The sequence below is a fragment of the Staurois parvus genome, unplaced genomic scaffold (assembly GCF_062004578.1).
Source record: "Staurois parvus isolate SC_StPar_1 unplaced genomic scaffold, SC_StPar_1.0 ptg000960l, whole genome shotgun sequence".
NCBI classification, from domain to species: domain Eukaryota; kingdom Metazoa; phylum Chordata; class Amphibia; order Anura; family Ranidae; genus Staurois; species Staurois parvus.
In genome coordinates, this window is record NW_028318756.1 from 794,813 (window position 1) to 909,568 (window position 114,756).

General features: G+C 46.4%; 3 protein-coding genes across 3 annotated transcripts; 2 read left to right on the plus strand and 1 right to left on the minus strand.

Annotated features, from left to right (window-relative positions):
- The first annotated feature begins 11,083 nt into the window (after nt 1-11,083).
- LOC149441677 (uncharacterized) lies at nt 11,084-108,086 on the plus strand. Its single transcript, XM_089657059.1, is given in 4 exon segments — nt 11,084-12,404; nt 36,492-37,588; nt 82,128-83,048; nt 107,541-108,086. Coding segments are annotated over 4 exon segments (3,705 nt in total). The 5' UTR covers nt 11,084-11,263.
- LOC149441678 (uncharacterized) lies at nt 32,556-33,037 on the plus strand. The gene is made up of 2 exons (XM_089657048.1): nt 32,556-32,777; nt 32,885-33,037. The coding sequence occupies exons 1-2, from the start codon at nt 32,556-32,558 to the stop codon at nt 33,035-33,037; spliced, it is 375 nt and encodes a 124-aa protein (XP_089513174.1).
- On the minus strand, nt 56,821-57,421 carry LOC149441679 (uncharacterized). The gene is made up of 2 exons (XM_089657049.1): nt 57,170-57,421; nt 56,821-57,090 (listed from the first exon to the last, which is right to left on the minus strand). The coding sequence occupies exons 1-2, from the start codon at nt 57,419-57,421 to the stop codon at nt 56,821-56,823; spliced, it is 522 nt and encodes a 173-aa protein (XP_089513175.1).
- Nucleotides 108,087-114,756: the final 6,670 nt, after the last annotated feature.

Below are 114,756 nucleotides of genomic sequence, written 5' to 3' on the forward strand. Positions count from 1 at the left end.
TTGGCACCAGTATTGATGGTCACGAAGCACGGATCACCTTGCATGATGGACATCATTATTTTGTGATTGGACTCACTAGGACTGTCACGTTATTACTGTTACGTCATTCATAGACGTATTTCCACTGCACTACTTTTGCGCTCATATCAGCGCCCACTTATAATATACGGTTATACTTACCTTTATTTTTTAATTTTGTATTAACAATTTTTATTAGTTTTCACATATATATATAGTGGGGCAAAAAAGTATTTAGTCACCACAAATTGTGCATGTTCTCCCACTTACAAAGATGAGAGAGGCCTGTAATTGGCATCATAGGTAGACCTCAACTATGAGAGACAAAATGAGAAAACAAATCCAGACAATCACATTGGCTGATCTGGAAAGAATTTATTTGCAAATTATGGTGGAAAATAAGTATTTGGTCACCTACAAACAAGCAAGATTTCTGGCTCTCACAGACCTGTACCTTCTTCTTTAAGAGGCTCCTCTGTCCTGCACTCATTACCTGTATCAATGGCACCTGTTTGAACTTGTTATCGGTATAAAAGACACCTGTCCACAACCTCAAACAGTCACACTCCAAACTCCACTATGGTGAAGACCAAAGAGTTGTCGAAGGACACCAGAAACAAAATTGTAGACCTGCACCAGGCTGAGAAGACTGAATCTGCAATAGGCAAGCAGCTTGGTGTGAACAAATCAACTGTGGGAGCAATAATTAGAAAATGGAAGACATACAAGACCACTGATAATCTCCATCGATCTGGGGCTCTATGGAAGATCTCACCCCGTGGGGTCAAAATGATCACAAGAACGGTGAGCAAAAATCAAAGGACCATACGGGGGGACCTAGTGAATGACCTGCAGAGAACTGGGACCAACGTAACAAAGGCTACCATCAGTAACACACTACGCCGCCAGGGACTCAGATCCTGCAGTGCCAGACGTGTCCCCCTGCTTAAGCCAGTACATGTCCGGGTCCGTCTGATGTTTGCTAGAGAGCATTTGGATGATCCAGAAGAGGATTGGGGGAATGTCATATGGTCAGATGAAACCAAAATAGAACTGTTTGGTAGAAACACAACTCGTCGTGTTTGGAGGAGAGAGAATGCTGAGTTGCATCCAAAGAACACCATACCTACTGTGAAGCATGGGGGTGGCAATATCATGCTTTGGAGCTGTTTCTCCGCAAAGGGACCAGGACGACTAATCCATGTACAGGACAGAATGAATGGGGCCATGTATTGTGAGATTTTGAGTGCAAACCTCCTTCCATCAGCAAGGGCTTTGAATATGAAACGTGGCTGGGTCTTCCAACATGACTATGATCCCAAACATACGAAGAAGTGGCTTTGTAAGAAGCATTTCAAGGTCCTGGAGTGGCCTAGCCAGTCTCCAGATCTCAACCCCATAGAAAACCTTTGGAGGGAATTGAAAGTCCGTGTTGCCCAGCGACAGCCCCAAAACATCACTGCTCTAGAGGAGATCTGCATGGAGGATGGGCCAACATGCCAGCAACAGTGTGTGCCAACCTTGTGAAGACTTCCAGGAAACGTCTGACCTCTGTCATTGCCAACAAAGGATATATAACAAAGTATTGACATGAACTTTTCATATTGACCAAATACTTATTTTCCACCATAATTTGCAAATAAATTCTTTCCAAATCATCCAATGTGATTGTCTGGATTTGTTTTCTCATTTTGTCTCTCATAGTTGAGGTCTACCTATGATGCCAATTACAGGCCTCTCTCATCTTTGTAAGTGGGAGAACTTGCACAATTGGTGGCTGACTAAGTACTTTTTTGCCCCACTATATATATATATACATACAGACATAGTGTCACATAGCAACAGTGAGGAGGCCATCAAAACCATACATTTGGAGAAAGGTGGGAGGAAGTGAAATTATCCCATGGGTGCCACACTGCCTCGAACACAGCAATCGAACAGGCGTGTGGAGCTGTCAGGTACTCCATCTGTCTCACATCAGCAATAATTTTAAACAGAGTTGGCATCGAAGGAGGAATAGAGGATAGCCAACACATAGGAATGCTTCTTCTAGCCGCTATCAGGATATGTGTGGCGAATTTCCTGGCCATTTTGGGAAGACCTGGGAATGGCAGACTCAATAAAAAGTACAGAGGTTCAAAGGGAAGGGAGGTATGCAATAGCAATTGTAAAAAGGACAAAACCTCTTCCCAAAAGGGAACGATGGATCCACACGTCCAAAAAATGTGGAAGAGAGAGCCAAGGTCTTTCCCGCAACGCCAGCAAGCAGAAGAAGCATTCGGATTAAAGGCATGGATTACATCAGGAGTTTTGTACCACAGCATCATCATTTTGTATGTATTTTCCTTATAAACCACACAGACAGAAGATTTACATGAGTTTTCCCAAATTTTCCTCCACTGCATCAGATCAATGTCACATTGTAAAAACTGGGACCACTTGCGCATGTAGTGGTGAGTGTCATTAGAGAGGGGGGAGGCATCCATAAGAAGTTTATATGTATTACAAATTAAGCCCCTTTGATGTGGACCCTGTATGCACAGACACTCAAACGGAGTGGGTTTCCCAAGAGTCAATGTGGGGAACATGGTAGAGAAAAAGTGGCGTATCTGGAGGTAGATATATAAGTGTTGGGAAGGTAGATCCTTTTTCTGGAGGTAAGCGAATGGATGCAGCCTCCGAGTCACGGGTGTACTAAATGACGTAGTTGGAAGAGGTTAGCTGTGACCCAAGGGAGCACCCGGGACACGGCCAAACTGTCTGGAAGGCTGGGGTTGAAGAGGACATTAGTCAGTGCGGAGCAATCCGATGTCAGTGCAAACCTAGTCTTACATTTCTGCCAGATACTCATGGAGAATTGCATGGGGCCAAGGAAAAAATGATGGATAGGGACAAGGTCCACCGTCAAGGTCGACCAGAGGAGAGAGCAAGGATGAGTCGGAGTCAATTGTAAGGACTCGATCTCAGTCCACAGGTTGGGAGGGTTATAAGACCACGATGCGAGGAAGCGGAGATGAGTAGCATAGTAATAGGTCACGATATCCGGTGCCCCTAGGCCTCCCCTAGAGCGCAGAGAGAGTAGTACACTACGTGCAATTCTATGTCGCTTATTATGCCAGATGAAATGTAGAAGGGATTTCTGGGGGGAGTGTAGTCTGGACATAGGAACAGGAATGGGGAGGGTCTCAAATAAGTACAGAAGTTTGGGCAGTACAGTCATTTTTATGACATTGATGCGTCCCAGGAAGGATATGGGAAGGGTATCCCAAAATTTCAAGGAGCGAGAAATAGCTGTAAATAAGGGGGGGAAATTGGCGTCATATATAGAATCGTAGGAGGAGACTAGTACCCAAGTATTTTAGAGAATGAGTGCACCATCGATAAGGGAAGGATTCCTGGAGAGACGTGAGAACAGCTGGTGGGATATGGAGTGGAAGTGCTTCAGTTTTGGAAGTATTAACCTTGTAACCCGAGAGAGTCCCAAACTGACATCAAATGTTTTGCAGTACTGGAAGAGAGATTTGGGGATTCGAGAGTGTAAGGAGGATATCATCCACAAATAGAGATAGTTTGTATTCATGGCCATGGGATAATATCCCTTGTATGTCGGGGTGAGACCGAATTGCAATAGCCAAAGGTTCCAAGCAGAGGATAAACAATAGAGGGGAGAGTGGGCATCCCTGTCGCGTACCATTCGACATCTGGAAAGGAGGGGAGAGAGAGGAGGCCAATCTGACCTGTGAGGAAGGATAAGAATAAAGAGCTTCTAAAGCTGCCACGAAGGGGCCACGGAAGCCAAACTTCTCCAAGACCATAAACATATAAGGCCAGCTGAGGCGGTCGAAAGCTTTTTGGGCATCTAAGCTCAATAAAATGGTGGGCGTAGCAGACCGATTAACCAAGTCAACCAGGTTGATGGATCTCCTAGTATTGTCCGCTGCATGTCTGGCAGGAACAAAGCCTACTTGGTCTCTGTGTATGAGCTTGGCTAGGATTTTAGAAAAAATCTTGTAATCGGAACTAAGTAGGGCAATAGGATGGTAATTATCTAAAATAGAGTGATCTTTGTCCGGTTTGGGAATTACGGAAATGTATGCACGGGAAAAGTCAACCTGGGGAGTAATACCCTTGAAAAAATCCTTATAGAGAGAGAGAAGATGTGGAGCCAGGATACCAATGAAAGTCTTGTAGTAAGAGTAGGGAAGTCCATCTGGTCCCGGCGATTTGCGTGAGGGGAGATGTTTGATGGTATCAAATAGTTCCTCAGAGGAAATGTCAGCATTAAGGGCCGAGATGTCAGAGGGCGATAGCTTCGGCAATAGTAGAGGATTAAAAAACCTATCGAAAGAAGTCTCTGTGAGGGGAGGATGGAGATCTGGGGTCAAACAGTTGTAAAGGGACTCGTAATAGGAGCCAAAAAGGGAGACCATTACATGGGGGTCATAAGTAGGGTCCCCATTCGGTTGGATGAGATGGTCCGGCAGTGTAGAGGGAGTTTGGGCTTTGAGTCTAATAACGAGCATGCGGTGAGGTTTGTTGGAAAATTCATAGAACTTCTGCTTGACCCAGAGAAGAGATTTAGTGGACTTACAGGCATTAAGAGCCTTGATTCGGTCACAGAGAGAGGTCACTTTACGCAGCCCAGAAATAGACAGTTTTGCAAGAAGTCTACGTTCAGCCAAAGTTAACTGGCGGACTAAGGTAGTCCTGGCACTCTGAGGATTTCTTCAGGCGAGAGCCCATGGAGATACACAGACCTCGAAATACCGCCTTGTGGGCTTCCCATACGGTTGAGTTGGATGGTACAGAGCCTACATTGTGGTGGAAATACATGTCAAGTCCCTGTGAAAGCTCAGCACGGAGATGTTCCGTGGTTAAAAAGGTTTTATTAAGGCGCCAATGACCCACCTTAGGCCTAACAGTAGGGAAAAGGAGATTTAAGGTCAAGGAGGCATGATCAGACCATGTGATAGGGTTGATATCAGAGGAAACCAGAAGGGGGAGCAGAGGAGCTGAAATAAAAAAGTGATCTAGTCGTGAATAACTACGATGAGGAGTGGAGTAAAAGGTGAATTGTTTGTGAAGGGGGTGCTGGATCCGCCATGCATCAAAGAGACGATTTTCCCTGATCAGCTTACGAAAAGATTTTGAAGAGGAACATTGCCGCTTCGAGGGAGTAGACTCAAAAAGAGCCTTCCTATCTTTATGTGGTGAGAGGATTAAGTTAAAATCACCCCCTATAATCATGTGTGGAGTAGGGAAGGAACCTAATTTGGTGAGTGTTTGTGTAAGAAACTGTAACTGACCTGAGTTGGGGGCATATAAGTTCATCAAGATAAGAGGAGTATCACCAAGTGTACATTCTAAAATAATGAAGCGACCATGGTGGTCGACCCTGGAGGAAACGACCCGAAGGGAGCAATGTATCCGAATCAAAATTGCCACTCCAGCCTTCCCAGATGGGTCAAAGGCCGAGTAGGATTGGGAAAAAAACCTTGAGGCAAAACGAAAGGAGCCCGTTAATTTAAAATGGGTCTCCTGGACAAAAATAATGTCTGCTCCTGAAGATTGGAATTCCTTCAAAGCCATCCACTGCTTCTGAACAGAATTAAGGCCTTTGACATTATATGACATAAGTCGCAAAGCCATCACAAAATAACAATAGATATAGCATGTGTACCAGCAGGAAAGGTAAATGGAAAACCATTGATGAAACTAAACAAAAAACAAATGACATTAATAGATAAACCAGAAACATAACAATAAAAGACAGATATCCGTGAGGATATACACTTGGGAAAAACAACTATACCCAAGTCGTCCAGGCCAGTGGCTGGACGGGATCGGGGGCAACACGACAACCGAACATAACAGTCGTCAAACCAGAAAATCAGAGCAAATGAAAGCACCCAGCAAGGGCTCAGCCAGGGGAAAAAAAAAAGGGGGGGGTAGGGAAGGGAAGAAGGGAGGGAATAAAGGACAACCCCGAAGTATCCGCAGGAGAACACTCTAGAAGAGCATCAGGTAGGCTCATCTCTGGAATGAGGACAAGGACATTGTGGAGTACGTGAAAAATGCTTCCGACCCCTACAAACTGGTGTCCAAATCTTTTTGGGAGTAACAGAAGGGCGAGATGGAGTAGGTGGTGATGAGGAGACGTCTTCTGGTAGAGGAGGTACTCCCAATTGCTTCAGAAAGGAGTCCGCCTCTTGGAGATCACATAGAATAACTTGGGAAGTGTCTTTGGAGACAACCAGCTTGAAGGGAAATCCCCAGCGATAAGGGACACAGTGGTGTTGAAGGTGCGTGGTGATTGGTTTCAGTGCCCGCCGTTTGGCCAGGGTGATCGGAGAAAGATCACAAAAGAGCTGGAGCTTGTCCCCTTTAAATTCCAAGGAAGGCTTGTTGCGTACGGAGGCTAGCAAGGCTTCTTTGCTTTCAAAAAAATGAAAACGGACGATGGCGTCACAAGGTCTGGTACCATCAGCAGGTCTAGGGCCTAGTGATCGGTGGGCCCTGTCCATGCGCCAATCTGCTTCTGGGACCATGGGGGCGGTTGCGATGAAAAAGGATAAGAGATGTCGGCGGAGTTGGGAATCGGCAATAGATTCAGATATACTGCGAATACGGATGTTCTGCCGACGTTCCCGGTTTTCCAAATCTTCTTGTTGGAGCTGGATTTGTGACATGGTGTGTTTCAGATACACGTTATCTTCTTCTAAGACATGGACATATTGCACCAATTCATCAAATTTGTTCTCCAATTGATCCGCACGCTCACCGATCTGAGCTATTTCCCCTCGAAGATCCAAAGCCAATTTGCCCACTTCGGTGGATATAGAGGCGGTAATGTTGCGTAAAAAAACTTGACGTTTTTCCTCCAACGCAAACACCGTGAGAGAAGATGAGGAGTGAGGAGTGAAAGGAACAGTGGAAGGATGGCTCAACGAATGGTGTTCTATTGCCCCCCCTACCAGTGTCAGGGGCTCGGGATCCTTCATCTGGGGGTTAGGAGACCGTGGGGATGCAGGGGATGCTGGCTGCACTGTAGAGCTGGTGGCTGCAGTACCTCCGGCCACCACTGGGGGCCCGGAGCTCGTTCTCCGGGTCTCAGCTGTAATAGAGGCCGGGGATTGCGGCCTGGTGAGGAACCACTGCAGCGGGGATGGCCGCGGGGATGGCCGCGGGTCACTCGGCAGGGAGAAGGGCTTCCAGCGCCCGATCTTCCCCATTGTCTCTTCCCTTATCGTGGGGGCCGGGTGCAGAGCTGAGGTGACTCACCCAGGGACGCTCGGAGGCCGATGCTGCGCCATGGGTGAGTCGCTAAGGCCAGGGAAGCAGGGAGCCTCAGGGGAACATGGCCATCACCTGTCCTGGTCGCGCATGCGCCCCCCTTACCTTTATAAGATATATGTTTTTAGCGCTGCATATTTATTTCTATTTATCATTTTAAGGTGTTGAGGTTTTACCTTTATATGCTGGCTGCTTTTTTTCCACTTTTAATATTGCGCTCACATTTACGCTTTATATATACTGTATAATTTATATTTGTAACGGAACCGGACCCCGAATGCACTAGATATTTCCGTTAGACTCTCGCTTCCCTGTCCGAACATTATCCACGGACACCACCGCTGACCATACAGGAAATAGACAGCACCAGACTCTTCTTAAGACAGGAAGTGAGACTGCTTTATTTTAACACAAACACAAGATATACACAGGGTGGGGAAATACAACCAGTAACAGGAAACACATCAGCAGGCCATCCCATCAGGGGGAAGGGCTGCTGGAAACACCCCCCACCAAACCAAGACGTACCATAGAACAATGAGATACACCATGTGGCAGTAGACAATACAGACACAATAGAACAATGGGATACTCCCAGTGACAGTAGACAATACACACCCAATAGAACAATGGGATACTCCCAGTGGCAGTAGACAATACACACACAATAGAACAATGGGATACTCCCAGTGGCAGTAGACAATACACACACAATAGAACAATTGGATACTCCCAGTGGCAGTAGACAATACACACACAATAGAACAATGGGATACTCCCAGTGGCAGTAGACAATACACACACAATAGAACAATGGGATACTCCCAGTGGCAGTAGACAATACACACACAATAGAACAATGGGATACACCATGTGGCAGTAGACAATACACACACAATAGAACAATGGGATACACCATGTGGCAGTAGACAATACACACACAATAGAACAATGGGATACTCCCAGTGGCAGTAGACAATACACACACAATAGAACAATGGGATACTCCCAGTGGCAGTAGACAATACACACACAATAGAACAATGGGATACACCATGTGGCAGTAGACAATACACACACAATAGAACAATGGGATACTCCCAGTGGCAGTAGACAATACACACACAATAGAACAATGGGATACTCCCAGTGACAGTAGACAATACACACCCAATAGAACAATGGGATACACCATGTGGCAGTAGACAATACACACCCAATAGAACAATGGGATACTCCCAGTGGCAGTAGACAATACACAAGCAATAGAACAATGGGATACTCCCAGTGGCAGTAGACAATACACACACAATAGAACAATGGGATACTCCCAGTGGCAGTAGACAATACACACACAATAGAACAATGGGATACACCATGTGGCAGTAGACAATACACACACAATAGAACAATGGGATACTCCCAGTGGCAGTAGACAATACACACACAATAGAACAATGGGATACACCATGTGGCAGTAGACAATACACACACAATAGAACAATGGGATACTCCCAGTGGCAGTAGACAATACACACACAATAGAACAATGGGATACTCCCAGTGGCAGTAGACAATACACACACAATAGAACAATGGGATACTCCCAGTGGCAGTAGACAATACACACACAATAGAACAATGGGATACACCATGTGGCAGTAGACAATACACACCCAATAGAACAATGGGATACACCATGTGGCAGTAGACAATACACACCCAATAGAACAATGGGATACTCCCAGTGGCAGTAGACAATACACACACAATAGAACAATGGGATACTCCCAGTGGCAGTAGACAATACACACACAATAGAACAATGGGATACTCCCAATGGCAGTAGACAATACACACACAATAGAACAATGGGATACACCATGTGGCAGTAGACAATACACACACAATAGAACAATGGGATACACCATGTGGCAATAGACAATACAGGAACACATACATCCCATAATAGTTTGCTGTCAAGGAAGACACAATAGAACAATGGAGAAACCACATGGCAGTAAACAATGAACAACCCCCACACCCCACCTATACATGTCTACACAATACTAGGACATTCCACCCCGTACCCCTAACAGGCACAGGGTGATTTACACATAAGAGGGATATGGGGAGCTGCAGCAGGGGTCTTCCCACCACTCCAAAGGAGGCTGTGCCCCCCACCCAAAGTCACTCCCCTCATAATATTGTACATTACATACTCCTGGACCCTGCACTATATACTCTGTTGTACATTACATACTCCTGACCCCTGCACTGTATATTCTATGATGTACATTACATTCTCTTGACCCCTGCACTATATACTCTATGTAGTACATTACATTCTCATGACCCCTTCACTATATATTTTATGTTGTACATTACATTTTCCTGACACCTGCACTATATATTCTGTTGTACATTACATACTCCTGACCCCTGCACTATATACTCTATGTTGTACATTACATACTCCTGACCCCTGCACTATATACTCTGTTGTGCATTACATACTCCTGACCCCTGCACTATATACTCTATATTGTACATTACATATACCTGACCCCTGCACTATATACTCTATGTTGTACATTACATACTCCTGACCCCTGCACTATATACTCTATGTTGTACATTACATACTCCTGACCCCTGCACTATATACTCTATGTGGTACATTCCATACTCCTGACCCCTGCACTATATACTCTATGTGGTACATTCCATAGTCCTGACCCCTGCACTATATACTCTATGTTGTACATTACATACTCCTGACCCCTGCATTATATACTCTGTTGTACATTACATACTCCTGACCCCTGCACTATATACTTTGTTGTACATTACATGCTACTGACCTCTGCACTATATACTATATAGTGTACATTACATACTCCTGACCCCTGCACTATATACTCTATGTTGTACATTACATACTCCTGACCCCTGCACTATATACTCTGTGTTGTACATTACATACTCCTGACCCCTGCACTATATACTCTATGTTGTACATTACATACTCCTGACCCCTGCACTATATACTCTATGTTGTACATTACATACTCCTGACTCCTGCACTATATACTCTATGTTGTACATTCCATAGTCATGACTTCTGCTCTCCCCCCTCCCCCCACTGCTATATATACACATAATATGGATTCTCTTTTGTTCCCCCCATTTCCTCCCAGCTGGACATTTTATATTGGATGATGTGATTGGAGCACAGACTTTTACATGGTGATAATAATGTGATAACATCCTCCAACTTTGGACCCTTAAACAGAAAGTGATAATGAGGGAGGAGTCAATACCCCAATGATGGTGGTCTTCAGGATCAGTCCAGTCTTCATCTTGGTTGTTCTCCCCCCATCCTCACTCTCTGACCTCTGGTGGGGCTCAGCCCCGCTGTTCTTCATGACTAAATCATTACATTACATTACATTGAGTTTATATAGCGCCAAAGGGTTTGCTCAGCGCTGTACAATAGAGGGGGGGACAATACATGAAACATTACAGCAACTACGAACAGCACACGAGGGGTAAGAGGGCCCTACTCTTTCGAGCTTACAATCTAGGAGGGAGGGGGTAGTGGTACAGGAGGAAGTGGCTGTGGGGGATGGAGTGGTAGGAGGAAGGAAGGAGAGCAGCAGTTAGGTGAGGGTGGGGTAGGCTTCCCTGAAGAGGTGGGTTTTCATGGACTAAATAAGGAAGTGCAGTACTTCTTGTGTTGGGAAGATGGCGATGAGTGATAGAGGGGGTGGGGACCCTCGTCCTATAATCCCCTCATCACTGTCCCTCCTATAAAAGACAGTTCTGGTTGTTTCCTCACTCTCTGACTAAGGCCCATGAATAAAGAAATGACCTGGTAGGAGATCAAAGGAGCCATTTCCTAGTTCCCTTGAGGGTGGAATTGTAAGCTCCTCAAAGACCAAGCTGCCTGATGTGGGTGGAGTCCTGGTTTGGGGGAACCAATCAGCTCCTGTCTAGTAATCCTCTTTGTCTTTGTATTTTAGTCCATGGCCGGGAGATGAGGAAAACCTCCGAGGATTGTCTCACTTTGTCTCCAGACTGGAAAGTAGAAGATGAGGACATCACACAGTATAGTCCAGGAGAAAACCCGGCTCCCTCCAATGTCCATCCGGCAACACCCAGTGTAGATGGACCATCGGATTCCTCGTATCCTGAGGAACCTCAGACTGTGCGGGACCGGGCCGGCCTTCCAACAGGGAAGAGCTTCTCCTGTACTGAGTGTGGGAAGGGTTTCCTTTATGAATGCTGTCTTAATGTGCATAAAAGGTCTCACACGGGGGAGAAGCCATATTCCTGTGCTGATTGTGGGAAATGTTTTTCACTGATGTCCTACCTTTGCAAGCATCAGAGATCTCACACAGGGGAGAAGCCGTATTCCTGTCCTGAGTGTGGGAAATGTTTTTCAGTGAAGTGTAATCTTTACACACATCAGAGATCTCACACAGGGGCGAAGCCGTATTCCTGTCCTCAGTGCGGCAAATGTTTTTCAGTGAAGTGTAATCTTTACTCACATCAGAGATCTCACACGGGGGATAAGCCGTATTCCTGTCCTGAGTGTGGGGAATGTTTTTCACAGAAGTCCAATCTTTATAGACATCAGCAATTTCATACAGGTGAGAAGCCGTATTCCTGTCCTGAGTGCGGCAAATGCTTTTCATTGAAGTCCAGCCTTTACAGACATCAGAGATCTCACATGGGAGAGAAGCCCTATTCCTGTCCTGAGTGTGGGGAAAGTTTTTCACAGAAGTCCAATCTTTATAGACATCAGCAATTTCATACAGGTGAGAAGCCGTATTCCTGTCCTGAGTGTGGCAATTGCTTTTCATTGAAGTCCAGCCTTTACAGACATCAGAGATCTCACATGGGAGAGAAGCCGTATTCCTGTCCTGAATGCGGGAAATGTTTTTCAGTGAAGTCCCATCTTTACACACATCAAAGATCTCACACGGGGGAAAAGCCATATTCTTGTCCTGAGTGTGGAAAATGTTTTTCAGATAAGTCCAATCTTTACAGACATCAGAGAACTCACATGGGGGTGAAGCCACTTTCCTGTCCAGAGTGAGGGAAATGTTCCTCACTGAAGTCCTGTCTTCCTGTACATCTGGGATTATAAAGAGGTAGACAGATCAGACAGGGGTCAGTACCCCTAGGGTAAGGAATGGGGGGAGGGCTATGGCACATGATAAGAAGGTTCCCATGTTACAAACAACCAGTGGAATTGGTAGCATTTGTAGGAAAATAAAAAATACACAAAATCTGTGTGAACAAGGCGTCAGTGAATGAACAAGGTGTCAGTGAATGAAAGTGTTTGTTCCCCAATACCAGAAGTGTGCCCATCACAATAGGTGAGTTGGAAGGTTTGGTGCATGAAGAGAACTAGGATTGAATTGGTATTGCTGAATCTTGACTTCATTCCTCACATGACTGGGCCATTCATATTCCTGGCTAGGTTCTCTTTCAGAGAGACAGGGGAAATAGGAAAGGTGGTGGAGTCTGTCTCTATGTGAGAAGTGATCTCAGAGAGAGTGTGAAAGAGGACCTAGTTGATGGAGAGTGTGATGAGGCTGAAGTATTCTGGGTGGAACTGCACATGGGGGGCGGTACTACAAAGGTCATCATTGAAGTTTGTTATAGGCCTCCCAGTGTTAATGAGGAGGTGGAGACTCAGCTCCTCACACAGATGGAAAGGGCTGCAAGGGCTGGGACAGTGATAATAATGGGGGATGGTAACTACCCGGAAAGTGACTGGAATAATGGTACTGCAGGAACAGTTAAAGGGCAAAAATAAACCTACTACAGGACAATTTTATGGTCCAGTTCATAGAGGCCCCAACTAGGAATGATGCTCTGCTGGACATAGTCATCTCAAACCATGAAGAGCTTATTACGAATGTCCATATAAAAGAACATCTGGGTAGCAGTGACCATAACATGATTTCATTTATTGTTAGCTGTAAACAGCGAGCACATACGGGAAAATAAAAATGCTCAACTTTAAGAGAGCTAATATCCCTGGGAGGGAATATTGGCATCACAATGAACACAACACAGAAATGGGAGTTCTTCAAAAAGACTGTATGTGACCACACTGCAAAATATATTCCCATGGGCAACAAGTATAAAAGGCTACAAATCCAACCTATGTGGCTGTCGGCCAAAGTTACAAAAGCGATAGATAATAAGAAAAGAGCTTTTATTAAATATAACAATGAAGGAACGCGATCATCGTTTACACATTACAAAGAATTGAACAGAATATGCAAAAAGGAAATAAAGGCAAAAACTGAAAACAAACGACAGAAAGATATCAGGACGACCCCAAAACATTCCTCCAATATATGAATAGTAGAAAGGTCCGGTCCCAGCATGTAGGCCCTTTACAGAACCATCTAGAGGGGGGGGACAAAGAGAAGGACAATGTATGAAATCCCTTCTTCAGCTCTGTGTATACAAAGGAGCATGGGGGGGCTCTTGTCCATAATGGGGGTGGTACTGACACCCCCCAGATGATCCACATTGGCTCACAATTGATATGATCCAGAAATATTTAGACAGAATAAAGGTGAATAAAGCCCCTGGACCGGATGGCAGACACCCACGGGGGCCTTAAAGAATTCAGCTCTGTCATCTCACAGCCATTGTTTCTCATTGTTAGGGACTCTTTAATGACTGGCATAGTACCACTGGATTGGTGTAAGGCCAATGTGGGGCCAATATTTATAAAGGGGACAAAATCTTTCCCAAGTAATTATAGACCTGTTAGTGTAACTTCTATAGTTGGGAAGATACTGGAGAGTTTAACCCCTCCCCCTCCTGAGGATTTACCCCCCTTCCTGACCAGACCTCTTTTTGCTTTCGGCGCTGCACTAGTTCAACTGATAATTGCGCGGTCATGCAGTGCTGCACACAAACGAAATTTATGTCCTTTTTTTCACACAAATAGAGCTTTCTTTCTGAGGTATTTGATCACCTGTGCGCTTTTTAATTTTTGCGCTATAAACAAAAAAAGACCAAAAATTTTGAAAAGAAAAACAATATTTTTTACTTTTGGCTATAAAAAATATATAGTAAACTCAAAGTTAGTTATAAATTTAGGCCAAAATGTATTCTGCTCCATGTTTTTGGTAAAAAAATTCCTAATAAGTGTATATTGATTGCTTTGTGTGATAGTTATAGCGTCTACAAACTATGGGAGAGATATTGGAATTTACACCATTGTTTTACTATACAGAACTGCACTAGTGTTACTGACAATTTCGCGGTCATGCAATACGGTACATAAATGAACATGTAACTAAACTCTTCTTTAAACACAGATGAATCTATCCCAATATACAATAAAATAAAAAAATAAATTGTAAAATAAAAATCCCCAAAAATTATATATCAAACTAAATGTCCCAAATATAAATATCCAAAATGTCTCTGTAAAGATGTCTTTCCAAATTCCAAATCAAACTCGTATCATCTTTAATCATCCAGTATGGAAATCCCAAAATTCTTTGTGAACCTCAAAAAAATAAACTTCTGATAGTGTATTACCTTTATACTGAACATACATGTAAAATAGTGAAAGAACCGTGTATCATGCCAACTGCATAACGTGAGCTCACACGTGAAAAACAATTCCTCTACCAATATATCAATCTCTGAATATGTAAATACACTCGTGACAAGAATCAGAAGAGTGACCATTCCAAGTCCAAACCATGAAACGTGATCACCTCCAAATAGTGAGAATGGAGAATAACCCAAATCTCTAATAGTGAGCTCTACAAACTCAATAATAGTGAACAATAAAGTGCTCTCCTCCAACTGGTGCAACAATGGATCTTTCCCCTCTGGAAATAAATCCCAGGCTTTCAGGGGATAGTCGCACTCTCCAGGCTTCCTAATGTTCCTGTTGGCACTCTTCCATATTCCTCATCAGGTGAGATAGGAGACAATCAGCGCTATATAGTAACATACAGTCATGGCCGAAATTGTTGGCACCCTTGATATTTTTCCTGAAAATCAAGTATTTCACACAAAAAAGGTATTGCATTAACACATGTTTTGCTATACACATGTTTATTCCCTTTGTATGTATTGGAACAAATATAAAACAGAGGCAGAAAAGCAAATATGACATAATGTCACACAAAACCCCAAAAATGGGCTGGACAAAAGTATTGGCACCCTTAACTTAATATTTGGTTGCACACCCTTTGGAAAACATAACTGAAATCAGTCGCTTCCTATAACCATCAATAAGCTTCTGACACCTCTCACCCGGAATTTTGGACCACTCTTCCTTTGCAAACAGCTCCAGGTCTCTCTTATTGGAAGGACACCTTTTCCCAACAGCAATTTTAAGATCTCTCCACAGGTGTTCAATGGGATTTAGATCTGGGCTCATTGCTGGCCACTTCAGAACTCTCCAGCGCTTCTTTGCCATCCATTTCTGAGTGCTTTTTGACGTATGTTTGGGGTCATTGTCCTGCTGGAAGACCCAGGATCTTGGACGCAAACCCAGCTTTCTGACACTGGGCCCTACAGTGCGACCCAAAATCCTTTGGTAATCCTCAGATTTCATGATGCCTTGCACACAGTCAAGGCACCCAGTGCCAGAGGCAGCAAAACAACCCCAAAACATCATTGAACCTCCACCATATTTTACCGTAGGTACTGTGTTTTGTTCTTTGTAGGCCTCATTCCGTTTTCGGTAAACAGTAGAATGATGTGCTTTACCGAAAAGCTCTATCTTGGTCTCATCTGTCCACAAGACGTTTTCCCAGAAGGCTTTTGGCTTACTCAAGTACATTTTGGCAAACTGTAGTCTTGCTTTTTTATGTCTCTGTGTCAGCAGTGGGGTCCTCCTGGGTCTCCTGCCATAGCGTTTCATTTCATTTAAATGTCGACGGATAGTTCGCGCTGACACTGATGCTCCCTGAGCCTGCAGGACAGCTTGAATGTCTTTGGAACATGTTTGGGGCTGCTTATCCACCATCCGGACTATTCTGCGTTGCAATCTTTCATCAATTTTCCTCATCCGTCCACGACCAGGGAGATTAGCTACAGTGCCATGGGTTGCAAACTTCTTGATAATGTTGCGCACTGTGGACAAAGGCAAATCTAGTTCTCTGGAGATGGACTTGTAACCTTGAGATTGTTGATATTTTGCCACAATTTTGGTTCTCAGGTCCTCAGACAGTTCTCGTCTCCTCTTTCTGTTGTCCATGCTTAGTGTGGCACAGACAGACACACAATGCAAAGGTTAAGTGAACGTCTCTCCTTTTTATCTGCTTTCAGGTGTGATTTCTATATTGCCCACACCTGTTACTTGCCCCAGGTGAGTTTACAGGAGCATCACATGCTTGTAACATTCTTATTTATCCGCAGTTGTGAAAGGGTGCCAATACTTTTGTCCAGCCCATTTTTGGAGGTTTGTGTGACATTATGTCGAATTTGCTTTCTTTCCTCCCTTTTTTTGTTTTGTCCCAATACACACAAAGGGAATAAACATGTGTATAGCAAAACATGTGTTAATGCAATACGTTTCGTGAGAAATACATGATTTCCTGGAGAAATATCAAGGGTGCCAACAATTTCGGCCATGACTGTAAGTCAATATTTATTGAATATCTTACATTACAATTGAAGAATATCAGCTTCCAGCATTCAGAACAGCTCAGGTGTAGTCCTATGTATAGAGAACCGCATGTTCCCACTTCCAAAATGGCCACCACCACACTTCCGGTTTTGCGTGAGTTCTTCAGACGTTACGTGTCCTGACATGTTTCGTCACTTCCTGGACTTTTTCACAAGGAATCAAGATGTCTGAGAGGCAGTTCCTTATATTCTGTCCCACATCAAGGGCAGGAAATCGAATCCACCATCTTACTCTATGGAAAAATGGTGGCATGTATATCTTTATTCCCATTCCCTATACGAGCACTGTGATCCCTATACGAACACTGCAATCCCTATATGAGCACTGCAATCCCTATACGAGCACTGCAATCCCTGTACGAACACTGCAATCCCTGTACGAGCACTGCAATCCCTGTACGAGCACTGCAATCCCTGTACGAACACTACAATCCCTATACGAACACTGCAATCCCTATACGAACACTGCAATCCCTATACGAACACTGCAATCCCTATACGAGCACTGCAATCCCTATACGAACACTTCAATCCCTATACGAACACTGCAATCCCTATACGAACACTGCAATCCCTGTACGAGCACTGCAATCCCTATACGAGCACTGCAATCCCTATACGAGCACTGCAATCCCTATACGAACACTGCAATCCCTATACGAACACTGCAATCCCTATACGAGCACTGCAATCCCTATACAAACACTGCAATCCCTATACGAGCACTACAATCCCTATACAAACACTGCAATCCCTGTATGAACACTGCAATCCCTATACAAACACTGCAATCACACAGCATCTATACTAGAAACATATAACTGTGTACCTATACTGTAACATAAACTCCATCTTAATGACCCCCCCACTCCCCCTAACAGGTACACGCCCCCATACCTGATCTAAATCCCCATGTAATTAAAATGCTAAAAAGGATCAACATATACTGTGAATCCAACTAAATAGTAGCAATGTATATACACCCTTCTTATATAATATATAAATATATAACAGACCGATATTCAATACAATGACAATCTTATACCCCCTATGGTGATGACTCCCTCTACTGGTCAATCTATGCATTCCCAGATCAATACATTCTACATCTACTCACACACAAACTAAACCTGATCCATATCCCCCAAACTATCTCATAACAATTATGATAAATATGATATATAATAAGATAAATTAAATAAAATATAATATATAAATAAAATAAATAAAATCAACCCCTAAAAAAACACTAACAGTTAATATAAAATCTACCAAATACACAAAAGTTTTCACTATTTTACATGTATGTTCAGTATAAAGGTAATACACTATCAGAAGTTTATTTTTTTGAAGTTCACAAAGAATTGTGGAATTTCCATACTGGATGATTACAGATGATACGAGTTTGCTTTGCAATTTGGAAAGACATCTTTACAGAGACATTTTGGACAATTATTTTTTGGAACATTTAGTTGGATATATAATTTTTTGGGATTTTTATTTTATTTTACAATTTATTTTATTGCAAATTTTATTTATGTATTATTTTATTGTATATTGGGATAGATTCATCTATGTTTAAAGAAGAGTTTAGTTACATGTACACATACTTTCAAGGGATCAAGATCTGTGTCAGATTTCTTGCAAATTGCACTTTAAATCACCATGTACCCCGACTTGGAAATCATGTGACATCAATGTAAGTCACATGATGTGACTGTGGTGTCAATAACACCACTTAGAAATCTGCTTTAATGTGACCGGGTGGCCCCCAGTAAAATTGTTTGCGATTGCCATGCAATTGGCATGACATGCGACTTGCAAATCGTAGACCAAGTCGCACCCTATTGGCCACTGTAGGCTCTGTTCACATCCAATTGGATTGTGAACTCGTGCAACTTCACTGTAAGTTGGGCAATTGCCGCATCGGATTAGATGTGACAGTGGTGTTGGCCCCCAGTAACATTGGGTGCAATTTGCCATGCAAAGAGCAAGCTGCTGGCCATGCCAATCACATGACAAGTCACATCCAGGGTGTGCAATTTCAGGTGCGATTTGTGAATTGACATCGTACCTGATATTGGATATAATGAATGTGAATGTGAGGGGAGTAACATACGCCATTTGTTGCAGCGAGAGTTCAAAGGTAGTTCTTGTTGAACTTTTTGGCCATTTAATAACAATTTCACATCTACACTACCATAGAAATTACAATGCTACACACAATTGAAATCACAACTAGTTTGAAATTTTCTAGAAAACGGTGAAATTGGCAACTTAAAGCGCAATTTTCAATTGCATATAGTGTGAGCAAAGCAGGAAAATCAAAAAAGGAAATAAATCTTTGAAGGCGTGCGGTACCTGCCTGCTGGGATAAGGGTCTGCTATGCATTTGGGGGAAATTCCACACCAGTATTTATAACAATTTGGATGTGTGGATTCCCCACCCAAGCCTTTTCTCTCTCTCTCACTCTTCTGTATGTCTCATTTATCACTCTTCAGTATGTATCTCTCGCTCGCTTTTCTTTGTCTCACTGGCTCGCTCTTCTCTCTCGCTCACTCTTTTGTATGTCTCTCTTTATCACTCTTCAGTATGTATCTCTCGCTCGCTTTTCTTTGTCTCACTGGCTCGCTCTTCTCTCTCACTCACTCTTCTGCGTGTTTCTCTTTATCACTCTTCAGTATGTATCTCTCGCTCGCTCTTTGTCTCACTCCTCTCTCTCACTCACTCTTCTGCATGTCTCTCTTTATCACTCTTCAGTATGTATCTCTCGCTCTCTTTATCACTCTCTGGTATGTATCTCTTACTCATCTCTCTCTCAGCTCTTTGCTTGCCAAATCCTTCACAAAAGGGGGTGGAGTGTAAACCAGCATTATCAAATCTATTAGTAGTCCAGTAGTATCTCCTCCCATTGTATGACATTCACATTATTTATTATTTATTTATTTATTTATCGAGTTTATATAGCGCCAAAGGGTTTGCTCAGCGCTGTACAATAGGGGGGGACAATACATGAAACAGAACAGTAACATCACACAGTACACAAGGGGTTAGAGGGCCCTACTCTTTCGAGCTTACAATCTAGGAGGGAGGGGGTAGAGGCACAGGAGGAAGCGGCTGTGGGGGATGGAGTGGTAGGAGGAGGGAAGGGCAGCGGCTGTTAGGTGAGGGTGGGGTAGGCTTCCCTGAAGAGGTGGGTTTTCAGGGAGCGCCTGAAGGTGAGGAGGGACGGTGACAGTCTGATGGATTGGGGTAGTGAGTTCCAGAGGATGGGGGAGGACCTGGAGAAGTCTTGCAGTCGTGCGTGGGAGGAGGAGACCAGGGAGCAAGATAGAAGAAGGTCCTGTGAAGAGCGAAGGGTACGGGTAGGGTGGTACCTGGGGATCAGATCGGTGAGGTAGTTAGGGGCAGTGTTGTGAGTGGCCTTATAGGTCAGGGTGAGCAATTTGAATTTAATGCGTTGGGCAATGGGGAGCCAGTGGAGGGAGAGGCAGAGGGGGGTGGAAGAGGTGGAACGGCTGGTGAGGTGGATGAGTCTGGCCGCTGAGTTCAGGATGGTCTGAAGCGGGGAGAGCCTGCACTGGGGTAGGCCGGTGAGGAGGGAGTTGCAGTAGTCAAGGCGTGAGATGATCAGGGAGTGTACTAGTAGTTTAGTGGTGTCTGGGGTAAGGAAGGAACGTATCCTGGCGATGTTCCGGAGGTGGAGCCTGCATGTGCTTGTGAGAGATTTGATATGAGGTTGAAAGGAAAGGTTTGAGTCCAGAATGACGCCAAGGACCTTGGCTTGCTGGGCGGGATTGATGGTGGTGTTGTTGGTAGTGATGGAAAGGATGGGGGGGGGGCGCGGGCTGGGGGAAAGATGAGAAGCTCGGTTTTGGAGAGGTTGAGTTTGAGGAAATTGAGCGACATCCAGTCAGAGATGTCGTTTAGGAGGTGAGTGATGCGGGCGGAGAATGAGGGGGTGAGGTGAGGGGTGGATAGGTAGATTTGAGTATCATCAGCATAGAGGTGGTAATTGAAGCCGTGGGAGTGTATGAGTTTGCCAAGGGAGGAGGTGTAGATGGAGAAGAGAAGGGGTCCAAGGACAGAGCCCTGGGGGACCCCAACAGAGAGGGGGAGAGAAGGGGAGGTGGCACCATTGTAGGTGACACTGAAGGAGCGTTGGGATAGATAGGACGAGAACCAGGAGAGAGCGGTGTCGCTGTTGCCAAGGGAGAGTAGTTTATTAAGGAGGAGGGGGTGGTCGACTGTGTCAAAGGCCGCAGAGAGGTCTAGGAGGAGGAGGACAGAGTAGTCGCCTTTGGCTTTGGCGGTTAGTAGATCGTTGGTGATTTTGAGGAGGGCAGTTTCGGTGGAGTGTAGGGGACGGAAGCCGGACTGTAGTGGGTCAAGGAGGTTGTTGTCATCTAGGTGGGCGCTTAGGCGATCGTAGACCAAGCGCTCAAGGAGCTTGGAAGTGAGTGGCAGCAGGGAAATTGGTCTGAGGTTGTTGAGGTCAGTGGGGTCCAGAGAGGGCTTTTTGAGTATGGGGGTGATGTGCGCATGTTTTAGGGGGGAGGGGAATACGCCAGTAGAGAGGGAGAGATTAAAGATGTGGGTAAGGGAGCGGATGAGGGAAGAGGGGGGTGACCGGAGGAGTTGAGAGGGGATAGGGTCCAGGGGGCAGGTAGTGAGACGGGCTTCTGAGAAGACTCTGCTGACTTCCTCAGTGGTAGTAGGGCTGAAGGAGTGCAGTGATGGGGGGGTTACGGTAGGCAGGGCCTTGGGTGTGGTGGGGGGCAGTGCCGTTGCGAGGTCAGAGGAGGGGAGAGATGAGGGGGTGATAGAAGGGGGGAGGCTAGATGGGGAGGTAGATTGCAAGTTGACTATGTCCTTGCGGATAGCGTCAATCTTGCTGTGGAGGTGAGTGGCAATCTCGTGGGCGGTAAGTGAGGTACTGAGTGGAGGAAGGGGGGGAGAGAGCAGGGAGTTGAAGGTGGAGAAGAGTCGGCGAGGGCAGGTGGAGAGGGTGTTAATCAGGTTAACAAAGTAGGCCTGCTTGGCGGCGTGGAGGGAGGAGGTGTAGGTGAGGAAGGCAGATTTGTAGAGGGAGAATGTATGAGGGGACCTGGTTTTGCGCCATAGTCTCTCCAGCGCACGACTGCGGCGTTTGAGGCATTTAGTGTGGTCGTTCTGCCAGGGTTGGAGTGGTCTGGGTTTGATGTTGCGTGTGGTTAGGGGTGCCAGAGAGTCTAGTGTAGCTGATAGTGAGTTATTGTACGTGGAGGTGGCTAGGTCAGGACATGACAGTGGAAGGATGCTGTCGTGTAGGCGGTCGGCAGCCGAGTGGAGGGGGGCCGGGTGCAGGTTGCGGAGGTTGCGGCTGGTGATGGTTTGGCGCACTGGGGGGGGGGAGTTGGGGGAAGGGGAGGTGGAGAACGTGAGGAGGTGGTGGTCGGAGAGAGGGAAGGGTGTGTTAGAGAACTGGTTGAGGGTACAGAGGTGGGAGAAGACGAGGTCCAGGGTGTTCCCATTGATGTGGGTGGAGGATTGGGTGTGTTGTGTGAGCGCGAAGGAGGAGGTTAGGTGGAGGAGTTGGGAGGTAACTGGGGTGTTGTCATTGATGGGGATGTTGAAGTCCCCGAGGATGATGGTCGGTAGCTCAGAGGAGAGGAAGAAGGGAAGCCAGGCGGCGAAGTCATCCAGGAAGCGGGCTATGGATCCAGGGGGCCTGTAGATCACTGCGATCCTTAGGGGGGTGGGTGAGAAGAGCCGGATGCAGTGAGCTTCGAAGGAGGAGAAGGTTAGGGAGGGGGGGTTAGGGAGGACCTGGAAGGTGCTCAGCGGTGATAAGAGCAGGCCGACACCACCACCTTTGTGACCGCTCAGTCTTGGTGAATGGGACCAGATGAGACCTCCATAGGAGAGTGCCGCAGGGGAGGTAGTGTCAGTGGCCTGTATCCAGGTTTCGGTGATGGCTAGGAGGTTGAGGGAGCGGGAGATAAAGAGGTCATGGATGGCAGTTAGTTTGTTGCAAACCGAACGGGCGTTCAGAAGTGCAACCGAGAGAGGGGGGATGGATGCGGGGAGGAGGTGCACAGGTATGAGGTTGGGGGGGTTGCGGCGGCTGGCGGGGGCAGGGGGGTCCCTGGAGGGGGGGAGAGGTGGTGAGGGGCCAGGGTTCGGGGAGATGTCCCCAGCGGATAGGAGAAGGAGAAGGGTGAGGAGGGTGGCATGGGAATGGGAGGTGTAGGAGCGTGTGGGTCTGGTAGTGGTGGCACGTGGGTCGACCGGGGAGTGGAGTACCAGGAGGAGGTGGTGAGTGCCGTAGTGGGGAGAGGGCAGAAGTGAAGGGGCAATGTAGAGCTGTTTTGGGGGGGTGGGCGGGTAGAGGGAGGCGATTTTTGGGATGGAGGAGAGGAAGACGAGGAGGAGAAGTGCAGGTGGCATGCTGGGGTGAGTGCAGTGCTGTTCGGGTCGGGGGAGGTGAAGGGATACGGGTCAGGGCGAGGTGATGTGGAGAGTCTGTATCACCGTGAAGTCCATTAGAGTCCTTCTGTAGCTGCAATCTGTGAGTGCAGTATGCTGGCGTCCGAGGGGTCTTCAGTGGGTCCAGTGGATCGGCGAGTGGAGGGGTCGTAGGGTGCGATGTCTGGGGGTGTTGGTAGGCACAGCGTCTGGTGATGTTGGCGGCTCGGTGGCTGGAGATTCGCTGGGTGGTCCGGGAGATTCGCTGGGCGACGTCTTGATTCGCTGGGTGGTCCGGGTGTTGGGTGTCCAGAGGTGATAGCTGGGTGCCCGGTAGCTGGGTGCTGGGTGTCCAGGGGTGGTAGCTGGGTGCCCGGTAGCTGGGTGCTGGGTGTCCAGGGGTGGTAGCTGGGTGCCCGGTAGCTGGGTGTCCAGGGGTGGTAGCTGGGTGCCCGGTAGCTGGGTGGTGGGTGTCCAGGGGCGGTAGCTGGGTGCCCGGTAGCTGGGTGCAGGGTGACCAGGGGTGGGCCCAGAACCGACGTATGGGTTGGGCAGCGGAGCAGCGATCAGTGGGCCTGAGCTGATTCCTGGTGGTCAGGGATGGGCACAGGGCTAGTGGGGAGGGCCCTGCGAAGGCTGGCAGGTCTGTGGGGATCGGTGGTGGCAGCTTACCCGTTCTGGTGGTGCTGCCATGCAGGTACCCGGGGGTGGTCCTGGGCTGCTGTCAGCTTGGTGGTCCTTGCTTGCTGTTCCTGGTGGTCTAGGGTAGTCAATGAGGACCCAGGGCTGATGGGGAGGGCCCTGGGCAGGCAGGCATTAGGTGCAGCTTTGAAGGTGTTTGAACAGACAAGGCCTCATTCTAATTCACATTCTAGGGATCATTTAGACAGAAAGCAAAGATGCTGCCAGAACATGTATGTGAAGACAGCCACACACAGAGATCATGCTACTTCCTTGCCGTGGTTGGGATTCAAACCGACAACCCTAGAGTTGTGAGGCAGTAGTGCTAACCACTAATCCACGGAGCTACATTGCTAACCCAGCCTGTATTTCTGTGCTGTGAATCAATCCTAAGTCCCTGGGCAAGGTCAGTATAACTACCAGATATCTCCCATGTGACACAAATGTTGTGCTATGTTGCCAATTCACATGTATGTTGGTTCTATGTATCCCAATACAAAGGATTGCAATACTAATACAGGCGTACCTCGGTTTACCAAACCATTAAAATTAATTGGTTGTTTTATAAATGTTTGAATCATTTGCTTCACAATACGAAGTGTATGTCGGCGCTGATTTTCAATGCTAATGGCTAATGCCTTTTTTTGTCCTTCACTATAGTTCACACGCTTAGCTGTCACTTTCCCCGAAGTTAAAGAAAAATGTCTGAATTTTAATTAACTAAAAGTCAACCTTGTTACCTTTAAGGAAATAATCTCAAAACTTTCTCTTTTAGCCGGGGGAAGTGACAGGTGAATTTCTGAGCTATAGTGAAGACCAAAAAAAACCAGAATAACATTTAAAAACCAGCACCATAATAATAAAAAAACCCGGCATGGGGTCCCCCCCTCCCATCCATACCAAGCCCTTCGGATCTGGTATGGATATTAAGGGGGAACTCCACGCCAAAATTAAAGAAAAAACAGCATAGGGCTCCCCCCAAAATCCATACCAGACCCTTATCCGAGCATGCAGCCCGGCAGGTCAGGAAAGGGGGGGACGAGCGAGCGCCCCCCCTCCTGAACCATACCAGGTCACATGCCCTCAACATGGGGGGTGCTTTGGGGCAGGGGGGCTCCCCCCCAAAGCACCTTGTCCCCATGTTGATGGGGACAAGGGCCTCTTCCCCACAACCCTGGCCAGTGGTTGTGGGGGTCTGCAGGTGGGGGGCTTATTAGAATCTGGAAGTCCCCTTTAACAAGGAGGCCCCCAGATCCCAGCCCCCCCCCCTACGTGAATGAGTCTGCGGTACATGGTCCTGCGATTCATTCACAAAAAAACAAAGTGTTGTGTAAAAAAAACACAGTACAGGGTCTTTGACAAGTCCTTTATTAAAACAATGTCCCCCGAAGTAGATCCAACGTCAATCATGGCGGCGACCCGAAAAAAGAAAAAAAAAACCTATTTAAGAGCTGTCAGCGGGACCTTTTTTCAGAAGCCTGGAAGCCTCCGACGGGAGCAGAACCTTTTTTTTTTCTTTTTTCGGATCGCCGCCGTGATTGACGTTGGATCTACTTCGGGGGACATTGTTTTAATAAAGGACTTGTCAAAGACCCTGTACTGTGTTTTTTTACACAGCACTTTGTTTTTTTGTGAATGAGTCGAGGGACCATGTACCGCAGACTCATTCATGTAGGGGGGGCCAGGATCTGGGGGCCCACTTGTTAAAGGAGGCTTCCAGATTCTGATAAGCCCCCCACCTGCAGACCCCCACAACCACTGGCCAGGGTTGTGGGGAAGAGGCCCTTGTCCCCATCAACATGGGGACAAGGTGCTTTGGGGGGGAGCCCCCCTGCCCCAAAGCACCCCCCATGTTGAGGGCATGTGACCTGGTATGGTTCAGGAGGGGGGTCACTCGCTCATCCCCCCCCCTTTCCTGACCTGCCGGTCTGCATGCTCGGGTAAGGGTCTGGTATGGATTTAAGGGGGAACCCCACGCTGTTTTTTTTTAAATTTTGGCGTGCAGTTCCCCCTTAATATCCATACCAGACCCGAAGGGCTTGGTAAGGATGGGAGGGAGGACCCCACGCATTTTTTTTTTTTTTATCTGCAGACTTTTTTTTTTATATTCAACTGTCAAAATAAATATTAAATAGACATTCGAAAAAAGTAAAATCATTACAGAAATAATTATAAAGGATAAGAAACAAAAATAGAATCACTAGAACTAAGCAATTCAAATTAGAATACAGAAAGATATGCCGAGTGCTGTTTGTTAAACACAGGAGATGCGATCTTCGCCATCTGTCAGAGGACTCCACACACAGGAGATGTGACCCAGTGCCAGCTGTCAGAGGACTCCACACACAGGAGACGTGACCGAGTGCCGGCTGTCAGAGGACCCCACACACAGGAGACGTGACCGAGTGCCGGCTGTCAGAGGACTCCACACACAGGAGACGTGACCGAGTGCCGGCTGTCAGAGGACTCCACACACAGGAGACGTGACCGAGTGCCGGCTGTCAGAGGACTCCACACACAGGAGACGTGACCGAGTGCTGGCTGTCAGAGAACTCCACACACAGGAGACGTGACCGAGTGCCGGCTGTCAGAGGACTCCACACACAGGAGACACAATCTTTGCCATCTGTCAGAGGACTCCACACACAGGAGACGTGACCGAGTGCCGGCTGTCAGAGGACTCCACACACAGGAGACGTGACCGAGTGCCGGCTGTCAGAGGACTCCACACACAGGAGACGTGACCGAGTGCCGGCTGTCAGAGGACTCCACACACAGGAGACGTGATCTTCGCCATCTGTCAGATGACTCCACACAGAGATTTACTATTGAACAGCGTCTAAAAAGAAAGCGCCCGCGGAAGACGTCTAACATGTGTTCTGCACATGCTCATTCCTATTAGCCAGAGCCGCTGGAAAAGCGTCCAGTTTTTTAATGTGACGAGCAGCCTTAAAAAAGAGTACTATTTACACATTGTAAACATTTTTTTAAATGTCAGATATTGTTAAAAGTGAAGTCCTGATATTTGGCAAAGCAAATGTCAATGGAAACATGTCTCTGCAGTGATTTTTCATGGTGTTAGACGTGCTTCTTAGCACGTCTGCTTTTTGGGTCTGCTTCCTGGACTGTGTCTCGTTAGTAAATTCGATTTGGCGTCTACTTCTTAGATGCTTTCTTTAGTAAATGTCTTTGCCGTCTAAAAGTAGACGCTCACGGTTAAAAAGTAGACGCTAGCCCACAGAAATGTGCCCACACGCAATAGTAAATTTGGGCCCAAGTGTTCCCCCTTGACCAACATCATTTTTAATCCAAGTCTCCCAGATGGTCTGGCCATTGGTTGAGTCCCTCCTTGGGCTGAGGTTAATCTATTCCAATTGTGACATTTGGTCAATCCCGTAATTCACAACCTTAAATCCTTCCCTGACATTCAAAAAGCTGCTCGCATTCCACCCCATCAGTATTTTATCTACAGATACAACACATTTTTGCCCCCAAAGCCTCTTCTCTGACTCTTGAACAACCTACCCCTTTAGATCATATCTGCCTCCAAGGCCCACACCACCGGGACATCATTTCCGCTACGTATACATTGCTTGTAGATGTCGCCCTTTTTCTATTGGTTCTCCCCTTTATACTGTATGTGTAAATGGTCCCGTTTCCTTCAATGTGATATTGGGTTGGATCAATGGAGTAGGATTTGGGAGGCCTCTTCTAAATCTTCTGTGTGTGTAATGTATACAGAAAATCCTTCTAAGACCCCCATGTTTTGGTATCGGACCCCTGAGGTTCTCCATGATAGTAACCCGAATGTTTCTTCTGTTTGCTGGTGTTGTGGGACGGAAACTGACACTCTTTTCCACATTTTATGGGATTGCCGGTCCATTGCGCCCTTTTGGAGGAGGTCCTTACCCCATTGTGGTTACTTCTGTGGGCTCCTGTCCCTTTTGAGCCCATTTACTTTCTGTTGGGTCTACCTTTTCGGGTCTCTCTAAATGTGCGAGGAAACTTTCCACCTACATGAGGGCAGCCAGGAGAACCATTCCCATGCATTGGCTGTCTTCTATGTCCCCCATGTTACCGGCACTGATGAAGGTCAGAGCAGAAATGAGAAAGTTGGAGTACCTACCTGCTTTACACCCTGCTACTGTCCCTGCGCTGGAGGCAGTTCAGGACCCACGGGACACCTATGACACCGATCTGTCTGCTCCGATCGTTTGTGATTGATGGCCATGTCACTGTTTTGTATTGACATTGTATGTTCTTATGTACCTCTCATCGATGAGCTGCTTTATCAGCCTTCTCTCCCTCTCTGCTTTTATTTTACATTTACCTTTGTGGCTGCTTGTTGTAATGTGTCACATAGAGAGGGAAATGGGTGCTAATAGGCTGCAGGAGATCCGCTGAGACATAGAGAGGGAAATGGGTGCTAATAGGCTGCAGGAGATCCGCTGAAAAATAGAGAGGGAAATGGGTGCTAATAGGCTGTAGGAGATCCGCTGAGACATAGAGAGGGAAATGGGAACTAATAGGCTGCAGGAAATCTGCTGAGACATAGAGAGGGAAATGGGTGCTAATAGGCTGCAGAGGATCCGCTGAGACGTAGAGAGGGAAATGGGTGCCAATAGGCTGCAGGAGATCCGCTGAGACGTAGAGAGGGAAATGGGTGCTAATAGGCTGCAGGAGATCCGCTGAGACGTAGAGAGGGAAATGGGTGCCAATAGGCTGCAGGAGATCCGCTGAGACGTAGAGAGGGAAATGGGAGCCAATAGGCTGCAGGAGATCCGCTGAGACGTAGAGAGGGAAATGGGTGATAATAGGCTGCAGGAGATCCGCTGAGACGTAGAGAGGGAAATGGGTGCTAATAGGCTGCAGGAGATCCGCTGAGACGTATAGAGGGAAATGGGAGCTAATAGGCTGCAGGAGATCCGCTGAGACAATGAAATGTGTGTGAAATGGATGGATGTGCAGACACTCCCAGAAGATGATGTCATTATGAGTGGATTGATATATATTTTTGCATTGTCCCCCCCAGAAGGATCAGGTTTGGCGGGATCGCTCTCATTAGCTATACATTTGTATTTTGTGTTCTGTGTTTGTAAGACTTTTCTATATGTAATAAGAGATGTTTGTTGAACAGTTGGTTACATAAGAGTTACATTTATTTCTTCTTCCTTTATTCAGTAATGTTTCATCTCCCGTAGTATCCCTGTAAGGTACATATTATACAGGAAGGGGGATTATGGGATGGATCTCGGGGCTGCAGTTCCTCTGAACTCCACAAGGTGGGGATCTCACCTATACTCACACAGGAAGTCTCTATGGAATGCAGACAGGAAGTGATGTCAGGTGCAGACAGGAAGTGATGTCAGGTACAGACAGGAAGTTCCAGATGAGAAGTGAGGCGGGAAGAAGTAAAAAGGAGACATTGGTGGAAGTGGCAGCAGAGGAGGTAATAAGATGTTATTTCCTATTTACAACAAATGTATATAAATCTGAGGCACTTTTAGGAATGTTGGGGGTTTAGAAAAATGAAAGGGGCTTTATAGCAACTTAAATGTGTAATATGTGTAACATTGTTCTGTTTATCTCCTCCTCCCCTCCCCCTGCCTGTCTCCAGCACCACACCCGGGGACTAGCAGGGAGGGGAGAGACCTTGCAGTATAATGAGAACCGATTGGCTGCTCCTCAGGAAAGGGGAGTGTCCGGCTTGTCCTTTCTCCCTTTCACTCCCAGAGACGTTTTGGCATTTTTTGCACATTAAAAAAATCATTTTAGCCTGAAGATGACACAAAACCCCCAAAATATCAATTTTCTGAAAGTAGAGACTTTAGAGAATAAAATAGCGGCAGTTCTAATTTTTTATGTCACAAAATATTATCACAAAGTCTAGGAAATGCCAAATTTCAGTAAAAAATACACTTAAGTTAATTTCAGGGCACAAAAAAGCAATAAATGACCCATTTATATGTAACAATATAAAAGCCGAGGTTGCAGCGAGTAAATAGATATCCAACATGTCAAACCTTAAGTTGTGTGTGCTGAAATGGTGACAACCTTTAGTCCCCGGTATTATCTATAGGGGACACATTTATAGCCCCTTCTAGGTCATCAGTATAGAGTACGGAGGAGGTCTGCTCCTAGAATTATCCTCTCATTCTGGTGTGACCGGCGATATGTAACGTGTATCACAATCAATGTTATCACGTGTAGGCCCTCCAGCGTGTGCTCTTATGTTTGGGTGTGCATATATGTGGGGGAGGGGGGGCCTCAAAATGTTTTAAAGGGAGGAGTTATGTACTTGGGTGTAACTTTAATTGTTTACAATTAAAAAAAACATTTTTACTTAAGGGGACAAAGTCCTCTATGAGATGACTTTTGATGACAGGTTCTCTTTATTGAGACATCCAGGGTCTAAAAGACCCCCAATGTTCCCCTGTACTCCATTGGATGTAATGTAGAGCGCATCGCATTACATTCTTTGCTGGTCTCGATGGTCGGGAAATCTGTCATAACGTCACTTCTGGGTCAGGACAAGAAGGGAGTGAACGTGTCCGCTCTCCTCCATCCCCTCTACCCTCCGACACCCGCTGACCCGGGCCCACAGATGGGCAAGCAGAGCCGGGGAAGCATAGTAGGTACAGGAGAGGTTCACACACACGGGGTGGCAGAGGCTGGCACCTGAAAGGAGAGCCCTGCGGCTTGCCCTCAGCAGGGATAAAGATTCAACACAATACTTGCCCGGCCCCCAGAACTACATATCCCGGGCGTCGGGCGATGTAAAGTGACCATCACTGCATGATGAGCCGACATTGACCTCACAGCACTGCCTCAGAGCAAACTAGTCATAGGAAGGATCAGATTTATCATTCCTTGTCTGCAGATCTAAAACTCATCAAAACCAGTTCAGAGACCAAACAAACCCAACAGAGAAAAGGGGCCCCGGACCCCAAAATTGTAGTAAACACTAAACAGTCCAAACTAAATGTCTTCCCATGGGGGGAGTAGTTCTTCAATGTCCAGCAACCCTCCTATTCCCCCCTCACATCCACATCCTATTATTGTGTGACCAATACCATCCAAATCATTCTTACTTTCATTTCCCAAAGTTATCCGTCTACAAGGAGACCTGTATAGATCACATGATGGCACCAATGAGGATGGAGGAGGACCGGAGTCACATGACTGAGAAGATACTAAACCTCACCCTGGAGATCATCTACCTGCTGACCGGAGAGGTGAGGAGGATTCTGGGAGGTCACATGACATCACTCTTATCTCTATTAATAAAACACAGACCTGACCGGAGAGGTGAGGAGGATTCTGGGAGGTCACATGACATCACTCATCTCTATTAATAAAACACAGACCTGACCAGAGAGGTGAGGAGGATTCTGGGAGGTCACATGACGTCACTCTCATCTCTATTAATAAAACACAGACCTGACCGGAGAGGTGAGGAGGATTCTGGGAGGTCACATGACATCACTCTCATCTCTATTAATAAAACACAGACCTGACCGGAGAGGTGAGGAGGATTCTGGGAGGTCACATGACATCACTCTCATCTCTATTAATAAAACACAGACCTGACCGGAGAGGTGAGGAGGATTCTGGGAGGTCACATGACATCACTCTCATCTCTATTAATAAAACACAGACCTGACCGGAGAGGTGAGGAGGATTCTGGGAGGTCACATGACATCACTCTCATCTCTATTAATAAAACACAGACCTGACCGGAGAGGTGAGGAGGATTCTGGGAGTCTAACATGATATTCCTATTGGTTCCTCAATACAGAGATTTCCTCTTCTGAAGTCAGGTGATCATATGACCATCACAGTGCCTCCATGTGACTCCCTAAACCCTGAGAGACACAACATGCAGAAGATTCTAGAAGTCACCAGAGAGATCACTGAGCTGCTGACAGGAGAGGTGAGCGGTGCCGGGAATTCTGGGACATTCTCCAGTAACAGACAAGGGATGTGTCTGGATGGTGACTGTATCATTGTGTGTGTCAGGTTCCTATAAGGTGTCAGGGTGTCACTGTCTATTTCTCCATGGAGGAGTGGGAGTATTTAGAAGGACACAAGGATCTCTACAAGGACGTCATGATGGACAATCAGCCGCCCCTCACATCACCGGGTAAGAGGAGACTTTATTGTAAAGGAGAGAGCAGTACGGAGGATCCACCTAGATCCCCCATCATCTGATAAACACATAGAAACAATGGATTCAGTCAGTGTGTGTGTTTCCTACAGATGGATCCAGTCATGGGAACCCACCAGAGAGATGTCCCCGTCCTCTGTATTCCCGGGATTCCACACAGGAAGGTCACACCATCCCTCACCATCATCAGGTAGATGAGGAACAATCACTGATAGTATCATTAGGATCTGTACATTATCTGCATTGTTACCATTGATGTCATTTTTATTATATATTCAGAGTGGAATCCTCGGGGATGATAATATTGATGTTAAAGAAGAGTATAAAGAGGAGGATGGAGTGATGGAGGAGTTTTCAGAAGGACACAAGGATATGATGGAGCCACCTAATACCAGGAACCCACCACAGAGATGTCCCCGTCCTCTGTATTCCCGGGATTCCACACAGGAAGTTCACACCATCCCTCACTATTACAAGGTTGGTGGGATGGAGCATCTAGAACATGGACTCATGGAGACAATGTGTGGATGTTTATGTGACCTTACATTTTACAGATGATATTTTCTCTCATTTCCTTGATTTAGAGTGGAGATCCAATCGATATAGAATTTGAGGTGAAAGCAGAAGAAGAAGAGGCGTATGTGAGGGATGATCAGCAGTCTATGGAGGAGGATGGAATAACGGGGACATTTATAGAGGAGGACACTCCTACAGAGATCAGCACAGGTGGGTCATGAACACTAAATCCATTCCTCCACCCATACTGCTCACTGATTGGTCCAGAGTAGGGCGGGGACTGGGTGATATCAGCCTGTAATCCCCTGGTCACTTTCCTGAGCTGTGTTCCCCGTCCTGTATTCCTGGATTTCTCTCGGATAATCTTCCTTCTCTGTGCTGCAGACACAATTTATGTATCTAGACTGGATTTATGGAGGTTCTGGGGTTCAGCTGGCAGAAAAATGTTGATTGTTACTCTAAGCATTGCATAATGTAGGCACCCAGGACATGTGACTGGGGTCTCCTGCCTTGTGCCTGACTCTTCCAGGGGACCTTCTCTGTTATCTGCTGGCTGTGCCGGGTGGAGGGATATGTCTGTAGTGTCTCAGACCCAAGTCACTGAGTGCAGTCTCAGGAGATGGGAGGCAAGCAACCCTTTAAGGACCTTTCATTAATGAATAACAATATTATGAGTCCTGACCCCTGCACTATATACTCTATGGTGTACAATACATACTCCTGACCCCTGCACTATATACTCTGTGTTGTACATTACATACTCCTGACCCCTGCACTATATACTCTATGTTGTACATTCCATACTCCTGACCCCTGCACTATATAATCTATGTTGTACATTACATACTCCTGACCCCTGCACTATATACTCTATGTTGTACATTACATACTCCTGACCCCTGCACTATATACTCTATGTTGTACATTACATACTCCTGACCCCTGCACTATATACTCTATATTGTACATTACATACTCCTGACCCCTGCACTATATACTCTATGTTGTACATTACATACTCCTGACCCCTGCACTATATACTCTATGTTGTACATTACATACTCCTGACCCCTGCACTATATACTTTATGTTGTACATTACATACTCCTGACCCCTGCATTATATACTCGATGTTGTAAATAACATCATTCTGATACTATATAGTCCGGGGGGTGTTAAAATTTTTGAAATAATGACTTGTCCACGGACTAAATTGGTCTCCAATCTACTTGTCCCTCATGACAATCTACTTGTCCAGATAAAAATAAAATGTAACCCAAACCGTATTAGGAATGTCGGTTATACAAACAAAAGGGGCTTTATAGTGACTTAAACATGTAATATTTTTACCATTGCGCTGTATATCTCCTCCTCCCCCCTACCTGTCTCCAGCCCCGCCCCTGAGGACTAGCAGGGAGAAGAGAGAGATTGTAGTGTAATGAGCACTGATTGGCTGCTCCTCAGGAAAGGGGAGTGTCCGGCTTATCCTTTATCCCTTTCACTCCCAGAGCCATTTTTGTGTTTTTTCTTCACAAGTTTAAAAATGATTTTAGACCTGAAGATGACACAAACCCCCCAAATATGAGATAATATATATTACCGCAACAGTTCAGTAAAAAATACAAGTAATTTTTTTTTAGGGCACAAAATAGCAATAAATGACCTATATTTAGTAAAATATAAAAGACGAGATTGCAGCGAGTAAATAGATATCCAGCGTGTCAGACCTGAAATTTGTGCGCACTCGTGAAATGGTGAACTTCAGTGCCCTATATTTTCTATAGGTGACCCTTTCACCCTTTCAAAGCCCCTCACAGGTCATCAGTATAGAGTACGGAGGAGGTCTGGTGCTAGAATTATCGCTCTCATTCTGGCATGTGCAACGATATGTAACGTGTATCACAACCAACGTTTTCATGTGTAGGCGCTCCAGCGTGTGCTTTTACATTTGTACATGCGTATATGTGGGGGGGGGCTCAGTTTTTCTTTTGAGGAGATGTTATGTGCTTGGCGGTAACTTTTAATATTTTACCATTAAAAAAATTTACTTTGATGACAGGTTCTCTTTTTTGAGACATCCAAGGTCTAAAAGACCTCCAGTGTCTCCCCTGTACTCCCCTGGATGTAATGCACTGCACACCGCACTGCATTGCATTCTTTGCCGGCCTCTATGGCTGGGAAATCTCTCAACCGGCATCCAAAATTGACATAATGGGGTTGAATTACTAAAGCTGGAGAGTGCAAAATCAGACTCACTTCTGCATAGAAACCAATCGGCTTCTAACCTCAGCTTGTTCAATTAAGTTTTGGCAATACAACCTGGAAGCTGATTGGCTTCTGTGCAGAACTGAGTCTGATTTTTGCACTCTCCAGCTTTATTAAATAACTCCTGACCCCTGCACTATATACTCTATGTTGTACATTACATACTCCTGACCCCTGCACTATATACTCTATGATGTACATTACATACTCCTGACCCCTGCACTATATACTCTATGATGTACATTACATACTCCTGACCCCTGCACTATATACTCTATGTTGTACATTACATACTTCTGACCCCTGCACTATATACTCTATGATGTACATTACATACTCCTGACCCCTGCACTATATACTCTATGTTGTACATTACATCCTCCTGACCCCTGCACTATATACTCTATGTTGTACATTACATACTCCTGACCCCTGCACTATATACTCTATGTTGTACATTACATACTCCTGACCCCTGCACTATATACTCTATGTTGTACATTACATACTCCTGACCCCTGCACTATATACTCTATGTTGTACATTACATAGTCCTGACTTCTGCTCTCCCCCTCCCCCCCCCCACTGCTATATATACACATAATATGGATTCTCTTTTGTTACACCCATTTCCTCCCAGCTGGACATTTTATATCGGATGATGTGATTGGAGCACAGACTTTTACATGGTGATAATAATGTGATAACATCCTCCAACTTTGGACCCTTAAACAGAAAGTGATAATGAGGGAGGAGTCAATACCCCAATGATGGTGGTCTTCAGGATCAGTCCAGTCTTCATCTTGGTTGTTCTCCCCCCATCCTCACTCTCTGACCTCTGGGGGGGCTCAGCCCCGCTGTTCTTCATGACTAAATCATGGACTAAATAAGGAAGTGCAGTACTTCTTGTGTTGGGAAGATGGCGATGAGTGATAGAGGGGGTGGGGACCCTCGTCCTATAATCCCCTCATCACTGTCCCTCCTATAAAAGACAGTTCTGGTTGTTTCCTCACTCTCTGACTAAGGTCCATGAATAAAGAAATGACCTGGTAGGAGATCAGAGGAGCCATTTCCTAGTTCCCTTGAGGGTGGAATTGTAAGCTCCTCAGAGACCAAGCTGCCTGATGTGGGCGGAGTCCTGGTTTGGGGGAACCAATCAGCTCCTGTCTAGTAATCCTCTTTGTCTTTGTATTTTAGTCCATGGCCTGGAGATGAGGAAAACCTCCGAGGATTGTCTCACTTTGTCTCCAGACTGGAAAGTAGAAGATGAGGACATCACACAGTATAGTCCAGGAGAAAACCCGGCTCCCTCCAATGTCCATCCGGCACCATCCAGTGTAGATGGACCATCAGATTCCTCGTATCCTGAGGAACCTCAGACTGTGTGGGACCGGGCCGGCCTTCCAACAGAGGAGAGCTTCTCCTGTGCTGAGTGCGGGAAATGTTTCTGTTCTAAATCCAAACTTAATAGGCATAAAAGATCTCACACAGGGGAAAAGCCATATTCCTGTCCTGAGTGCGGGAAATGTTTTTCACGACTGTCCTATCTTCACACACATCAGAGATTTCACACTGGGGAGAAGTCATATTCCTGTCCTGAGTGTGGGAAATGTTTTTCAGTGAAGTCCAAACTTCATCAACATCAGAGATCTCACACGGGGGAGAAGCCATATTCTTGTCCTGAGTGTGGGAAATGTTTTTCCCTGAAGTCCAATCTTCATAAACATCAGAGATCTCACACGGGGGACAAGCCGTATTCCTGTCCTGGGTGTGGGAAATGTTTTTCACAGAAGTCCAAACTTCATCAACATCAGAGATCTCACACGGGGGAGAAGCCATATTCTTGTCCTGAGTGTGGGAAATGTTTTTCCCTGAAGTCCAATCTTCATAAACATCAGAGATCTCACACGGGGGACAAGCCGTATTCCTGTCCTGAGTGTGGGAAATGTTTTTCACAGAAGTCCAAACTTCATCAACATCAGAGATCTCACACGGGGGAGAAGCCATATTCCTGTCCTGAGTGTGGGAAATGTTTTTCACAGCAGTTCAGTCTTCATCGACATCAGAGATCTCACACGGGGGAGAAGCCATATTCTTGTCCTGAGTGTGGGAAATGTTTTTCCCTGAAGTCCAATCTTCATGATCATCAGAGATCTCACACGGGGGAGAAGCCGTATTCCTGTCCTGAGTGTGGGAAATGTTTTTCACAGAAGTCCCATCTTCACACACATCAGAGATCTCACACAGGAGAAACGCTATTTTCCTGTCCTGAGTGTGGGAAATGTTTTTCACGGAAATCCTATCTTCACACACATCAAAGATCTCACACGGGGGAGAAGCCGTATTCTTGTCTTGAGTGTGGGAAATGTTTTTCACAAAAGTCCAATCTTCACACACATCAGAGATCTCACACAGGAGAAAAGCCATATTCCTGTCCTGAGTGTGGGAAATGTTTTTCACGGAAATCCTATCTTCACACACATCAAAGATCTCACACGGGGGGAGAAGCCGTATTCTTGTTCTAAGTGTGGAAAAGGTTTTTTAGAGATGTCCTGTCTTCATACACATCAGAGATCTCATGCAGGGGAGAAATCACTTCCCTGTCCTGAGTGAGGGAAATGTTCCTCACTGAAGTCCTGTCTTCCTGTACATCAGGGATCCCACACAACCCTGGAGGTGTATTAGTGCCTAGAGTGCTGGAAATGTCTTCTAGGTGAATGTTGCTGGACATCCCAGCTCTCATGTGGGGAAGAAGCACACCCTGATATACACCTCAGATATACTCCATGGCTGATCTTCATCATGGAAGAAACAGTTCATAAGGAGATCAGAGGCCCCCAAAGACATGGATGAAGTGTGGGACCGGGTTGGCCATTGATGGCAGGAGAAGAATAAAAATGGAGTCCTGACCTAGAGCACTGGGCTGACTTTTCATTGGGGTGCAGCCTACAGTGAAGGAAATGCATAATTGCTCCCCTGCTGATGGTGAATGTTCGCCCCTCACACAGAAATGATCGGTCTAACAATGGAATGTTCGGTGTAACACTGAGAGACAGAATACAACAACAAATTCAGCAGAAATGCGTCTAACAAATGATGACGGATCTGCATGTTCATGAGGGAAAGAAGGATTTGATCCCCTATCATTCAGCAGGATTTCTGGCTCCCAGGTGTCTTTCATACAGGTAACAAGCTGAGATTAGAAGCAGTCTCTTAAAGGAAGTGCTTCTAATCTCATTGTGTTACCTGTATAAAAGACACCTGTCCACAGGAGCAATCAAACCATCAGATTCCAAACCCTCCACCATGGCAAAGACCAAAGAGCTGTCCAAGGATGTCAGGGACAAGATGGTAGACCTACACAAGGCTGGACTGGGCTACCAAACTATGGCCAAGCAGCTTGGTGAGAAGGTGACAACAGTTGGTGCAATCATTCACAAATGGAAGAAACACAAAACAAGTGTCAGTCTCCCTAGGTCTGGTGCACCATGCAAGATCTCACCTCGTGGAGTGTCAATGATCATGAGAACAGTGAGGAATCATCCCAGAACTACACGTGAGGATCTTGTCAATGATCTCCAGGCAGCTGGGACCACAGTCACCAAGAAAACAATTGGTAACACACTACGCCGACAAGGACTGTAATCCTGCAGTGCCCACAAGGTCCCTCTGCTCAAGAAAGCACATGTCCAGGCCAGTCTGAAGTCTGCCACTGAACATCTGAATGATGCAGAGGAGGACTGGTGGAAAGTGTTGTGGTCAGAGGAGACCAAAATCCAGCTCTTTGGCATCAACTCAACTCGCCGTGTTTGGAGGAGGAGGAATGCTGCCTATGACCCCAAGAACACCATCCCAACTGTAAAACATGGTGGTGGAAACATTCTGCTTTGGTGGTGTTTTTCTGCTAAGGGGACAGGGCAATGTACCGTCTAATCTTGGGTGAGAACCATCTTCCTTCAGCCAGGGTATTGAAAATGGGTGGTGGATGGGTGTTCCAGCATGACAATGACCCAAAACACACGGCCAAGGCAACAAAGGAGCGGCTCAAGAAGAAGCACATTAAGGTCCTGGAGTGGCCTAGCCAGTCTCCACACCTTCATCTGATTGAAAATCTGTGGAGGGAGCTGAAAGTTTGAGTTGCCAAACATCAGCCACCAAACCTTAATGACTTGGAGAGGATCTGTCAAGAGGAGTGGGCCAAAATCCCTCCTGAGATGTGTGTGAACCTGGGGGCCAATTCCAGGAAACGTCTTACCTCTGTGATTGCCAACAAGGGATTTGACACTAAGTATTAAGTCATGTTTTGTGAAGGGGATCAAATCCTTCTTTCCCTTATGAACATGCAGATCAGTCATTTGTTCGACATGCATTTCTGCTGAATTTGTTGTTGCTATTCTGTCCCTCAGTGTTACAATACACCGAACATTCGATTTTTAGACCGACCATTTCTGTGTGAGGGGCAAACATTCAACATCAGCAGGGGAGCAAATACGCATTTCCTTCACTGTATGTCTACATATGGGGTCTGGGTAGAGGGGAATCACCGGAAAATATTTCTACTCTTTGATTTTGTGCAAATTGTTTCTGTTTTCACTTTGAAGGGCGATATTATGTGTGGTTTGTAAAAGGGATTGGCCCAATAGATACCACCCCACTTAGAGAATAGATGAACTAATATGACCAGCATTCAATCAGCCATGTCACATTTTGGTCTTTTCATACAGTGATTTCCTATGATCATTGGCTCCATCTAGTGGCCATAATGTATTGAACTGTTTTTGCTGATTGAGGCATTTTGGAGCCTCACTATGGCCACTAGATGGAGCTGACGATTATAGGAAATCAGTGTTTATTAAAATATGGCCAGAATTTGTCATGGCTGGACACATGCTTGTCTCTCTCCCCCAACGTATTTTTAGTTTACTATGTTAGGGGTGGTGTCATACAAATGCTGGAGATCACACTCATACATTTATGAGCACAGTAGTTATTAATGAACATATATTGAATAAAACCTCAGGATTAAACCAACCATTGATTTTAAACAAAAAACCCCTATTTGTCCTTTAGATGTCGCTAAGAATCAGTAATTAGCTCCACCTACTATATGAAAGGGTTAATAGTTCACTCACTTTTGCTCTGTGCCTACTAACTGGTTTGTTGTACATACAAGATGTTCCCGTGGGATGTGAATGCTGGTATCTATGCACACATTTCTTGTTTATAGAAATCACAGAAGTCACTATCCTGTTGTATTTTTGTTATGACGCGCCATGGAGTAGTTTACTGAAATCTCTATTCTGTATTCTGATTGGTGCTTTATGGAAACTGCCTGCAATATGCCGCATTCTCATTTATTACTTAAAGCTTGATGAATAATAAAGAAGTCACATTTTGCATCACACATCCAGATGTCTGACTTGCATTATTCCCAAAGTACTTTGAACTGGATGTTTGTATGGAGGAGGAGGCCGGCATAAATTGATGTTCCTGACAGAAGTGGTGTCAGAAGTGGGATAGGATCGGCCATCAGAGGTAAGTGAGCATTTTTTGTCTTCCTTTCCCCTGATCGCCCCCTATCTCCACCAAGCCTCTGTGCTGCGGTAGCATGAGCAATTGTCTGCTGGAGCTTTGGGAGCTTGCGGGGTTAAACAGAACCTAGGTTGATGTATAAGAAATGTGTGTATGTCCTCCATACAATCATACAGAGCAGTGTGTTCAGTGATTATGTACGCTTGTAACCAGAGAAACTGTTCAGTAGATGTATTCCAAGTCTCTGTAGGACTGTGAGACGCCCCATCTACTCAGCGAGGAGATTTCTCCATTGACCTGGGATAGGTGAAAGCATGGTGACAGTCTGAAGGAGTCACAATAGGGTGTACCTGTCCAGGTGATTTTCAGCCTTGAAGCACTTGTGCAGTTGAGGAGAATTTTGTCGGAGCTCTACGTGAGTTCAGTCCAGCTTCACCCGGCACAAAGAGTCATCACTGGGAGAGAAACACATAGGCCAGCTCACATAATATTGCTTCTTTGCTTTGCAGTGATGATGGGAAACTGCCAAGGTAAGGGGAAGTACCCAGACCCTCCAGAGCCACCGTGTAAAGTATTCAGAGGAAGAAAACTGTTAAAGAAATTTACTAAGGAAGACGGATCATCTCTAGAAAAATCCCAACTACCAGCTAATGAGACATGTAAAGAATATGTTGCCAGAGTGTCACCTTGGGATTGTTGTCTTGTCCCATGAGTGGACAGCTTGGTGGGGTGGAGTTCAACCATGGGGAGTGCCAGTCCTTTTCCCAGAGATGGGGACAATGATGATTTTCACATGGATATGATAAAGGGGATATGTTTAGGGGATAAAACTGACTTTCCCTATTTTGGTCCAGATCCTGAGTGGGATATGAAATATATGAGAGGGGGAGCATTGAATTGGTTGAAGTATGCCCAGGATATAAGTGCCTGAAACCAATCCCTTCTGCCCCAGTAGCTAAACAGACTCATAATCCTTTTTTTGCCACTTCTTTGACGCCTGCCACTGCACCTCCTGATTATATTCAGCTGTATCCTCTGTTCACTAAGGATGAGGATTATTTGTTGTCTCGGAGGAGAAACGCATTACATTCTGCCCCAGCCCAAGAGCCCCCACCGTCTCACACTGATGAAAGAGGCCATTTGGCAGTGATCAGTGGTGATGGGGAAGACTCTTAGGCCCTGATTTACTATTGTGCCTGGGTGCATATTCGTGGGCGAATGCCCAATTTTTATGAGCGACTGTCTACTTTTACCCCACAATGTGATTTACTATTGAGCAGCGTCCATAAGTAGATGCCAAATCGAATTTACTAACGAGACACACGTCAGGAATCAGACTCACAAAGCAGACTTGCTAAGAGGCATGTCTAACACCATGAAAAATCACTGCAGAGACGTTCACTTTGAAATTTGCTTTGCCAAATATCAGGACTTCACTTTAAACAATATCTGCCATTTCAAAAAAAAATTAAAATGTGTTAAAAGTAGTTTTTTTCAAGCAAATCAACACAGTAAAAAACTAGACGCCCGTGCAGTGTCTTTGGCTAATATAAATGCGCATGTGCAGAACACATTTTAGACGTCCTCTGTGGGTGTTTGCTTTTTAGCCACTGCTCAATAGTAAATCTCAGTGTGGATTCCTCAGACACCCGGCACTCGGTCACGTCTCCTGTGTGTGGAGTCCTCTGACAGCCGGCACTCGGTCACGTCTCCTGTGTGTGGATTCCTCAGACACCCGGCACTCGGTCACGTCTCCTGTGTGTGGAGTCCTCTGACAGCCGGCACTCAGTCGCGTCTCCTGTGTGTGGAGTCCTCTGACAGCCGGCACTCGGTCGCGTCTCCTGTGTGTGGAGTCCTCTGACAGCCGGCACTCGGTCGCGTCTCCTGTGTGTGGAGTCCTCTGACAGCCGGCACTCGGTCACATCTCCTGTGTGTGGAGTCCTCTGACAGCCGGCACTCGGTCACGTCTCCTGTGTGTGGAGTCCTCTGACAGCCGGCACTCGGTGGCGTCTCCTGTGTGTGGAGTCCTCTGACAGCCGGCACTCGGTCACGTCTCCTGTGTGTGGAGTCCTCTGACAGCCGGCACTCGGTCACGCCTCCTGTGTGTGGAGTCCTCTGACAGCTGGCACTCGGTCGCGTCTCCTGTGTGTGGAGTCCTCTGACAGCCGGCACTCGGTCACGTCTCCTGTGTGTGGAGTCCTCTGACAGCCGGCACTCGGTCGCGTCTCCTGTGTGTGGAGTACTCTGACAGCCGGCACTCGGTCACGTCTCCTGTGTGTGGAGTCCTCTGACAGCCGGCACTCGGTCCCGTCTCCTGTGTTAAAAAGCACTAAGCATATCTTCATGTAATCTAATTAGATTTCCTTAGTTCTAGTGATTCTATTTTTGTTTCTTATCCTTTATAATTATTTCTGTAATGATTTTACTTATTTCGAAGGTCTATATAATATTTATTTTGACAGCTGAATGTAAAAATAAAGGTCCCCATAAAAAAAAAAAAAACAGCGTGTGTCCCCCCTCTCATCCATACCAAGCCCTTCAGGTCTGGTATGGATATTAAGGGGGAACTCCACGTTGAAATTAAAAAAAAAAAAAAACAGTGTGGGTCCCCCTCAATATCCATACCAGACCCTTATCCGAGCATGCAGCCCGGCAGGTCAGGAAAGGGGGGGGGGATGAGCGAGCGCCCCCCCCTCCTGAACCATACCAGGCCACATGCCCTCAACATAGGAGGGGTGCTTTGGGGCAGGGGGGCTCCCCCCCAAAGCACCTTGTCCCCATGTCGATGAGGACAAGGGCCTCTTCCCCACAACCCTGGCCGGTGGTTGTGGGGGTCTGCGTGTGGGGGGCTTATCAGAATCTGGAAGCCCCCTTTAACAAGGGGGCCCCCAGATCCCGCCCCCCCCTATGTGAATGAGTCTGCGGTACATGCGACTCATTCACAAAAAAACAAAGTGTGGTGTAAAAAAAACACAGTACAGGGTCTTTGACAAGTCCTTTATTAAAACAATGTCCCCCGAAGTAGATTCAACGTCAATCACAGCGGCAGCGGTGACACGAAAAAAGAAAGAAAAAAGTTCTGCTCCCGTATGGGGCGGGGCCAGTTGGGGACATCATCCGAGTGACCCGCCCCATGTCACATGCTTGCTGTTCCCGGCTGGCCCCGCCCCATACCTATATAAGAAATGTCAGACTGTCTCCTGCTTTCAGCTAGTTAGCCTCAGTGGAGAGACAGGGTGACAGTTCTGAAATAGGTAAGGGGCGGGGATGATGTGCCCGGCTGGCTCCGCCCCATACCTATATAAGAACTGTCAGATAGCCTTTTCTTCACAAGGCTGGAAGCCTCCGATGTGAGCGGAACTTTTTTTTTTCTTTTTTCGGGTCGCAGCCGCCGTGATTGACGTTGGATCTACTTCGGGGGACATTGTTTTAATAAAGGACTTGTCAAAGACCCTGTACTGTTTGTTTTTTTTTACACCACACTTGTACCGCAGACTCATTCACGTAGAGATTCCAGATTCTGATAAGCCCCCCACCCGCAGACCCCCACAACCACCGGCCAGGGTTGTGGGGAAGAGGCCCTTGTCCTCATCGACATGGAGACAAGGTGCTTTGGGGGGCCCCCCCGCCCCAAAACACCCCCCATGTTGAGGGCATGTGGCCTGGTATGGTTCAGGATGGGGGGCGCTCGCTCGTCCCCCCCTTTCCTGACCTGCCGGGCTGCATGCTCGGATAAGGGTCTGGTATGGATATTGAGGGGGTCCCCACGCTGTTTTTTTTTTTTAATTTTGGCGTTGAGTTCCCCCTTAATATCCATACCAGACCAGAAGGGCTTGGTATGGATGGGAGGGGGGATCCCATGCTGTTTTTTTTATTATTTGTTTAATTCACAGAAATAATTTAAAATTCAGCTGTCAGTGGGAAACCCCGATGACAGCTGAAACATTCCTTCTGTCCCTGCAGAGAGCTGCGCTATTATATTTGACATTAAAAAGTATAGAGCCTGCAACATTGTATCCATTTGTATCCATTTTGGATATAGATGGTTTTATTCGGATACATATAGATACAATGTTGCAACCTTTATACTTTTTAATGTCAAATATAATAGCGCAGCTCTCTGCAGGGACAGAAGTAATTACTTTGCTATTATATTTGCCGGCCGTAGATGGGGCGAAAATCTGACATTTTTTTTACCATTGGTGGTAACGTCGGCCCATTGAACAACCGATTTTTCATTTTTATTTTTATTTTTTTTTAAACGGTCAGTTTTCGCCCCATCTATGGCCTGTATTTTTCTTCTTTTTCTTATTTTTTTTATTCTTTTTCATTTTCTTCTTCTTTTTCTTATTTTTCTTGCAGGTCATGGCTCATGTGCAGATTTTTTATCTGTTAAAAGATCAGCCACTTTGCCGATCAGTGCAGCTAAAATCGTCCGATCTGTAAAATTGGCCGATTTTTATCCAAATTTACCAGTTAAAAAAGTGGCAAAATTCGGACGATTTTAGACCCATCTGAAGCAGGCCATAGATGGGTCTAAAATCGGCCGATTTTTCTGCCGAAAAAAAAACCTAACGATTTTCGGGCCGTTAGTGGGATAATTGGTCAGCCATTTTTTGGGATTTTGGCACACTTTTTTTAACAGTAAATTTGGAAAAAAAATTCCAACTTTACTGATAAACAAAATATGCTAAAATCCCAAAAAATGGCCGACCAATTATCCCACTAACGGAAGAGGCCCTTGTCCCCATTAACATGGGGACAAGGTGCTTTGGGGGGGAGCCCCCCTGCCCCAAAGCACCCCCCCATCTTGAGGGCATGTGGCCTGGTATGGTTCAGGAGGGGGGGCACTCGCTCGTCCCCCCCCCTTTCCTGACCTGCCGGGCTGCATGCTCGGATAAGGGTCTGGTATGGATTTTGGGGGGATCCCCAAGCTGTTTTTATTTAATTTCGGTGTGGATTTACCCCTTAATATCCATACCAGACCCGAAGGACTTGGTGTGGATGGGAGGGGGGACCCCACGCTGTTTTTTATTTATTATGGTGCTGGTTTTTAAATGTAATTCTCCCTTTTTTTTTCTTCACTATAGCTCAGAAATTCACCTGTCACTTCCCCCAGCTAAAAGAGAAAGTTTTCTTGGAATTTATATCCCTAAAGGAAACAATGTTTACTTTGAGTTTATTAAAAGATACAAAGTTTTCCATAACTTCAGGGAAAGTGACTTCTAAGCTTGTGAACTATAGTGAATAAAAAAAAAAGGCGGCATTTGCATTTGAAAATCAGCGCCGACATACACTTTGTACTGCAAAAAAAATTATTAACAATTGTGTAAACCGAGGCATTATTTTCAATGGATTTTCATCCTTAAACTGAAAATTACATTAACCAAGGCGTTGGCAAACCGAGGTACGCCTGTATTAGTATTGCAATCCTTTGTATTGGGATACATAGAACCAACATACATGTGAATTGGCAACATAGCACAACATTTGTGTCACATTGGAGATATCTGGCTAGTTACACTGACCTTGCCCAGGGACTTAGGATTGATTCACACCACAGAAATACAGGCAGGATTAGTGTTCAACAGCTCCGTGGATTAGTGGTTAGCATTACTGTCTCACAATGCTAGAGTTGTTGGTTTGAATCCCAACCACGGCAATGAATTTGCATGATCTCTGTGTGACTACCCTAACATACATGTGCTGGTGGCAGCATCTTTGCTTTCTGTTTAAATGATCCCTAGAATGTGAATTAGAATGAGGCCTTGTCTGTTCAAACACCTTTAAAGTAGCACCTTATGTGAATGTCAAAGGATGGGATGAGATAATGGCCTGGACTAATGATTGATTGGATAATGCTGGTTTGCACTCCACCTCCTTTTGGACAAGTTTGTCAAACCATGAGAAGAGTGAGCAAAAGAAATGGATTAAAAAATAAATAAATAAATAATGGCATGGAGTCGCCCCCCCCCAAATCCATAACAGACCCTTATCTGAGCATGCAGATACCGCATGCATTCAAAGATTTATTTCCTTTGTTGAATTGCCTGCTTGGTTCACACTAGATGTGATTTAAAATTGTGCTTTTTGTTGGCAATTTCACCGTGTTTTCTGTAGATTTACCAATGAGTTATTGCATTTTCAATTGTGTTTTGCATTGCAATTTCTATTGTAGTCTATATGTGAAATCGCTACAAAAAGCTGAAAAAGTTAGACGAGAACTACTTTTGAAATTGGGCTGCAGCAAATCGCTTACATTAAGACACTCACATCCACATTCATTAGATTGGATATTAGGTACAATTTCAATTCCCAAATCGCACCTGAAATCGTGCACCCTGGATGCGACTTGGCATGCGACTTGCAAATCGTATGCCAAGTCACACCCTATTGTCTGCTATTAGAGCAGTCACATGGGTGCGTTTCCGACACTGATTTCTAAAGTAGCACATGTACTACGTTTGTGACGATTTGCATAGATATCTGTGTCAGATGTCTTGCAAATCGCAAGGAAATTGGCATCTTCACTGTACCAAGGGTTAACGCAGGTGGGAAGAGGATTCATCAGGTGCAAACACTTTCTCTGACCAAATGAATAACAGTGGTGGGTGTGGCCTACCTTATATAAGGAGACTCAGTAGTGGTGATTTTTTGCCTGGTACAGGCACATTATTTCTGCATGTCCTTGTCTGTGGTGGTTTGGGGAGGAAGAGATATTGTGGTGAATTGCCCCAGGCCACACTCACGCTGTGTTTTGATGTGGGCTGTAAATGTTTTGCATGTTCTTCCTTCTAAGGTGTGTTTGTGTGTTATTGTACAATGTTTGTGTTTATTATCTTTGCATTGTAATCCTAACACATGTCCATTGCTCTGCTCTTCCAAGTTTGCTTTATTTAGAATGAAATGCAGTTTTCAGACAAACATGGTGAGAAATGTGTGTGTGGGGGATTTGGGGAAGTGGGAGGTGTTATTATTTAGACACGTATGTATTTTTATATTGATATTTCGATCTGCAGCTTGTTTTGTGAATAAGGCCAAGTGATATTAACCATTTGTTTCCTGCTGTAACCTGTGAAAGCACAGTTCATTAGAAGTATAATCTTTTAGATTGTAAGCTCTTATGAGCAGGACCATTCTATTTTAGCAACATCAATCCTGTTTTTTTTTCACATCAAGATATTGAATGTAGCTTTTTGTTGCTGTCCAAATAAATGTGGAATGCGTATTGGATCAATAAACATGTGTACTATGTATTTTTTGAGGGGATTATTTCATGTTTGAGTTGAATGTTGCACAGTGGCTAAATGGTTAGCACTTCCACCTGGCAGTACTAGGGTCATTGGTTCGAATCCCAGCCGCAGCACCTCTTGCCTGGAGTTTGCATGTTCTCCCTGTGCCTGTTTCCTCTGGTTTCCTCCCACACTCTAAAGACATGCTGGTAAGTTAATTGGATCCTGTCAAAATTGGCCCTAATATGTGTATGAATGTAAGTTAGGGCCCTTAGTATGCCCCTTGAGGGTTAGGGACTGATGTGAATTTACCACATCTATATGTAAAGCGCTGCATAAATTGACAGCGCTATATAAGTATCTGAAATGTACTAGCACCCATAACACTATTTTTGCAAGCTATATAATATGCCCAAATCTTCCTTGTTAGAGCGCACATATACAAGTATGTCCAAAATAACAAACCAAAAGCACCCTATTGCACCACAAGACCATGTTATGTACCAATGAATAGGTCGTGTTCAATGTGCAGCTAGCTATTCTTTTTATACAATCCTCTTAACAGTAATAAATTGGGCCCCCAATTTATGTTGACTTTGGGCCTTTACTGGCAAATATATATTTGCCAATGTCATACACAGTAGAGCTGCAAGCATACATTCACCAATGTCATATACACAGTATAGCTGCAAGCATACATTCACCAATGTCATATACACAGTATAGCTGCAAGCATACATTCACCAATGTCATATACACAGGATAGCTGCAAGCATACATTCACCAATGTCATATACACAGTATAGCTGCAATCATACATTCACCAATGCCAAATCTACAATAGAACTGCAAACATATATTTGCGAATGTCATATACACAATGGAGCCGAATGTAAAATTGCTATGGTGCACAAAAAGACGCCAAGACGGCTGTTGGAGGAGGCGCTAGAGCAGCTGTCATACCGGAAATACGTCATGATGTTGGCGGAAGGACTTTTGCACACACCCGGAGGTGGGGAGTGTGAGTGGATGGGAGTGTAGTTAGGAGAGTTTAGTGGTAATTTACAAGCCTATTTTTTAGTTTTGTGAATTGTTCTTTTGTGGAATTCCAGACCACATCTGGACATGGCGAGATCGCTGTTCTCCACCGAGGAGCTGATCCTCATTTGCTGGGGAAACATTACTAATAATTGTTGTATTTTCAGTTGAAAACATGTCCAATTCCTAGATCCATTGAGGTACATAGCAGAGGTTCAAGGTTCTTCCTAACTATACAGGTGGCACAGACACAAGCATACACCCAGGGCCACTGTTAGATATCATGGGGCCCCGTACAGCATACCTGACAGCCCCCCACCGCCAGAGAAAATATCCAAATTATATTTATGGTAAAAATACACTAAAAACATTGTTAATAGACATAATCCCAACCATATTCCTGTGAAATCTAAATGATAAAACTGTACTGAGTTCATAAATAAAGCTGTGTGTGTAATGGAGGTCTTGGGGCTCATTCACATGGGTGCTGTGGCCTGTAGAGTGGGAATCAGTGGTTTGTTTTTGTGGCTATCGCCGTTTGCAGGCAACCTATGTTACACTATGGAATTGCTGCAGGTCATAATTTGACAAGCATATGGGTGCAGGTGTACAGCCCTGAACACAGACAGTGAGCATTCAGGGCCACTTCCCCATGCCTTCACACCTGTCAGATTAAAACCTGTGTTCATACAGCTGCTGTGTCCCCATAGTGCAGTGTTTCTCAACTCCAGTCCTCATGGACCCCCAACAGGTCATGTTTTCAGGATTTCCCTCAGATGAAACAGCTGTGATTATTACTAAGGCAGTGAAACTGATCAAATCACCTGTGCAAAATAATGGAAATCCTGAAAACATGACCTGTTGGGGGTCCATGAGGACTGGAGTTGAGAAACACTGCCATAGTGTAACAGGTAGCTCTAGCCACATAAACAACCCACTCATTCATGCTGTACAGGCCAGAGGACCTGTGTGAATGGGGCATTTTTTACTTTTTTTTTTCCTCAGCTCGTTAATTTCAATGGCCTGCCTAATGTGTGGGAACATGCAGAGATACTGCAGGCATGTTATTGTAAAAGTGTGTTGCACCTAACCACGCACATCTGCAAAGGGCATTGCATTTCTTTGCTGTGCTGGAAAATGTGTGTTCTTGCATGCGTTTCTGCACCACCAATGGTGTGAACAAGTCCTAAGGGCCAGTTCACACTATAGAAACAGTCTAGATGTGTTCCTGATGCGTTTTTGCATGCCCTTTTGGCATGCATGCTTAGTGTGTTCCAGTACATTTTGGATGCGTTTTGGACATGTTTACATTGCATTGTTGTATCCCTTCCAGTTAGTTTTTTCTACTTTCTTTTTATTCAATTTAATTAGGGACATGTGCACTTTAGTACATTCAAGGACATTTCAATGTGTTCCAGTACAGTTCTGTGCAGAAACAATGCAGCGTGGTCAACTTTGTTTACAGCACCTGCAATGCACTGAAAATGCAAGCGCTGATGTGAACTATGACATTGACAACCATATAACCTTCTTTCTGTGCGTTTGTGATGCCGAAAAAGCAACTGAAACACATGTAGTGTGAACTGGCCCTAAAGATTATTAGAGGTCAGGGAACGGGACTGACCAGGGATTGTGAATTCAATCAGACTAGTGGTGATATACAATCAGCAATCGTATAATAATGTGAGATCTGAGCTGTAGCTGATAGAAAATGAGACACATTCACTTGATCAGTAAATAGTTAAAAAGAGTGGGGCGGTGTTCCATAGATTTGCATATGGGACAGGTGATGATGGGGTGGGGGAGGGGGTCAAGTTGTATAAGGAGACGGATTTAAAAGAAGAGAAAAAAGTTACAATGAAATATACACAGCATGAAACTTGCACATTTCCTAATTGGCAGAAGAACAGGACGCAGGTAACATTCATCCACTTTCTAGTCATTAGGCAAAATCATAATTGATTGATCAATATTCCTGGCACTGACACAACCCAGAAAATTGATCTCCATTTTTTGAACGTTCATAAATGTCAAGGAGCTTATAATCTAAGGGCAGAAACTCAGCCATGTAACTAGGTCCAATGAACCTAACAGCATGTCATTTGAGTGTTGGCAGAAACACATCCATACAGGGAAAGCATGCAAACTGGGATGTAGCCATCACTGGGATTAGAACCCATGACCCAAGTGCTGTAAGTTCTGAGCTCTAACCACTAAACCACTGTGGGAGACACAAATTGAGATACAATGTAGAATAGTTACATTGTTTAAAAATGATAGAGCGAGCGCTGGTCAAATGATATAGACTAGTAAAATGGTATTACACAAGATAAATATAACCACGGACAGTAGTGCATGAACTCGTGAAAGGTCATCCACCCCTGTGACAGTGTACTACACTATTAAGCACCTTTCTGGCTCCTGTGGCTGAGCTAATTCCTCCCCAGGACCATTTGGGCACCCACCCTGATGGATGGATGAATGGATGGATGGAGCTGGATGACTAACCCATAGCTGCCAGCATACCGCTGCACCCCCAGATTGTGATGTGTATAACCCATGCACATTAATACTTTTGTTCTGGTGAGTGTAGACCAGTCCCAAGGGTGGTTTACCTTTCACGAGTTCATGCACTACTGTCCGTCACGGAGAGACCACACGTGTCATTCATAGGCACTCTCTGAGTTGGTACTCTCACACCAAGGACATTCCATTATTCAGGAATGATTATAGGAACTTATTTTAGCACCATTTACAATTTTACATCATTATTGCAATTCTTTGCACGTTTTGGTTTTTCCATGCGTTCATTATTGATCACATGCATTTATAGCGCTGCACTATGACTGTAACATAGAATAGTTACATGATTAAAGAGAATGAAGATATATCATTATATTGGGAACTTAGAACTAGACATTCCCAATTATTTGAGATATAAGTGTGTAAATGTTTAACATTTGAAAATAGAATGTATGACATTCATTAGTAAATGCATCAGTTGTCTCATCATTTTGGAGAAACAGCAAAAAAAAAAAAAAATATATAGGTATACTAATTATGTTACATTCTAAGTATTCTCTTTTGCTAACAGGAAAACGCCAATGGTACAAAGCCCGCGCTTGTGCGCCTTCTAGCGAACATATCCGGTATTGCACCTAAAAATGTGCCAGACGCGATTCCACATTTACTAATAGTAAAGTAGACGTTCGTCAATGAGATTGCTAGACGTCACTCAGAAGACTGACAGGTCCTCATTGATTTAATTGAGTCTGCTTGAATGTTCAGAGTCTGCTGGTAGACTCAAGTCTTTGTAAATCAGGGCCCTGATGTCTCATTACAGAGAACCCGTCACCACAACATCATATAGGGGGATAATGGTCAATTATGATATCAATAAAGATAAGTGAAAACAATGAAACTTACACAAAAACACTTAAACCCCGAGCCAAAATCTTTGAATCCCCTCTTACATACAACCAAAACATGGCTTGCACCACACACATTACATCACGCCATGCATGGCAGAGTGAGAGCAATCATTCTCCATCCATTATTCAGGGTCACCTCTACACTGAGGACCAGGAAAGGCATTTATAGCACCCCCTATGAGCCATTATTGAAGTTTTGTCATCAGCACACACAATTCTAGGGCTGGACATGTTGGGTATCTATTTACTCGGCACAAACTCATTATTTACAGAAATAACTAAGTAACAAATGTCATCTTTGTGCTCTAAGATTACAATGAATGTATTTGTACTGAAATGTAACATTGATGAACTATTGATTTAATATCATGTGACATAAAGATTGTACCTACCGCCATTTTATTCTGCAGGTCCTCTGATTTCAGAAATATATGTTTGGGGGTTTAACTAATCTTCAGGCCTAAAATGTGGATTGTAATATATCTGCTACACACTTCCCATCTCCTGACTTCTTGAAAAACACGGCATAGCAATTCCCCCCCCCCCCCCCCCCTCGGGAAAGTCCTTGTACTTCCCTTCTGTGTAATGGAGGATTAACCAAATGTCCTCGGGAGATTTGCTGAGCTGATCAAACGTTTTACATCGATTTAACATGGAAATTGTTGTGTTTGTTCACTAGTGTGATACGTGTCCTCTGTGTGATCTGTGTCCTCTGTGTGATCTGTGATCTCTGTGTAATCTGTGTCCTGTGTGTGATCTGTGTCCTCTGTGTCCTGTGTGTGATCTGTGTCCTGTGTGTGATCTGTGTCCTGTGTGTGATACGTGTCCTCTGTGTGATCTGTGTTCTCTGTGTGATACGTGTTCTCTGTGTGATCTGTGTCCTGTGTGTGATCTGTGTTCTGTGTGTGATCTGTGTCCTCTGTGTGATCTGCGTCCTGTGTGTGATCTGTGTCCTCTGTGTGATCTGTGTCCTGTGTGTGATCTGTGTGATGTGTCCTCTGTGTGATCTGTGTCCTGTGTGTGATACGTGTCCTGTGTGTGATCTGTGTCTTCTGTGTGATCTGTGTCCTGTGTGTGATACGTGTGATCTGTGTGACACGTGTCTTCTGTGTGATCTGTGTCTTCTGTGTGTGACACGTGTCTTCTGTGTGACGTGTCCTCTGTGTGATCTGTGTCCTGTGTGTGACCTGTGTCCTCTGTGTGATTTGTGTCCTCTGTGTGATCTGTGTCCTGTGTGTGACGTGTCCTGTGTGATCTGTGTCCTGTGTGTGATCTGTGTCCTCTGTGTCCTGTGTGTGATCTGTGTCCTCTGTGTGATGTGTCCTGTGTGTGATCTGTGTCCTGTGTGTGATATGTGTCCTCTGTGTCCTGTGTGTGATCTGTGTCCTCTGTGTGTGACGTGTCCTCTGTGCGACGTGTGTCCTGTGTGTGATCTGTGCTGCTCATACTAATGGGGCTGATTTCTCTTTCTGCTTTACAAAGGAACGTGGTTTCTCCCCCGTGTGAGATCTCTGATGTTTGTGAAGACTGAACTTCCATGAAAAACATTTCCCACACTCAGGACAAGAATACGGCTTCTCCCCCGTGTGAGATCTTTGATGTGTGTACAGATGGGACTTCTGTGAAAAACATTTCCCACACTCAGAACAGGAATACGGCTTCTCACCCGTGTGAGATCTCTGATGTGTGTAAAGATTGGACCTCCGTGAAAAACATTTTCCGCACTCAGGACAGGAATATGGCTTTTCACCTGTGTGAGATCTCTGATGTCTGTAAAGATCAGACGTCTGTGAAAAACATTTCCCGCACTCAGGACAGGAATATGGCTTCTGCCCCATGTGATATCTCTGATGTATGTAAAGCTTGAATTTATCTGAAAAACATTTCCCGCACTCAGAACAAGAATATGAATTTTCCCCTGTGTGAGATCTATGATGTGTATACAGAGATGACTTCTGTGAAAAACATTTCCCGCACACAGGACAGGAATATGGCTTCTCCCCTGTGTGAGATCTTTTATGCACATTAAGACCGGATTGAAAACAGAAACATTTCCCACACTCAGGACAGGAATATTGCTTTTCAGCTGTGTGAAATCTCTGATGTGTGTAAAGATGGGACTTCTCTGAAAAACATTTCCCACACTCAGGACAGGAAAATGGCTTCTCCCCTGTGTGAGATCTCTGATGTGTGGAAAGATTTGACTTCCTTGAAAAACATTTCCCGCACTCAAGACAGGAATGTGGCTTCTCACCTGTGTGAGATCTCTGATGTGTGGAAAGATGAGACTTCTGTGAAAAACATTTCCCACACTCAGGACAAGAATACAGCTTCTCCCCAGTGTGAGATCTCTGATGTTTGTGCAGACTGAACTTCTCAGAAAAACATTTCCCACACTCAGGACAGGAATATGGCTTTTCCCCTGTGTGAGATCTCTGATGCTTGAAAAGCTGGGACTGCTGTGAAAAACATTTCCCGCACTCACGACAAGAATACGGCTTCTCCCCCGTGTGAGATCTCTGATGAGTGTAAAGACTGGACTTCTGTGAAAAACATTTCCCGCACTCAGGACAGGAATACGGCTTCTCCCCCGTGTGAGTTCTTTTATGAACATTAAGATTGCATTTATAATGGAAACCCTTCCCGCACTCAGGACAGGAATACGGCTTCTCTCCTATGTGACACCTTTTATGCCTATTAACAAGGGATTTAGAACTGAAACCCTTCCCGCACTCAGTACAGGAGAAGCTCTTCCCTGTTGGAAGGCCGGCCCGGTCCCGCACAGTCTGAGGTTCCTCAGGATACGAGGAATCCGATGGTCCATCTACACTGGGTGGTGCCGGATGGACATTGGAGGGAGCCGGGTTTTCTCCTGGACTATACTGTGTGATGTCCTCATCTTCTACTTTCCAGTCTGGAGACAAAGTGAGACAATCCTCGGAGGTTTTCCTCATCTCCCGGCCATGGACTAAAATACAAAGACAAAGAGGATTACTAGACAGGAGCTGATTGGTTCCCCCAAACCAGGACTCCGCCCACATCAGGCAGCTTGGTCTCCAAGGAGCTTACAATTCCACCCTCAAGGGAACTAGGAAATGGCTCCTCTGATCTCCTACCAGGTCATTTCTTTATTCATGGACCTTAGTCAGAGAGTGAGGAAACAACCAGAACTGTCTTTTATAGGAGGGACAGTGATGAGGGGATTATAGGACGAGGGTCCCCACCCCCTCTATCACTCATCACCATCTTCCCAACACAAGAAGTACTGCACTTCCTTATTTAGTCCATGATTTAGTCATGAAGAATAGCGGGGCTGAGCCCCACCAGAGGTCAGAGAGTGAGGATGGGGGGAGAACAACCAAGATGAAGACTGGACTGATCCTGAAGACCACCATCATTGGGGTATTGACTCCTCCCTCATTATCACTTTCTGTTCAAGGGTCCAAAGTTGGAGGATGTTATCACATTATTATCACCATGTAAAAGTCTGTGCTCCAATCACATCATCCGATATAAAATGTCCAGCTGGGAGGAAATGGGTGTAAAAGAAGTAACGCCTATGTAATGTACAACCTATTATATAGGATACAAATGTTAGGACTATATAGTATCAGAAGGATGTAATGTACAACATAGAGTATATAGTGCAGGGGTCAGGAGTATGTAATGTACAACATATAGTATATAGTGCAGGGGTCAGGAGTATGTAATGTACAACAGAGTATATAGTGCAGGGTCAGGAGTATGTAATGTACAATATAAATTATACAGTGTAAGGGTCAGGACTGATAATATTGGTATTCAGTAATCAGTGGAAGATTAAATGTCTACATGAGACAAGTTGCAGAGATCCCACACCGCTGCCTCCCATCTCCTGAGACTGCACTCAGTGACTTGGGTCTGAGACACTACAGACATATCCCTCCACCCGGCACAGCCAGCAGATAACAGAGCAAGGAACCCTGGGAGAATTGTTCTGTCAGAGATCTTACTATACCCGGGCATGGGGAAGAAGAAAAAAATCACTTGTCCAAGGTGCTTAGGTATCTTAACACTTGTGAAAATGAACATTTTGCTGCCAGCTGAACCCCAGAACCTCCATAAATCCAGTCTAGATACATAAATTGTGTCTGCAGCACAGAGAAGGAAGATTATCCGAGAGAAATCCAGGAATACAGGACGGGGAACACAGCTCAGGAAAGTGACCAGGGGATTACAGGCTGATATCACCCAGTCCCCGCCCTACTCTGGACCAATCAGTGAGCAGTATGGGTGGAGGAATGGATTTAGTGTTCATGACCCACCTGTGCTGATCTCTGTAGGAGTGTCCTCCTCTATAAATGTCCCCGTTATTCCATCCTCCTCCATAGACTGCTGATCATCCCTCACATACGCCTCTTCTTCTTCTGCTTTCACCTCAAATTCTATATCGATTGGATCTCCACTCTAAATCAAGGAAATGAGAGAAAATGTCATCTGTAAAATGTAAGATTTATGATTGTGACATCACACACAAAATCCACACATTGTCTTCATGAGTTCATGATCTAGATGCTCCATCCCACCAACCTTGTAATAGTGAGGGATGGTGTGACCTTCCTGTGTGGAATCCCGGGAATACAGAGGACGGGGACATCTCTCTGGTGGGTTCCTGGTATTAGGTGGCTCCATCATATCCTTGTGTCCTTCTGAAAACTCCTCCATCACTCCATACTCCTCATCCTCCTCTTTATACTCTTCTTTAACAACAATATTATCATCCCCGAGGATTCCACTCTGAAAGATATAATAAAACATTCATTGTAACAAACATGCTGTGTATAAATCACAACTACCAATAATTGTCATCATCTACCTGATGATGGTGAGGGATGGTGTGACCTTCCTGTGTGGAATCCCGGGAATACAGAGGACGGGGACATCTCTCTGGGGGGTTCCTGTAGCTGGATGACTCCACCATGGTGTCCTGGTACAGATCTTTGTGTTCTCTTAGAAGCTCTGACTCCTCCATCCCCCCATCCTCATCCTCCTCCTCTTTTATCTCTTCTTTAACCTCAACTTTAGGATCTCTCAGGTTTCCACTCTGAATATATAATAAAAATGACATCAATGGTAACAATGCAGATAATGTACAGATCCTAATGATACTATCAGTGATTGTTCCTCATCTACCTGATGATGGTGAGGGATGGTGTGACCTTCCTGTGTGGAATCCCGGGAATACAGAGGACGGGGACATCTCTCTGGTGGGTTCCCATGACTGGACCCATCTGTAGGAAACACACACACTGACTGAATCCATTGTTTCTATGTGTTTATCAGATGATGGGGGATCTAGGTGGATCCTCCGTACTGCTCTCTCCTTTACAATAAAGTCTCCTCTTACCCGGTGATGTGAGGGGCGGCTGATTGTCCATCATGACGTCCTTGTAGAGATCCTTGTGTCCTTCTAAATACTCCCACTCCTCCATGGAGAAATAGACAGTGACACCCTGACACCTTATAGGAACCTGACACACACAATGATACAGTCACCATCCAGACACATCCCTTGTCTGTTACTGGAGAATGTCCCAGAATTCCCGGCACCGCTCACCTCTCCTGTCAGCAGCTCAGTGATCTCTCTGGTGACTTCTAGAATCTTCTTCTTCTTTCTCTCTTCTATCAGGGAGGGAGGTGGAGGCAATGTGATGTCATATGATCTCCAGACTGTAGAGGAAAACTCTACATCTGAACACAAATAGTCACATCAAATGATATTCCCAGAATCCTCCTCACCTCTCCATTCAGGTCTCCATTTTATTAAAGCCCCACTTCAGGCTGAGGTATAATTCCCCCCCACAGGACCCCCACACTACGCAGGGTATAGGCTTGTTGCAGCATTCTGATGTCATTACATACAACGCAGGACCAACAGTCCCACTTTACATGTAAGGATACCAAGGGACCCCCACATCCTAAGAGCATCAGGAAAAAGCCAGATGGAGGGACATTGGGAGGAGGGGCCGTGAGGTCAGTGTGATGTCATAGGATTCTCTGACTCTGGATGGAGGAACATTGGGAGGAGGAGCTGTGAGGTCAGTGTGATGTCATAGGATTCTCTGACTCTGGATGGAGGAACATTGGGAGGAGGAGCTGCAAGGTCAGTATGATGTCATAGATTTCTCCATTCCCCGCCACTTATAAAAGTGATATAATCCATTAGTATAGACTGATGAGGTGAGAAGGTGACACCTCTCCACAATGAGGAGAATGTTCCGGCCCCGGAAGTGGGGGAATGTTCTGCCCCTGAAGGGGTTAATCTGGGTTCCCACACTATATATGTGTGTATCATCATCTGCTGGAGATAAAAGACGTCACAGTGACTATGGAGGAAGAGGACGGACATGACTATGGAGGAAGAGGACGGACATGACTATGGAGGAAGAGGATGGACATGATGGGGGGTTACTGGGTGTAAATAGGAAATAACATCTTATTACCTCCTCTGCTGCCACTTCCAGCAACGTCTTCTCTCTGCTTCCTCCCAACTCAGCTCTCACCCGGAACTTCCTGTCTGTACCTGACATCACTTCCTGTCTTCCATAGAGACTTCCTGTCTGGGCAGAAGTGAGATCCCCACCTTGTGGAGCTCAGAGGAACTGCAGCCCCGAGAAGCGTCTGGTAGTGTGGCCCCGGCCTTGTGCTGGGTGTGTATGGACTGTAGATCCTTGTGTAGGGGAGGAAATGACTCCTATCTGTGACTGCTGTAACCTTCTCACTGGCATCTCCTGTGAAATCTGACACTTGCACTGGATACACACAAGGCAGTGAGGGATTTCAGCCCCTCCCTTCTCCTCTCAGACTGTAATACAGAGAGAGCCAATCAGAAGAGGTATTAAAGGAGCCAATGACAGGGACTTTCTCAAGCAGGAGGTGCAGCTGCAAAGCATTGTGGAATATGCAGTCCTGAACAGAAATGGCCTGATAGGCTGATATGAGGGATGGAACTACAGAGATCAGCTTGCTTAGTGAGAGCAGAGTGAAGGACTCCATCTTGTTTTTCCTGAGGGGAGGCAGTCTGCATGTGGCAGGAGACAGTCTGGACCTGGCAGAGAAGTGCTCAGGGTCAGTTCACTCCATGTTTAGGTATCTGCATCAGTCAGGGAACATCCAACCTGAGAGATGTGGCCTACAGTACAGTGCCTACACCGACAGTGTGAAGGGCTCATCGTGAGGTGACCACAGGAGCCGGTCATTTCCAGGACCATGGTTTGGGCCTTAGTCCCAGGATCTGGTGAGAGGGATTTTGCCCCCTGGCAGATGACAGGAACACGGCACACAGAGACATGACACTTCTCCCATACTCACCAGGCACTGGGTTGTGTAGATGGTCCTGCTATACAGACACAGTGTTTGCTTTGCTATACAAATCCTGCCACGGGATTACAATGATACTTTACCATAGGAGTGTAAGTGCACCAATGAAAGTGTCTCGCTGAAGACCCCAACATTCATCCTGTTACCAAGAGACTGAAGTTACTGGTGCCATACGGGCACGCGCATGCGTATTCAGGCCTCTATATTGCATGGTGTGGGAGGGAATAGCTCTACCTTGGAAAGTAGCTATGAAGCATCAGTTGGGCGCAGTGTTTGCCTATTGGGCTCGTGGTGTCGGGGGTTAGAAGGGAGAAGTCTGACACCACAGAGAGTCATCCTTCTGCTCTCCTCCTGCTTGGACATCATAGAGCTGAGTTTATGTAAAGGGGTTTAGACCCACTTTGAGGGCGCCATGTAAGTGTTTCCTCTGCTCTTGGGGTTATTCACGGTTGGAATCCCTGAAAGCAGCCTGAGTGTAAAAGTGAGTTATATTGCTTCCGGTCTCAGGATTTGCTGCTCTCTTGATTCACCAAACGTATACCTGTTGTTCATGTTTATTACTTCCCATAGAGGTCTTACAGTAAAGCTGATCTCGGTGTTTATTATACCGTGTGTGCTTTTCATTGGTCCTTGTACTTCACTATTGTCAGGGGTGTCAGTTGGGGCTGAGACAGTTCTTGGGGTTGGGAGGCAGAGTGGTGGAGTGAACAAACTTACCCCCTTTGGGGGGATCGCTACACTGATAGAGGGGTCACCTCCACTCCCACCAAGGGGGACAGAAATATATGACTGCCTAGTCCAGCCTTTCTCAGCCAGGGGTCCTCCAAATGGTTCTTGGGGTAAAGCTGCATCTTTGGAGACTGACAAGCACTAGGCTTGCTCACCCTGATAGGACTGCCCCAGTCTATAACTGGCCTTCACAGCAAGGAGCACTTGAACGGGCAACGCATGTCACACAACAAAAGAGAAAAGTTCCCGGCTCAACTTGCCAGCCATCCTGCAAACAAACCAAATTACCCCGTCTAACAGTATGCGTTAAAAACGGGGGTTTAGTTAGCACGCATTTGCAATCACATTGTAAGCTACAGAGCCACGTCACGGCACCCCGTAGTCCTAACTAGAGATGAGCGAATCGAACATGACGAAGTGGAATTCGTTTCGAAGATCAGGAAAAATTCGATTCGCGCCGAATCCGAAAATTAGCAAACTTCGGATGCACGAATCGAATTTTCCCAAAAATGGCGGCGGCATGTGTGGCGACGGAGCGGGGATCTCTGGGAAGGCGCGCAGACAAAGCGCGCTGACCCATAATGCATTCATTCATGACATGTGATTGCATTAGCCAATCAGCAGCCAGCCAGCCAGCACTGTGTAATGGTGGAGCTATAAATCGCGGCCATCTTAGAATTCTCCATTAGCCTCCGGTCATTCAAGAGAGACAGACCTCTGTGTATTAGGGACAGAGTTAGGGCCACAGAGACTTTAGGGCCACAGAATCGTTACTGAGGGACACAGAATCGTTACTCAGGGACACACAATCGTTACTCAGGGACACACAATCGTTACTCAGGGACACAGAATCGTTACTCAGGGACACAGAATTGTTACTCAGGGACACAGAATCGTTACTCAGGGACACAGAATCGTTACTCAGGGACAGACACAGAATTGTTACTCAGGGACACAGAATTGTTACTCAGGGACACAGAATCGTTACTCAGGGACACATAATTGTTACTCAGGGACACAGAATTGTTACTCAGGGACACAGAATCGTTACTCAGGGACAGACACAGAATTGTTACTCAGGGACACAGAATCGTTACTCAGGGACAGACAGAATTGTTACTCAAGGACACAGAATTGTTACTCAGGGACACAGAATCATTACTCAGGGACACAGAATTGTTACTCAGGGACAGACACAGAATTGTTACTCAGGGACACAGAATTGTTACTGAGGGACACAGAATTGTTAGTCAGGGACACAGAATTGTTACTCAGGGACACAGAATTGTTACTGAGGGACACAGAATCGTTACTCAGGGACACAGAATTGTTACTCAGGGAAACAGAATTGTTACTCAGGGACACAGAATTGTTACTCAGGGACACAGAATTGTTACTCAGGGACACAGAATCATTACTCAGGGACACAGAATTGTTACTCAGGGACACAGAATCGTTACTCAGGGACACAGTATCGTTACTCAGGGACACAGAATTGTTACTCAGGGACACAGAATCGTTACTCAGGGACACAGAATTTTTACTCAGGGACACAGAATTGTTACTCAGGGACACAGAATCGTTACTGAGGGACACAGAATCGTTACTGAGGGACACAGAATTGATACTCAGGGACACAAAATTGTTACTCAGGGACACAGAATTGTTACTCAGGGACACAGAATCGTTACTCAGGGACAGACACAGAATTGTTACTCAGGGACACAGAATCGTTACTCAGGGACAGACAGAATTGTTACTCAGGGACACAGAATCGTTACTGAGGAACACAGAATCGTTACTCAGGGACACAGAATCGTTACACAGAATCATTACTCAGGGACACAGAATCGTTACTCAGGGACACAGAATCGTTACTGAGGGACACAGAATCGTTACTGAGGGACACAGAATCGTTACTCAGGGACACAGAATCGTTACTCAGGGACACAGAATCGTTACTGAGGGACACAGAATTGTTACTCAGGGACACAGAATTGTTACTCAGGGACACAGAATCGTTACTCAGGGACAGACACAGAATTGTTACTCAGGGACACAGAATCGTTACTCAGGGACAGACAGAATTGTTACTCAAGGACACAGAATTGTTACTCAGGGACACAGAATCATTACTCAGGGAGGGACACAGAATTGTTACTCAGGGACAGACACAGAATTGTTACTCAGGGACACAGAATTGTTACTGAGGGACACAGAATTGTTACTCAGGGACACAGAATTGTTACTCAGGGACACAGAATTGTTACTGAGGGACACAGAATCGTTACTCAGGGACACAGAATTGTTACTCAGGGAAACAGAATTGTTACTCAGGGACACAGAATTGTTACTCAGGGACACAGAATTGTTACTCAGGGACACAGAATCGTTACTCAGGGACACAGAATTGTTACTCAGGGACACAGAATCGTTACTGAGGGACACAGTATCGTTACTCAGGGACACAGAATCGTTACTCAGGGACACAGAATCGTTACTCAGGGACACAGAATTGTTACTCAGGGACACAGAATTGTTACTCAGGGACACAGAATTGTGACTCAGGGACACAGAATCGTTACTGAGGGACACAGAATCGTTACTGAGGGACACAGAATTGATACTCAGGGACACAAAATTGTTACTCAGGGACACAGAATTGTTACTCAGGGACACAGAATCGTTACTGAGGGACACAGAATAGTTACTCAGGGACACAGAATCGTTACACAGAATCGATAATCAGGGACACAAAATTGTTACTCAGGGACACAGAATCGTTACTGAGGGACACAGAATTGTTACTCAGGGACACAGAATCATTACTGAGGGACACAGAATTGTTACTCAGGGACACAGAATTGTTACTCAGGGACACAGAATCGTTACTCAGGGACACAGAATCGTTACTGAGGGACACAGAATCGTTACTCAGGGACACAGAATCGTTACACAGAATCGATACTCAGGGACACAAAATTGTTACTCAGGGACACAGAATCGTTACTGAGGGACACAGAATCGTTACTGAGGGACACAGAATCGTTACTCAACGACACAGAATCATTACTGAGGGACACAGAATCGTTACTCAGGGACACAGAATTGTTACTCAGGGACACAGAATTGTTACTCAGGGACACAGAATCGTTACTGAGGGACACAGAATTGTTACTCAGGGACACAGAATCGTTACTCAGGGACACAGAATTGTTACTCAGGGACACAGAATTGTTACTCAGGGACACAGAATTGTTACTGAGGGACACAGAATTGTTACTGAGGGACACAGAATCGTTACTGAGGGACACAGAATTGTTACTCAGGGACACAGAATCGTTACTCAGGGACACAGAATCGTTACTGAGGGACACAGAATAGTTACTCAGGGACACAGAATCGTTACACAGAATCGTTACTCAGGGACACAAAATTGTTACTCAGGGACACAGAATCGTTACTGAGGGACACAGAATCGTTACTCAGGGACACAGAATCGTTTCTCAGGGACACAGAATTGTTACTCAGGGACACAGAATTGTTATTCAGGGACACAGAATCGTTACTCAGGGACACAGAATCGTTACTGAGGGACACAGAATCGTTACTCAGGGACACAGAATCGTTACACAGAATCGTTACTCAGGGACACAGAATCGTTACTCAGGGACACAGAATCGTTACTGAGGGACACAGAATCGTTACTGAGGGACACAGAATCGTTACTCAGGGACACAGAATCGTTACTGAGGGACACAGAATCGTTACTCAGGGACACAGAATCGTTACTCAGGGACACAGAATTGTTACTCAGGGACACAGAATTGTTACTGAGGGACACAGAATCGTTACTGAGGGACACAGAATCGTTACTCAGGGACACAGAATCGTTACTCAGGGACACAGAATCGTTATTCAGGGACACAGAATCGTTACTGAGGGACACAGAATCGTTACTCAGGGACACAGAATCGTTTCTCAGGGACACAGAATCGTTACTCAGGGACACAGAATCGTTACTCTGGGACACAGAATCGTTACTCAGGGACACAGAATCGTTACTCAGGGACACAGAATCGTTACTGAGTTACACAGAATCGTTACTGAGGGACACAGATTCGTTACTCAGGGACACAGAATCGTTACTCAGGGACACAGAATTGTTACTCAGGGACACAGAATCGTTACTCAGGGACACAGAATCGTTACTCAGGGACACAGAATCGTTACTCAGGGACACAGAATCGTTACTGAGGGACACAGAATCGTTACTGAGGGACACAGAATCGTTACTCAGGGACACAGAATCGTTACTCAGGGACACAGAATCGTTACTGAGGGACACAGAATCGTTACTCAGGGACACAGAATTTTTACTCAGGGACACAGAATCGTTACTCAGGGACACAGAATCGTTACTCAGGGACACAGAATTGTTACTCAGGGACACAGAATCATTACTCAGGGACACAGATTTGTTACTGAGGGACACAGAATCGTTACATTATTTTTGGGGTGCTTATAGAATTAAAGAGTAGGTCAGACAACACTCAGAGGAGTGGCAGAGAAGGCAATGTTTCAGGAGCAAGCAGACGTGGCAGCAGAGGAAGGGGTCGAGGCAGCACTAGTCACAGCCAGAGGCCAGTGCTCCCAGTGTCATCCAGCGGTCGTGTCTCCACCGACAACCCTGCCGTCATCGATTGGTTGGCTCGGTCGTCTTCCTCTTCCCAGGTCACCTCTGACACCTACAGCCAACGGTCGGTGGGTACGTCAGACACAACCGTTAGTTGGCATGGCCCGGGAGCAAGCCCACTGAAATCACGTGTCCTCTACCTGCCCCTGTCCTTTGGTGTTCCCTCACCAAGCGAAGTATCGCATGCTGTGGGCTCAGCCCCACTGTACAGTGAGGAAGAGCTAACAGAGGGCGGTCAGGAACGGGGGGAGACATCCGCCTCTTCAGCAGCCAGGCGAAGAAGTACTGGCGAGGAGAGTGGCTCGGTAGCCGGTCTAGAGACAGGTCTGTCTCCTGACCCACACGCAGCCGAGGGGGCTAGTAGTGAGGCGGAGACCCTAATTGATGATGATGAGGCTGATCGCACTTGGCAGCCTCGTCGTCATCAGGCTATTGCTTCCGCATCATCAGGAGAAGAGGGTGCCAGCTTGGCAGCGAGCAAAAAAAAGCTCCTGTCCAAGTTGCTGGTGCTGCAGTCCCTCCCTTTCCAAGTGGTGGACTCAGCACCTTTCCGAGAAATGATGGCTTGTGCCGCGCCGCGATGGAGAGTGCCAAGCCGGCATTTCTTCGCCAAAAAGGCAGTGCCAGCCCTGCATTCACATGTAGAAGAGATGGTGGGCCAGTCTTTGAGCATGTCGGTCTCTGCCAAAGTGCACGGCAGCGCCGACGTGTGGAGCTGTAACTACGGTCAGGGACAGTACATGTCATTTACGGCCCACTGGGTGAACGTGGTGCCGGCACAGCCGCACCAGCAACTTGGACAGGTCACGCCGCTTTTGCCTCCACGTTTGCACGTCCTTGGTCCAGCAAAGATGTCCGCCTCTACCACCTCTTCTTCCGTCGTGTCCTCAGCCGCCACCCCCGTGCCAAGTCCCATTACCCGACCGGCATATCACATGTGCAGGGCGCAACGGTGTCATGCTGTGCTGCACCTGGTATGCCTTGGCGAACGTAGTCACACAAGGGAGGAACTTCTGAGTGTAATGAACAGAGAAATCGACAGATGGCTGTCTCCGCGCAAACTGAAAATCTGAACCATGTTGACCGACAACGGAAAGAACATGGTGTCTGCTCTGCGTCAAGGAAGGTTGTGCCATGCGCCATGCATGGCTCACGTGTTCAATCTGGTTGTCAAGCGGTTCCTAAAATCCACCATCCCACTGCAAGACATCCTTAAAATGTCACGTAAACTTTGCATGCATTTCAGCCATTCCTACACCGCAAAGCACACCCTCCTTGAGCTGCAGCGGCAGAACGGAATTCCACAGCATCGCCTGATCTGCGACGTTGCAACAAGGTGGAATTCAACCCTACATATGTTAGACCGCCTTTACGAGCAGCGAAAGGCCATCACCGATTTCCTGATGTTACAAGCGGATAAAGGTACTCCCCTGTGTAACTTAGATGTCAGCCATTGGCAGCTCATGCGTGACACCTGCCGCTTGCTCAGGCCCTTTGAGGAGGCCACGCTATTCGTGAGTCGGCAGGACTATGGGATTAACGACGTCATTCCGCTGTTGCACGTCCTGGAACAAATGCTGTTAACAATGGCTGGTCAGGGTGCGGTAGACGTGGCGCACAGATCTCAACGCCACATGACCCCTGTGGGGGGCAGGACAGGAAGAAGAGGAGGAGGTAGAGGAGGACATTGGTGCTCAGGAATTATTGAGTGAAATGGGTGGTTTTTCCACTCAGCGGACAGGAGTGGAAGAGCAGGAGCATCTGGTAGAGGAGGAGGAGGAGACAGAGGACCCAGACGCACCGTGGCAGTATGCTGTGGAGATGGAGGCAGGGAGTCCCTCGCATTCCTTGGCACAAATGGCCCATAGCATGCTCGGTTGCTTGCGTAGCGACAGCCGAATAATAACCATCAGACAGAGGGATGACTTTTGGCTGTCCACCTTGTTGGACCCTCGCTACCGTTCAAAAATGGTGGCCTTTTTCACACCTGCTGAGAGGGAGGCCAAAATAACGTACTATAAAAACCACCTATGTAGTCAGTTGGTCTCTGCCTTTGTGCGCCAACGTCCATCCTCAGACACTGTGGGCCCTGTGTGCTCGCGTTCCGCTGCCATGGCAGCAGGGGAGGGGTGGGGTGGTAGGAGCAGTGGCAGCTCCACCAGCAGCGGCTGCCTCAGTCTGCAGTCGATGATGAGTAGCTTTCTTCACCAGCGCAGTGAGGAAACTACTAACCAGCCGCAGCAGCAGCAGCATAAGGTGGAACTGGAGCAGGACCTCAAACAACAGGCTTGGGCCTACTTGGACAGCACCCTGCCAACCGAGGTAGACAATCCCCTTGACTATTGGGCAACGAAACTTGACCTTTGGCCCCAACTAGCTGAATTTGCCCTTGAAAGGCTGTCATGCCCGGCCAGTAGCGTGGCATCGGAGCGCGTGTTTAGTGCGGCAGGAGGTATTGTAACTCCGCGGAGGACACGACTGTCCACCCAAAGTGTGGAGAGACTCACGTTTGTGAAAATGAATCAGGCGTGGATTAGTCTGGATTTTAAACCACCAGTTCCTGACACAACTGACTAAATCCACCATGAATCATGCCCCAAACATGTTATTATTTTTAACATAGGCCTCTGTATGGCCTTCAATTTAAGCTGCTTACGCTTCGCCACTCTGCCATGGGCCCCTGTACCGCCTCCTCTTGCTGCTGCCAGGTCCAGAGTGTGTCATGGGTCCCTGTACGGCCTCCCATTGCTGCTGTCTCCATCGCCACACTCTGCCATGTGCCACTTTCAGGTCTCCTCACACTGCTGGTGGGTTCCATTTTGTCATAGGGTGCTGGCAGATTACGGGCCTCCCATTGCTGCTGCCAGGCCCGTAATCTGCCATGGGCCCCTGTACCGACTCCTCATGCTGCTGCCAGGCCCGTAATCTGTCATGGGCCCCTGTACCGCCTCCTCATGCTGCTGCCAGGTCCAGAGTGTGTCATGGGTCCCTGTACGGCCTCTCATTGCTGCTGCCAGGCCCGTAATCTGCCATGGGCCCCCGTACCGACTCCTCATGCTGCTGCCAGGCCCGTAATCTGTCATGGGCCCCTGTACCGCCTCCTCATGTTGCTGCCAGGTCCAGAGTGTGTCATGGGTCCCTGTACGGCCTCCCATTGCTGCTGTCTCCATCGCCACACTCTGCCATGTGCCACTTTCAGGTCTCCTCACACTGCTGGTGGGTTCCATTTTGTCATAGGGTGCTGTATGGCCTCCCATTGCTGCTGCCAGGCCCGTAATCTGCCATGGGCCCCCGTACCGACTCCTCATGCTGCTGCCAGGCCCGTAATCTGTCATGGGCCCCTGTACCGCCTCCTCATGCTGCTGCCAGGTCCAGAGTGTGTCATGGGTCCCTGTACGGCCTCCCATTGCTGCTGTCTCCATCGCCACACTCTGCCATGTGCCACTTTCAGGTCTCCTCACACTGCTGGTGGGTTCCATTTTGTCATAGGGTGCTGGCAGATTACGGGCCTCCCATTGCTGCTGCCAGGCCCGTAATCTGCCATGGGCCCCCGTACCGACTCCTCATGCTGCTGCCAGGCCCGTAATCTGTCATGGGCCCCTGTACCTCTTCCTCATGCTGCTGCAAGGTCCAGAGTGTGTCATGGGTCCCTGTACGGCCTCCCATTGCTGCTGTCTCCATCGCCACACTCTGCCATGTGCCACTTTCAGGTCTCCTCACACTGCTGGTGGGTTCCATTTTGTCATAGGGTGCTGTATGGCCTCCCATTGCTGCTGCCAGGCCCGTAATCTGCCATGGGCCCCCGTACCGACTCCTCATGCTGCTGCCAGGCCCGTAATCTGTCATGGGCCCCTGTACCGCCTCCTCATGCTGCTGCCAGGTCCAGAGTGTGTCATGGGTCCCTGTACGGCCTCCCATTGCTGCTGTCTCCATCGCCACACTCTGCCATGTGCCACTTTCAGGTCTCCTCACACTGCTGGTGGGTTCCATTTTGTCATAGGGTGCTGGCAGATTACGGGCCTCCCATTGCTGCTGCCAGGCCCGTAATCTGCCATGGGCCCCCGTACCGACTCCTCATGCTGCTGCCAGGCCCGTAATCTGTCATGGGCCCCTGTACCTCCTCCTCATGCTGCTGCCAGGTCCAGAGTGTGTCATGGGTCCCTGTACGGCCTCCCATTGCTGCTGTCTCCATCGCCACACTCTGCCATGTGCCACTTTCAGGTCTCCTCACACTGCTGGTGGGTTCCATTTTGTCATAGGGTGCTGTATGGCCTCCCATTGCTGCTGCCAGGCCCGTAATCTTCCATGGGCCCCCGTACCGACTCCTCATGCTGCTGCCAGGCCCGTAATCTGTCATGGGCCCCTGTACCGCCTCCTCATGCTGCTGCCAGGTCCAGAGTGTGTCATGGGTCCCTGTACGGCCTCCCATTGCTGCTGTCTCCATCGCCACACTCTGCCATGTGCCACTTTCAGGTCTCCTCACACTGCTGGTGGGTTCCATTTTGTCATAGGGTGCTGGCAGATTACGGGCCTCCCATTGCTGCTGCCAGGCCCATAATCTGCCATGGGCCCCCGTACCGACTCCTCATGCTGCTGCCAGGCCCGTAATCTGTCATGGGCCCCTGTACCGCCTCCTCATGCTGCTGCCAGGTCCAGAGTGTGTCATGGGTCCCTGTACGGCCTCCCATTGCTGCTGTCCCCATCGCCACACTCTGCCATGTGCCACTTTCAGGTCTCCTCACACTGCTGGTGGGTTCCATTTTGTCATAGGGTGCTGGCAGATTACGGGCCTCCCATTGCTGCTGCCAGGCCCGTAATCTGCCATGGGCCCCCGTACCGACTCCTCATGCTGCTGCCAGGCCCGTAATCTGTCATGGGCCCCTGTACCTCCTCCTCATGCTGCTGCCAGGTCCAGAGTGTGTCATGGGTCCCTGTACCGCCTCCTCATGCTGCTGCCAGGTCCAGAGTGTGTCATGGGTCCCTGTACGGCCTCCCATTGCTGCTGTCTCCATCGCCACACTCTGCCATGTGCCACTTTCAGGTCTCCTCACACTGCTGGTGGGTTCCATTTTGTCATAGGGTGCTGGCAGATTACGGGCCTCCCATTGCTGCTGCCAGGCCCGTAATCTGCCATGGGCCCCCGTACCGACTCCTCATGCTGCTGCCAGGCCCGTAATCTGTCATGGGCCCCTGTACCTCCTCCTCATGCTGCTGCCAGGTCCAGAGTGTGTCATGGGTCCCTGTACGGCCTCCCATTGCTGCTGTCTCTATCGCCACACTCTGCCATGCGCCACTTTCAGGTCTCCTCACACTGCTGGTGGGTTCCATTTTGTCATAGGGTGCTGTATGGCCTCCCATTGCTGCTGCCAGGCCCGTAATCTGCCATGGGCCCCCGTACCGACTCCTCATGCTGCTGCCAGGCCCGTAATCTGTCATGGGCCCCTGTACCTCCTCCTCATGCTGCTGCCAGGTCCAGAGTGTGTCATGGGTCCCTGTACGGCCTCCCATTGCTGCTGTCTCCATCGCCACACTCTGCCATGTGCCACTTTCAGGTCTCCTCACACTGCTGGTGGGTTCCATTTTGTCATGGGGTGCTGTATGGCCTCCCATTGCTGCTGCCAGGCCCGTAATCTGCCATGGGCCCCCGTACCGACTCCTCATGCTGCTGCCAGGCCCGTAATCTGTCATGGGCCCCTGTACCGCCTCCTCATGCTGCTGCCAGGTCCAGAGTGTGTCATGGGTCCCTGTACGGCCTCCCATTGCTGCTGCCAGGCCCGTAATCTGCCATGGGCTCCACACTCTGGTTTTGGCCCCGTGACTGGCCAAATGAGTGAAGTGTGCGGTGATTCTAAGATCGACGGCACTCATCTGCATGTCATACTGAGTGAGAGTATTATTTCTCTTCCCCAGCAGACTCCAAGGGCATTTAAATTAAAGGTACAGTGTTCTGCACTAATATAAAGGCTCTCTGAAGCCTAGAAACACCCTTTTTATAAGTTAAATTTGCAGTGAATATATTAGACTCGAATCGAATTTATTCCTCGAATTCGCCGAATCAGCCGAATCGAATTTTTGAATAATTCGCTCATCTCTAGTCCTAACTCTACAAATTAATAGAACCCCCATAGTAGAGGCACATGTATTTAATGGCTAGACCAAGGGCAGGTGGACCTGTGGGAACCCACCCCTCTTTAACCACTCCAAGTTCAGACACTTTCCCCCCTTCCTGCCCAGGCCAATTTTCAGCTTTCAGCGCTGTCACACTTTGAATGACCATTGCGCAGTCATGCAACACTGTACCCATATGATTTTTTTAGCATTTTTTGAGACAGATAAAACTTTATTTTGGTGGTATTTTTATTCTTTTGCTTTATAAATGCAAAAGTCCAAAAATTTTGAAAAAAAGTGTTTTTCTTACAAAATTTTGCAAATAAATATTTCATCATACATCTTGGCCAAAATGTATTCCGTTATCTTTTTAGTAAAACAAAAAATAACCCAAATTAGTTTATAACCAAAAATTATAATTTTAAAAAAATATTTTAACATTTTTATTTTATTTTTTTATATTATTATTATTTTTTTTTTTTAACATACTGTCACCATGGTGACACTGTACTACCTGCTGGGGGTGATGAAGATTTTTTAAATTATTTTTTACACCGATTGCTTTTACACCCATAAAGAGGAATAATTTCTCCTTCTCTCTGGCTGCATTCTTGCAGCCATTGAGAAATACTGTGTGAGATGTGATTGGTCACAGCTTGTCACATGGTACAAGGCTGTTGTGAATAGCCCTGTACCATGTGACCTCTGTGATCATTTACAGATTTCACACGTAGTAAGCAATGATGTCAGAAGTGACATGTGATCACTGATTGGTCAATCAGTGATCACATGATCGTGACCTCGCACAGAGGTCCCGTACAATGAACGGTGTTCCACTGTTTCTGGAGGACACAGCAGGCACCGGATTGTGGTGCTGCATGCTCCCAGGGAGCGCACACAAGCAGGGGGCGGGGAGGCCATTTATAAATGGCCACCCACCCCTGCACTGCCACTGTCCAGCCATTTATATACAACGGGTGGACAGGAGGTGGTTAAAGGTACCGGAGCGCACCGGACACCCAGCGTATAGCACAATGGCAGCCAAGGTGTCCAGTGTGTCTCCTCCCCAACAATTCAACAGAACAAAAAATGTCCACTGCCCCAGTACCCTGATAGTCAGGAATCGTGTTTGTGTAGTTAGTGCCGGGACACGGCTAGGATTTTGGTTTTGAGGTTTTTGCCGTTACTTTGTGGAACATTGTACAGCACCTGTAATCAGCACCAATAAACACTGCACTGTGTGACACTACATCACTGGACTGGTATCTGTCCCTGAAAGTGTGCCCATCCCAGGGAGCTTTGTACCCGCTACCCATCCCCAGCCCACGATTCAGAAACATTGAACTGCAATTTCCACTGCTCTGACCAGTCTTCCAGCAACACCAAATCCTGTTCCATGTTACAGGTACCTCAAAGTTCTATATGTAGTCTGGGGGTCCCTGTGGAAGTCCATGTGAGGACATTCCTACCTATGATAAATGACAGGCTAAACCCACCTGGAGACTTTCTCCACACCTGGAGTGTGCTGAGTTCTTGGAGAACGTCTACACAGTGTTTCCAGATTGGCTTTATCACCCCAACGAGCTCGCTCCAGTTCATGGATGTCATCATTATGTTTGGAGGATCTCACCAGTCAGGAGCCTTTCCTGTCATCCTACATGTTCCCTTCTGAGGATTGTTCTATCCTTCCAAACAAATGTATGAAATCATGGATGAGTCCTCCTTCTATGTGATCTAGAAGATCTTCAATCACAATGTCTTTATGGATGAAGTGGATGGCCCAGTTTATATATTATTTATTGCTTTACAGCTTTATTCCCTCCAGGATTCATTCTTTATTTATAGAACCATTCAAGGAAGTGTTCTTACTTTGAGAGATCTCCACCACCATTCCTCTGTGACCATTACATCCTTGTCATTTATGTCTAACATCCTCATTATGAGTGGATTGATATATATTGTTATGCTTTAGGATGTATTTTTGCATTTTCTTCACCAAAAGGATCAGTTTTGGTGGTATCTGTTTTATTAACTATACATTTGGTTTTTGTGTTCTGTGATTTTAAGACTTTTCTATATGTAATAAAATATCTTTATTAAACATAAGAGCTATTTATTATTATTATTATTATTTATTTTTTAACTTCCCTGGTAGCCCTGTAAGGTAGATATTTTTATGTTTCTGCAGTTCCTCTGAAATCCACAAGGTGGTGATCTCACTTACACCCAAACAGAAGGTCTCTATGGAATACAGAAAGGAAGTGATGTCAGGTACAAACAGGAAGTGATGTCGGGTACAAACAGGAAGTGATGTCGGGTAAAGACAGGAAGTCATCTGGAATAAAGACAGGAAGTTCCATATGGTAGAAACCAGCAAGGAGACGTTGGTGAAAGTGGCAACAGAGGAGGTAATAAGATGTTATTTCCTATTTACACCCAGTAACCCCCGTCATGTCCGTCCCCTTCCTCCATAGTAACGTCCATCCTTTTCCTCCATAGTCATATCCGTCCTCTTCCTTCGTAGTCACATCCATCTTTTTCCTCCATAGTCACGTCCGTCCTCTTCCTCCATAGTCACGTCCGTCCTCTTCCTCCATAGTCACGTCCGTCCTCTTCCTCCATAGTCACGTCCGTCCTCTTCCTCCATAGTCACGTCCATCTTCTTCCTCCATAGTCACATCCGTCCTCTTCCTCCATAGTCACATCCGTCCTCTTCCTCCATAGTCACGTCCGTCCTCTTCCTCCATAGTCACTGTCTTTTATCTCCAGCAGATGATGATACACACATATATAGTGTGGGAACCCAGATTAACCCCTTCAGGGGTAGAACATTCCCCCACTTCCGGGCCGGAACATTCTCCTCATTGTGAAGATAAATTCTAGTAATATGGTCCTCTAAGGGTTCTGATGGATGAAGGGGAGCTGAGGGGTCTCTTTTGGGGTACAGAGGATGGAGGACTTTGGTGCCCCTTGGAGGGTAGTGGATCCCAAGTTCTCTGAGGGGGTAGAGTAGCCGAAGGACTTTGGGTCCTTGATAGGAGATCTCTGAGAGAAGAGGAGGTACTATGGCTCAGGGAGTCGCTGAGTTAGGGAGGGGCTGTTGGTCTATGATGGTCCTCCTACCTGAACTTACTTTCAGACCTCCTTACAGAACTCCAGCCAAGAAAAGAAGGCGACCTTCACCTTCTTACCATCTCGCCGGTCAAATAATATTGTCCAAGTGGAATGAAGGACAGTTCTTCACCCCTTGGTGGGCATTTGTTTCTAAAGGAGGTCTGTATGCTCAGCATAGACAAAAGGTAGTCAGGGGTCAGTGCTATACATCTTCCGGAGACACTCCCATACCTTCCCATGACACAGGCTCTGGCAGTGCCGGTGCTGGAATTCAGAGCCCCAGGAACCCACCACCACTCTGTACAATATCCTGGATATTACAGTATATTTGGCAAACAAAGGTCTTCCCTTGTTGTCCCCCCTCCTACCCACACTGAGCTGCCATTGGAGGGAGGAGAACAGAGTCCTCCCCCAAAGCTCTCTCTGCTCCACCAGCAGCATTCTCCTGCTATCCAATCCCTTCTCTTCCTGCAGAAAGTGACAGTGACATCACTCCTGTCAGGCAGCAGGCTGCTGGAGATTGGAGCCTTGCAGCCGGATATCGGGCAATTATCCTGATTATCCAGCAACTCCAATCAAGTCATCAAGTTCCCCTTCCTGGACTTCATGATGAGCCGACATTGACCTCACAGCACTGCCTCAGAGCAAACAGGTCATAGGAAGGATCGCATTTATCATTCCTTGTCTGCAGATCTAATACTCATCAAAACCAGTTCAGAGACCAAACAAACCCAACAGAGAAAAGGGGATTTCTGATCCAGCAAGCCGAGGACCCAGGACCTTGAAAATCTACTAAATGTTAAGCAGTCCCAGCGATGTGGAAATTTATCAAAAAACTATTTGTCCAAGGGACTAAATCGGGGACCCAAACTACTTGTCCCTCATGACAATCTACTTGTCCTGATAAAAATAATAATTGAACCCAAACCATATATAAATCCGGTGTTTATTGTTCTACTATTCCTGAATGAGACGTTTTATCACGAAGGACTGTCAATGGATGGATGTCCCTATATAGCATGAAATGACTTTGCCAGGGTGGAGAATATGAAGGTTGATGCACATGGGAGCACTTGGGTGCTCAGTACAAGCACATGCTGAGCAGACAAATCAGGCTCCAGTGTCCTCCAGGATTGGATCATTTTGTTTTCTGTTCAGCCCACTGATTGGATGAACAATATGAGTAATGTATGGTCTGCCTTAATGAGCCGACCTTAAAGAAGGATTTCATTCCAACCAGCAACTGTTGGGACAATGAACATCTTAGTCAGGTCTACATACAACATAATGTATAGAGTGCAGGGGCCAGGAGTAAGTACAAAACACAACATATAGAGTGCAGGGGCCAGGAGTAAGTACAAAACACAACATATAGAGTGCAGGGGCCAGGAGTAAGTACAAACACAACATAGAGAGTGCAGGGGCCAGGAGTAAGTACAAAAACACAACATATAGAGTGCAGGGGCCAGGAGTAAGTACAAAACACAACATAGAGAGTGCAGGGGCCAGGAGTAAGTACAAACACAACATATAGAGTGCAGGGGCCAGGAGTAAGTACAAACACAACATATAGAGTGCAGGGGCCAGGAGTAAGTACAAAACACAACATAGAGAGTGCAGGGGCCAGGAGTAAGTACAAAACACAACATATAGAGTGCAGGGGCCAGGAGTAAGTACAAAAACACAACATAGAGAGTGCAGGGGCCAGGAGTAAGTACAAAACACAACATAGAGAGTGCAGGGGCCAGGAGTAAGTACAAAACACAACATATACAGTTCCAAGAAAAAGTATGTGAACTCCTTGGGATTACGTGGAGTTTTGCATGAATTGGGCATAAAATGTGCTCTGAACGTCATCTAAGTCACAACAATAGAATAACACAGTCTGCTGAACATAATACTACACAAACATTAGACGTTGCCATGGTTTAATTGCACATAACATGTAAACATTCACAGTGCAGGGAGGAAAAAGTAGGTGAACCTTTGGACTTAATAACTGGTTGACCCTCCGTTGGCAGCAATAACCTCAACCAAACGTTTCCTGTAGTTGCAGATCAGACCTGCACAACGATCTGGAGTCATTTTGGACCACTCCTCTTCACAAAACTGTTTCAGTGTAGCAATATTCTTGGGATGTCTGGTGTGAATCGCTCTCTTAAGGTCATGCCACAGCATTTCAATCGGGTTGAGGTCAGGACTCTGACTGGGCCACTCCAGAAGGTGTATTCTGTGCTGTTGCAGCCATTGTTTTGTTGAATGACTTGTATGCTTTGGGTCATTGTCCTGTTGCATCACCCATCCTCTGCGGAGCTTCAGTTGGCGGACAGATGGTCGTACGTTTTCCTGCAAAATGTCTTGATAAACTCTGGAATTCATTTTCCCATCAATGACAACAATCCGTCCAGGCCCTGAGGCAGCAAAGCAGCCCCAAACCATGATGCTCCCTCCGCCATGTTTCACAGTGGGGATGAGGTTTTGATGTTGGTGTGCTGTGCCTTTTTTTCTCCACACATAGTGTTGTGTGTTCTTCCCAAACAACTCAATCTTGGTGTCATCTGTCCACAGTATATTTTGCCAGTAGTGCTGGGGAACATCCAGGTGCTCTTTTGCAAACTTCACACGTGCTGCAGTATTCTTTTTGGACAGAAATGGCTTCCTCCGTGGTGTCCTGCCATGTACTCCATTCTTGTTTAATGTTTTCCTTATTGTAGATGTGTCAACAAAAATGTTAGCATGTGCCAGAGATTTCTGTAGGTCTTTAGCTGACACTCTGGGATTCTTCTTTACCTCATGCAGCATTCTGCGCTGTGCTCTTGCAGTCATTTTTACAGGACCACCACGCCTAGGGAGAGTAGCAACAGTGCTAAACTTTCTCCATTTGTAGACAGTCTGTCTTACCGTGGACACAGGAACATCAAGGCTTTTGGAGATACTTTTGTAACCCTTTCCAGCTTCATGCAAGTCAACAATTCTTGATGGTAGGTCTTCTGAGAGCTCTTTTCTGCGAGGCATGGTTCACATCAGACAGTGCTTCTTGAAACCAGTAAACCCAAAACAGGTGTGTGTTTTTTAAGGGCAGGACAGCTGTCAGCAACACATCCAATATCATCACACTGATTGGAGTCACGGTTGGCTCACTCCTGGCTCCAATTAGCTCTGGGAGAAGTCATTATCTAGGGCCTCTGTCAGAGATCCAGGTGTGACCAGAAATGTGTGGACTGACACAAGGAAGTAACAGGCTTCAGGAATGATATAACAACAATATAATTTATTATTGGCCACCCAAATATACAAACGCACAGTAAACACACCAACCTTCCACTAATATTAGTATGTGCAGGAACACAGGCGTAGTCAGGGCTGGAGAGGTGGAATGGTCAGGCCGGCCATATGGTTCTGTTAACAACCGTCTAGTGGTACCTCTAGCAGTCCTCAGGACAGGATTCCCCAGGGCGCGGAGTCTAAGTCCCAGTCTGCTATTTCTCCAGGGCCCCTGATGGTGGGGATGGACTTGGAGCAGACAGGAACCAGGTCACGGCCCGAGTACACCTGCTCGTGGTAGAGGGTACCGCCAGAGGTATATGCAGGTAGAGAGCCTGATGTGAAGAGGCAGAAGGTGTGAGCAGGGATGGCTGGATCCGTGCAGGATGGATGGATGAGTAATTAGTGTGGTCAGAGGGGCCGGGTCTGTAACAGTGGGTCAGCGTGGTACTAGGCAGAAGAGTAGTCGGCTCACTCGCCGGGGTCGGTAACAGGAGTTCAGATCAGATTAGGGATGTCCAGGAGAGTAGTCAAACAAGCCAGGGATCAAGCAGGAGAAGTCAGCAGAGGTCAGGATCAGGCAGGGTTGGCAACAAATCAGATAGTCAGAAGAACAGGAACACAGGATACCAGGTACAGGGGCTCATGGGAAACAATACCAAGGCACTGATCACAGGTCTGGTCCTGCTTAAATACACCTCCTGCAATTAGCCTCAGGTGATGGCCTGATTGCAGGAGTGAGATTCTGGCTGCTGAGAGCACCTGCTGGCCAGCCTTGGTACTGCAGCCCACAAGGCAGGTGCGTCCCACCACCATTGGTGAGTCCATTCCTGACAGCCTCACATACTTTTTCCTCCCTGCACTGTGAATGTTTACATGTTATGTGCAATTAAACCATGGCAACATCTAATGTTTGTGTAGTATTATGTTCAGCAGACTGTGTTCTTCTATTGTTGTGACTTAGATGACGTTCAGAGTACATTTTATGCCCAATTCATGCAAAACTCCACGTAATCCCAAGGGGTTCACTTACTTTTTCTTGCAACTGTAGAGTGCAGCAGTCAGGATGAGCACCATGTTCACATAAGAGTCCCCCCTTGCATCAAAGTCCCCATCTTTACCCCCTTACGTCAGTGTCCAGCGGAGTCCCCCCCCCTTACGTCAGTGTCCAGCGGAGTCCCCCCCCCCCTACGTCAGTGTCCAGCGGAGTCCCCCCCCCTTACGTCAGTGTCCAGCGGAGTCCCCCCCCCCCCTACGTCAGTGTCCAGCGGAGTCCCCCCCCCCCCCTTACGTCAGTGTCCAGCGGAGTCCCCCCCCCCCCCTTACGTCAGTGTCCAGCGGAGTCCCCCCCCCCCTTACGTCAGTGTCCAGCGGAGTCCCCCCCCCCCTTACGTCAGTGTCCAGCGGAGTCCCCCCCCTTACGTCAGTGTCCAGCGGAGTCCCCCCCCCCTTACGTCAGTGTCCAGCGGAGTCCCCCCCCCCCTTACGTCAGTGTCCAGCGGAGTCCCCCCCCCTTACGTCAGTGTCCAGCGGAGTCCCCCCCCCCCCCTTACGTCAGTGTCCAGCGGAGTCCCCCCCCCCCCCTTACGTCAGTGTCCAGCGGAATGCCCCCCCTTATGTCAGTGTCCAGCGGAGTCCCCCCCCCCCTTACGTCAGTGTCCAGCGGAGTGTCCCCCCTTACATCAGTGTCCAGCGGAGTGCCCTCCCTTTACATCAGAACTCAGTGGAGTGCCCCCCTTACGTCAGAGCTCAGCGGAGTCCCCGCCTCTTACATCAGAGCTCAGCAGAGTCCCCCCCTTACATCAGAGCTCAGCTGCTAACTGGACATGGAATAGGGAAGTGTGAAGCTGCTGGAAGAACAGGGAGGGGGGAGGTAGATAAGGAGAGAAGGGAAGGAGGTGGGGAAAGCTCCATGGTAGAGCAGAGATCGCTCACCCCCAGGCTGCTCTCTGCAGGCTCAGACATCGCCAATTGTACAACCGGATGGATCTTCAAATTTCCCGCCCACGGGGCAGTCACAGAGCAGAGGGGCGGGAAGAGGCGGAGCAAAACAGAATCTCTCTCCTCCCCCGTCTATGCGGGGAGGGAGGGGGGAAGTGTGCTGTCTGAACAAGTGTCACAGACACTGAGCGTGCCCAGCTGCAGCCCGTCCCCCCCCCCCCGGAGTCTACCAATCACTTTCTTAAGTAAGCCCTGCAGCTTGCCTGCAACAGGGATAAATGTAAGAAAACATCCTGCACTGCGCCCGGAACTACATGTCCCGAGAGTCAAGAGATAGGATTTGTAAATCCCTGAGTCAAAACTAAATGTGTTCCCATGGGGGGAGTAGTTCTTCAATGTCCAGCAACCCTCCTATTCCCCCCTCACATCCACATCCTATTATTGTGTGACCAATACCATCCAAATCATTCTTACTTTCATTTCCCAAAGTTATCCGTCTACAAGGAGACCTGTATAGATCACATGATGGCACCAAGGAGGATGGAGGAGGACCGGAGTCACATGACTGAGAAGATACTAAACCTCACCCTGGAGATCATCTACCTGCTGACCGGAGAGGTGAGGAGGATTCTGGGAAGTCACATGACATCACTCTAATCTCTATTAATAAAACACAGACCTGACCGGAGAGGTGAGGAGGATTCTGGGAGGTCACGTGACATCGCTCTTATCTCTATTAATAAAACACAGACCTGACCGGAGAGGTGAGGAGGATTCTGGGAGGTCACATGACATCTCTATTAATAAAACACAGACCTGACCAGAGAGGTGAGGAGGATTCTGGGAGGTCACATGACATCACTCTCAACTCTATTACTAAAACACAGACCTGACCGGAGAGGTGAGGAGGATTCTGGGAGGTCACATGACATCACTCTCATCTCTATTACTAAAACACAGACCTGACCGGAGAGGTGAGGAGGATTCTGGGAAGTCACATGACATCACTCTCATCTCTATTAATAAAACACAGACCTGACCGGAGAGGTGAGGAGGATTCTGGGATTCTAACATGATATTCCTATTGGTTCCTCAATACAGAGATTGAAGTCAGGTGATCATATGACCATCACAGTGCCTCCATGTGACTCCCTAAACCCTGAGAGACACAACATGGAGAAGATTCTAGAAGTCACCAAGAAGATGATGGAGCTGCTGACAGGAGAGGTGAGCGGTGCCGGGAATTCTGGGACATTCTCCAGTAACAGACAAGGGATGTGTCTGGATGGTGACTGTATCATTGTGTGTGTCAGGTTCCTATAAGGTGTCAGGGTGTCACTGTCTATTTCTCCATGGAGGAGTGGGAGTATTTAGAAGGACACAAGGATCTCTACAAGGACGTCATGATGGACAATCAGCCGCCCCTCACATCACCGGGTAAGAGGAGACTTTATTGTAAAGGAGAGAGCAGTACGGAGGATCCACCTAGATCCCCCATCATCTGATAAACACATAGAAACAATGGATTCAGTCAGTGTGTGTGTTTCCTACAGATGGATCCAGTCATGGGAACCCACCAGAGAGATGTCCCCGTCCTCTGTATTCCCGGGATTCCACACAGGAAGGTCACACCATCCCTCACCATCATCAGGTAGATGATGACAATTATTGGTAGTTGTGATTTATACACAGCATGTTTGTTACAATGAATGTTTTATTATATCTTTCAGAGTGGAATCCTCGGGGATGATAATATTGATGTTAAAGAAGAGTATAAAGAGGAGGATGAGGAGTATGGAGTGATGGAGGAGTTTTCAGAAGGACACAAGGATATGATGGAGCCACCTAATACCAGGAACCCACCAGAGAGATGTCCCCGTCCTCTGTATTCCCGGGATTCCACACAGGAAGGTCACACCATCCCTCACTATTACAAGGTTGGTGGGAGGGAGAATCTAGAACATGGACTTGTAGAGATGATGTGTGGATATTTTTATGTGAGTTTTTTTTACAGATAATATATTTCCTTGATTTAGAGTGGAGATCCAATCGATATAGAATTTGAGGTGAAATCAGAAGAAGAAGAGGCGTATGTGAGGGATGATCAGCAGTCTATGGAGGAGGATGGAATAACGGGGACATTTATAGAGGAGGACACTCCTACAGAGATCAGCACAGGTGGGTCATGAACACTAAATCCATTCCTCCACCCATACTGCTCACTGATTGGTCCAGAGTAGGGCGGGGACTGGGTGATATCAGCCTGTAATCCCCTGGTCACTTTCCTGAGCTGTGTTCCCCATCCTGCCTGATGTTGGCGGAGTCCTGGTTTGGGGGATCCAATCAGCTCCTGTCTAGTAATCCTCTTTGTCTTTGTATTTTAGTCCATGGCCGGGAGATGAGGAAAACCTCAGAGGATTGTCTCACTTTGTCTCCAGACTGGAAAGTAGAAGATGAGGACATCACACAGTATAGTCCAGGAGAAAACCCGGCTCCCTCCAATTTCCATCCGGCCCCACCCAGTGTAGATGGACCATCAGATTCCTCGTATCCTGAGGAACCTCAGACTGTGCGGGATCAGGCTGGCCTTCCAACAGGGAAGAGCTTCTCCTGTCCTGAGTGCGGGAAATGTTTTTCATGCAAGTCCCATCTTTCCATACATCAGAGGTTTCACACAGGGGAAAAGCCGTATTCCTGTCCTGAGTGCGGGAAATCTTTTTCTAATAAGTCATATCTTTACACACATCAAAGATGTCACATGGGGGAGAAGACATTTTCCTGTCCTGACTGTGGGAAATGTTTTCCTCAAAAGTCCAATCTTTACAGACATCAGAGATGTCACACTGGGGAGAAGCCGTATTCCTGTCCTGAGTGCGGGAAATGTTTTTCAGAGAAGTTCACTCTTTACACACATCAGAGATCTCATACGGGGGAGAAGCCGTATTCTTGTCCTGAGTGTGGGAAATGTTTTTCACGGAAGTCCAATCTTTACACACATCAGAGATCTCACACGGGGGAGAAGCCGTATTCCTGTCCTGAGTGCGGGAAATGTTTTTTACGGAAGTCCGTTCTTTACACACATCAGCGATCTCACACGGGGGAGAAGCTCTATTCTTGTCCTGAGTGTGGGAAATGTTTTTCACTGAAGTCTGATCTTTACATACATCAGAGATCTCACACGGGGGAAAAGCCGTATTCCTGTCCTGAGTGCGGGAAATGTTTTTCACGGAAGTCCAATCTTTACACACATCAGAGAACTCACACGGGGGAGAAGCCGTATTCCTGTCCTGAGTGCGGGAAATGTTTTTCACAGAAGTCCGTTCTTTACACACATCAGAGATCTCACACGGGGGAGAAACCATATTCCTGTCCTGAGTGCCGGAAATGTTTTTCACGGAAGTCCCATCTTTACACCCACCAGAGATCTCACACAGGGGAGAAGCCATATTCCTGTCCTGAGTGCGGGAAATGTTTTTCAGACAAGTCCAATCTTTACAAACACCAGAGATCTCACACAGGAGAAGCCATATTCCTGTCCTGAGTGCAGGAAATGTTTTTCACAGAAATCCCATCTTATTGCACATCAGAGATGCCACACGGGGAGAAGCCATATTCCTCTCCTGAGTGTGTGAAATGTTTCTCAGAGAAGTCCAGTCTTTCCAAACATCAGAGATATCACACAGGCGAGAAGCCGCTTTCCTGTCCTGAGTGAGGGAAATGTTCCTCACTGAAGTCCTGTCTTCCTGTACATCAGGGGTCCCACACAACCCTGGAGGTGTATTATTGTCCTGAGTGCGGGAAATGTCTTCTAGATGGATGTTGCTGGACATCCCAGCTCTCATGTGGGGAAGAAGCACACCCTGATATACACCTCAGATATACTCCATGGCTGATCTTCATCATGGAAGAAACAGATGATAAGGAGATGAGAGGCCCCCAAAGACATGGATGAAGTGCAGTAAATGTCAGGGTGCAGAGTGGTCAGTAGATCCTGAAAATGAAGGACACAACTTCAGCCCTTCTTGGGTGTCGGAGTTGCGTTTCCTGATAATGATATAGCGGGTTACAGAGCTAGAAGCCGGGAGAGCCCAGATCTCGTTATCGGGGAACTTTACACAGACAACAAGAACTTCTGAAGTTGATGTCCTTCATTTCAAGGCTCTACAGAACAGTGGTGACCCCGAAGCGTCTCTCTGTCTTCAGTCCATCCTTCTCCTATCCCCCAACAGGAGGGAAGGAGAACTCCGCCCCAAACTAGGGGGGAACTTTCCTCTCATTATTTCCCTTGGCTTCTGTGTGGGTTTGGGTGGTTGGAGGAGTGCGGCACGAGAGGGAACACAGCTTGTTGTTCTATGTCTACATATGGGGTCTGGGTAGAGGGGATCCACCGGAAAATATTTCTACTCTTTGATTTTGTGCAAATTGTTTCTGTTTTCACTTTGAAGGGCGATATTATGTGTGGTTTGTAAAAGGGATTGGCCCAATAGATACCGCCCCACTTAGAGAATAGATGAACTAATATGACCAGCATTCATTCAGCCATGTCACATGTTGGTCTTTTCATACAGTGATTTCCTATGATCATTGGCTCCATCTAGTGGCCATAATGTGGTATTGAACTGTTTTTCCTGATTGAGGTATTTTGGAAGTAGTACATCATTATGGCCACTAGAGGGAGCTGATGATTATAGGAAGTCACTGAGTTTGTTAAAATATGGACAGAATTTGTCAAGGCTGGACACATGCTTGTCACACTCCCCAACATATTTTTCACATAGACCCCTTAGTTTACTGTGTCAGGGGTGGTTTCATACAAATACCTGAGATCACACTCATACATTTTCAAGTACAGTAGACATTGAAGACATAAATTACATAAAACCACAGAATTAAACCATCCATTGATTTTAACCAAAAATACCTCAACTGGTTTTTAGATGACGCTAAGTATCCTAACAATTAGCACCATCTAGTGTCCAAATTGTCAGGGAACACCCGAACAATTGATTTAGTCAGCCAAATCAATCAAATCACAGTATCTCCAATACAAAAAAATTATTTATAAAAATAATTTAACTGACTTAATTATTCTGAAAAATTCTTTAAGAACTCAAAGATCTGTGTAGGTATAGACTGCAGAGTATGAAAATCAATATTTATTTACATAAGTCACTTACAAACACCATAAACAATAGTCAGATTGTGATTTACACTGACACTAAGATGTTTCTGTAAAAGCTCTAAAATAGAGTGAATTAAATTCAATAATCAGTCTCCCTGTAAACAACATAACCAATGAAAACGGACAATAATCTGTCTCCTGCAGAAGGAATAAACTGCAGAATAGTCCACCAGTATGGCCTAAGAACAGGAACATTTTTATAAATGACTTAACTTGAAGTGATGTTATCATGGGGAGAGTTATTAGGTTACACAAAGGAATGTGGCAAAGGACTTACTAATCTAAGCAAGCAAAATCAACAGAAAATATATAATTACCCTCCAAGTATCAGGTAATCTTTTTGGAGAACTGATGATTAGACCCAAAGATGGCTGCTGATTAATGGGTGGATTTGAGCTTCCACAAAATGGTGTCTTTTCTTCAGTTGATGAGTGTCTTTAGATGATCTGAGTGTGAGATGACGTCTACCTTCCAGATGGCTGTGTAGATGGTCCTTCCTTTGTGAATGTTCCTGCCGGTTTTATCTAGTTATGACTAATAGATTCATCAAATCTGAATAAACCTGGCCCAGAAGGCGGAACCTTCTCTGTGATTGGGGAATCTGATTAACCCATGTTTACTCAAGCATTACCTCCCATGGCCACTGGGTGTCATCCTTGGATAAGAATTGTCTGGTCTGAGTTTATTTGGGGATGGAAGTAACTAATCTGTGATCGGGAAAAATGAATATTTCACTATAACAAGTTGGCCCTTGTGAAATCTATAGAATGCCTTGGAGAGTAGATATTATTCCTCATTTACAATCATTACGTTTTGGTGTAACAGTGATTAAATGGAGAATTGTAACTATCAGGAGGTTGGATTACATAAAGCGATTAGAATAATAGTTGTACACACAGAGGAGAGATAATAAAAAGAATAATTTGTATACTGATCTACTGATTGATTACGGCTTTGGTAGCATGCATACAATATTCCTAACAATACCGATAAACTCCAACACACCAAATATATATCATGGGATTACAAATCAGCAAACATACCATAATATACTTCCTACATTCTTAGGAGACAATCTGGTATTTTATCCCCATCACGTCTTTTCATATAGCATGAATTATATGGAAACAGGGAGGTTCCTTTTTGTACCTTTTCACCAAAAACGAAATGAGTCTCAGCAGTGTTACTGGAGTCACCTTGTTACATAGTTACAGAGTTCATCTGGATGGAAAAAAGACACCAATCCATCCAGTCCAACCAACAGAAAAAAAAAACACACAAATATAACATTACATGAGGAAATGCACATCTTACTGTAAAGGTCTCAGTAATCTATAAACAGAAGAATCCAGAAAAGAACTCTCACAGATCTGCAGCTTTGTAGAGTTAGCATTCATAATACACGGCTCAAAAATGAAAGAAAGACTTATTAATCAGAGTCTAGCATCAAGTCAGTGAGACTCCTGAGATATTGATCTGGTCAGTGAAGTTGCAGAGGGGGCTGTTAATCAGTTTCAGCTGCTTTGGTGTTAATGAAATTATCAACAGGTGCACTAGATGGGCAACAGTTAGACAACCCTCAAAACAGGAATTTACAGGTGGAGGCCACTGACATTTTATTCCCTACTCATCTTTTCTGACTGTTCTTCACTAGTTTTTCTTTTGGCTAGGGTCAGTATCACTACTGGTAGCATGAGGTCATACCTGGACCCTACAGAGGTTGCACAGGTAGTCCAACTCCTCCAGGATGGCACATCAATACTTGCCATTGCCAGAAGGTTTGCTGTGTCTCCCAGCACAGTCTCAAGAGCATGGAGGAGATTCCAGGAGACAAGAGCATGGAGGTGATTCCAGGAGACAAGAGCATGGAGGTGGTTCCAGGAGACAGGCAGTTACTCTAGGAGAGCTGGAGAGGGTCATAGAAGTTCCTTAACCCACCAGCAGAACTGTATCTGCTCCTTTGTGCAAGGAGGAACTTCGTGAGGGTGGCCTGAGGGCCCGACATCCTCTAGTGGGCCCTGTGCTCACTACCTGGCACCATAGAGCTGGATTGGCATTTGCCATTGAACACCAGAATTGGCAGGTCCAACACTGGTGCCCTGTGCTTTTCACAGATGAGAGCAGGTTCCCCCTGAGCACATGTGACAGACATGAAAGGGTCTGGAGAAGCCATGGAGAACGTTCTGCTGCCTTTAACATCATTCAGAATGACCGTTTTGGTGGTGGGTCACTGATGATCTGGGGAGGCATATTCATGGAGGGACGCACCGACCTCTACAGGCTAGACAATGGCACCCTGACTGCCATTAGGTATTGGGATGAAATCTTTGGACCCATTTTCAGACCCTACACTGGTGCAGTGGGTCCTGGGTCCCTCCTGGTGCAGTGGGTCCTGGGTTCCTCCTGGTGCATTGGGTCCTTGGTTCCTCCTGGTACACGACAATACCCAGCCTCATGTGGCGAAAGTGTGCAGGCAGTTTCTGAAGGATGAAGGAATTAATACCACTGAATGGCCCCCATGCTGGCCTGACCTAAATCCAATAGAACACCTCTGGGATGTCATGTTTAGATTCATCCAAGCCGCCCAGTTGCACTTTAGACTGTCCAGGAGCACAGTGATGCCCTGGTCCAGATCTGGGATGAAATCCCCCAGAACACCATCCATGGTCTCATTAGGAGCATGCCCCAACATTGTCAGGCATGCATACAAGCACATGGGGGCCATACAAACTACTGAGGACCATTCTGAGTTGCTGCAATTCAATTTCGGTAAAATGGACTCACCTGCTGCATCATTTTTTCTTGATTTTTGGGGTGCCTTTGAATTCAGTTTCTGTAGGTTGATCATTTTCATTTCCATCAAACAATGGGGCATCCTTACATTCCTAACACATTACCCAGCCCATGTCAGTATAGAGATCCAGCAGGAGATTGTTCCTCATTGAGATCTGATGGGTTTTCAAAGTGTTCCTTTCATTTTTTGGAGCAGTGCGTAACATAAATGTAAGGGTTGGGTAGCTGAGATGTGAGGTGATCAGTAGAAATATGTAATTGTGAATCTAGTTTCATTCCATGTTATTACAGATAAGTGTTCAGTATTCGGTCAGAGACATATGTTCACCAATCAGCATCTGAAAGGACAGAGCAGCTTCTAGGCTAGAGGTGTCACCTGGATGCCAATACAATGTTGTCACCTATGTAGCCAGAGTTTGCCACCTTCTTGAACCTAGAAGAAGAATCCTAGTCATTTCGGCTACAAGAGTCAGCAGGAGACCTTGAGAAGGCTCCGAAGTGTCTGTCAGCTTTGATTTATATCCACAAATCAAAGGAATGTATTTCATCTCTCATAAAAGCTAAAATATTTGTTGCAGAGAGATGAAAATACTTCTTTCTGATTGGACACACTGTAGGCTACATCTGCATGTAAAACTGTATTTGTAGCCCCTTTGGAATCCCAGAGAAACACAGGAAACAGTTATATGGTGCCTGATTGCAACAGCTGAACAGCGATTGGTTCTGTTGTGTTCGGACTAACACACTGGTGTCGGAAATTCTATCCCTGACCAAGTGATCCAAACCATTCCTGGCCCACTTCAGAACCCAGAACATCCAATGGGCTGCTACAGGAACACCCCCCAGGGTTGATTGGCCAAGGGCTCATGTGCAGCCCACATCCCTATTTCAATAAATTGAGGACCCTGAGATATGGACGGAGTGATTTGTACGGAGCCGGTTCCATGTGACTGGTGAATCACGGACTTTCTCTGACTTGCTCCAGTCACAGGATAAATCTTGCTAAAAGTTTTATTTCTGTTTTTATTCCCTTTTATTTTATTGTGAATAGCCAATTGTGTGTCTTTTTGTATTGCAACTTTTTTTCTTTGTACATATTTAATACATTGCCCACTTTTGGGATATTAAATCATAAAATGAATAAGTGACTTCTGTGTACTAAGCTCGGGCTCATATCTCCAGAGAGATTGTTGTATTGTAGAGTCTATGTGCTCGGTCTAAGTTCATTGCCAATCTGTATGCAATTGTACTGTGTGTTGGCAGATTGCCTGCAGATTGTAACATAGATCTGCCAGACGGAGATCTGTGTGTGTGTGGTGGCCCAGTAGACCAGTCTGTGGACAAACTGTTGTGTGGTGCCAAGCTACTGTGTGTTGTGTGTCTGATGTGAGGGTCTGTGGACAGTGGAAGAGTGATTAACACCGGGGTTCTAGCTTGTAGGATAGCTGGAGGAATCCTAGAAGGGTGTGCCAATTGCTAGACTGCTCCTCAATCCTTAGCGTGCACCAGATTGTATATAAGATTCATATCTGCCTGTGTGTGGTCAGCCAGCTGGAGTGGAGTCTCCCTCTAGTGGTGGCCAGAGGTAGTGCGGGCTGTGAAAGGGTATCCTGACCAGTCTTATATGCTGAAAGTCCCCCTCATTCCCTCTTTACCCCAAGTCACGGGCGGACCACGCCTTGGTTAGCTAGTCGTCGGGCATGCATTTTATCCGTGACACAGTGTATAATCCATGATGTGTGACTTCTCTTGTCCTCATTACATTGGAGTACAGAAATTCTTCCACTGTGACATTTATTCCCGAGCTCTCCCAGAATCCCTCAGCTTGGAATAATGGTCCCTGTGTGTGCAGAAACGTAGAGAATACTTCCATATACGGCGTCTCTTCCACTTGTTCATCCTTCTCGTTGGCAGAACAATGACATCTCAGCTAGACTAGAGGATGTGGGGACCACCACGGGATTATTTGGTGTTTGTAATCACCCCCCCCCCCCCTTGTTCCTGCACTGAGGGGTCCCGGCTTCCATTCCTTCTCTATACACAGAACTAAATACTTCAGTTGGGGAAAAGTGTGTCCCATGCGGGACTTGAGACTTGAAAATGACCCTTGTCTATTATTTGATATAATAACTCCCATGGTTCAACCCGGGGAAACGATGAAAATATGATCTTCCTCATGGAAATTCTAACAAAAGGCAACATTTTCCATTTTAAGTCAAAATTCATTTTAAATTGTTCCCCATTCACACAGAAGGAATGTACATGCTTTGTCACTGAGCGCTCTGCTAGACAAATGTTTTTATGAATAGATCCCTAAATGTCAGGAGATATAATATATTCTATTCTATTGTATTATGTTATGTTAAATTATATAAAGACGGGAAGTATGGAGCAGATAAATGAACAGACCTCCTAGTAATGTCATTACCAGGCTGCAGCTAGGGGGAGCTCTAATGTTTGAAGTGTTCCCACAGGAGAGTGATTCCTTCTATCTCACATATACTTTTTGTATGTCTAGTAAAATTGGACTTTTGAGGTAGAAGATTATACATTGTAGCGCCCTCCTAGTTCAGCCAGGGGGATCTACACCCTAATGGTTGGTCAGAAGCTGCTTAGCAGCTCAGGTGTGATAGCCAGAGGGGTCACAATGTGGTCAGGGGGGCTGAGATGAATATATAGGTAGAGCAGCGCTAGACAATAATATCACAGAGACAAATATAATGGAATAATACAAATAAACTGATGTGAGCACATATAGAAAACTCTTACAAGGATGTGATATAAACACATAAGTGTATTGAAGTAAATAGAACCCCAATATTCCAGATGGCCTATAAAGTGCAATAGTCCTTGTGTCCCTCAATACATGCTACATGGGGGCATAAACCCCTTCATAGTGTGTGGCATGCACAACACAATAATAAAGTGTCCTTAATGGAAACAATCAATTCATGATAATAATTATGATCTTCATGCAGGTGTGCAACCAATCAGTGACAATCCTCAGTGGCTGGGGTGCCCCCTCACCTTCCTGCCCCGGCCCCACAGGGCCAATGAGCCTTGCAGTATTGCTGTTCCTTTGCTCTTCACAGGACCTCCTTCTATCTTGCTCCCTGGTCTCCTCCTCACACGCACGTCTGCAAGACTTCTCCAGGTCCTCCCCCATCCTCTGGAACTCACTACCCCAATCCATCAGACTGTCACCTTCCCTCCCCACCTTCAGGCGCTCCCTGAAAACCCACCTCTTCAGGGAAGCCTACCCCACCCTCACCTAACTGCTGCTCTCCTTCATTCCTCCTACCACTCCATCCCCCACAGCCACTTCCTCCTGTACCACTACCCCCTCCCTCCTAGATTGTAAGCTCGAAAGAGTAGGGCCCTCTTACCCCTCGTGTGCTGTTCGTAGTTGCTGTAATGTTTCATGTATTGTCCCCCCCTCTATTGTACAGCGCTCAGCAAACCCTTTGGCGCTATATAAACTCAATGTAATGTAATAATGTAATGTTCCACAGGAAAGCTTCCTTGTTAGTAGTAATGTTGGGACTCTCTCCTCCTCTGTACCGGGGTCTCCCCTGAACTCTCCTGCTTCTCAGGGCCAATGACCTTCCAAACTCGTCCCCAATAAAGTAAGAAAATCCGATATAGTGTGAAACCTTTTATTGTTAAAATATAAAGACGGATCTACTCACATCTGTAGATGTTTTCACAGCATTAGTTCCACTACAGCATGGGTGTACTGCATGTGTGGATATATCCGGGTGCACCAAGATGGCGTCAACGCCGGGTATGACGTCATTGCGCTGCCGCTCGAGCTCCTCCTACTGGCGTATCGCTGACTGATAGTTGTCCTCTGTCATCTCACACAGACCTGTCAGAGCAGCACTCATGCTTTCAATAGCTAATTCTTGCATCTCCAGCTGTTCTCTAATAGCTCTGGTCTCAGTATTTAGCAACCCCATGTCCTTAGAGTTCCTCTCCAGTATATCATCAATAATGTTTGTGTCATTATTTATCATGAGTGTTATTCCCCATCCCGTGTAGGTAGGGAACCATGACCACACCTTATCACCCATCCCGTGTAGGTAGGGAACCATGACCACACCTTATTCCCCATCCCGTGTAGGTGGGGAACCATGACCACACCTTATCACCCATCCCGTGTAGGTAGGGAACCATGACCACACCTTATCACCCATCCCGTGTAGGTAGGGAACCATGACCACACCTTATCACCCATCCCGTGTAGGTAGGGAACCATGACCACACCTTATCACCCAGCCAGTGCAGGTAGGGAACCATGACCAAACCTTATCCCCCATCCCGTGTAGGTAGGGAACCATGACCACACCTTATCACCCATCCCGTGTAGGTAGGGAACCATGACCACACCTTATCACCCATCCCGTGTAGGTAGGGAACCATGACCACACCTTATCACCCAGCCAGTGCAGGTAGGGAACCATGACCAAACCTTATCCCCCATCCCGTGTAGGTAGGGAATCATGACCAAACCTTATCCCCCATCCCATGTAGGTAGGGAACCATGACCACACCTTATTCCCCATCCCGTGTAGGTAGGGAACCATGACCACACCTTATCCCCCATCCCGTGTAGGTAGGGAACCATGACCACACCTTATCACCCATCCTGTGTAGGTAGGGAACCATGACCACACCTTATTCCCCATCCCGTGTAGGTAGGGAACCATGACCACACCTTATTCCCCATCCGGTGTAGGTAGGGAACCATGAACACACCTTATTCCCCATCCCGTGTAGGTAGGGAACCATGACCACACCTTATCCCCCATCCCGTGTAGGTAGGGAACCATGACCACACCTTATTCCCCATCCCGTGTAGGTAGGGAACCATGACCACACCTTATCACCCATCCCGTGTAGGTAGGGAACCATGACCACACCTTATTCCCCATCCCGTGTAGGTAGGGAACCATGACCACACCTTATTCCCCATCCCGTGTAGGTAGGGAACCATGACCACACCTTATCACCCATCCCGTGTAGGTAGGGAACCATGACCACACCTTATTCCCCATCCCGTGTAGGTAGGGAACCATGACCACACCTTATCACCCAGCCAGTGCCATTAGTACAGTGTCAGTATATAGAATGTTTCACTGATCACTGTATTCCTGCCACTAGTGACATCACATAGTGTCAGGGTCAGTAAGCCCCTCCCAGCCAGGGTCAGCTGGCGTTAGATTGGCCGCACACTGTCGCACTCACGCTATAGGTCGCTGATCACCGCCATTACTAGTATAGTGTTTGTACGGATCAATATATTGATCATGAACAGAACTATACTAGTGCCGGCTTTGTATAGTGTCCCCAATACTCAGTGTTAGCCGGATCGGCCCGGTCACTGCCAGCACTAGTGTTCAGCCCCTCCACTGTTCTTCACAGAAGATTTGTACCAATTGTGGGCCAAGGCAATTTATACACCACAATACATGGCGACACCCAAATTCAGCTCTTGTCACACAATTCACATGGAACTCTATCACCGTTTATGAAATTAACATTTGTTTGGGCCAAACCCTCAACATGGACATTACAGAAAAGAATGAATTGCAGTCATATTGGTCCGCAGACCCGATTCATGGTATGTCCGTGTTCTCTGCTGGTACATATATGTCCAACATGGACCAGCAATGTACTGGAACGTCGCTGTACTTGGAGTGGTTATACCGGGAGGATGCTTGCAGCTACAGGCACCATTCTAGTGCTGGTTTATTAGCTGGGGGTCGGCTTTCATGTAAAAGTAATCCTAGTGGCCAATTAGCTGCAGAATTGTGTTTACAAACAGCGAGATGGGACATCATTTTACATGATTTCCTATAGCAGCAAATGTGATGAGATGAATGAAGTGGGTGTAAAGTGGAAGCAGTGGATGTGCAGGGAGCAGCATCTTGAGCACAAAGCACTTTATGTTGTGGATGGATTTGCACACGGTTCAGTTTCCTTCATTTATTGATAAACCCCATAAGACCAATGAAGTGGGTGTAAAGTGGAAGCAGTGGATGTGCAGAGAATAGGATTTGGAGCCCCGAGCTCTTTATCTCTGAATGTCTCCACATATTTGTAGTGTATTTGTGATGATTTCTGTGCACACACAATAGGACAGCGCTGTGACACATAATGCTCTTCTAGATGACAGGGAATCCTTCCCTTTGTTACAGCAGCAGTCCGCTAGAAGGTTTTTGTAGGTTTGGAGTTGTTACACATAGCGCGGGTTTTATCCATTTATAGTGATGACATCATTGCCCAAATCTGGGGGTCACCAGCCATTTCCACCCTTTACTCCCAGCTGGGGGGCTTTGTATCCATATACCAGATGTTCTACAGGACTAAATCTGCAATCAATGTTACTGCAAAATCAAAGGGGCCAAAACCCCTCCCCCGAGCAGTCATATATTTCTGTCCCCCTTGGTGGGAGTGGAGGTGACCCCTCTATAAGGATCTACAGTCCATACACACCCAGCACAAGGCCGGGGTCACACTACCAGACGCTTCTCGGGGCTGCAGTTCCTCTGAGCTCCACAAGGTGGGGATCTCACTTCTACCCAGACAGGAAGTCTCTATGGAAGACAGGAAGTGATGTCAGGTACAGACAGGAAGTGATGTCAGGTACAGACAGGAAGTTCTATGAATGAGGAAGCAGAGAGGAGACATTCCTGGATCTGGCAGCAGAGGAGGTAATACGCAGATGAACCCCTTCAGGGGGAGGAGTTGATGATAATATATTTGCCCCCAAAGCTGGCCTACATGGTTCAGTTTTATCGTTCAGCCAGCAAGATGAGCATTAAAACTGAAGTGATTCCCCCATCCACACATTGGAGGTGGATGGGGGAATCTTCCCCGCTGCACTCTTGTATTCTGACAATGGGGGGACTCCTCCGCTCTCAGAATACACGGATCAGCACTGAAGCTATTGGCTGCAGCCGCTGGGGGAGTGGCTTTTATCCGGCAGTGGCCACACATGGATGGAAATGTGAGCGATCCCTGCTGAACCCGCTGAATTTCCATGGATCTATGGTCACCTTCAGTGACTTCCTCCCCTCCCCCTCATCTCCTTCATGATGGAAGTCATGCTGAGATCATCTCCCATTGGCTGAGCAATATTCTCATTTGTCTCTCAGCTCCTTCTTGCTATTCCTCGTCCTGCCTGTTGTTTCCTTGGATTGATTTTCTGTGTAGTGACCCCGGCTTGGTCTCTTGGATGCGCTCGTCTGTTGCTTGCCCTGACCTTTCTCCTGATTCCTGGATCTCCTCCTCATCTCTCCTCCATATCCTCTTACACAGCTTTTCTCTACACCTGCAGTGACCCTGGGGGGAGGAAACTTGGCACCAGCACGCCGCCAAATCCATCCCCACCATTAGGGGCTCTGGAGACAATTGTCTGCTATTTACACTCCGTTCCTCCGCACGTCACCTGATCACATGACAGCTTACTTCACAGATTCCAGACAGATTTCTGGATGGTAAAGGTCAAAGTTCACTCTTCAGTTTAGGAGAGGTAGGACGCACCCAGGAACAAGGATTTGGTTTATATGGGAGCCTCATATAGAGGACCCCTCAAATCTCCCCATCCAAATGTCCCTCCATCCAGAGTCTATATGTCCTATGACATCACACTGACCTCACAGCTCCTCCTCCCAATGTCCCTCCATCCAGAGTCAGAGAATCCTATGACATCGCACTGACCTCACAGCTCCTCCTCCCAATGTCCCTCCATCCAGAGTCAGAGAATCCTATGACATCGCACCGACCTCACAGCTCCTCCTCCCAATGTCCCTCCATCCAGAGTCAGAGAATCCTATGACATCGCACTGATCTCACAGCTCCTCCTCCCAATGTCCCTCCAACCAGAGTCAGAGATTCCTATGACATCGCACTGACCTCACAGCTCCTCCTCCCAATGTCCCTCCAACCAGAGTCAGAGATTCCTATGACATCGCACTGACCTCACAGCTCCTCCTCCCAATGTCCCTCCAACCAGAGTCAGAGAATCCTATGACATCATACCAGGGGTGGACTGACCATTCGGAAACTCGTGCACTGCCCGAGGGCCCAGGGTCAGTTGGGGGCCCCATGAGATGCCCATTGTACCTTTTCCATAGGCTTTTTTGAGTTTGGGCAAGGACACAGGGGCCCCATGAGTTGTCAGTCCACCCCTGCATCATACTGACCACACAGTTCTCCTCCCAATGTCCTTCCAACCAGAGTCAGAGAATCCTATGACATCACACTGACCTCACAGCTCCTCCTCCCAATGTCCCTCCATCCAGAGTCAGAATCCTATGACATCACACTGACCTCACAGCTCCTTCTCCCAATGTCCCTCCATCCACAGTCAGAGAATCCTATGACATCACACTGACCTCACAGCTCCTCCTCCCAATGTCCCTCCATCCACAGTCAGAGAATCCTATGACATCACACTGACCTCACAGCTCCTCCTCCCAATGTCCCTCCATCCACAGTCAGAGAATCCTATGACATCACACTGACCTCACAGCTCCTTCTCCCAATGTCCCTCCATCCACAGTCAGAGAATCCTATGACATCACACTGACCTCACAGCTTCTCCTCAAAATGTCCCTCCGGCTGGCTTTTTTTTCTGATGCTCTTAGAATGTGGGTATCCCTTGGTATTCTCAATAGTCAGAACAAGCCTATACCCTTCGTAGTGTGGGGGTCCTGTGGGGGGAAATTATACCTCAGCCTGAAGTGGGGCTTTAATAAAATGGAGACCTGAATGGAGAGGTGAGGAGGATTCTGGGAATATCATTTGATGTGACTATTTGTGTTCAGATGTAGAGTTTTCCTCCTGTGAAGTCTGGAGATCATATGACATCACATTGCCTCCACCTCCCTCCCTGATAGAAGAGAGAAAGAAGAAGAAGATTCTAGAAGTCACCAGAGAGATCACTGAGCTGCTGACAGGAGAGGTGAGCGGTGCCGGGAATTCTGGGACATTCTCCAGTAACAGACAAGGGATGTGTCTGGATGGTGACTGTATCATTGTGTGTGTCAGGTTCCTATAAGGTGTCAGGGTGTCACTGTCTATTTCTCCATGGAGGAGTGGGAGTATTTAGAAGGACACAAGGATCTCTACAAGGACGTCATGATGGACAATCAGCCGCCCCTCACATCACCGGGTAAGAGGAGACTTTATTGTAAAGGAGAGAGCAGTACGGAGGATCCACCTAGATCCCCCATCATCTGATAAACACATAGAAACAATGGATTCAGTCAGTGTGTGTGTTTCCTACAGATGGATCCAGTCATGGGAACCCACCAGAGAGATGTCCCCGTCCTCTGTATTCCCGGGATTCCACACAGGAAGGTCACACCATCCCTCACCATCATCAGGTAGATGATGACAATTATTGGTAGTTGTGATTTATACACAGCATGTTTGTTACAATGAATGTTTTATTATATCTTTCAGAGTGGAATCCTCGGGGATGAGAATATTGATGTTAAAGAAGAGTATAAAGAGGAGGATGAGGAGTATGGAGTGATGGAGGAGTTTTCAGAAGGACACAAGGATATGATGGAGCCACCTAATACCAGGAACCCCCCAGAGAGATGTCCCCGTCCTCTGTATTCCCGGGATTCCACACAGGAAGGTCACACCATCCCTCACTATTACAAGGTTGGTGGGATGGAGAATCTAGAACATGGACTTGTAGAGACTATGGGCTCCAATCACAAAGCGGTATCTTCCCGTATCCCAGTATGTAGTAAGATGCTGCATTCTGTTTTTTAGTAGTGAATCCTGCGGGTAATTTACCACTGGTGTCCATAGCAACACTTGTAAATAGCTTGTTGTTAAGGAGAGGGCAGCCGCCAGTGTCCTCAACAACCAGTAAACAAGGAGCGGACGGCCACCAAGTTCCCCGCTGACAGCTGTGACAGGTCTGGTATGGATTTTGTTGAGAACCCCCGATGCCAAAATAATAATAAAAAAAAGGCGTGGGTTCCCCTTCAAAATCAATACCAGACCCTTAGTGAGTGCCCACCTTCCTCCTGAACCATACCAGGCCACATATCCTCAACATGGGGTGGGTGCTTCAGGGCAGGGGCGCTCTGCCACCTCAAAAGCACCTTATCCCCGTGTCAATGGGGACAAGGGTCCCTTTCCCACAAGCCTGGGCAGTGGTTGTGGGGGGCTGTGGGTGGGGGGCTTGTTGGAATCTGGAAGCCATCTTTAGCAAGGAGGCCCCCAGATCCCAGCCCCCCCACAATGTGAATGAGTATAGAGTACAGGTGAAACTCACAAAAATGAGAATCTGGTGCAAAAGTTGATTTATTTCAGTGCAGCAACTTGACAGGTGAAACTAATATATGAGATAGACTCATTCCATGCAAAGCAAGATAGTTCCAGCCGTGATTTGTCATCATTGTGATGATTATGGCTTACAGCTCATGAAAACCCCAAATCCACAATCTCAGAAAATGAGAATATTGTGAAAAGGTGGAATAATCTCGGCTCAAAGTTTCCCACTCTAATCAGATCATTCAGCCATAACACCTGCAAAGGGTTCCTGAGCCTTTAAATGGTCTCTCAGTCTGGTTCAGTAGGAATCACAATCATGGGAAACACTGCTGACCTGACACCATCACTGACACCCTCCATAAGGAGGGAAAGCCTCAAAAGGGAATTGCAGAAGAAGTTGGATGTTCCCAAAGTGTTGTATCAAAGCACATTAATAGAAAGTTATGTGGAAGAAAAAGGTGCACAAGCAGCAGGGATGACCGCAGCATGGAGAGGATTGTCAGGAAAAGGCCATTCAAAAGTGTTGGGGACTTTCACAAGGAGTGGACTGAGGCTGGAGTCAGTGCATCAAGAGCCACCACACACAGACAGATCCTGGACATGGGCTTCTAATGTCGTATTCCTCTTGTCAAGCCGCTCCTGAACAACAAACGTCAGAAGCGTCTTACCTGGGCTAAAGAAAAACAGGCCTGGTCTGTTGCTCAGTGGTCCAAAGTCCTCTTTTCTGATGAGAGCAACTTTTGCATGTCATTTGGAAAGCAAGGACCCCGAGAATGGAGGAAGAATGGAAAGGCCCAAGGACCCCGAGTATGGAGGAAGAATGGAGAGGCCCAAGGACATCGTGTATGGAGGAAGAATGGAGAGGCACAAGGACCCCGAGTATGGAGGAAGAATGGAGAGGCACAAGGACCCCGAGTATGGAGGAAGAATGGAGAGGCACAAGGACCCCGAGTATGGAGGAAGAATGGAGAGGCCCAAGGACCCCGAGTATGGAGGAAGAATGGAGAGGCCCAAGGACATCGTGTATAGAGGAAGAATGGAGAGGCACAAGGACCCCGAGTATGGAGGAAGAATGGAGAGGCCCAAGGACCCCGAGTATGGAGGAAGAATGGAGAGGCACAAGGACCCCGAGTATGGAGGAAGAATGGAGAGGCCCAAGGACCCCGAGTATGGAGGAAGAATGGAGAGGCCCAAGGACCCCGAGTATGGAGGAAGAATGGAGAGGCCCAAGGACCCCGAGTATGGAGGAAGAATGGAGAGGCCCAAGGACCCTGAGTATGGAGGAAGAATGGAGAGGCCCAAGGACCCTGAGTATGGAGGAAGAATGGAGAGGCCCAAGGACCCCGAGTATGGAGGAAGAATGGAGAGGCACACACTGCAAGATGCTTGAAGTCCAGTGTGAAGTTTCTACAGTCTGTTGATTTGGGGAGCCATGTCATCTGCTGATGTTGGTCCACTGTGCTTCATTGGTCCAATGACCGTGGGATTACTGTGCTTGATTGGCCAGCAAACTCGCCTGACCTTAACCCCATAGAGAATCTATGGGGCATTGCCAAGAGAAAGATGAGAGACATGAGACCGAACAATGCAGAAGAGCTGAAGGCCGCTATTGAAGCATCCTGGTCTTCCATAACACCTCAGCAGTGCCACAGGCTGATAGCTTCCATGCCACACCGCATTGAGGCAGTAATTGCTGCAAAAGGGGCCCAAACCAAGTACTGAGTACATATGCATGCTTCTACTTTTCAGAGGTGCGATATTGTTCTATGTACAATCCGTGTTTTATTGATTGCATGGAATATTCTCATTTTCTGAGATTGTGGATTTGGGGTTTTCATGAGCTGTAAGCCATAATCATCACAATGATGACAAATCACGGCTTGAACTATCTTGCTTTGCATGGAATGAGTCTCATATATTAGTTTCACCTTTTAAGTTGCTGCACTGAAATAAATGAACTTTTGCACCATATTCTCATTTTTCGAGTTTCACCTGTACATAGTACCCCTATTCATTCCCCAAAAAAAGTGTAGCGTAAAAAAACTCGAAGTCATTTTTGGCAAAACACAAATAAAGAACAATATCCCCCTGATGTAGATTTATCAATGATCCAATCACAATACTCGCTGTCATTGTTGACTCGAAGAAAAAACAAAGCTCCCCTCCTGCCGTCTGACAGCTCTGTCGCCTCCAACTTCTAAATAAACTAAGGAGCGCTACCACCCTGTGACATCACTGGGTGGCCTTGCCCTCTTGTGACATCACCAATGCAACATTCCCCGGTCAGTGACGTCACCGAGTGGCACCGCCCATTAGTATGATTAGTGGCAGGAGGCAGCAGAGCTGTCAGACAGAGGGGAGTCTTCATTGGGAGCGGAGCTTTTCTTTCCGAGTCAGCGGTGACAGCGAGCATCGTGATTGATGATGGATCTACACCGGGGGGACATTTTGATTTAGTTTTGTTTTTTTAATAAAGGACTTGTCAAAAACTGCCTGCTGTCTATTTAACAGAATACTCTTTTGTGGTGACTAATTAGGGGTACCATGTACCCCATACTCATTCACATGGGGTGAGGGATCTGAGGGCCTCTTTGTTAAATGTTGTAAGTCCTCTGCCTGCAAACCCCCACAGCCACTAGCCTGGGTTGTGGGGAAGAGTCCCTTGTCCTCATCAACATGGACAAGGTGCTTTGGAGAAGCAAAGCCCCGCCTGCAATAGAACATCCACTCCATGTTAAGGGCATGTGACCTGGTATGTTTCAGGAGGGGGGTCGCTTTCTCATCCCCCTCTTTACTGACCTGCTGAGCTGCATGCTCAGATAGGGGTCTGGTATGTATTTCTTTCATTTTGGCAAGGGGTCCCCCTCAAAATCCATACTAGACCCCCCAAAGGGGGGGACCCCACGCCATTGTCTTAATTTACCTTTCCGGTAATTCTTTTTTCAGATTTATCGGTTGGTTTGGATGCGGCGGCCGCTCGCTCCCTAACAACCATGTTGTTTACTGGTTGTTAAGGATGCCAGCGGCCGCCCACTCTATACCAAGCAGTACACATTTCCTGAATGCCGCATGTCTCCACCACTAATTAATGACCGCATGCATTTCATTCTTTATTTCCTTCTGTGAATGTAACGCCTGTTCATGCGGTATTTACTGAGCGTGTTCAGTGTTTGTGGTCAATACCGCAACACGGGATAGGAAATGGACAGTTTCAGGATGGCATGCGGTATTTAGGGGAACTGTACCCACATATCACATGTGATCTGCTTCTGTGAAGGGAGACAATGTGTGGATTTTGTGTGTGATGTCACAATCATAAATCTTACATTTTACAGATGATATTTCCTCTCATTTCCTTGATTTAGAGTGGAGATCCAATCGATATAGAATTTGAGGTGAAAGCAGAAGAAGAAGAGGCGTATGTGAGGGATGATCAGCAGTCTATGGAGGAGGATGGAATAACGGGGACATTTATAGAGGAGGACACTCCTACAGAGATCAGCACAGGTGGGTCATGAACACTAAATCCATTCCTCCACCCATACTGCTCACTGATTGGTCCAGAGTAGGGCGGGGACTGGGTGATATCAGCCTGTAATCCCCTGGTCACTTTCCTGAGCTGTGTTCCCCGTCCTGTATTCCTGGATTTCTCTCGGATAATCTTCCTTCTCTGTGCTGCAGACGCAATTTATGTCTCTAGACTGGATTTATGGAGGTTCTGGGGTTCAGCTGGCAGCAAAATGTTCATTTCACCATAAGTGTTACTAGACCTAGGCTCCTGGACATGTGCTTTTGATCTTATTCCTCATGGAGGTGACACAGCAATTCTCCCAGTATTTGTCACCTGTGCCGGGTGGAGGGATATGTCTGTAGTGTCTCAGACCCAAGTCACTGAGTGCAGTCTCAGGAGATGGGAGGCAGCGGTGTGGGACCTACATAGTTACATAGTTAGTCTGGCTGAAAAAAGACATCCATCTAGTTGTACCATTAAAAATAAAAGTTATAATCCGACACCCACAGCTGATCCACCAGAAGACAAAAACCCAGAAAAGCACGATCCAATCTGCTCCTGCAGGGGAAACAATTCCTTCCTGATCCCCGAGAGGCAATCGGATATTCCCTGGATCAACTTTCCCTATAAATGTTATATCCAGTTATATTCTGTGTATCCAAGAAAGAATCCAGGACTTTCCTACAGCAATCCACGGAGCTGGTTACAACCAAATCTTGAGGGAGTCTTTTCCACAATCTCACAGCTCTTACTGTGAAGAAACCTTTCCGTGTTTGGAGATTACATTTATTTTCCTCCAGACGTAAAGAGCTCCCCCTTGTCCTCTGTGATGACCTCAGGGGGAATAACTACACCGAGTTCATTATATTAACCACTGATGTATTTATACATGGAGATCATATCCCCCTTATGTATTATACATGGAGATCATATCCCCCTTATGTATTATACATGAAGATCATATCCCCCCTTATGTATTATACATGGAGATCATATCCCCCCCTTATGTATTATACATGGAGATCATATCCCCCCTTATGTATTATACATGGAGATCATATCCCCCCCTTATGTATTATACATGGAGATCATATCCCCCCTTATGTATTATACATGGAGATCATATCCCCCTTATGTATTATACATGGAGATCATACCCCCCCTTATGTATTATACATGGAGATCATATCCCCCCTTATGTATTATACATGGAGATCATATCCCCCCTTATGTATTATACATGGAGATCATATCCCCCCTTATGTATTCTACATGGAGATCATATCCCCCCCCCTTATGTATTATACATGGAGATCATATCCCCCCCCCTTATGTATTATACATGGAGATCATATCCCCCCCCCTTATGTATTATACATGGAGATCATATCCCCCCTTATGTATTATACATGGAGATCATATCCCCCCTTATGTATTATACATGGAGATCATATCCCCCCTTATGTATTATACATGGAGATCATATCCCCCCCCTTATGTATTATACATGGAGATCATATCCCCCCCCTTATGTATTATACATGGAGATCATATCCCCCCCTTATGTATTATACATGGAGATCATATCCCCCCTTATGTATTATACATGGAGATCATATCCCCCCTTATGTATTATACATGGAGATCATATCCCCCCTTATGTATTATACATGGAGATCATATCCCCCCTTATGTATTATACATGGAGATCATATCCCCCCTTATGTATTATACATGGAGATCATATCCCCCCTTATGTATTATACATGGAGATCATATCCCCCCCTTATGTATTATACATGGAGATCATATCCCCCCTTATGTATTATACATGGAGATCATATCCCCCCTTATGTATTATACATGGAGATCACATCCCCCTTATGTATTATACATGGAGATCATATCCCCCCCTTATGTATTATACATGGAGATCATATCCCCCCCTTATGTATTATACATGGAGATCATATCCCCCCTTATGTATTATACATGGAGATCATATCCCCCTTATGTATTATACATGGAGATCATATCCCCCCTTATGTATTATACATGGAGATCATATCCCCCCTTATGTATTATACATGGAGATCATATCCCCCCCTTATGTATTATACATGGAGATCATATCCCCCTTAATCTCCTCTTCTCAGTAGAGAATACATTCAGTTCCTCTAATCTCTCCTCATAGCTGATCTCCTCCATGCCTCGTATCAGTTTGGTTGCCCTTCTCTGTACTTCCTCCAGTTCCCCAATGTTCTTTTTGTGAATTGGAGCCCAAAACTGAACTGCATATTCCAGATGAGGTCTTACTAATGATTTGTACCGGGGGGGAGGGGGGGTGATATCTCTCTCTCTGGAGTCTATACCTCTCCTAAAACAAGAGAGGATTTTGCTCACTTTAGAACCCGCAGCTTTGCATTGCTGCCATTATTAAGCTTGTGATCTACTAGAACCCCCAGATCCTTCTCCGCCAGTGAACCCCCCCTCAGATCCTTCTCCACTGACCCCTACCCCTCCAGATTCTTCTCCACAATTGCCCCCCAGATCCTTCTCCACCATTGTCCCTTAGATCATTTTCCACCATTGACCCCCCCCCCCTGATTTTTCTCCACCATTGTCCCCCCCAGTTGTCCCTCCTAGTATGTATGATGCATATTCGTATCCCCCAAGTGCAGAACCTTACATTTGTCACCATTAGCCCTCATTGGCCCCATAGTCCCCCAATTACACAGAGCATTGAGGTCGGCTTGTAAGTTGGAGACATCCTGTAAGGACGTTATTCCCCGGCACAGCTTGGTGTCATCTGCAAAGACTGGAATGGGATTTATAATCTCACACCCCATATTGTTTATATATATATTAATAAGTAAGGGTCCCAACACTGATCCCTGGGGTACCCCACTAATAACACTGAACCCTGGGGTACCCCACTAATAACACTGATCCTTGGGGTACCCCACTAATAACACTGAACCTTGGGGTACCCCACTAATAACACTGAACCCTGCGGTCCCCCACTAATAACACTGACCCTTGGGGTACCCCACTAATAACACTGACCCTTGGGGTACCCCACTAATAACACTGAACCTTGGGGTACCCCACTAATAACACTGAGCCTTGGGGTACCCCACTAATAACACTGAACCCTTGGGTACCCCACTAATAACACTGAGCCTTGGGCTACACCACTGACACCCCTAGACCATTCAGAGTATGAATCATTAACCACTACTCTCTGAATACGATCTTTACATACTCCTGACCCCTGCACTATATACTCTATGTTGTACATTACATACTCCGGACCCTGCACTATATACTCTATGTTGTACATTACATACTCCTGACCCCTGCACTATATACTCTATGTTGTACATTACATACTCCTGACCCCTGCACTATATACTCCATGTTGTACATTACATACTCCTGACCCCTGCACTATATACTCTATGTTGTACATTACATACTCCTGACCCCTGCACTATATACTCTATGTTGTACATTACATACTCCTGACCCCTGCACTAAATACTCTATGTTGTACATTACACACTCCTGACCCCTGCACTATATACTCTATGTTGTACATTACATACTCCTGACCCCTGCACTATATACTCTATGTTGTACATTACATACTCCTGACCCCTGCACTATATACTGTATGTTGTACATTACATACTCCTGACCCCTGCACTATATACTTTATGTTGTACATTACATACTCCTGACCCCTGCACTATAAACTCTGTTGTACATTACATACTCTTGCCCCTGCACTATATACTCTGTTGTACATTACATACTCCTGCCCTATATACTCTGTTGTACATTACATACTCCTGCCCCTGCACTATAAACTCTGTTGTACTTTACATACTCCTGACCCCTGCACTATATACTCTATGTTGTACATTACATACTCCTGACCCCTGCACTATATACGCTATGTTGTACATTACATACTCCTGACCCCTGCACTATATACTCTTGTACATTACATACTCCTGACCCCTGCACTATATACTCTATGTTGTACATTACATCCTCCTGACCCCTGCACTATGTTCTCTATGTTGTACATTACATACTCCTGACCCCTGCACTATATACTCTATGTTGTACATTACATACTCCTGACCCCTGCACTATATACTCTATGTTGTACATTACATACTCCTGACCTTTGCACTATATACTCTATGTTGTACATTACATACTCCTGACCCCTGCACTATATACTCTATGTTGTACATTACATCCTCCTGACTTCTGCTCTCCCCCCTCCCCCCACTGCTATATATACACATAATATGGATTCTCTTTTGTTCCCCCCATTTCCTCCCAGCTGGACATTTTATATCGGATGATGTGATTGGAGCACAGACTTTTACATGGTGTTAATAAGGTGATAACATCCTCCAACTTTGGACCCTTAAACAGAAAGTGATAATGAGGGAGGAGTCAATACCCCAATGATGGTGGTCTTCAGGATCAGTCCAGTCTCCATCTTGGTTGTTCTCCCCCCATCCTCACTCTCTGACCTCTGGTGGGGCTCAGCCCCGCTGTTCTTCATGACTAAATCATGGAGTAAATAAGGAAGTGCAGTACTTCTTGTGTTGGGAAGATGGCGATGAGTGATAGAGGGGGTGGGGACCCTCGTCCTATAATCCCCTCATCACTGTCCCTCCTATAAAAGACAGTTCTGGTTGTTTCCTCACTCTCTGACTAAGGTCCATGAATAAAGAAATGACCTGGTAGGAGGTCAGAGGAGCCATTTCCTAGTTCCCTTGAGGGTGGAATTGTAAGCTCCTCAGAGACCAAGCTGCCTGATGTGGGTGGAGTCCTGGTTTGGGGGAACCAATCAGCTCCTGTCTAGTAATCCTCTTTGTCTTTGTATTTTAGTCCATGGCCTGGAGATGAGGAAAACCTCCGAGGATTGTCTCACTTTGTCTCCAGACTGGAAAGTAGAAGATGAGGACATCACACAGTATAGTCCAGGAGAAAACCCGGCTCCCTCCAATGTCCATCCGGCACCACCCAGTGTAGATGGACCATCGGATTCCTCGTATCCTGAGGAACCTCAGACTGTGCGGGACCGGGCCGGCCTTCCAACAGGGAAGAGATTCTCCTGTACTGAGTGTGGGAAGGGTTTCCATTTTAAATCCCATCTAAATATTCATAAAAGATCTCACACGGGGGAAAAACCATATTCCTGTCCTGTGTGCGGGAAATGTTTTTCACATAAGTGCAATCTTGACACACATCAGCGATCTCACACGGGGGAGAAGCCATATTCCTGCCCTGAGTGCGGGAAAAGTTTTTCACAGAAGTTCAGTCTTTACTCACATCAGAGATCTCACACAGGGGAGAAACCATATTTCTGTCCTGAGTGCGGGAAATGTTTTTCACATAAGTGCAATCTTGACACACATCAGAGATCTCACACTAGCGAGAAGCCATATTCCTGCCCTGAGTGCGGGAGATGTTTTTCACGAAAGTCCAGTCTTTACAAACATCAGAGATCTCACACAGGAGTAAAGCCATATTCCTGTCCAGAGTGTGGGAAATGTTTTTCACATATTTCCGGCCTTTACATGCATCGGAGATCTCACACAGGGGAGAAGCCACATTCCTGTCCTGAGTGTGGGAAATGTTTCTTAACCAAGTCTCATCTTTACACACACCAGAGATCTCACACAGGAGAAAAGCCATATTCCTGTCCAGAGTGTGGGAAATGTTTCTCAGACAAGTCCTATCTTTACACACATCAGCGTTTGCACACGGGGGAGAAACCGTATTCCTGTTCGGAGTGCGGGAAATGTTTTTCAGTGAAGTCCACTCTTTACAGACATCAGAAATTTCACACGGGGGAGAAGCCGTATTCTTGTCCTGAGTGCAGGAAATGTTTTGCACGGAAGTCTCATCTTTACACACATCAGAGATTGCACACGGGGGAGAAGCCGTATTCCTGTCCTGAGTGCGGGAAACGTTTTGCATGGAAGTCCCATTTTTATACACATCAGAGATTGCACACGGGGGAGAAGCCATATTCTTGTCCTGAGTGCGGGAAATGTTTTGCACGAAAAACAGATCTTGTCAAACATGAAAGGTCTCACACAGGTGAGAAGCCGTATTCCTGTTCTGAGTGTGGGAAATGTTATTCAGAGATATCCAGTCTTTACACACATCAGAGATCTCACACGGGGGAGAAACCATATTCCTGTCCTGATTGTGGGAAATGTTTTTCAGTGAAGTCCCATCTTTATAAACATCAGAGAACTCATACTGGGAAGAAACCGTATTCCTGTCCTGAGTGTGGGAAATGTTTTTTAGCCAAGTCCAATCTTAACAAACATCAGAGATCTCATACAGGGGAGAAGCCGTATTCCTGTCCTGAGTGTGGGAAATGTTTTTCACAGAAGTCCGATCTTTCCATACATCAGAGATCTCACACGGGGGAGAAGCCGTATTCCTGTCCTGAGTGCGGGAAATGTTTTTCACAGAAGTCCCATCTTTCCATACATCAGAGATCTCACACGGGGGAGAAGCCGTATTCCTGTCCTGAGTGCGGGAAATGTTTTTCACAGAAGTCCTATCTTTCCATACATCAGAGATCTCACACGGGGGAGAAGCCGTATTCCTGTCCTGAGTGCGGGAAATGTTTTTCAGTGAAATCGCGTCTTTCCAGACATCAGACCTCTCACACGAGGAGAAGCTGTATTTCTTTCCTGAGTGAGGGAAATGTTTCTCACTGAAGTCCTGTCTTCCTGTACATCAGGGGTCCCACACAACCCTGGAGGTGTATTAGTGCCTTGAGTGTGGGAAATGTCTTCTAGATGAATGTTGCTGGACATCCCAGCCTCATGTGGGGAAGAAGCACACCCTGATATATACCTCAGATATACTCCATGGCTGATCTTCATCATGGAAGAAACAGTTCATAAGGAGATCAGAGGTCCCCAAAGACATGGATGAAGTGTGTGACCGGGTTAGCCATTGATGACAGGAGAAGAATAAAAATGGAGTCCTGCCCTGTGATTCAGGAATCTCCAGCAAGGCTCCCACTTTCCATTCATTACACATCTGCATCAGAGGTTGGTCATCAGCTCTGAGGAAAGGGATTCGTCTCCGAAACGCGTCAGCCATTTGACCGCACTGACAGTGAGGACACCTTACCTGCCGTTGTGGCCATCCATGCTTTTTAGATACATGCTTCGTCTGGAAGTGTTTTTATTTTGTAGTCCTTACAATAAACCTTGGATAATGTGCTAGGTGTTGCGCCTCCTGTTTTCTCTTTATCCTGCCCTGTGATTGGCTGAGTACATTTGTGGTGGGAGATTTCACAAACACTTGGAGGTCTATTATTGATACTTTGTGGACAAATGTTCCAAGCACTCATTAGGCCCACAGTTGTAGGTGAGGACAATACTTGCATGGTGGGGGATCACTGAAGAGGTGGGTGGTAATAAAATGTCCCAATTCTAGAAGAGTGACTGATGGTGTACACATGGAAGCAATGGAATTGTGTGTATACCGGGAATGAAGGAGTGATTGGTGAATGCACATATTGGGACTTTCCCGTGTCTTTCTCCATACATGTTTCTTCTTGTATGTTTCCCGTGATACAAATGTCTGTGTATATGATCGGCACATGATGGTCTGTCTATGACAAACGTTTCATTCATCTGATCATTTCCATGGTGATTGTGGACACATTGTGATTGGTTGATGGGGGATGGAAAGCACAGAGAGCAGGCAGTAGAGCGCCATCCTTTCTACCTTTCTCTATTCCTAGTTCAGATTTGTAGCAGAAATCCCCAACATGTAGCAATACACGGACAATTGATATCAGACAATGAGGCAGAGGAAGGCCAATCATGAAGCTGGGGGTGGTGCAGCATAGACTGGAACAGGGTCCTCCAGGAGTGCAGCTCACACTGCGGGCAGAACTCCTCCTACTGGGACATTCAGGCTTCACACAGCTACAGCTGCACTCCCGGGACTGCCACGCCTGGACTGTATATGGGGCGGGTGTGGAGGGATGAGGAGCAGGGATTGGCTAATGGAAAGTGGGAGCATCTCTGAGTTACCGATGGATATTCAGTATATGGAGATCAAGGAGAGTTCATCTTCTGCCGGCTATAGATGGGGCCCTTCAACAGTTGGAGTATAGGGGATGATCATGACTGGGTCAAATCTGCAGAGAAGATGGAGTAATGGGATCTCCTTGGATGAAGTTGGGTAGAGGTGTCCACCTGAGAGGAAGTGGGGGAGGGTAAAGGTGTCTGCTAGCAGTGTCCACGTGTGAGAAGTAGAGCGGAAGTGGGGGAGGGTAGAGGTGTCTGCTAGTGGTGTCCACAAGTGAGAAGTAGAGGGGAAGTGGGGGAGGGTAAAGGTGTCTGCTAGCGGTGTCCACAAGTGAGAAGTAGAGGGGAAGTGGGGGAGGGTAAAGGTGTCTGCTAGCGGTGTCCACGTGTGAGAAGTAGAGCGGAAGTGGGGGAGGGTAAAGGTGTCTCTAGCAGTGTCCACGTGTGAGAAGTAGAGGGGAAGTGGGGGAGGGTAGAGGTGTCTGCTAGTAGTGTCCACGTGTGAGAAGTAGAGCGGAAGTGGGGGAGGGTAGAGGTGTCTGCTAGCGGTGTCCACGTGTGAGAAGTAGAGCAGAAGTGGGGGAGGGTAAAGGTGTCTCTAGTAGTGTCCACGTGTGAGAAGTAGAGCAGAAGTGGGGGAGGGTAAAGGTGTCTGCTAGCGGTGTCCACGTGTGAGAAGTAGATGGGAAGTGGGGGAGGGTAAAGGTGTCTGCTAGCGGTGTCCACGTGTGAGAAGTAGAGGGGAAGTGGGGGAGGGTAAAGGTGTCTGCTAGTAGTGTCTATGTGTGAGAAGTAGAGCAGAAGTGGGGGAGGGTAAAGGTGTCTCTAGTAGTGTCCACGTGTGAGAAGTAGAGCAGAAGTTTGGGAGGGTAAAGGTGTCTGCTAGCTGCTAGCGGTGTCCACGTGTGAGAAGTAGATGGGAAGTGGGGGAGGGTAAAGGTGTCTCTAGTAGTGTCCACGTGTGAGAAGTAGAGCAGAAGTTTGGGAGGGTAAAGGTGTCTGCTAGCTGCTAGCGGTGTCCACGTGTGAGAAGTAGATGGGAAGTGGGGGAGGGTAGAGGTGTCTGCTAGCAGTGTCCACGTGTGAGAAGTAAAGCGGAAGTGGGGGAGGGTAGAGGTGTCTACTAGCTGTGTCCACGTGTGAGAAGTAGAGTGGAAGTGGGGGAGGGTAAAGGTGTCTGCTAGCGGTGTCCACGTGTGAGAAGTAGAGTGGAAGTGGGGGAGGGTAAAGGCGTCTCCTAGCAGTGTCCATATGTAAGGCACAGAGTGAAGGTTGGACAATCGCCCTCCACCAATCATGACTGAAGATAAAACTGTGGTGCAGGAAAGGGGGGTGAACAGGCTGTGGATCAGATAGGATGATGTAAAGAATGTACAGCGGGCTGCAGTGGAAACCACTGATTATGGTCAGTATGGATGTCCCTGTGTCTCTGGCTGCTGGTGATGAATGTGGTTCTAGGTACCTGCCACTGGAAGGTGCGGTGCCACTGAACTGCTGGCTGCTTATGTAGGATGGTCACTAGAAGGTACGGTGTCACTGAACTGCTGGCTGCTAACATAGGATGGTCACTGGAAGATGCGGTGTCACTGAACTGCTGGCTACTTACGTAGGATGGTCACTAGTAGGTGTGGTGTCACTGAACTGCTGGCTGCTATCATAGGATGGTAACTGGAAGATGTGGTGTCACTGAACTGCTTGCTACTTACGTCGGATGGTCACTGGAAGGTGCGGTGTCACTGAACTGCTGGCTGCTTACATAGGATGGTCACTGGAAGGTGCGGTGTCACTGAACTGCTTGCTACTTACATAGGATGGTCACTGGAAGATGCGGTGTCACTGAACTGCTTGCTACTTACATAGGATGGTCACTGGAAGATGTGGTGTCACTGAACTGGTTGCTGCTTACATAGGACGGTCACTGGAAGGTGCGGTGTCACTGAACTGCTGGCTGCTCACATAGGACGGTCACTGGAAGGCTGGATGTAGAACTCCCGTGTTGCTGTTTCTCTCCACAGAAACTAGCAGAAGGGCAGCAAACAACTGAACTCTCCAGAGCCCCCAGCACAAGACCCCGAGACCACCAATTACAGTAAGTTCATAAACTCTCCAAGGATCCCCTGTTGCTTTGGCTCTCAAGCCAGTTGTAGTCTCTGGGCCGATTCATTCTTCAGTAAGAGTTGGTTGAGGGACTACATGTCCCAGGATCCTCTGCTTTCAGGGTCAGTAAGAGTGGTCTCCCTCTAGAGCAAGGGTGTCAAACTGGTGGCCCTCCAGCTATTGCAAAACTACAAGTTCCATCATGCCTCTGCCTTTGGGAGTCATGCTTGTAACTGCCAATCTTGAAATGCCTCATGGGACTTGTAGTTTGGCAACAGTAGGAGGGCCATCAGTTTGACACCCGTGCTCTAGAGGCAGAAATGTGATGCAATGATCTATCCATGAACATAAGGGGAAATGAAACAACCTGTTGTGTACTCTGTAATGTCTCCTCCATCTCTTAGTACCCTGCACCTGACTACACACTCCCCCCACTAAGAATCTTTGGTCCCCAAAGATGGGACAGGGTCTTTTCTCTTTTCCATCCAAACAAGTGAGGTGGATGGGGGAATCCCCCCTTCCAGGACATTGTATTCTGAATATTCATCTGCCTGTTAGCACTGGGGAGGTCGGGGGGATTGAAGGATGGAAGACTTCAACTAAAGAGGAAGTCATCAATACAAGGGGCATTCCATATTGGCAGTAAGTACTGTCTGTTGTGCAGTTTTTTGAAGAAATGTGTGACTAACCTTAGGCTTTAACAGCTTCAATGCCGCACTATATCAGAAATACTGCTACAGGGCGGTGCGGCTGTGCAAAATCATTTATATATATGTGTGTGGATTTGCAGTTCCGGGTAGGGGGTGTGCACGTGTGCCCTACCTACACTGCCATTCTTCTCAACCACTGGGTCCCAGCCGGTGATTCTTTGTTAGCACCCAGTGATTGCTGAGTATTACTGATGGGGGAGAGACCTGTGTATAAACAACACAGATCTCTCCCCTGTCAACTCCTGCACACTGCTTAGTATGGCTCTGCATAGGAGACCAATACAAAGCAGTGTACTTACAGTGACGCACACACACAGTTAACCCTTTTGATGGTTCCTCATGTTACCCCTTCCTGCCCAGTGCCATTAGTACAGTGTCAGTGCTTTTTATTAGCACTGATCACTGTATTGGTGTCACTGGAGATGTCAGTGACACCAAGTCAGCTCCCCCCCAGAGTCAGAATGCCAGCAGCAGTCCCACTATAGTACTCTGATCACCGCCATTACCTCACTTATTCCCTTGATGGTAAATATAATAAGTGATCACAACCTTTTGTCTATACATGAATTGAGCCAATCCCCATCCGGCTATTACCAATAATATTTATACCAAATGATAACAACTGTGCAACAAATAAAGATCTGATTGGTTTACACAGAAAAGAAGCTTGCTATGAATGGAATATAACAACATATAAAGGATATGATACACACAAACAATGATGTCACAGTCTAACATGACAGTCGTTGATCATACCTCCTCTGAATTCAGTTCCCGCAGGAAGATGGATGACAGTCGCTGATCGTACCTCCTCTGAATTCAGTTCCCGCAGGAAGATGGATGACTGTCGCTGATCATACCTCCTCTGAATTCAGTTCCCGCAGGAAGATGGATGACAATCGCTGATCATTACTCCTCTGAATTCAGTTCCCGCAGGAAGATGGATGACAGTCGCTGATCATACCTCCTCTGAATTCAGTTCCCGCAGGAAGATGGATGACTGTCGCTGATCGTACCTCCTCTGAATTCAGTTCCCGCAGGAAGATAGGTGATAATCGTTGATCGTACCTCCTCTGAATTCAGTTCCTGCAGGAAGATGGATGACAATCGCTGATCGTACCTCCTCTGAATTCAGTTCCCGCAGGAAGATGGATGACTGTCGCTGATCATTACTCCTCTGAATTCAGTTCCCGCAGGAAGATGGATGACTGTCGCTGATCATTACTCCTCTGAATTCAGTTCCCGCAGGAAGATGGATGACTGTCGCTGATCATTACTCCTCTGAATTCAGTTCCCGCAGGAAGATGGATGACAATCGCTGATCATTACTCCTCTGAATTCAGTTCCCGCAGGAAGATGGATGACAGTCGCTGATCATACCTCCTCTGAATTCAGTTCCCTCAGGAAGATGGATGACAATACTCCCTAGGAGGTGTTAGGAATGACGGGTCCGGGGCCTATTCCTTACATCAGCCAGGTGTCCATACTGCCATAAACCTCTACAGGAAATCTTCATGGGGGGGTGTTGGGTGATAAAACACATGGGAAATCTTATATACAGTCAATGTCCACTTAGAAAGTGCAGTTCTGGGAAGTTGCAGGAACTGAGACTGAGACTTCTATCAAAAGTTCACAATGATGGTAAAAATTATTGTAGGCCCAAAATATCTATCACACTAGTAACAAAAATACAATTCCAGTATCTATCCGGCCATTTGTAGATGTTATAACTTTCACATAAACCGATTCATTTACACGGATTGGGATTTTATTTTTAGCAAAGACGAGGAGAATACACTTTGGCCAAAATTTATGACAAATTTTTTTTTTTCGCTGGACATGTTTAACCCCTTGCCCTCCAAAGGATTTACCCCCCTTCCTCACCACGCCTCTTTTTGATATTCGGCACTGCGCTAATTCAACTGAAAATTGCGCGGTCATGCAATGCTGCTCCCAAAAGAAATGTACGTCCTTTTTTCAAACAAATAGAGCTTTCTTTTGGTGGTATTTGATCACCTGTGCACTTTTTATTTTTCGCACTACAATCAAAAAAGGATTGAAAATTTTGAAGAAAAAATTTTTTTACTTTCGGTTATAAAAAATATATAGTAAACTCAAAGTTTATAAATTTAGCCCAAAATGTGTTGGTGAAAATCCCAATAAGTGTATATTGATTGCTTTGTGTGATAGTTATAGAGTCTACAAACTATGGGAGAGATAATGGAATTTACGCCATTTTTTTGCTGTACAGCGCTGCACTAGTTTAACTGACAATTGCGCGGTCATGAAATATGGTAAATAAATGAAATTTACGTCCTTTTTTTCACACAAATAGAGCTTTCTTTCAGTGGTATTTGATCACCTCTGCGCTTTTTACTTTCGGTGCTATAAACAAAAAAAATTTTGAATTTTTTTTTTAAAAAAAAACATTTTCTCATTTCTGTCATAAAAAAATATATAAAAAAAACAAAATTTCATCATAAATTTGGGCCAAAATGTATTCTGCTACATGTTTTTGGTTAAAAATAATC

What these genes read in the sequence shown, in the direction of transcription:
- LOC149441678 (XM_089657048.1), top strand. Translation starts at nt 32,556, where the DNA reads ATGTCATTTTTATTATATATTCAGAGTGGAATCCTCGGGGATGATAAT. An exon ending in CCATCCCTCACTATTACAAG is followed by an intron (nt 32,778 to 32,884) that starts GTTGGTGGGATG and finishes TCCTTGATTTAG; the next exon opens with AGTGGAGATCCAATCGATAT.
- LOC149441679 (XM_089657049.1), bottom strand. Translation starts at nt 57,421, where the DNA reads ATGTCATTTTTATTATATATTCAGAGTGGAAACCTGAGAGATCCTAAA. An exon ending in CCATCCCTCACCATCATCAG is followed by an intron (nt 57,091 to 57,169) that starts GTAGATGATGAC and finishes TATATCTTTCAG; the next exon opens with AGTGGAATCCTCGGGGATGA.